We start from the raw sequence: 139,853 nt of genomic DNA on the forward strand, positions 1-139,853 counted from the left end.
CCTGATATTAATTCAGACAGCTTCTCTCTGATCATCTGTGATCAGCTAATGTTATTTTCTAAACCTACAACTTGTCTCTTAGATCTCATTCCCACAAAGTTACTTAGAGAAATTCTGCTTTTAATAAAAAGTACACTGAATAAGATCAATCTTTCATTGTCATCAGGATGTATCACAGTCCTTTAACCGAGCTGTAATCAAACCCCTTCAACTGCTTCGAATCATCCTGTTCTATCAGATCAATTCAAATTTGTGTAAATAGTAACGTTAAACAGGGTGTTCCTCCGGGTTCTGTGCTCGGACCCTGACCCTTCCTTTATGATACTGATGTTAATGTTTCCTATTGCTGGAGAACTGCTGCCACTGATCTTTTGTAACCAGCCTCAGTCTGCAGAAGAGTCTATAGCACACAGCATGTCTCCTCACATCTTCTACCATCACTGACAGGACTCCTCAGTTCATCTGCTCCTTCATCTCCATCACACAGGATGAACAAACAGTTTAAACATGAAGTTACAAACTGCTTCTTGTCATGTAGTGAATCCTGTTGTTGTGTTGTTGTGTTCAGTTCCGTCAGCATGTGTGTGTCCTGGGAGAGGCTCTTCACGTGAGACTGAGCTTCATCCACTGATCTCTGAGTTTCTGTTTGACTCGTGTTGAGTGAAGAACAGAGGAAGCTGATCCTTGTTTACATCTATGAGAATATGAGACAAATAATAATAAATGCTTAACAATCCCTTATAAAATGAAGTGTTTAATAAGGTTTATATTATCCTCCTCCTCCTGTTTCCACCTCCTCCTCCCCCTGCAGGAGGAGGTGGACGTCAGAGTTGTGAGGGAGGAGCCTGTCAGTCAGTATAAGAGGGGGCGTGTGGTGGTGTCAGCTCAGCGTGGTGGTTAAGGTGGTGGTGGTTGTAGTAGCAGTCAGCCGTCAGTCTGGAGCCCTGGTACTCCTACACCCACTGGTTCCCCATGGCCTCGTCCCATGTGATGAAGGAGCCCGTTCCCAGAATGCAACCTGCCATGATGATGTTCTCCAGCAAGTACTGGACCAGGAGGGGGATGTCTCTGGACTCGGCCATGTTTGACCAGCAGCAGCTCCGACACACGGGGGGGCAGATGGTGAGAGGACGCACTGCTGATCTCAATCATCTTCATCTTTTCATCATCCTCATCATCATCATCATCATGTTCCTTGTTTTCAAAATGTTGAGTGTTTGCATAAAAACATTCAAACTCTTTGTTCCAGTCTCGTCGTCCGTCTTTCTGTCCAATCAACGAGCAGCCGGAAACAGAGGGCGGAGCCTCAGAGAAAACAGCTGTGGTGTTTTCTCTGAAGAACGAGGTCGGATGTTTGGTCAAAGCTCTGAGAATCTTCCAGGTGAGTGACACAGATCCAGAACCAGATCCAGAACCAGATCCCGGTCCTGAACCATCAGCTGACTTCAGGCTTGTTATGGGGTAAATCCCCACAGGGACTGGTTCTGAGCAGCTGACCTGCTCCAGGTGAAGCTGGAGATAAGAGATCAACCAGCATGAAGCTCAGCCCACTGACCAATCCCTTCCTTGAACCATGACATCATGTTCTTAGAGATCTGTAGAGCTGGTGTGGATTGTTGGGTCTCTGAGGAGTCTTCTTCTTCATCTAAAACCCTCCTCTTCCATTTACAACTCCCTCCTCCTCCTCCTCCTCCTCCTCCTCCTCCTCCTATTCTTCCCCCTTCCTGCTCCTCCTCCTGCAGGAGAAGCGAGTGAACTTGCAGCACATAGAGTCGAGGAGGTCTAAGCGAGCTGACGAGGTGGAGATCTTCGCTGACTGCAGCTGCAGCAAGAAGGAGTTCCAGGAACTTGTGCAACTTCTCAAAGATCACGTCAACGTCATCTCCTTCAACACGGCTGCACACGTGTGGTCGACTGAAGCAGGTTCGGACACGTGCACATCTCCCATCACACGTGCACATCTCCCATCACACGTGCACATCTCCCATCACACGTGCACATCTCCCATCACACGTGCACATCTCCCATCACACGTGCACATCTCCCATCACACGTGAACATCTTCCATCACACGTGCACATCTCCCATCACACGTGCACATCTTCCATCACACGTGAACATCTTCCATCACACGTGCACATCTCCCATCACACGTGCACATCTCCCATCACACGTGCACATCTTCCATCACACGTGCACATCTCCCATCACACGTGCACATCTCCCATCACACGTGCACATCTTCCATCACACGTGAACATCTTCCATCACACGTGCACATCTCCCATCACACGTGCACATCTTCCATCACACGTGCACATCTTCCATCACACGTGCACATCTCCCATCACACGTGCACATCTCCCATCACACGTGCACATCTTCCATCACACGTGCACATCTTCCATCACACGTGCACATCTCCCATCACACGTGCACATCTCCCATCACACGTGCACATCTCCCATCACACGTGCACATCTTCCATCACACGTGAACATCTTCCATCACACGTGCACATCTCCCATCACACGTGCACATCTCCCATCACACGTGCACATCTCCCATCACAGGTGCACATCTCCCATCACACGTGCACATCTCCCATCACACGTGCACATCTCCCATCAGCCCCCTCTGCTCTCATCGTGTGTCCCAGAGCGCCCCCTCCTGTTGGCTGCAGCGATCATCATTTAAAGAATAGAACAGAAAAGTCAAATAAACCAGAACAGAGGCAGAAAATATCAAAATAATTTAACTCATAAGGACACCTAAGAAATAATATAAGAACATTTTAGTTGATAATAGAAACAATATAAAAGGAATATGGAGTATATATGTTAACCTGTCAATCATAATGATAGCTTTAATTTAAACTCAAAGTAACCGAGCAACCAAAGAACTTTTTGTATCTCAAGTAATAGTTTGAATGTTGACTTAAAATAATGTCACAACATAAGTGTAAAATAAAGAACAAATATATGTTTGATATTAATAACAAAGATAATGTGTTTATATTGGATTTTGGGAATGTAGGTTTATGAGTTTGTATATATGTATACAAATTTAAATATGTATATTCTCATTTTTATTTTTTATAAAGTATCATTATTCATTATAAATGTATTTATATATGAATATACATACTCGATATATCTATACATATACAACGTAGAGCAGAGGTAAAGAAGATATTTATGATACATGGTTAAGATCATTATAAAATATTTACGTCTGGAGATGAAATAAGTTATTTTTTACTTGTTTTGTATAATTTCTCTTGGTTTTGTTTACATGTTCTAAATAAATAAAGATGAATGAATCATCATCAGATGCTTGTTGTTGTGAGACGCGAACAGGAAGTTGCTGCTAACAGGAAGTTGTGTGTTCTCAGAGGAAGACGATGTTCCCTGGTTCCCGATGAAGATCTCCGATCTGGATCAGTGCTGTCACCGGGTGTTGATGTACGGGTCCGAGCTGGACGCCGACCATCCTGTGAGTGACCTCACAACCCGAGGACACAGATTCATAACTCAGTGATCAGGGAGGAAATCATCTGGGGGCATCACATCCTAAATATTTGAGCTTTGTTTGTTATTGATAATCTTATAACAACTTTAAACATAAAGTATAAAGATAAACATAGAGTGTATATAAATGAAATGAAAGGTTGTATTGATATATAGAAACCATGTGGAACCGACCTCTCGTGTTCTCTCAGGGTTTTAAAGATAACGTTTATCGCCTGCGGAGGAAATACTTTGTGGAAGTGGCCATGAATTACAAATTGTAAGTATCATCATTTCCTGATCTCTGATGAAAACCTTGAGAAACAAGATCAACGTTTTATCATTTTAACATTTGAATATGTTAACATTTTAATGTTTTAACCTTTTTACAACATTTATATAATATTTAATGTTTTAAATGTCTTTACAGCGTGATGTTATAAGATGTATTAACATTTTGACCTTGTTTACATTTTTACATTACACATCATTTAGCTGAAGCTTTTATCCAAACCGACTTTAAATATCATTTCAGCGTTTGAACATATTAAGAATTGAACATTTTAACGTGTCAGCATTTAAAGGAGCTCACACGTGTGTTCGATGTTTCAGTCGCACGACCACGAAACCTTTGATATAAATCAGATATGAGATAGGTTGTGTGTCTCCACCCTCAGTGGACAGCCCATCCCTCGTATCGAGTACACCCCTGAGGAGATCAAGACGTGGGGGGTGGTGTTCAGGGAGCTGAGCAAACTGTACCCGACTCACGCCTGCAGAGAACATCTGAAGAACCTGCCGCTGCTCGTCCAGCACTGTGGCTACCGAGAGGACAACGTCCCCCAGCTGGAGGACGTGTCCGTCTTCCTCAGAGGTCCTTTATCACTCTTATTATTGTTCTTATTCATTATTATTGATATTAGAAATATTATTGTGTTATTATTCTTATTAGTATTCTTATTGTTGTTATTATTATTATTATTATTATGCTTCTTTTTATCATTATTACTTCTTTCTGATGATGAAGTTCTGTTGAATGAAGTATTCAAACTGTGTGTGTGTGTGTGTGTGTGTGTGTGTGTGTGTGTGTGTGTGTGTGTGTGTGTGTGTGTGTGTGTGTGTGTGTGTGTGTGTGTGTGTGTAGAGCGTTCTGGATTCACAGTTCGTCCTGTCGCAGGTTATTTGTCTCCAAGAGATTTTCTGGCTGCTTTAGCGTACAGAGTATTTAACTGTACTCAGTATGTGCGTCACAGTACTGACCCGCTGTACACACCTGAACCGTGAGTTCACACACACACACAGACACACACACACACACTCACACACACACACACAGACACACACACACAGACACCTGTAACATGTACGTTGTGGGTCCAGGGACACGTGTCACGAGCTGCTGGGTCACGTTCCTCTTTTGGCCGACCCCAAGTTCGCTCAGTTCTCTCAGGAGATCGGGTTGGCGTCTCTCGGAGCCTCCGACCAGGACGTCCAGAAACTGGCCACCGTGAGTAATACTGCATGTAATAGTACACGTTTACTTGTACTGGACAAATGTACTTGTACTGGACACACGTAGATGTACTGGGTCCACATACTTCAGTCACAATATCACTTCATTTTTTTATTTTCATGGATGAACTTCATTACTTCAACAGTCTGTGATAGTGGCCTCTACAGGCCACACCGAGTATTACAAGTTCATGACCCCTCCTGTGTCAGTTGTGAGTCTGTGCTGGTCTTTTTATTAAACTGTTAAAAACTAGAAGTAACTTGACGACACTGTGCTGCATTTTTTACAGTGTTATTTCTTTACTATCGAGTTTGGACTTTGCAAACAAGACAACGAGCTGCGAGCGTACGGAGCCGGGCTGCTGTCCTCCATCGGGGAGCTGAGGGTGACACACACTATAGACACACACTGACACACACAGACACACACAGACACACACAGTAATACATAGACACACACAGACACACACTGACACACACTGACACACACTGACACACACAGTAATACATTGACACACACAGTAATACATAGACACACACAGACACACACTGACACACACAGTAACACACTGACACACACTGTAATACATTGACACACACAGTAATACATAGACACACACAGACACACACTGACACACACAGACACACACTGACACACACTGACACACACTGACACACACAGTAATACATTGACACACACAGTAATACATAGACACACACAGACACACACTGACACACACAGTAACACACTGACACACACTGACACACACAGTAACAGACAGACACAGACACACACAGTAATACATATACACACACAGACACACACAGACACACACAGTAACACACTGACACACACAGTAATACATAGAAACACACAGTGACAGACAGACACACACAGACACACACAGTAATACATAGACACACACAGACACACACTGACACACACAGACACACACAGTAACAGACACACACTGACACACACAGTAATACATAGACACACACGGACACACACAGACACACACTGACACACACAGTAACAGACAGACACACACTGACACACACAGACACACACTGACACACACTGACACACACAGTAATACATAAACACACATAGACACACACAGACACACACTGACACACACAGTAATACATAGACACACACAGACAGACACACACTGACACACACTGACACACACTGACACACACAGACACACACTGACACACACAGACACACACAGACACACACAGACACACACTGACACACACTGACACACACAGTAATACATAGACACACACAGACACACACTGACACACACTGACACACACAGACACACACAGTAACAGACAGTAATACATAGACACACAAGGACAACCACAGACACACACAGACACACACAGTAACAGACAGACACACACAGACACACACTGACACACACAGTAACAGACAGACACACACTGACACACACTGACACACACAGTAATACATAAACACACACAGACACACACAGACACACACTGACACACAAAGTAACAGACAGACACACACAGACACACACTGACACACACAGTAACAGACAGACACACACTGACACACACTGACACACACAGTAATACATAAACACACACAGACACACACAGTAACAGACAGACACACACAAACACACACTGACATACACAGTAATACATAGACACACAAGGACAACCACGGACACACACAGACAAACACAGTAACACACTGACACACACAGTGATACATAGACACACACAGTAACAGTTTTTTTCCCAGCATGCTCTGTCGGATCAGGCGTGTGTGAAGACGTTCGACCCGAAGACGACATGTGACCAAGAATGTCTCATCACGACTTTCCAGGACGTCTACTTCGTCTCCGAGAGCTTCGAGGAGGCCAAGGAGAAGATGAGGTGCTACTGACACACTGCTACTGACACACTGACCCACTGCTGCTGACCCACTCCTACTGACACACTGCTACTGACACATAACCACTGACAATCTAACAATATAGACGATACAAATGATAATGCTGTGATGTTTTGCTGATTGTGTGTACTTGTACCTTTGTCTCAGGGAGTTTGCTAAAACGATCCAGAGGCCGTTCTGCGTGTTCTACAACCCGTACACTCAGAGCATGGACCTGCTGAAGGACACACGCGGCATCGAACGCGTGGTGCAGGATCTACGCAGCGACCTCACCACCGTCTGCGACGCGCTGGGCAAGATGAACACCTACATGGGAATCTGATCTCTGATTGGTCCACAGCACTCATGTAGCTGAAGCCTTTCATCACACCAACTCATCCGTCTGTCAGTACACACATGTAGTACAGAGTACACACATGTAGTACACTGTGAACATAATCTTCCTGTGATCATGAGTCTTGATTCATACAACACGTACGATGTCACGTTGTGTTTTTCTGGTTGAACTGTGTGTTCTCGTGTGTAAACTGTGATGCATTAAAGACGACATGTATGTTGTGTGAAGCATGTCCTTCTTGAAAACTTCATTACGTCCAAACTGTTTCTACAAGTTCGTACGTGAGCGTTCATCTTCCGACGAGTTCATACATGTTTCCACATGTTGTATAGTTTCATGTTAAGGAGCCAGATGTTTGTCTCTGGAGGTGGAGACCAAACACAGAGGTTAAAGTTCGTGTCGGACCGGCTCAGACGTTGGGCCTAATGTACGAACTGAATTAGAACTCCCTCCGACCTGGTGAAGGCCCGGCTGTCCTGGAAACACAAACACACCCTTTTACCAAAATGCATAGTATATTAAAACTCAATTTATTTATACGATAATAGTAGAAGTGTGCATTTATATGAATGTGCTCTTGTACAGCTATCTTTGTGAGGACCAGCAGGAGCATACAACCTACGGAGTAACGTCATTATGGCCGCCCCCCCCCCCCCCCCCCCCGGTCTAGGGTTAGAATCAGGTTTAAGAATTCAGTTTGGATGGCTAGGGTTAGCAAATGCATGATGTCAATGAATGTCCCCGCTAAGATAACTGTACTGTTGGGTTAGGGTTAGTCAGCATGACCCGGGCCATTTGACCTCTGACCTAGGTTTTTCATCTGCAGGCTGGTGATGTCACAGATCAGCTGTCACTCGAGTGTCTGATGATCTCATTTGATTATATTTCTCAAACGCGTTTTCTTTTCCTTGATAAAAACATTGAGTCAAACTTCGTCTTAATTTTCTTTATTGAATTTTTTTTGCAAAGGTACAAATGACTGTAAAATTGCATTTCCTGAAATGCGTCAGGATCGAGTACAGAATGTAGGAAATATAAATACTCACAAAAAATGATCCTGCCAACAGACGTGTTAGTGTGTTGCCGTGACGACAGTGACGTACAGAACACACAGCTTCAGTTCCAACAATTCACGACAAAGAAACCAAAAGACATTTAAAGCGGTAAAAACCTTCCACGGACACGCCCCCTTTAAAACTTTATTAACAAACTGCATCGTCAGCTACAAATTCGTTAGCAGTTCGGGGTTGAAGTGTCGCGTTGCTGCCGAGTGGCTTGAACGTCACATCGTGTCAACACACCAGCAGCTCTGATTGGCTCATCACATGTCACATGATTCATCAAACATCATCACGTGGTTAAAACAGAGACGAGATCAAAATCAAGTCACACGTGACCCGAGAGGAAGAGGAGGAGGAAGAACGTCTGGAGTGAAGATAGATGTTGTTCATCTTCCTGAACGTAGCCTGAGTCTGTTTCCTGTTTACGGAACCCGCTTCCTGCGACCAAACGGTCAATCATTTGACTTAAACAAACAGTTCAACATTTCCGTTAACTTCCTGTTTCTCCGAGACATGTTCATGTCCTAATATAAAGCTAGGGAGGAAATAGCTAGCTTAGCATTAAGTCTGAAAACAAGAATAAACAGCTAGCTTATCTTAGCACAGTGTGAAACTGTGAGCAACAGCTAGCTAGCCTAAAGACAAGAGACAGCTAGCTTAGCTTGGCATAAAGACTGGAGACAGTTTGAGAAACATTTGTTCTGCAGACACGTGAACAAGACGAAATAATGTTGAGCTGCTGCCTTAAGGTCGAGTGTCCACACAAAATAACTGTTGGTACGACATAATCTCACCAATTAGACCAGTGAACATGTGACATACCATCATCTGAAAAGGGTAAAAACAAGCTAATGATCAGCGCGCGTTCAAACGACCGCCGCACAGGATCTGAAACGTTGAGAGATTGAGATTAGATGTCGTTTAGAAGTCCATTAACATGTGAGATTAGAAGTCCACATGTTAATGTCCCAGGTGACGGAATCATGACATCACGGTGACGTCACATCGGGACCTGGTCATATGTTCAGATCCAGGTGTTTTCCTTTTGTTTCCAGGTGTGAAGAGGCTGCGTTCACTGAACCAGTTTGTACCAATCAGAGGAAAGAACCATCTTGGGGTAACGATCCCCCCAGGATACGTCAGCTGCCACTAACAGACCAGTTGCACTGTGGGTAATGTAGGGACCAGGAAGTAGATGTGGCGACGAGGAATAAAAAAAGTTAATAAAAATCTGTCTAAAGACCCGATCACACCAGAACTGATCACGTCAGGTTCGTCCTCGCAAACTTTGAGCTCTGCATATTCACCGTTGACCAATAACAAGTCGTCCTGACAGAGTCTGTGTGGCATCATCCAATCAGAGCAGAGCTGCACCTCTTCAGTCTGATACCAGACATTCACGATGTTTCACATATCAATCCATCGAGCTGCAGCGTTTTCTTTCAGCTGTTGTGTTCGGGTCACATCCGTTAAAACCGCCGTCAGCCTCCGACTCGATTCAGAGACGAGATGAACCAGTGACTCCAGCTCTGGTTTGTGGATCTGCGTCCTCTGACCTCAGAACAGATCTTAATGAAGGCACGCGGGTTAGTTCAGATGCTCTGGTGTGACGCGGTCGTTACTTCGGCGAAATAACACGGAACTGAAATGTGAAAGTAACGCCTGCCATTAAAAAAGAGACATGACCAGGAAGTAGAGTTCAGACGTACTGCAGCGCCTCAAGACGAGAGAGAGAGACCTCACAGGACGCAAGGACACAGCGAGGAGCTGACGTGTGATCAGTCTGCGACCCCTTGTGGACTCATTTCAGCAGCGCCTTGTAGAGCATCAGCGAGCGGGCCGTGCTGCGGTCCTGCTCCAGACAGAAGATGAAGTCCCTGAGGTTGACTCGAGTGATTCGCTGACGGAGCTGCTGGCGGGAGGAGGGGGACGCAGAGGAGCCGGCGCCCGAGCCTGAGGCCACCTGAGGGCAGAGACGGGAGCGTTAGAGGTCGACCTCCAGAGACCAGATGCAGCCAATAAACACTCACCAACAAGTCACCTGACTGAGGCTCCGCCCACACCAACACACAGGTCACAGGACAATTCACATACACTCAGACTGACACATGACTCACTTCCTGCTTCCTGTTCTAAATGCGAACAGACTGGAAGGAGCAGCGGGTCGTCCACTAACCAGGAGGTCAGTGGTTCAATGTCCGACCTCAGCTCTAACGTCTGTGGTAATAAAACCGTCTTACCTCGGGTGCCGCGGCTCCGCCCGGGGAGTCCAGCTTGCGTTTCTTGCGTGGTCCAATGGCGGCGAGGGCCGTGAGGTTAGCGTCTCGCTGTCGCATCTGAGCCAACTCGTTCTGCTGCATCTGTAGAGGAGGTCAATTTAAATGTTCATAGAACTTCACAAAGAAACATCACATCAAACATCAGAGGCCGACTCAGTGCTGCCCCTGGTGGCTGTGGGGATTTCAACTTCCCCCCCAGGTTAACCTTTAACCTCTGAAACACATCGCCGTTCGCAGCTCATCATCTCGTCTGAACTCAGAGCTACAGTTTCCTAGGACCACAAACACTCTACCCACAATGCCCTGTGTGACCTCCTCAGACCAGTCTAGACCACACCCCCTCCTGCCCGCAGCAGAGAGATGTATGGGTAATGACCCCTGACCTCTGCAGGCCTCAGGGGTCCCTGAGGTGTCTGGCTGTGGCCTTGGATCAGCTGACGGTCATGTGACAGGACGTACCTCTTTGGCCTTCTGCTTCAGGCGAGCCTGTTCTGGATCCTCTTGTCTCGCACGACTCTGGACAGAGAATACATAACGTCAGAGGTTATCCGCTGACCTTTGACCTGAAACACCAACTTTGATAATATTCATCGTTTCACTTTAACATCCTGCAGATGAATGATTTGTTATTTTAACTTAAACCATGGGAAAGTTATAAGAATGTTTTATTGCAACAGGAAACACAGAAAGAGCAGAGATTCCAAATTCAGTTAAAAAACACAAATCACAAAGAACATCCTGATGTGTGTGTGTGTGGGGCGGCTGTGGCAAAGGGGGAGAGCGGTAGAAAGTTGGCGGTTCGATCCCAGTCTTCCCCATCTGCAGAAGTGTCGCTGGGCAAGACGCTGAAAAACCCTCATAGCTGCTGATGCAGTAATGCAGCGTGTGTTTGTGTGTGTGTGTGTGTGTGTGTGTGTACCTTTGCAGCCTTCAGCAGAATCTCTCTCTCCTGTTCATCTTTCCTTTGTTTCTCCATTCGCTCGAGTTGCTCGAAGAAGCGAAGCTGCGAGCGAGCGTCTGACGACTGTTCGTGATGATCTTCATCCTGACGGAGGAAGACAACCATGATTGACTGATTCTTTCTGTGTGTGTGTGTGTGTGTGTGTGTGTGTGTGTGTGTGTGTGTGTGTGTGTCCTCGTTCGTACCTTTCCTCCGTCGGTTCGATGCTGAGCGACGGCCGACACCTTCTCCAGCAGCGAGCGCAGTCTGGACTGAGTGGCGTGAGAGATGAAGTTCACCACCTCCAGCGGCACCTCGCTCACACCCAGCTTCTTTGCTAAAGACGAGAAATGGTTCTTTCATGAGCTTGGAAGAAGTTTTTCTGACGACTTTTTAATTTAAATCTAGATTATTAAACAAACATCGGAACTTTCTCCTCCCCACATTTTGAAACAGTCTTGTTGATTTGATTCTAACTTTGTTCTAATCTGCATCATCGAGCGCCACCATCAGGACAGAGCGCAAACTACATGGAAACACAGATTCTGTGTTGTGGTTCTTCCAGAGCAGATCACACACAACAGACGTAACACAACATAAAACAGGAATCAAGAAGAAAGAGGCGAGGAGCATCAGTGACGAGGAGAAACAACATGGAGGAAGAATCCCACAACACTGACAGTGACGACAACAAAACATTCTTCACTTGACTTAAATGAAGAAAACTCGTTTCCTCCTGGACGCGACTCAGGCTCCTGCTCTTAGTTGATGTTTTTTACTTGATTGAAGTCAGAGGGGTTTGACTGAAACAGTCTGTGAACTACATTAATGTGAGTTTGATCTGAACAGATGGAAAAGAGTATCCGTTCTTCTACTGGAGTGAAGAGCGTGTCCTTCTCGAGGACTGGTCTGTGGGGCGTTACCCGTGTCCAGGATGCGGCGGTGCAGCAGCCCCGGAGGCAGGAAGGCTTCGTCTTTACACGAGCGGATCTTTGTGCCCACCAGCTCCGAGCTGGTGGCCAGGATCCGGGCGTTCTCCTCGTTGAGGTTGACCCCCGCCATGGACGCCACGTCGTTGATGTCATCGTCATCTCTGTGGAAGACAGACGTTCACAACACAATCCAAACGAATCCTATGATTCTGAATTAACATCAGAATGATAAAATAATTCAGAGGACTAATGTTCTAGTTCATGTATTGATCATTTTTTTATCTCTGATCTATAAAGGGATTTCAGTACATTCTTCAGAAAGGTCATAAGTCACCTGAACGTCCCGCCCCCTGGGTCGCTTAGTTTCTTCTGATTGGCTTGAGAAGCCAGGTTAACCAGACTCTTGCCGACGATGGTCGGAGATCCTCTGATGAGCGTCGCTGAAGGAAACAAGACGTCTTCATCAGCTGGTAACAGCAGAGAGGACACATCATCGCTGCCACCTAGTGGTGTGGAGGGACTCACCTTGAGTTCGGAGGGGCTGACTGATGACCACAGGCGAACGGGACTGGACCGTCTGAACTCCGGCTCTGCCCACGGCCTGCAGAACGTCGAGAACATCAGAACCAGCGTCACCGAAACCTGTTATATGTTCCACCTGTTCTCTAACGTCTTTCTAAACGTTCCACCTGTTCTCTAACATCGTTCTAAACATTCCACCTGTTCTCTAAAGTCTTTCTAAACATTCCACTTGTTCTCTAACGTCTTTCAAAACGTTCCACCTGTTCTCTAACATCTTTCAAAACATTCCACCTGTTCTCTAACGTCTTTCAAAACGTTCCACCTGTTCTCTAACGTCTTTCAAAACGTTCCACCTGTTCTCTAACGTCTTTCAAAACGTTCCACCTGTTCTCTAACATCTTTCAAAACATTCCACCTGTTCTCTAACGTCTTTCAAAACGTTCCACCTGTTCTCTAAAGTCTTTCTAAACATTCCACTTGTTCTCTAACGTCTTTCAAAACGTTCCACCTGTTCTCTAACATCTTTCAAAACATTCCCGCTGTTCCCTAAAGTCTTTCTTAATGTTCCACTTGTTCTCTAACGTCTTTCTAAACGTTCCACCTGTTCTCTAACGTCTTTCTAAACATTCCACTTGTTCTCTAACGTCTTTCTAAACGTTTCACCTGTTCTCTAACATCTTTCTAAACATTCCACCTGTTCTCTAACGTCTTTCTAAACGTTCCACCTGTTCTCTAACATCTTTCTAAACATTCCACCTGTTCTCTAAAGTCTTTCTAAACATTCCACTTGTTCTCTTACGTCTTTCTTAATGTTCCACCTGTTCTCTAACATCTTTCTAAACATTCCACCCGTTCTCTAACATCTTTCTAAACATTCCACCTGTTCTCTAAAGTCTTTCTAAACGTTCCACCTGTTCTCTAACGTCTTTCTAAACGTTCCACTTGTTCTCTAACGTCTTTCTAAACGTTCCAGTTGTTCTCTTACGTCTTTCTTAATGTTCCACCTGTTCTCTAACGTCTTTCTATACGTTCCAGCTGTTCTCTAAAGTCTTTCTAAACGTTCCACCTGTTCTCTAACATCTTTCTAAACGTTCCACCTGTTCTCTAACGTCTTTCTAAACGTTCCAGCTGTTCTCTAAAGTCTTTCTAAACGTTCCACCTGTTCTCTAACATCGTTCTAAACATTCCACCTGTTCTCTAACATCTTTCTAAACATTCCACCTGTTCTCTAAAGTCTTTCTAAACATTCCACTTGTTCTCTAACGTCTTTCAAAACGTTCCACCTGTTCTCTAACATCTTTCAAAACATTCCCGCTGTTCCCTAAAGTCTTTCTTAATGTTCCACTTGTTCTCTAACGTCTTTCTAAACGTTCCACCTGTTCTCTAACATCTTTCTAAACATTCCACTTGTTCTCTAACGTCTTTCTAAACATTCCACTTGTTCTCTAACGTCTTTCTAAACGTTCCACCTGTTCTCTAACATCTTTCTAAACATTCCACCTGTTCTCTAACGTCTTTCTAAACGTTCCACCTGTTCTCTAACATCTTTCTAAACATTCCACCTGTTCTCTAACGTCTTTCTAAACGTTCCACCTGTTCTCTAACATCTTTCTAAACATTCCACCTGTTCTCTAAAGTCTTTCTAAACATTCCACTTGTTCTCTTACGTCTTTCTTAATGTTCCACCTGTTCTCTAACGTCTTTCTAAACGTTCCACTTGTTCTCTAACGTCTTTCTAAACGTTCCACCTGTTCTCTAACATCTTTCTAAACATTCCACCTGTTCTCTAAAGTCTTTCTAAACGTTCCACCTGTTCTCTAAAGTCTTTCTAAACATTCCACTTGTTCTCTAACGTCTTTCTAAACGTTCCACCTGTTCTCTAACATCTTTCTAAACATTCCACCCGTTCTCTAACATCTTTCTAAACATTCCACCTGTTCTCTAAAGTCTTTCTAAACGTTCCACCTGTTCTCTAACGTCTTTCTAAACGTTCCACTTGTTCTCTAACGTCTTTCTAAACGTTCCAGTTGTTCTCTAACGTCTTTCTAAACGTTCCACTTGTTCTCTTACGTCTTTCTTAATGTTCCACCTGTTCTCTAAAGTCTTTCTAAACGTTCCACCTGTTCTCTAACGTCTTTCTAAACGTTCCACCTGTTCTCTAACGTCTTTCTAAACGTTCCAGTTGTTCTCTAACGTCTTTCTAAACGTTCCACTTGTTCTCTTACGTCTTTCTTAATGTTCCACCTGTTCTCTAACGTCTTTCTATACGTTCCAGCTGTTCTCTAAAGTCTTTCTAAACGTTCCACCTGTTCTCTAACATCTTTCTAAACGTTCCACCTGTTCTCTAACGTCTTTCTAAACGTTCCAGCTGTTCTCTAAAGTCTTTCTAAACGTTCCACCTGTTCTCTAACATCTTTCTAAACATTACACCTGTTCTCTAACATCTTTCTAAACGTTCCACCTGTTCTCTAAAGTCTTTCTTAATGTTCCACTTGTTCTCTAACATCTTTCTATACGTTCCAGCTGTTCTCTAAAGTCTTTCTAAACGTTCCACCTGTTCTCTAACATCTTTCTAAACGTTCCACCTGTTCTCTAACGTCTTTCTAAACGTTCCACCTGTTCTCTAAAGTCTTTCTAAACGTTCCACCTGTTCTCTAACATCGTTCTAAACATTCCACCTGTTCTCTAACATCTTTCTAAACATTCCACCTGTTCTCTAAAGTCTTTCTAAACATTCCACTTGTTCTCTAACGTCTTTCAAAACGTTCCACCTGTTCTCTAACATCTTTCAAAACATTCCCGCTGTTCCCTAAAGTCTTTCTTAATGTTCCACTTGTTCTCTAACGTCTTTCTAAACGTTCCACCTGTTCTCTAACATCTTTCTAAACATTCCACTTGTTCTCTAACGTCTTTCTAAACGTTCCACTTGTTCTCTAACATCTTTCTAAACATTCCACCTGTTCTCTAACATCTTTCTAAACGTTCCACCTGTTCTCTAACGTCTTTCTAAACGTTCCAGCTGTTCTCTAACGTCTTTCTAAACGTTCCACCTGTTCTCTAACATCGTTCTAAACATTCCACCTGTTCTCTAACATCTTTCTAAACATTCCACCTGTTCTCTAAAGTCTTTCTAAACATTCCACTTGTTCTCTAACGTCTTTCAAAACGTTCCACCTGTTCTCTAACATCTTTCAAAACATTCCCGCTGTTCCCTAAAGTCTTTCTTAATGTTCCACTTGTTCTCTAACGTCTTTCTAAACGTTCCACCTGTTCTCTAACATCTTTCTAAACATTCCACTTGTTCTCTAACGTCTTTCTAAACATTCCACTTGTTCTCTAACGTCTTTCTAAACGTTCCACCTGTTCTCTAACATCTTTCTAAACATTCCACCTGTTCTCTAACGTCTTTCTAAACGTTCCACCTGTTCTCTAACATCTTTCTAAACATTCCACCTGTTCTCTAACGTCTTTCTAAACGTTCCACCTGTTCTCTAACATCTTTCTAAACATTCCACCTGTTCTCTAAAGTCTTTCTAAACATTCCACTTGTTCTCTTACGTCTTTCTTAATGTTCCACCTGTTCTCTAACGTCTTTCTAAACGTTCCACTTGTTCTCTAACGTCTTTCTAAACGTTCCACCTGTTCTCTAACATCTTTCTAAACATTCCACCTGTTCTCTAAAGTCTTTCTAAACGTTCCACCTGTTCTCTAAAGTCTTTCTAAACATTCCACTTGTTCTCTAACGTCTTTCTAAACGTTCCACCTGTTCTCTAACATCTTTCTAAACATTCCACCCGTTCTCTAACATCTTTCTAAACATTCCACCTGTTCTCTAAAGTCTTTCTAAACGTTCCACCTGTTCTCTAACGTCTTTCTAAACGTTCCACTTGTTCTCTAACGTCTTTCTAAACGTTCCAGTTGTTCTCTAACGTCTTTCTAAACGTTCCACTTGTTCTCTTACGTCTTTCTTAATGTTCCACCTGTTCTCTAAAGTCTTTCTAAACGTTCCACCTGTTCTCTAACGTCTTTCTAAACGTTCCACCTGTTCTCTAACGTCTTTCTAAACGTTCCAGTTGTTCTCTAACGTCTTTCTAAACGTTCCACTTGTTCTCTTACGTCTTTCTTAATGTTCCACCTGTTCTCTAACGTCTTTCTATACGTTCCAGCTGTTCTCTAAAGTCTTTCTAAACGTTCCACCTGTTCTCTAACATCTTTCTAAACGTTCCACCTGTTCTCTAACGTCTTTCTAAACGTTCCAGCTGTTCTCTAAAGTCTTTCTAAACGTTCCACCTGTTCTCTAACATCTTTCTAAACATTACACCTGTTCTCTAACATCTTTCTAAACGTTCCACCTGTTCTCTAAAGTCTTTCTTAATGTTCCACTTGTTCTCTAACATCTTTCTATACGTTCCAGCTGTTCTCTAAAGTCTTTCTAAACGTTCCACCTGTTCTCTAACATCTTTCTAAACGTTCCACCTGTTCTCTAACGTCTTTCTAAACGTTCCACCTGTTCTCTAAAGTCTTTCTAAACGTTCCACCTGTTCTCTAACATCGTTCTAAACATTCCACCTGTTCTCTAACATCTTTCTAAACATTCCACCTGTTCTCTAAAGTCTTTCTAAACATTCCACTTGTTCTCTAACGTCTTTCAAAACGTTCCACCTGTTCTCTAACATCTTTCAAAACATTCCCGCTGTTCCCTAAAGTCTTTCTTAATGTTCCACTTGTTCTCTAACGTCTTTCTAAACGTTCCACCTGTTCTCTAACATCTTTCTAAACATTCCACTTGTTCTCTAACGTCTTTCTAAACATTCCACTTGTTCTCTAACGTCTTTCTAAACGTTCCACCTGTTCTCTAACATCTTTCTAAACATTCCACCTGTTCTCTAACGTCTTTCTAAACGTTCCACCTGTTCTCTAACATCTTTCTAAACATTCCACCTGTTCTCTAAAGTCTTTCTAAACATTCCACTTGTTCTCTTACGTCTTTCTTAATGTTCCACCTGTTCTCTAACGTCTTTCTAAACGTTCCACTTGTTCTCTAACGTCTTTCTAAACGTTCCACCTGTTCTCTAACATCTTTCTAAACATTCCACCTGTTCTCTAAAGTCTTTCTAAACGTTCCACCTGTTCTCTAAAGTCTTTCTAAACATTCCACTTGTTCTCTAACGTCTTTCTAAACGTTCCACCTGTTCTCTAACATCTTTCTAAACATTCCACCTGTTCTCTAAAGTCTTTCTAAACGTTCCACCTGTTCTCTAACGTCTTTCTAAACGTTCCACTTGTTCTCTAACGTCTTTCTAAACGTTCCACCTGTTCTCTAACGTCTTTCTAAACGTTCCACTTGTTCTCTAACGTCTTTCTAAACGTTCCAGTTGTTCTCTAACGTCTTTCTAAACGTTCCACTTGTTCTCTTACGTCTTTCTTAATGTTCCACCTGTTCTCTAAAGTCTTTCTAAACGTTCCACTTGTTCTCTAACGTCTTTCTAAACGTTCCAGTTGTTCTCTAACGTCTTTCTAAACGTTCCACTTGTTCTCTTACGTCTTTCTTAATGTTCCACCTGTTCTCTAAAGTCTTTCTAAACGTTCCACCTGTTCTCTAACGTCTTTCTAAACGTTCCAGTTGTTCTCTAACGTCTTTCTAAACGTTCCACTTGTTCTCTTACGTCTTTCTTAATGTTCCACCTGTTCTCTAACGTCTTTCTATACGTTCCAGCTGTTCTCTAAAGTCTTTCTAAACGTTCCACCTGTTCTCTAACATCTTTCTAAACGTTCCACCTGTTCTCTAACGTCTTTCTAAACGTTCCAGCTGTTCTCTAAAGTCTTTCTAAACGTTCCACCTGTTCTCTAACATCTTTCTAAACATTACACCTGTTCTCTAACATCTTTCTAAACGTTCCACCTGTTCTCTAAAGTCTTTCTTAATGTTCCACTTGTTCTCTAACATCTTTCTATACGTTCCAGCTGTTCTCTAAAGTCTTTCTAAACGTTCCACCTGTTCTCTAACATCTTTCTAAACGTTCCACCTGTTCTCTAACGTCTTTCTAAACGTTCCACCTGTTCTCTAACATCTTTCTAAACATTCCACCTGTTCTCTAACATCTTTCTAAACGTTCCACTTGTTCTCTAACATCTTTCTAAACATTCCACCTGTTCTCTAACATCTTTCTAAACGTTCCACCTGTTCTCTAACGTCTTTCTAAACGTTCCAGCTGTTCTCTAACGTCTTTCAAAACGTTCCACCTGTTCTCTAACGTCTTTCAAAACGTTCCACCTGTTCTCTAACGTCTTTCAAAACGTTCCACCTGTTCTCTAACGTCTTTCTAAACGTTCCACTTGTTCTCTAACATCTTTCTAAACATTCCACCTGTTCTCTAACATCTTTCTAAACGTTCCACCTGTTCTCTAACGTCTTTCTAAACATTACACCTGTTCTCTAACATCTTTCTAAACGTTCCACCTGTTCTCTAAAGTCTTTCTTAATGTTCCACTTGTTCTCTAACATCTTTCTATACGTTCCAGCTGTTCTCTAAAGTCTTTCTAAACGTTCCACCTGTTCTCTAACATCTTTCTAAACGTTCCACCTGTTCTCTAACGTCTTTCTAAACGTTCCACCTGTTCTCTAACATCTTTCTAAACATTCCACCTGTTCTCTAACATCTTTCTAAACGTTCCACCTGTTCTCTAACGTCTTTCTAAACGTTCCAGCTGTTCTCTAACATCATATTAAAACCTGATATTTATAGATTATGATATCATCATTAATGATCTCAATATGAAGAGAAGCAGAGCAGAGCATCTCCCTGTCTCTCAGGTAAGTTCTGTGATTCTAAACGAACCCTCCACTGCTCAACACCTGAGCGCCTCATCGTACCAGAGCTGTTGCGTTAGTGAGCGGCGTGTTCAGTTTGATGGTGCTGCTCGCCGGACTGACGGGCAGCCGGGGCCTGATGGCGGTGGTGGTGATGGAGCCGGGGACGGCCAGGGGGGGTGTGGAGGTGCTGGGGACACTCAGAGACTGCTGGCTGCTGAGCAGAGACTGACGCAGGGCAGGGAGACTTTTCTGTGGAGACACAACACAACAGCCTGACAACACTGTGACATCATACAAACTGGAGAGGAAGCAGTTGTGTTTACAAAGTGAGTTTGTTATGAGCAATGTGAATGTTTCTGGAGTGTGAGGTCGTGAAGTGATGAGGATGTCATGTTGGGAGGAAGATGTTGTGATGATGATGATGATGGTACCTTGAGGAAGGGAATGAGGTAGGGCTGAGGGGAGGACTTCAGCTCGGCCTGCAGCCGAGTGGTGAACTCCTCCGGCTCGATCTTAGCATCCTAGAGAGAGAGAAACAGAGAAGTCACGTTTGACTGAAATCAGACCAGAGGTTTCAGCCACTGACAGTGAGGCGTGGTGCGTGAGTCTCACGAGCAGGTCCTGCACCAGGGCCTTCACATTCTTGGAGGTATCTGGGGAGGGAGAATTGTGGGACGCCAGCTTGATGAGTGTGGCCAGGAAGTTCTTGCATTTCTTCACGTTCTCCTGCATCTCCTGTCGAGTCGAACACGGGGACGACAAGTTAAAACACGGCTCCGCTAATAGAGCACGAAACGGTCTGAGTGAACTCCACCTGACCTGCGACACCACGGTGACTCTGGTGGGGGGCGTGGCAGCAGGGGTCGTGGTGGTCAGGGGGGCGGCAGGTTTGGCTGCGGACGTCCCCCCGGCTGTTATCACCGTTGGAGCCTTCTGAGGTGTGGTCATCTTCACGGACACCGCTGCACCGCCAGGGGCCACGGTGATGGCCTTCTGGGAAACAACGGCTCCGTCAAGCACACAGGCCAGAAAAACGACATTTACACATAAACATGTCCTGGAATTGACTTTGTGTGTAATCTCGACACGAGAGACGTGTGGAGCGTTCGGTGTCAACGCATCATATTTATATACATATTTGACATAACTTAAATATATATTGTGTTTATTATTCACTATTAGTTCAATTACGATTAATAAAGGTTTATCTTTTGCACCCCCCATCTCGATCTGAGCCAGTCATTAACTCAAGAGGGAATCAAACAAACACAAAGTCAACTTCAAGTTCTGAACTTGTCCGAGTAACTTCGGCTGAGTGTGGTTGTTTGTGTTAACAAACCAGAGGAGCCTGACACACTCACTGGCTCTCCAGCTGATTGGACAGAACCTCACCTGCACAGTGGTGGTGGAGGGAGACTGAACCATCCTGGGTGGAGCGGGGGAGGCCAGGCGGACGGTGTGAGATGTGACAGGAGCCTGCAGACGACACGGAGGGAGAAACACACCACGTCACAGATCCTGCAGTTGAACAGTTTCACACTTTAACCATCCAGTCACCTGCTGATGAGTTCCCTCATCGACTGTTTCATGGTTTGGTTTATATTATTAGATTTACACAAGTGATGATGAACATCTCTTTTGTTCGATTAACAAAATGGGACTGAAAATCAAATTGAATGTTAATTGTTTCTTAATAAATCACATCCTCTAACAGCACTTAACAGAAGAGACCTGACCAATCAGAAGCTGCTGTCAGACCCGCACTGAAGTCTGCACGTGTTCCTGATGTTCTGGAGGTTCTGCACATGAGAACAAGTGTCAGAGTGAGTCCATGTGAGGAACCAGCAGGACAATGTGTGGAAGCTTCCCAGTGAGCGAGTGGACGTGTTGATGAGGTTTCTAACACGTGACGTGAAACCTGAAGAACAAAAATATCTCAGGATGAAGAAGAGGAGCCGGACACGTAGAAGACGAAGACGTCCACTTGGAAACACGAGGAGATTCCAGATCTTCTGGTGATGAGGGCCGACCCGGTGTGGATGAGATGTAAACAACAACACTGATCTTTCCACAGCAGAGTTCACACGTCCGGCCTCCTGCTGCTCTACAGGCTCCGCCTCTCACCTGGAAGCTCCCACATGCTGCTGTTGTTGTGATATGTAAATTCACATGTGGACCTTCACACTGACCCTGAATCTGCTGCTTCACAGGACAAACAACTCTTCAGCATCATCAGGGCGGAACTCGTCATTTCATACTAATTATTAACATCATGAAGAATGAATCAGACCAGCAGCCACTGAACTCAGAACCTGTGCAGCGTCTGATAACGGTCAGTACCAGACGTACCGTGGTGGCGGTGCTGACCCGGATGGCGGCCCCAGCCGTGGGTGTGGCAGGTCTCTGGTTGAGGTTGGCCACCGTCTGGGCCTGTTGGGTCTTGGCCTGAGCTTGAGCCAGGACCTGCTGAGGGACCATGACCAGCTGACCCGTCTCCGTCCGCACCAGAACCATACCTGAGAGAGGAGGAGACACGGGTCAGAAACCCAGCTGATGTTCTTGATCATCACCCCCCCCCCCGTCGTCAGTGATGGTGGACGTTCACTTCACACTGGATATGAACTGGAGCTCTGATGAAACTAACTCTCTGCGAGTCGTGGCTTCTGATTCACTGATCATTGATTTGTGTATAAAATGTACGTTTCACTCATCATACGACCGGACCTCGGACCATCAACAGGTTCGGATCAATTCTCTGACAATGGATCGATTGATTGGTTCTCCTCCTTGAGGAGTGAGGAGGAAGCTCGGGGTCGACAGGAAGTGACCCCGAGCTTCTGTCTCCACAGGGACCCGAGTGTGACGCCAACAGTGACCCTCGGGGGGGTGCGGCTCTCTCACCTGCAGGCATGGTGAAGCCGGGGGGCAGCTGGATGGTGGTCTGCTGCTGGGGCCGGACAGCCAGAGGAAGCTGAGGGGCAGCTGCCCGGGTCGAGCTCGCCACCATCGCGGGTCTCTGCTGCTGGAGGGAGGTGGCCACCAAGGGGCCGCCCGGAGGCCTGACCACAGCCACCGCGGGCTGAGCCAGCCCGTTCATGGCGGGCTTGACCCCTGTCAGGGTGATGGCAGCCGGACTGGACACGGTCTGGGTGATGGGGGACTGGACTGCAGAGGCGGTGCTGGTCAGGATGACGGTGTTTCCGGACACAGGCTGACTGGGCACCAGCATCTTGGTGTGCATCGTGCTGTGGTTCATCACCTGAGGGCTGGAGGCTGGGGGGGCGCCCTGGGTCACCACCTTAGGGTCCAACCCGTTCTGGGTGACGGTGGCCGCGGGGCCGGGCTGTCTCTGCAGGACCACGGTGGGAGCCGGTCCCGTAAAAGTGGGCTGAGAAGTCATGGGGTTGATGACCGCGGACCCCCCGGCACTGACAGCACTGATCACGGTGCTGCCTCCGGCTGCTGGCGCGACCGCGGGCGAGTTCACCAACTTTGCGGTTCCGCCGTTTCCGTTTAAACTGAGCAGAGCGGGAGATCCGCTCCGGGACCCGTCCGCCACCGGGCCGGCGGAGGGGCTGGGAGCCGCGCTCGGAGCCACAGCCGTCCGGGAAAAGCTAGCAGCGGCGGCGGGCGGAGTGGGCAAAGTTACGGGTCCCGGTCCGGGGAAAGCAGTCGGGGGAGCAGCTCCAACAGTTTGTAGCCCGGCTCCGGTGGTGATCGCGGCCCCAGGAGCGACGGAGGAGGTAGAGGCGGAGAGGCTCGGAGCGGACAGCGGCGGCTTGGCGCCGGGCTCCTGGGTTAACCCCGCTTTCGGATGCCCTTGTTGCGGCTCAGCAGACCTCACTTGGTCGCGCACTTTCCCTGAGAACTGAGCCGCGGCCGCCGGCGCTGCCTCCCGGGTCCCGTCGGAAAGCGAAGGGGCGGGAGTCTTCCTGTCGCCCAGCTGCGACTCGAGCGAACCCACCAGGTCGCTAACGGCTTTTTCATCCACCTCCGTGAAGAGCATGTCCTCCAGTGGGTCGGAGGCTCCCGCCATCTTTGATGTCGCTCCGTTGTGCAAATCGTATCTTCGAAGCTGCGCATGCGCCGAGGATCTGGCTGCTTTTCCAGCATAGAACCAGATCATATAGATACATGCATATACATACACACACACAAGAACACATATATTCGATGCGGATGATGAAGTGGATCGACCGTAAGGTTCTACTGGATCAATCCTAATAAGATAAACATATTAAAACCTCTGATGGAATCTCACAATTGACACAGTGGCACAAGGGGAAAACCCCACTTTGGAAGGAAACACTCCCTACAAGGCTGAACGACATAAAGCTCAAGAAACAGGTGGAACTATGACATAGAATGTTCACTGTGTGTTGTGTGACAGTCTGACAGGGCTCGAGTTTTCCTCTCATCATGTTCTCAGGCCCCGTCCACCTCCATCCCCAGCGCACAGCTGTTTGTTGGTGCCACAGCTTCCTACACTGACCACACACTGGTAACACCTTCCTGTAGAGGGCGTCACTGTTGTCTGACCAGTCCAGTTTGCCTGGACCTCTCCAGGACATTACAGCTGTCCTCCACTCCCCCCGTTAATCACAACGGGGGGGGGGGGGGGGGGGGGGGGGGCTGATGTTTGTGTGTGTTCTGCGGTCTCGAGTTCATCAACAGTTTTCTATTGTTGTCTCTTTTGTAAACGTGATCTAAGGTTATTTCTGATGAGTCTCAACTTCCTTTCACATCATTGCAAACATGATAAACTAATATACTTAAAAGCACCAGTGCAAATATGTAATATACTCAATAAGAAGTAAAGTCCTTCATTCAAAGGACCATTATAAGGAAACAATACTTTATTTATGAATCTGAATGAATGTGTGAGCCGCAGACATCACCACGTGATCATGGGTTACTCCGCTACTCTCTCTTACAGGGGAACGGTAATCAGTTACTTTCCATCACAGTTATAAAGGTACCTAGTTACTTCGTGGCCAGAGTATACGCGGCCTGTGTTTTTCTTCTGTCCTGCACACATCTAGGTGACGGCGCATCGTAATCTCGCGAGAGTGTGAGTTCGCGTTAGCCCCCGCGCTCTCAAGCTGATGGAGGAGGTGGCCATGTTGTAGCGACGGATAGAGAATCTGAGCGGGATCACTATCCGAGACGTCCGGCTCTGAACCGGCCCTGTGAACCGCACCATCCTCCGGGACCGTCCGTGCTGCTCCCCGTCACTGCGCCGGGCTACAGACGACACCATGAGCGGCGGGACGCCGTACCTGGGCAGCAAGATCAGCCTGATCTCGAAGGCCGCGATCCGCTATGAGGGGATCCTGTACACCATCGACACCGAGAACTCCACCGTGGCTCTGGCTAAAGGTGACGCTGCTCCCGGCGCGCAGCCCGGGGCCCAGCGGGGGGGGCAGTTCGATCGCGGTTCAGAATGAAAGGCTCAAAGAGAATCCGCTCCAAGCGGAGGAAGTGGATTTGTCCACAGGTTTGATTCAAAACACGTTAGCCAGGAGGCTAGGGTTAGCCTGCTAACGAGAGCAAACATGCTAGCAGCCGAAGCGGCACCGTGCGATGCGTCAGTCCCGCTCCCGATAGCGTCACGTCGCCCCACAGGGAGAGCGACGGAGCGGGTCGCTGAGGGGGGGCAGCCGCCTGGGAGAGGCGCAGTTCGGCCCAGTTTAACCCTCCTTTAATCACCTGTGGGCGGATTAACTCCGATCTGTGTCTGCTACATGAGTCAGCTAACGTTAGCATGGCGGCTAGCTGTAGAGGGTTGTGATGTTTTTCTGTCACCTGCTGCTCTGCGTCCTGACGTGACGTCACTCACCTGTTCGTGACGGCAGAGCAGCAGCTAGTGACGTAATGAGCAGCCATGTGTTTAAACACGTGTTTACTGTAGTGACCAGTGGAAGCCAGAGTTCTCACTGGTTTGTGAACCAGTCGGTGCAGCAGGTTCATTCCTCTACTGGGATCTTACACTTCCATTAAAACGTTCCAGCTCGAAACGTCGCTGACGCTGGTGTTTCACTTTCTCATGATTTAATATTATCAACAGAAAACAATAAGGAGATGAGCTGAGAACCGTTTGCAGTTTAATCATCAGTAACAAAGTTCCCATCAATATGTGTTAGATTCAGAATTCAATAATATGAAATGAGTGAGAGGCTCAGTGAAGTGCTGTGTTGCTGATGTGTGCCCGGAGGTTTAGACTGACTGTCTGTTGCTTGTCAGTTCGCTCCTTCGGGACAGAGGACCGGCCCACAGACAGACCTATCCCCCCTCGAGACGACACCTTTGAGTACATCATCTTCAGAGGCAGCGACATCAAGGACCTGACGGTGTGCGAGCCGCCCAAACAAACCAGTTCCCTCCCACAGGACCCGGCCATCGTCCAGGTTCGTCTTCACCACACACACGTGTCCTTCTCGTCTTTGTGTTTGTAGTTGATTGTCTTGTGTCCCTTTCTCTCAGTCGTCCATGGGCTCCAGCTCCTCGTCCTCTGCTTCCGCCGCCCCGACCCCGTTTCAAGCAGCTGGTTCCTATGGACTCTTCAATCGGGCCCCAGTTCCTGCCTACAACCAGTTCAGCACCAGCCCCCTGGTTTCCCCTCAGTTTGGACCTGTTGGTGTCGGTAGGAACACGACTTTTGATCGATGTGTGTGTTTGTATTATTTTAACTGGGGGGAGAGCATGACATCCAAAGGTTCAGGTCTGTGAACGTGGGGGGGGCTGTCACTCCCCTCCTCTACTACTTGAGCGGAGCCTCGACTCAGTGCGATTCAGGCTCTCTGGTAACTGAAGGTAATGATCTGCAGGACTAAGAAGGAATCACAGATCCAGGTGTGCTGTGGTTTTCTGACTCAGAAACCCAGTTTATAGTAAACTAAATTATCTGATTTTCTCAAAGCAAGTTCTTTTCTGTTTGACACATTTTCTCACGAGAGGTTTTTTAACTTGTTTTATCGCCCCGTTAGGATTGAGTCTGACTCGGTCTGGCCGGTTGCTTCTTTCCCTTCTGACAGAAATGAACGTGTCTGTGAAATCTTTATTGAAAAGTGTTCTCTTGTCCGGAAGCAGCACTGCATGCTCTTCTCTACAACCTGCACGTTTAGTCCAAAGCTGGAGCTGAAAGATTCAAACCTGTGGCGCTCGGGCTGCGTTCACACCTGTAGCCTAGTTCATCAAGTATTCAACGTTTTCCACTGCGAGTCCTGCAAAAGAAGACTCATTAAAAACGCCACATGTTGTAAACAAAGATGGATGACATCAAATGTAGGTTCGAACCAATGGCCCAATCAATTTAGTGGAAAACTAATCGGCTCATGTGTAAACGCAGCCTGAGCTCCAGCTCGTTGTAGTTTAATGAGATGGAAACTAACACACATCTGTTGTCCAGGCCGCAACAGCCCCACCCTGGACCCTTTGAGGAAGAGCCCCACCTCAGAGCAGGTGATCCAAGCTGCTCCGTCGGCCCCGAGCGCCTCCACCATCGCTCCGGCTCCTGGCCTGGGACGCAGGAGCCCCACCCACCCTCGCGCCACTCCCCTCACCGCCGGGCAGATCGGTCAGAAGGTCCAGCACCAGGATGGCGTCGACCCAAGGAGGGGTGAGACTGTCAGAGGAGGCCGCGGCAGCCAGGGCTGGTCTGCACCCAGAACCATCTCTGCCTCTCACATCGCTGCTGTAGATAGGGCGCCCCCTGCAGGCCTGACCCACGCTGCCTTTAGCCACTCAGGTGAGACGTCTGTGCTGCTGATCCACTTTGACCTCCTACTACGACTCACCAGATTTCACACAATCTCATGGAAATAGAAATTTAATTTGAACAAACACACAACCTTCACCCTGACTCGCTATACTGTGAGATTTATTGTTCAGACAAAACAACTAAGAATAAAATAGATAAAGGAGCACAAAAATAATTAAACATATTTATATAAAGGTCTGTTTTCACCTAAAAAACTGAAGATGTTTCATCTTTTAGCTGTTTCTTTTTACAGACTTCATTTTACATTTCAGTTCTCATGAACGAGGCTCAGATGAAACTAAAGTTTGATACTGTGAACAGAAGAGCGTCTCCTGTGTTTATATAACACGGAGTTCCAGAGGTCTGAAGAGTCTCTTGACCCGTGAGTTGTCTGCACAGACGCCAGAGGACATGGACACACCGTCTGGTGCTGCCGCTCACTTGTCTCTGAAGGGTTTCTCTGCTGATCGTGTCCTGAGTGACACGAGTCCAGGATCTAAGTTCTCGCTACGGTCGAGCTTCACTGTGTCTGGCATCATTTTACTTCCAGGGTGTCGTCATGTGATTGTTTTGTTGTGCGCTTCCTCTTCAAACTTCTTTCATTTGACGGATGTCACCTTTCTTCAGCACCTGCCGGAGCACCGGCTAGCCGGCGTGGGCGAGGAGGCGGGCACCGTGGCAGAGGGCGCTTCAATGTTTCCCGGGATGGACCCATGAAGTTTGAGAAAGACTTTGACTTTGAGAGCGCCAACGCCCAGTTCAACAAGGAGGAGATCGACCGAGAGTTTCAGAGCAAACTGAAGCTGAAAGGTATGTCTTACATTTTGTTCCAAATCAAATCTGGTTCGACAGCGGTCGGCTGCGTTCTCTCGCATTAAGAGACCAAGTGTGTTCACTCTCAGATGAGAAGACGGAGAAGTCAGAGAAGACGGTGAACGGCGAGGACAAAGGCGACTCCGGCGTGGAGACTCAGAACAGCGAGGTCAATGCTGATGAGGAGGGCGAGACGCTCGGCCACAACTGCTACTACGACAAGTCCAAGTCCTTCTTCGACAACATCTCGTGTGACGACAGCAGGTACGAGTGTGTGCACGCTGGTGTGTGTGTGTGCGCGGTGGTGTGTGCCCGCTGGTGTGTGTGTGCACGCTGGTGTGTGTGTGCACGCTGGTGTGTGTGTGCACGGTCTTCAGCACTGAACCCACTCACAAATGCTTCTAATTTCTTCAGGAAAGCAAACGACAAGACTGGAGGCTCCGTGTTCCCACGGTGAGTGTTGGTCTTGTCATGTGACTCAATTTTGACCAGGTAATTAGTTAGAAATTAATCCTTCAAAATAAAGTGTTTCCAAGTGTTTGTTCTTTACATAAGAGTGAATTCAACAAAAGTTAAACACAAACCGTGTCCTCTCTGTGTCTCTCTCCGGTCTCTCTTCTCTCTCTCTCTCTGTCTCTCTCTCTCTCTCTCTCTGTCTCTCTCCGGTCTTTCTCTCTTCTCTCTTACCCTGCAGGGAGCGGAGGCAGACCTGGGCGGAGGAGAGACGAATGAATGCTGAAACGTTTGGTATCCCTCTGCGTCGCGGTCGCGGAGGTTACCGTGGACGGGGCGGGATGGGTTTCCGTGGGGGACGGGGGCGTCCTGTGAGCCGAGGGTCCTTCGGGCCCCCACAGGGAGGCGGCGGCGGCTTCAGGGGAGGATACAGAGGAAACCAGGCGGGCCGGGAGTTCGGCGACTTGTCAGCATACAGGGTAAAGAATCTGTTAAAGTGGCTGAAGCACAGACGTGTTTTTAAATCAGTTTGTAAAAGTGTGTTTTCTTTTCTCCTGCAGAAGGAAAACAAAGTGTCTGCGTAGTCTCTGTGGACGAAGCTTCTACTCTGAGGTGGAACACTTGAAGATTGTCTACTACTTGTATATCTGTCACCAGCACTGGGGTCGACTGCTCCAAAGCAACTTAACTCAGAATCTCTCAAAGGTGGAAACGGCTACGATGCAGTTTATCACCGAAACCATCAAATCACAAACTCAAGATTAGTTCAAAAATGTCCTGAAATAATAATATTCACGTTTCAGATGATGGTTTTGTTTTGGATTCATTTTCTGCCCCTGAACCTGTATTTGATCATTTGTGGTCCAGTGTGGTCACATGACTTCCTGTGACTCTCACGTATGTAGCTTTATTCTGTAATTCTGTGAGTCAAGCACCAGGTCTCAGCTCGGACGTGTTTTTCTACCGTGTCCTTCACCGTCACGTCTCTTCGCCGCAGTGCTCGTGACTTTCGCCTGAAATCTTTCCCCCTTCACCTGCGTTTTCCTGTTCCGTCGATCATGAGAAGTTGACTTCTCTGTTTGACGCCGTTGACGAGCTGAAAGTTAAATCTGTAATTTTCACAATCGGTCGATCGTCAATAAATAAGAGGTTCACATGTGACGCTGTAAAGTGATTCGCTCCAGTTCTCCTTTCACGTTGCTGCTGCGTCAAGGATGAAATCTGTGTTCCCTCTGATCCCATCAGTGAAAAACTAAATGACTGATCTCCAGGAATTAACTTTCAAGCAAAAACAGTGAAAAATCCTCTTATCACAAGATTTCCTATTTTTCTGTTACAAAATGAAATATTCTGTGGTTTGTGAATTTTTTACAGATTAAATTATGTTTTGATTCATTGAAACATAATCAACACATTAATCGACAAAGAATATTGATTAATATACTTTATTTCTTTTTAATTCTGCATTTAATGTGTCATAAAGCAGACAAACATGTATCCATATTTAAAGTCAAGTCATTTCACACAAATGTACAACAGACTGTGTTTTTCTACTTTTTCTAGATCTAAAGTAAGAAAATAACAGAACTGTCCCAAAAGGAGTTGAAGTTGTGTTTTGGATTTCTTGTTCCTTTGACGGAAATTTCAACAAACATTTTCCAGCTGAAAAAACCTTCATGCTTGTTATCGATGTATTTTTCTTTCTGACACATTGAATGTAGAAATATATGAAGACGGACTAACACTTCCCCATTAAACCATTGGCATCTCTGTAACCATAGCACGGCCTGGTCAGCGGTGTGATGTCACGAGTGTAGCAAAAGTTTCTGAACAACATTCATGATTTTCATTTCTGAGTAAACGAAGGATCAGATGAACGGAGACGAGGTCATGGTAACTGACTCCTCCCACAAAGGACATTGTTCTTTAAAGACAAATATTGTTTAAAATGTTCTTTTGTTTTATTGTTCCTGTGAAAAGTAAATTTACCTTTAATGACGTCCCCGCTCAGGAAACAGCTGGGGACTTTTATTCTGAAATGTTGAGGTGGAGTTTAATCTGTTTCCTGTCGCAGAAGTTTCTCCTTCACATTAAAGCTCTTAAAAAGACGTGTGTGGTTCAGTATCATCAAGTGAAGCAGCTGCAGTCTGTGGTACTGGGAGCACTTTACTGGTCAGGCTGGTTCTGTTGGGCTCCAGCAGCTGACAGAGGTTCATCCTCTGAGTAGAATCCAGACCTTTCAGAAACTCCCCAGAGGAGCTCAGAGGATCTTGTGGGTCTCTGAAGACCCTGGTCCTCCTCAGAGACACTAACATCCACACCAGATCCTCTAAGATAGTGGTTCTCAACTGGTCTAGGTTCGGGACCCACCATCACCCCTTAATGACAAGCCGCGACCCAAATCCAGGGAAATTTTCAAATTCTCAAATTTAATGAATGAAAGGACGTCGCAGTTTGAACCTGAGATAATAAATGATATCAGAAAGGATTCATCACAATATTCCGACACAAAAAAAGAAGTTAAATGATGAATCAAAACGAGCAGCAGGTGGCGCTGCTAGAGGGAAACATTCTCTCTTACGCTCAATTAGCTGCATTTTTATTAAAACCCAAAAGTGCATAAAGGGTCATACAACATATATAATACATATATAACAATTCAGTAACTTCCGCCTTTTGAAACAGACTCAACGGCTGTCTGCACAACCGAGAAATAAAAGAGTCGAACACACGAGAAGACGATTTAGCTTTAGCTGAGAATACTCACTGAATCCATGACACACAACTGATCCGACCCACAAACTGATGCGTGAGGAGCGCGTGCGCGGGGTAGACCCGTCACGAGCCCGGTCTGAGAATACAAGAAGTAGAAAGTACAGTGATTTCAAATGTAGAAAGTACAAGTACATAGTCGTCCGGGAAATAAATACTCAAACAAAGTACAGATATTTCAAAAATCTACTTGAGTACCGAACGAAGTATTTGTACTTCGTTACTTCCCAACGCTGCTTGGAGCAGGTCAGCTGACAAACAGATTAATAAAAAAAATAAAAACAAAAGATCTAAACTCCAGTAAAGAACAGACATTTGACATGTACTCGAGTACAGCTACTAAGTATTTGTACTAAGTTACTTCCACAGAAACTACAGTGGTGTCAGACTGATCTGTGATTGGTGCAGAATGATGTGACCATATCCTTTAGCCCCTCCCCTTCCTCCTCACCGGGACAAGCTCGTCACAGCTGAGACATCCGGACCAGACCAGGACCAGACCAGACCAGGACAAGGACCCGAACCAGAACCAGCAGAACCGGCAGAACCATGGCTCTAACCAGCGACCCCAACTTCCAGAAGCTGCAGCAGTGGTACCAGGACCATGGAGCAGGTCTGAAGATGAGGGACATGTTCGATGAAGACAAGGACAGATTCTCCCGCTTCAGGTGAGACATGACCCGGGATAAGAGGCCACAGACCGGGAGAGGACTGTGGCTGCTGTCCGCTCACTTCCCGGTTCCTCCCGGCGTGTTTCCGTGTTCGCTCCGTATGAAGGTCACAGAGTGTCTGACACCATCCTGTCTGTCGGTGTCTGTCCACCCGTCTGTCGGTGTCTGTCCACCTGTCTGTCGGTATCTGTCCACCCGTCTGTCGGTGTCTGTCCACCACAGTTCATTATCAGCTCATATTAGCATGCGAGGTAAGGCCTCTCATAGAACCTGTGCTGAGCTTCACACCGGGGCTCCGCACCGGGGTGTGTCGGTGATAGAGTCGGTGACTCCGGGTTAAAGAGACTGGATGTTAAACCTTCAGCTGGGTGTTTGATTCATACAGTCGGCTGTCTGACAGGGGCGGTGGCTAACGGATGCTAACCGAAGGTGGACTGTCCGATAATGGACACCGTCTGCAAGAGGCCGTTTGTATTAAGGTGTAACGGTCATATTGGTCCTTTAAGAGATATAAGAACAATGGTGTGTGTGTGTGTGTGTGCGTGTGTGTGTGTGTGTGCGTGTGTGTGTGTGCGTGTGTGTGTGTGTGTGTGTGTGTGTGTGTGTGTGTGTGTGTGTGTGTGTGTGTGTGTGTGTGTGTGTGTGTGTGTGTGTGTGTGTGTGTGTGTGTGTGTGTGTGTGTGTGTGTGTGTGTGTGTGTGTGTGCGTGTCCTCAGTAGAACAGGACCTCAGCTGTTCAATGTTTGTAATGAACCACAGACAAGTTTCACTTTGACTTTGGTCCATGTCCCATCTGCTAACATGGAGGAGGTTTATGAGCTGTACTGCAGACAGACACCAGGGGGCGATCAAGCTGTTCTTTATTTTGAAATAAGTTCATTGGTCAGATCTGATTATCAAACTCAAACAGAGATGATTTATTCTGTCTGTGGTCTGTGACTCTTTGTCTGTTGTTGGACAGCACCACTCTGAAGACAGATGATGGAGACATCCTGCTGGACTACTCCAAGAACCTCCTCACCCAGGACGTCCTGGACATGCTGCTCGCCCTGGTAACCGCCTCGGGTCAACCTGAACCCTCAGGCTCCGCCCACACTGCGACATGTGATGTAAACAGGAAGTAGATGAGGTGGAACTGTAACTGACAGGAAGTGCTACTGACAGGGAGTGCTAGCACGCTTTGTGTTCACGACTGCTCGTCGAGTCATGTGACTGATGAGAACCAATCAGGGTCACCTCTGTGTCATGGTTTACTAAAGTCTCCGTTTCTGTTCAGACTCAAACACAAACCAGAGTTTCAAACCGGATCAGAGACCAGTTCACTCTGGATCAGAGATCAGTTCACTCTGGATCAGAGACCAGTTCACTCTGGATCAGAGATCAGTTCACTCTGGATCAGAGACCAGTTCACTCTGGATCAGAGACCAGTTCACACTGGATCAGAGATCAGTTCACTCTGGATCAGAGATCAGTTCACTCTGGATCAGAGATCAGTTCACACTGGATCAGAGACCAGTTCACTCTGGATCAGAGATCAGTTCACACTGGATCAGAGACCAGTTCACTCTGGATCAGAGATCAGTTCTAACTGGATCAGAGACCAGTTCACTCTGGATCAGAGACCAGTTCACTCTGGATCAGAGATCAGTTCACACTGGATCAGAGACCAGTTCACTCTGGATCAGAGACCAGTTCACTCTGGATCAGAGATCAGTTCTAACTGGATCAGAGACCAGTTCACTCTGGATCAGAGACCAGTTCACTCTGGATCAGAGATCAGTTCACTCTGGATCAGAGATCAGTTCAAACTTGATCAGAGACCAGTTCAAACTTGATCAGAGACCAGTTCACTCTGGATCAGAGACCAGTTCACTCTGGATCAGAGACCAGTTCACTCTGGATCAGAGACCAGTTCACTCTGGATCAGAGATCAGTTCACACTGGATCAGAGACCAGTTCACTCTGGATCAGAGATCAGTTCACACTCGATCAGAGACCAGTTCACTCTGGATCAGAGATCAGTTCACTCTGGATCAGAGACCAGTTCACTCTGGATCAGAGATCAGTTCACTCTGGATCAGAGATCAGTTCAAACTTGATCAGAGACCAGTTCACTCTGGATCAGAGACCAGTTCACTCTGGATCAGAGATCAGTTCACACTGGATCAGAGACCAGTTCACTCTGGATCAGAGATCAGTTCACACTGGATCAGAGACCAGTTCACTCTGGATCAGAGATCAGTTCACTCTGGATCAGAGACCAGTTCACTCTGGATCAGAGACCAGTTCACTCTGGATCAGAGATCAGTTCACTCTGGATCAGAGACCAGTTCACTCTGGATCAGAGATCAGTTCACTCTGGATCAGAGATTGGTTCACACTGGATCAGAGATCGGTTCACACTGGATCAGAGATCAGTTCACTCTGGATCAGAGACCAGTTCACTCTGGATCAGAGATCAGTTCACTCTGGATCAGAGATCAGTTCAAACTTGATCAGAGACCAGTTCACTCTGGATCAGAGACCAGTTCACTCTGGATCAGAGACCAGTTCACTCTGGATCAGAGATCAGTTCACACTGGATCAGAGACCAGTTCACTCTGGATCAGAGATCAGTTCACACTCGATCAGAGACCAGTTCACTCTGGATCAGAGATCAGTTCACTCTGGATCAGAGATCAGTTCAAACTTGATCAGAGACCAGTTCACTCTGGATCAGAGACCAGTTCACTCTGGATCAGAGACCAGTTCACTCTGGATCAGAGATCAGTTCACACTGGATCAGAGACCAGTTCACTCTGGATCAGAGATCAGTTCACACTGGATCAGAGACCAGTTCACTCTGGATCAGAGATCAGTTCACTCTGGATCAGAGACCAGTTCACTCTGGTCTCTGATCCAGAGTCTGGAAGACTCCACGGGCGTAGCCATAGCAACAGAGATGAGGTCATGTGGGGCGGAGCCTCAGAGTCAGGTCTCTCTTGATTCTGTAAAACAGGAAGATTACAACACTTTATTTTGAAAGAGTTAACACACACATCCTGACTGTGGCTTTGTGCAGCAATGTTGTGTTAACCCGGAGGAAGGTGGGGTTTCAGCACAAACACACAAAACCCCACCCACACACACACATACAGGGCGAAGCAACAGTTTCAGTTACGACAGGTGAGGAAGTGTGTGTGTCTGTTTGACTTTGTGTGTTTTCATCTTGTCATGTTCTCAGGCCAGGTCCAGGAAGGTGGAGGAGGCCAGAGAGAAGATGTTCTCTGGAGACAAGATCAACTTCACCGAGGTACGGACGTGTCCTCACCCTCACATGAAGCCCACACGTTTCCCATGATCCTTCACTGCAGAGCCCAGGGTCACTGGGACCCTAGTGACACAGTGTGTGTCTGTGTGTGTGTGTGTGTGTGTGTGTTCACAGGGTCGGGCCGTGCTCCACATCGCTTTGCGTAATCGCTCCAACACACCGATCAATGTCGACGGTAAAGACGTGATGCCGGAGGTGAACAGGGTGCTGGACAAGATGAAGGCCTTCTGTCACGTAAGTACGTGTGTGTGACGTGTGTGTGTGACGTGTGTGTGTGACGTGTGTGTGACGTGTGTGTGACGTGTGTGTGTAACGTGTGTGTGTGACGTGTGTGTGTGTGTGTTGTGTTCACAGAAAGTTCGCAGTGGCGAGTGGCGAGGCTTCAGTGGGAGGAGCATCACTGACGTGGTGAACATCGGCATCGGAGGCTCCGACCTGGTGAGGCCCCACCCACGTCACATGACGTGTGTTTCCATGGAAGCACACGGCTGGTTCAGTCTATTAATAAAAACACACGAGTGGAATCGAACACAAGTCAAATAAAACAGAAACATGAGGTCCGGTTTGTGACCATGTGACCTGTCGTGGTGCGTTCAGGGACCTCTGATGGTGACGGAGGCTCTGAAGCCGTACTCCAGCGGTGGACCCAACGTCTGGTTCGTCTCCAACATCGACGGGACTCACCTGACCAAGACCCTCGCTCAGCTGGACGCAGAGACCACGCTGTTCATCATCGCCTCCAAGGTGAGCACACACACACACACACACACACACACACACACACACACACACACACACAGGGTGTCAACGTCTCCTGACCCACTTTGTGTGGTCCACCCTCTTGCAGACGTTCACGACTCAGGAGACCATCACCAACGCAGAGTCTGCCAGAGACTGGCTGCTGCAGGCGGCCAATGACGTGAGTTCACATCTTCATCATCTTCATCATCAGAGCAGAGACAGTTCATCATCGTCAGTTTTGTGTCTCGACTCATGTTTCTCCTCTTTCCACAGAAATCTGCTGTTGCCAAACACTTTGTGGCTCTTTCCACCAATGCGGTAAGTACCCCCCCCCCCCCCTCCAGCGACTGTTTGTGTTGAAATCAGGAACCAGAGGAACCAGAGGAACCAGAGCAGGAACTGAACGAACCCTGAGAACGTTTCCTCATAGTTTACTGGTTCAGGCGAAACGTGTTCGTACAAGTTGCTCAACCTGCAGAAGAGTCTCACTGTTGATCTGCCTCTATTTACAGTTATTAATCAAGATGGATCGTTTCTACTATAAAGAAAAACATTAACGGTTAGGGTTAGGGTTAACTCTCTCTCTCTCTCTCTCTCTGTCTCTCTACCCCTCCCCCACTGCCTCTCTCTCTCGCTCTCCCTCTCTTGCCCTCAGGTCAAAGTCGGGGAGTTCGGCATCGACACGGCGAACATGTTTGAGTTCTGGGACGTAAGTGTGTGATCATGTGACCATGTGTGATGCAGTGGACGATCGGTGACCTTTGACCTCAGTGTCCTGCCTGTGATTGGTGGAGTGACTGTGTGATGTCATGTTTCAGTGGGTCGGAGGTCGTTACTCGCTGTGGTCGGCCATCGGTCTGTCCATCGCTCTGCACATAGGTACGTCTCACATCAGGGCTGCTGGGGGTTGGTCCATGGGATTGATTGATGCCTCAACACACCAGGAAGTGTGACATCACTTCCTGGAGTTGACATCATCTCTGGAGTCATGTTAGAAACCAGATCGAGCCGGACTTCATCTGGAAGTTTCACAGTCAGTTCAGCTGCTTTTATTTTGACAGTCTGACTCAGTGTGAACAAAACTGTCATGATCAATGACAACATCACACTTCCTGTTTACATCCTACAAAGCATCATGGGAATTATAGTTTCATGCACCTGAAAACATTAGCAAGTTGTATATCTCATCGGTTTATCACACGTGACCTCTGACCTCTGCTGGGTTTCAGGATTTGAAAACTTCGAGCAGCTCCTGGCAGGAGCTCACTGGATGGTAACACACACAGATACACACACACACACAGATACATAAAGACAAACACACAAACGCAGATACACACAGACAATCCATAGACACAGATACTCACACAGACACACACAATTACAGGTGAAATTAATATGAATATTACTAGTTATTAAATGTCACTTAGTTATGACAGTGTGAGTAAAACATGTTTTGATTGAGTGAGCTCTGTGATGTCATCGTTACCCAGCATCCTCTCCTCTGCAGGACAACCACTTCCGCAGCACCCCCCTGGAGGACAACGTGCCCGTGCTGCTCGCTGTGCTCGGAGTCTGGTACATCAACATGTTCCAGGCGGAGACACACGTCATGCTGCCCTACGACCAGTACATGCACCGCTTCGCTGCCTACTTCCAGCAGGTCACACACACACACACGTTCAGGCACAGACACACACACGCGATCAGACACAGAGTGGTTTCATGTGATGTTTGTGTTCTGCACTAGAAACACTCTGCAGTAGAAATGATCCTCCAGCTCCGACGGTGGTATTTTTACTTCCTGTGAGGTAGTTAATAAACATAATAAAAGGGTTATGACATTGTTATAAATTAAATAAATACAAAATATTTCATCATTAAATGTTTTAAACACTGATTCTATATATAGAAAAATGTATTAAAAATGTCTTACTTATTTGAAATAACTTGTTTTTGACAGAATCCTCGACTTTCCGTTGCAAACACAATGAATCTTCTAAATATTATTAGTTTTTTAGTAGATTTAGATTGAAATCCTATGTTAGGAGGCACCAGCAGGGGGCGCTGTTCTCAGAGAGGTCGAACAAAGTCAGGGAGTTTAACCCAGAGGCGAAGGAGGAGTTCAGGTCCAATCAGTTTGTTCAATGCTTCTTCGTCTCATCGTTTCACTCTCGTTCAAACACTTAGTGACGGGTTCACACGTTCTGCTCCTCAGGGCGACATGGAGTCCAACGGGAAGTACATCACCACCGACGGAAGTCGTGTCAACTACCACACGGGCCCCATCGTGTGGGGGGAGCCGGGGACCAATGGACAGCACGCCTTCTACCAGCTCATCCACCAAGGTCGCACACACCACGCGGTGACGTGGACGACTCTGCGTCCTAGTAGAGACTGGACATAATCGATTCATGTTTTCCAATACGTTCATTTCTCAGCAACAAAACCATACGTGCACATGTAATTCATCTGCTACACAATATGAGACACACAACATCAGGGTTAAAATGAACAGATGATCAGGTTTCATGATCTGACATCACCCATTAACCACTAACCATGTTTGTGTGAGTGACACACACACACACACAGACACACACACACACAGGCTGCAGATTATCCAGCAAACTCAGAATAACAGCAACAGTCAAATACTTTTAAAACACAATCATGTGGCTCGTGTAGATTCACACCTTTAGTCCCACAGCGATCAAATATATTCATGTATAGAAATAAAATTCTTTGATGCATCGATAATAGTTTAAAAATCGAATCATGAGATTCACTCCTCTACATTTTATGAGCTTGTTAACCTTTGGCTGACTGTGAAGCTCTGTGATTGGCTGTTAGTGAAATGCGTGAATGAAGCGTTAACGGACTCTGTCGTCTTCAGGTACTCGTATGATTCCTGCCGACTTCCTCATTCCTGCTCAGTCTCAGCATCCAATCAGAGACAACCTCCACCACAAGGTCACGCCTCCACTGTACCTCAACATGTCCTGTTCTCCCGAAACATTAGCTCTTGACGACCAGCTGATGATCAGCTGACTCGTGGTTGAGTCTTTGACCTTCAACCTGAGCTCAGGGTCATGTGATGTTTGTCGTTCTCAGATCCTCATGGCGAACTACTTGGCTCAGACCGAAGCTCTGATGAAAGGAAAAACCACGGACGAGGCTCGTAAAGAGCTGGAGGCCAGCGGCCTGAAGGGCGGCGCTCTGGAACAGCTGCTGCCTCACAAGGTCAAATGGTTTCCAGGAACATCAGAACTCATATCTTAACGTTCAAGCAGCTTAAAACTCACACTTCTTTCACTTCAGGTTTTTCAAGGAAACAAACCGAGTAACTCCATCGTCTTCAAGAAGCTGACGCCGTTCACTCTGGGCGCTCTGGTCGGTAAGTGACACATCCGAGGACAGGCGGTCAATCGCTGCGTCAATCAATCAATACCTTGTCTGATCATTGATGTGTTTTGTTTTTCAGCCATGTATGAACACAAGATCTTCGTTCAGGGCGTCATGTGGGACATCAACAGCTACGACCAGTGGGGGTGAGCTGCACCACACTTCACCAGCAGAGGGCGCTAGTCGTTCTATTAACGTTAAAGAGATAAATTAAAACTCCTGATCCACTTCACTGGAAATCTGCTCAGGAGGTTTTATATGGAGGCTGATGATGATGATGCATCTCACTTAAACAAACGCTGGTTTTCCAGGTTTTCAGTAACGAAACTATGAAATATTTATTTGGGGGACAGATAGTTTACAGATTCACCTTGTGACAGCCTTGTGATAGCACCCCCCCGGGGGTGCGTCATGTGACCACTGAGCCTGACTGGGCTGCCCAGGTGAAGTTCAGCTGGATAAACAGATCCTGGATATGTGGGACTCGCCTCATCACACAGAACAGGCAGCCCGGCTGTTGCCCAGCGGCTGTTCCATCCTGTGCACTGACTCCTCCTCTTCCTCCCTGACAGGGTGGAGCTGGGGAAGCAGCTCGCCAAGAGGATCGAACCGGAGCTGAAGGACGACTCCGAGGTCTCGTCCCACGACTCGTCCACCAACGGCCTCATCAACTTCCTGAAGAAGAACTTCGCCTGAGTCCTGGACCCGCCCCCTTCCCCCTTTAGTCCACTGTGATTGGTTGGATTTCCCCCCCGAGCTGTGGAGCAAGCACTTTGTCTGTTCACGTGTTTTTACTTGAATAGAATTAATCAGATTAACAAGATTAAAGTAACTATTACTGTAGGTGACCCCCCCCCCTTACTAACTTACTCACACACACACACAAACACATACACACGCACACTTACACACCCTGAACCAAAATAAAAACCCTTGGTCTCTGAATCATGTTGTTTGTTTTGGATCTGATTGGATGGAACTGAATCTTAATCTGTTAATATGATTTAATATTTTATCAGAAAACAAAGTTATGAAAAGCTTCAGTTTGATGTGAAACAAATAAAAACCTTTAAACCTGATCGATCAGAGCAGCTGATCCAGGAGCTGCCACGTGTCATAGGTGTCGCAGGTGTCATGTGCTTCCTTTGGTGGGCGGGGCATACTTGAACAGGTGTCTCAGAGGGGCGTGGCCTCATTGTTGCGGGTGACGGAACGATGATGGACGTCTGCTTCAGCCTCGCAGCTGCAGGGCTCTATGTCCTCACTGTGCTGTGGACACTGTCCCGGGGACATGATGCTGGACATGGGGCCTCGGTCCCCGGTGCCTTTGGGGCCCTGCTCTGGCCCCTGGGGGCCTCCCTGTGTTATGTTGTGTCTCCAGTTTTGTGTGGACTCGTTTTCCTGAGCTGCAGCGTCCGTCTGATCTGGGACAGGAAGAGATGTGAGCTGCTACTGCCAGAGACAAGAGGAGTGCTCATCACAGGTCTGACACACAACACAGACACACACACAGGACAAGAGAGGTGCTCATCACAGGTCAGACACACAACACAGACACACACACAGGACAAGAGAGGTGCTCATCACAGGTCAGACACAACACAGACACACACACAGGACAAGAGAGGTGCTCATCACAGGTCAGACACAACACAGACACACACACAGGACAAGAGGAGTGCTCATCACAGGTCAGACACACAACACAGACACACACACAGGACAAGAGAGAGGTGTGTGTGTGTGTGTGTGTGTGTGTGTGTGTGTGTGTGTGTGTGTGTGTGTGTGTGTGTGTGTGTGTGTGTGTGTGTGTGTGTGTGTGTGTGTGTGAGTGTGAGCGAGCGTGTTTTATATCAGGAAAAACAGGACGAGCTGAAGACAGCGTTCTGATAAAATTCCACCATGTTTGATGAAGAGATAGTGACAACAACCCAAGACACAAAGAGATGATGAGAGAGAGAATGAGGAAACTTTACTGGGAGGTCACCACACAGCCACACACTTACACAACCTGATACACAACTCAGGTCGGAGAATGATGAAGATGTTAGAATGACGAACGTCTGCCATAACAACAATCGAATGTTGGAGGGACTTGGGTCCAACATGTTTGTAGGAATCAAACCCTCAACTCTTTCCATCCTTATGTGAAAGTCTTTTCCCTCTTTATTTGAAAGAGTGTCTCCGGGACGTCCCTGACCTGCAGTGTCTCCTCAGGGTGCGACTCGGGCTTCGGTCACGCTCTTGCAAAGCGTCTCAGTCTCATGGGAGTGAAGGTGTTTGCAGGCATGTTGGACGTGGACGGACCTGGAGCTCAGCGGCTCAGAGAGACGTCTGAGAACCTGCACGTCCTCCAGCTGGACGTGACGGACAGACACCAAGTAGAGACGGTGCACAGGGACATCTGCTCTCAGGTGGGACACACAGGTACGTCCTCTTACATTACAGACGTTCAAACTTGGGAAACAGGTATGACCTCCTCTGTCCACCATCATGTCTCAGTCTTCACTCGTCTGCTGGACAGAGGACAGAACAGTGGTCAGCAGATAAAAGACAGAGGACACCTCTCAGCTGTCCCCCTCTTGCAGGTCTGTGGGGTTTGGTGAATAATGCAGGAATCCTCCAGTGTCCCATGGACGCGGAGCTTCAGCCGCTGTCAGCATGCAGACGCTGCATGGACGTCAACTTCCTGTCAGCTGTCAACATGTGTCAGGTCTTCCTCCCTCTGCTGAGACGAGCCGGAGGACGCATCGTCAACATGTCCAGCATGGCAGGTCAACAGGAAGTCCAACTTCCATTCAAATCCAGTTTCAGATCATGTCCTGATCCAGATGTTTGTCGTCCTGCAGCCGCGGTGCCGATGCCGATGCTCTCTGCGTACGGAGCGTCCAAAGCTGCTCTGAGCGTCTTCTCTCACGTGACCAGGGTGGAGCTGTCTGATTGGGGCGTCACAGTCGCTTTGATCCAACCTGCAGGATTCAGAACAAGTAGGTCACATGACGACACGAAGCAGGAAGTTGTTTGTGTGTCTGTTGCCGATATCAACACAAACTGAAAGTGTTGATTTCTGTTGTTTCCGTTTTTCTTCATTTTATACGATTCTGGAAGTTGTATTCTTCCGGTGACATTTGTTTTGTGTTAGATGATAAAGTTTCACTGTCCTGGTGAATGTTGAATATAAAATAAAGTCCTTCCACACCGTCCAGCTCCTCCTTAGGGAGTCTGAGGCCTCCCCAGGCCTGAGGGGATGTGTAGTTCTGGATCTCCACAGATCCTGGTAATCCTCCAGCAGAAGGCCTCCAGCAGGATTCTGACTGGATGAAGCTCCAGACCTGTTGTTTAGATGTGAAGGAGCAGAGGTTCTGATGTTCTGAGCTCCACAGGGAGCCAGTGCAGAGAAGCTCAGAGCAGTGAGAGGATCTCGTCTGGTTCCTGTCAGCTCTCGTGCTGCAGCATCTTGGACCAACTGGAGCTTCTCACAGTCTCACTGGGACGTCCTGATAATCAGTGTTGTGTGTGAATGAGTTCAAAGGAACGCGTTCATTCAACACCTTCATTTTTATGAGAACTATGAACTGAACGCATCTTAATGAGAAATAATGAATTTGGTGAACACGTTCATATTGTAGCGTCCTCGCTTTTAACGACAGGGAACTTCTCTTTGTGTGTCACTTTATTAAAGTCCAGCGAACACAACACACTTCCTGTTCGTAACTCCAACACTCCTCACATCCACCATCGTGTTCCTCACTCCTCTTCCTCAATCACCCTCGACCCGCCAACTCATCAGCCAATGAGAGCCTGCAATCCCACACAACCCCACAGCCATTGGTCTAGAGCTGCCAGTGCCCCAGCCCGACCTGTTCACTGACCCTCAGGACATCTCAATACTTATTTAACAGAAGTCCTAATAAACCCAGAGCAGTCCAACAGAACATAAACCAAACTACCAGTCTGGTACAGTCTCCTCTGAGGAGAGACGCGGTCTCAATCGAGCACTTGAACCCTGTCGCTGCTCAGTGCGCGTGAAAACCAACTCACTCCACTTCGCTCTACGTTACCCATGATTCATCACACACATGCAGACCGAGCAGGCAACGTGTTCCAACACGGAACAGCTCTCGCTCTCATTTAAACATGGGAAGGGAAAGCAGAGACTCAGCGACTATATCCGAGGCCGATTATTATTATCGGAGGGATTTTTACACACAACAGTAAAAATCTCACCGTTCTGTTGTTGGTTCAGAGGATGAAACTATCAATCAATCAAACTTTATTTGTATAGCCCATATTCACAGATCACAGTTTGTCTCATAGGGCTTTAACATGGTGAGACATCCTCTGTCCTTCACCCTCAACAAGAGTCAGGACAAACTACTAAAAACCTTTTAACAGGTACAAATACACAGAAACCTCAGAGACACATGAGGACCCGTCTCTCAGGACGGACACAAGTCAACAGATGTCAAGTGAAGAAACATCATCAAGATTAAAGTTGTCAGCAGCATTGATGAGGGGAAACATCTTGAAGGATAAATTCAACACTATATGTCAATCAGTCCTGATGCATCATAGTCTCTGGTCAGAGGCCAGCAAGATCATGATCCACCATCCAGACAAGACCCACTAGAGTCCACTAGTGGCGTCAGTTCAGGTACGATCACGTTAAGATCAGGTTAGGATCAGGTTAGGATCAGGTTAGGATCACGTTAGGATCAGGCTAGGATCAGGTTAAGATCAGGTTAGGATCACGTTAGGATCAGGCTAGGATCAGGTTAAGATCAGGTTAGGATCAGGTTAGGATCACGTTAGGATCAGGTTAGGATCAGGTTAGGATCACGTTAGGATCAGGCTAGGATCAGGTTAAGATCAGGTTAGGATCAGGTTAGGATCAGGTTAGGATCAGGTTAGGATCAGGTTAGGATCACGTTAGGATCAGGTTAGGATCAGGTTAAGATCACGTTAGGATCACGTTAGGATCACGTTAGGATCAGGTTAGGATCAGGTTAGGATCGGGTTAAGATCAGGTTAGGATCACGTTAGGATCAGGTTAAGATCAGGTTAGGATCACGTTAGGATCAGGTTAGGATCAGGTTAGGATCACGTTAGGATCAGGTTAAGATCACGTTAGGATCAGGTTAGGATCAGGCTAGGATCAGGTTAGGATCACGTTAGGATCAGGTTAGGATCAGGTTAGGATCACGTTAGGATCACGTTAGGATCACGTTAGGATCAGGTTAGGATCAGGTTAAGATCAGGTTAGGATCACGTTAGGATCAGGTTAAGATCAGGTTAGGATCACGTTAGGATCAGGCTAGGATCAGGTTAGGATCACGTTAGGATCACGTTAGGATCACGTTAGGATCAGGTTAGGATCAGGTTAAGATCAGGTTAGGATCAGGTTAGGATCAGGTTAGGATCACGTTAGGATCAGGTTAAGATCAGGTTAGGATCAGGTTAGGATCAGGTTAGGATCAGGTTAGGATCACGTTAGGATCACGTTAGGATCAGGTTAAGATCAGGTTAGGATCAGGTTAGGATCAGGTTAGGATCACGTTAGGATCAGGTTAAGATCAGGTTAGGATCACGTTAGGATCAGGCTAGGATCAGGTTAAGATCAGGTCAGGATCAGGTTAGGATCACGTTAGGATCACGTTAGGATCAGGTTAAGATCAGGTTAGGATCAGGTTAAGATCAGGTTAGGATCAGGTTAGGATCACGTTAGGATCAGGCTAGGATCAGGTTAAGATCAGGTTAGGATCAGGTTAGGATCACGTTAGGATCAGGTTAAGATCAGGTTAGGATCAGGTTAAGATCACGTTAGGATCACGTTAGGATCACGTTAGGATCACGTTAGGATCACGTTAGGATCAGGTTAAGATCAGGTTAGGATCAGGTTAAGATCAGGTTAGGATCACGTTAGGATCAGGTTAAGATCAGGTTAGGATCAGGTTAAGATCACGTTAGGATCATGTTAGGATCAGGTTAGGATCAGGTTAGGATCACGTTAGGATCAGGTTAAGATCAGGTTAGGATCAGGTTAAGATCACGTTAGGATCATGTTAGGATCACGTTAGGATCAGGTTAGGATCAGGTTAGGATCACGTTAGGATCAGGTTAGGATCAGGTTAAGATCAGGTTAGGATCACGTTAGGATCAGGTTAAGATCAGGTTAGGATCAGGCTAGGATCAGGTTAGGATCACGTTAGGATCACGTTAGGATCAGGTTAGGATCAGGTTAGGATCAGGTTAAGATCACGTTAGGATCAGGTTAGGATCACGTTGGGATCACGTTGGGATCACGTTAGGATCAGGTTAGGATCATGTTAGGATCACGTTAGGATCACGTTAGGATCAGGTTAGGATCAGGTTAGGATCAGGTTAAGATCAGGTTAGGATCACGTTAGGATCAGGTTAAGATCAGGTTAGGATCACGTTAGGATCACGTTAGGATCAGGTTAGGATCAGGTTAGGATCAGGTTAGGATCAGGTTAGGATCACGTTAGGATCAGGTTAGGATCAGGTTAGGATCAGGTTAAGATCACGTTAGGATCAGGTTAGGATCACGTTGGGATCACGTTGGGATAACGTTGGGATAACGTTAGGATCAGGTTAGGATCAGGTTAGGATCAGGTTAGGATCAGGTTAAGATCAGGTTAGGATCACGTTAGGATCAGGTTAAGATCAGGTTAGGATCACGTTAGGATCACGTTAGGATCACGTTAGGATCACGTTAGGATCACGTTAGGATCACGTTAGGATCAGGTTAGGATCACGTTAGGATCACGTTAGGATCACGTTAGGATCAGGTTAGGATCACGTTAGGATCACGTTAGGATCACGTTAGGATCACGTTAGGATCAGGCTAGGATCAGGTTAGGATCACGTTAGGATCACGTTAGGATCAGGTTAGGATCAGGTTAAGATCAGGTTAGGATCAGGTTAGGAGCACGTTAGGATCACGTTAGGATCACGTTAGGATCACGTTAGGATCAGGTTAAGATCAGGTTAGGATCACGTTAGGATCAGGTTAGGAACAGGTTAGGATCAGGCTAGGATCAGGTTAGGATCACGTTAGGATCACGTTAGGATCAGGTTAGGATCAGGTTAGGATCAGGTTAGGATCAGGTTAAGATCAGGTTAGGATCAGGTTAGGAGCACGTTAGGATCACGTTAGGATCACGTTAGGATCACGTTAGGATCAGGTTAAGATCAGGTTAGGATCACGTTAGGATCAGGTTAGGATCAGGTTAGGATCAGTGACTGAAACTTGAAATCAACTTGAAATCTTTCATATGAAGATGAACTGAATCTCCTTCATGTTGCTTTATTTACTTTGATTCAATGATCAAGGATCTGATTGGTTCTCTGCCCGTCTCCTTCCTCTCAGACATCTTTGGAACCAGTGACGACGTCAGTCACTACAGAGACCAGATCCTGGAGGCGGCGTCTCCTGAAGCCAGACGGGATTATGGGGACGCGTACATCTCGTCCCTCCCCAGCGGTTTGTCCAGACTGTCCCAGCGTTCAGCGGAGGATCTGTCCCCTGTGTTGGACGACATGTGTCATGCCCTGCTGTCCGTCCACCCCAAACCTCTGTACACCCCCGGACAGATGGGATGGTTGCTGCCCTTTGTCCATCGCCACTGTCCCACCGCCATCTTTGACGTCTTTATCAAGACTTTAACTAAATACAGCGACTGTGAACCAGCAGGACTGAGGACGAGCTGAGACACCTAACCCTAACAGTCCAGCTCTAACCCTCCCAGTTCTTAACAATACTTTAAAATGTATTTTGAGTGATATTTATTGTCAATAATATAAATGTTATTCTTAATGATTTATTGTATTAGTCCGGATGTGGGACAGTTAGATTTGTATTGACTCAACAGTTTGTTGTTAAATACCTATCTCTGTTCAGACTCTTATTGTGAAAAGACAGAACAAAAGTCTTCAAATTCAATCAAATAAATCCTGTTTTCTTTTTCTCTTACTGTAAATGAATCAGTTGAAATGAAGTTTTAAAAACGAGAGTTTAATGAGTGAAAGCATTTAAACTCTCACAGCTTCTCAAAGATAATCCACACAAAAAAATGGACAGGATGTATAACATCCACTCGGCTGTAAAACACGACTATGTCAAAAGACATTTACATGAAATCACGTTCTGTAAGTTCAGTCCTGAGGTTTCAGAAACATTCTCTTTGTGTTCGTTTCTACGACGTTTTGATTGACGTCCTCGTCCGCCGCCGCTCGCTCACGCTTCTTCACGAACTTCCTCTTCATGCTCCCGACCAAACTCTCGTACCTGAAACGTCCAGATGGGGAACGTAAAACTTACGACACTGAATTCTCTGTCAAATCAGTTATAATCAACTTTTATGGTGTTTGATTTAAAAAATACATCAGCTGATTAAACTTCTTTAAAACTCCTTAAATCACAAACCTTTGAAAATCTTTTATTTTATCTTTGACCGGTTCAAATTCACACTTTTTTAAATAATGAGAATATTTGAATCTCTGATCAAATGTTTTTCATAATTATTTCCTGTATTATTATTTCCAGGAAGTAGAAAATGTACATGACAGTACTTGAGTAAATGTTGTTACCTCAGAGCCATTTCTTCATCTGTGACGTCTGTTGGCATCCTGCTCGTCTCCTCCTCTTCCTCAGCTGGGCCTTCCTCACTTGGGTTCATCAACGTCATCAGCTTCTGTGTCCGACAACCAGAAACGTCACTCGGCCATCCTCACATTTTTATTTAGAAAATATCAACCTTTAAAAATCATCATCAATCAATCGAACATTTAGCGTTATTGAGTTATTATTGCAGATAAGTTGCAAAAAGAGGAAGAGGAGTCGTAGAAACTTGTTCACGAAGTTTGAGTCTCCGACGTTAACGACACACGAGAAGGAGAAGAGGCAGACCTCCACGTCGGGGTTGAACCCTCTGAAGGACATGCGGCCGAACTTCAGATCTTCACACGGAACAAAACTCTTCTCCTCGATGATCAGATTCCTGGGGGGGGGGGGGGGGGGGGGCAGAACGTGACGTCATGTTGCTGCCTCACATCTCCATTAAACAGGAAGTGACACCAGACTGTTTCCTGCTCCACTCCGCTACATCACACACATTACCATGACAACAGCAGTGGAGAGTAACTTAGTATTTTTACTCAAATACCGGAGAACGTGTAGTTGGGAGGGGGGGGGTACTCACTCCTTGGCTTTGAGCTCCGGCAGGTCCAGGTACCAGTGCTCGTCGCTGATGATCCTCCGCTCGTCCTCCTCCAGCTGCTTCTTGGTCTCATCGTCCAGACCTCTCTGCATGAACTGAACCAACATCACCAGCACATCGATCAATCAGTATCCTGACTGGTTTTAATGGTTTGAGATCAAAACCTTCAACTGGACATGAGGGAAAACACTTCAAATATATAAACTGTTAAAAACATGAAAACAGACGCAAAGGGAATGAAAAGGAGTCGAAGCTGTTCACGCGCTCAGCAGGTTTCACTTTGTTTCCTCAAACATCTTCAGACGATGTTTGAAAGTTCACTGAGGAAATCAAGACTCAGCGGAACGGCTGCTAACGCTGCTAGCATTAGTTAGCAAACACAGCTTCACGTACCTTCATGCGCAGGAGGTTCTTAGAAAGTTTCACCGAATCAATGGACATTTTCACCGGAGAGGGTGAGACAGAGACAGAGAGGGTGAGACAGAGAGAGACAGAGTGAGAACAGTTAGCTTCAGGCTAACAGCTAAATCCACGAGCGTCTGCTCCTCTGACAGACAGAAGCAATCAAACGTCGAGCCGCCCGGAAGTCAAGTTAATCTACCTCTGATGTCATCGATGTCCAAGAACAGTTTTTTATATTAATAATAACAATAACTGACTGATCCCTCCTCTTCATCACCCTCGTGTCTTGCTCCTCTCTGTTCTTGAGTCTGTTTTTTCCTCTCTCTTGGATCCTGAGTACTTAATAAACTTTTATTTTTTATTTTCTTACCAACAGATGATCATTCAGAATGTTTATATATATTATCTCCTCCATGTTTCTTTCCAAAGCGGATCATGATAGATGTTTCCCTTTTCATTAACCCTTCCCTCTGCTCTTCATCCCCTTCTCTCTGTTCCTCTCATTTATCCATCGCTCATGTTCCCTCTATTCATTTCATAATCCAAATCTGATTAAGATTAAGATTAAGATGCATTTATTCATCCCAAACACATGCACAGACACACTCATGCAGGTAGGGAAATGTAACCTCTGCTTTTGACCCATCTGGTGCAGGACACACAGAGCAGTGAGCGACCATGTACAGCGCTCGGGGAGCAGATGTTGGGGGAGTAAGGTGCCTTGCTCAGGGGCACTAGACAGGGTAGGGAGACTCTGATTTTTGGACAGATCAATCCAGAGCTTCTCTGCCCATAGTCCAAGTTTCTGCCACTAGACCACCGCCTCTCCACGGATTCCATCCATCAACAAACTGTCGTCAGCTCCATTGCCCTTTTAACATTATTTCCTGGTTCACGTCCAGCTGCCACCTCTCTCTTCCTCCTCTTTTCCCCTCCCCTATCATCTTCCTCTCCTTCCTCCCCTCCTCTTCTTCCCCTCCCCTCCCTCCTCTTTTCCCCTCCCCTCTCATCTTCCTCTCCTTCCTCCCCTCTCATCTTCCTCTCCTTCCTCCCCTCCTCTTCTTCCTCTCCCCTCCCTCCTCTTTTCACCTCCCCTCTCATCTTCTTCTCCTCTCCTCCCCTCCTCTTCCTCCACTCTCTTCCTCCTCCTCCTCGGGTTCAGGATGTTTTCCATGAGGAAGAAAATAATGATTTATGATAATCATCAGGGAACAAATAATATTTCTGACCAAACCAACAGATACAAACACCTTTTTATTTATGTCCATTAAAATTCATGTTCCATCAAAGTTTGGTGAAAAGAAAGTAAACTGTTTCATTCGAAGGTTTCAGAGACAAGTGACGTGCTCAGCTACGTCATAAACAGGCGACGTGCGGTTTGTTTACTGGTGGTAGAAAATGGAGGCGGACGCGGAGGAGCTCTCGGCCCCGGAGGAGGAGGCCTCCGCCCCGGCAGCAGCCGCTTTGCTCGGCTCCGTGCTGAGCCTCGGTGTAGCTCCGGTGTTCGCCCCGCAGATGTGCGAGCTGTACCGGCTGCAGGCGGCCGAGCTGCGGCAGCGGAGGCAGCGGGAGCTGATGGAGCGAGAGCGGCGCAGGAGGCAGTACCTGCGGAGGAGGAGAGCCTTCCTCCTGTCCTCCATCGCGGCGGCGCTCAGTCTCCTCTCCACCACCAGCAGACCCGTCTGGGTCCGGGACCGGGGCCCGGGGCAGAACCTCTGGGCCACGGCCGAAGCGTTCGACGACGAGGAGTGGAAGGCGCAGTTCCGAGTGTCCCGGTCCACCTTCGACTTCCTGCTCGAGCTGATCGGTCCGGCGATTAAACGCCGCAAGACGAACTACCGGGTTCCCATCGAGCCGGGCCGCCGGCTGGCCATCACCCTGTGGTGGCTGGCCCGGTCCGGGGAGTACCGCTCCATCGCAGACATGTTCGGGGTGGGGATCGCCACCGTGTGCAACATCGTGCGTCAGGTCGCTTGCGCTATCGTGGAGCGGCTGTTCCACCGGTTCGTGTCGCTGCCCGGCGGCCCGCGGCTGGACGAAACCCTCCAGGCCTTCAAGGATCGATGCTACCCGCAGTGCGCCGGGGCCATCGGCGGGACCCACATCCCCATCGCGCCCCCGAGGGAGAACCCGGACCACTACATCAACCGAAGCGGCTGGCACTCCGTCATCCTGCAGGCGGTGGTGGACCACAACGTCTGGTAAGAGCCGTGTCCGGTAAGAGCCGTGTCCGGTAAGTCTCTGTGTGAATGCGGGCTGACGGCCCCGTGACGCATGCTTCTATCCCGGCAGCTTCACGGATGTGTATGCCGGTTGGCCTGGAAGCAGCAGCAGCGCCACCGTGCTGTGCAGTTCCGACCTGTACCTGAAAGCTGAGGACCGGCCCGACGGGTACCTGTTCCCCAGAGAGGTGAGGTCAGAGGTCAGGGGAGTCGAGGGGAAGTGAGAGGAGGTCAGGGGAGGTGAGAGGAGGTCAGAGGTCAGGGGAGATGAGGTGAGAGGATGTCAGAGGAGGTGACGAGAGTCGAGAGAAGGCCAGAGGAGATGATGTCAGAGGAGATGAGGAGTTGAGAGGAGGTCAGAGGTCAGGGGAGATGAGGTGAGAGGAGATGAGGAGGTCAGAGGTCAGGGGAGTCGAGAGGTCAGGGAAGATGAGAGGAGATGAGGGCAGAGGATATGAGGAGTTGAGAGGAGGTCAGAGGTCAGGTGAGATGAGGTGAGAGGATGTCAGATGAGATGAGGAGGTCAGAGGTCAGGGGAGATGAGAGGAGATGAGGTCAGAGGAGTTGAGAGGAGGTCAGAGGAGTTGAGGTCAGAGGAGTTGAGAGGAGGTCAGAGGTCAGGGGAGATGAGAGGAGTTGAGGTCAGAGGAGATGAGGTCAGAGGAGTTGAGAGGAGGTCAGAGGAGATGAGTTCAGGGGAGTCGAGAGGAGTTGAGGTCAGAGGAGGTCAGAGGAGATGAGGTCAGAGGTCAGGGGAGTCGAGAGGAGTTGAGGTCAGAGGAGTTGAGAGGAGGTCAGAGGAGATGAGGTCAGAGGAGTTGAGAGGAGGTCAGAGGAGATGAGGTCAGAGGTCAGGGGAGTCGAGAGGTCAGGGGAGATGAGAGGAGATGAGGTCAGATGAGATGAGAGGAGTTGAGGGGAGAGGAGTTGAGAGGAGATGAGGTCAGAGGAGTTGAGAGGAGGTCAGAGGAGATGAGGTCAGAGGAGTTGAGAGGAGGTCAGAGGAGATGAGGTCAGAGGATGAGTAGGTCAGAGGATGAGTAGGTCAGAGGTCAGGGGAGATGAGAGGAGTTGAGGTGAGAGGAGTTGAGGTCAGAGGAGATGAGGAGGTCAGAGGCTATGAGAGGAGTTGTGGACGATTGCTTCACCACTGGATGACCTTTGCGTTGCAGAGGTCGCTCCTGTCCGACGGCGTGGAGATCCCCGTCCATCTGATCGGAGACGCCTCCTTCCCCCTGAAGCCGTGGCTGATGAAGGGGTACAGCGAGGAGCAGCAGCTGTCCCCTGAGCAGCGCCGCTTCTCCTACACCGTGTCCTCCGCCCGGTCCGTGGTGGATGCTGCCTTCACCCGCCTGAAAGGACGCTGGCGGTGTCTGCTGAAGAAGAGCGACATTGACATCTCCATGATGCCCCGAGTCGTGGCTGCGTGCTGCGTGCTGCACAACATCTGTGAACTCCGAGGAGACGGTTTCCTCCCGGAGTGGAACGCTGACACGGCTCCGTCTGGAACGTATCTCCGGCAGCCCGACCCAGAGGCGTACGCAGGAGACACCTACTGCACGGCCGAGGTCATCAGAGACACCATCACCTACAACCTGCTGACCATCCTGCAGTACTGACCCCAGAGCAGCTCCGGGGCCCAGCCTGGACGGGTCCCTATGGCCATGGTGATGTGGAGACCAGTGTGAGTGAGCGAGGGAGGGAGCTTGTGAGGGAGGGAGGGAGCTTGTGAGGGAGGGAGGGAGCAAGCGAGGGGGGGCCAAGGGCTGACATGGGGCGGGGCCTTAGACTCCACCTCTCCCAGTTTATTTTTAGTTCCTGTTCAAACAGTGAAGCTGCAGCATTCAGAGTCGCAGTGGTTTGAACTGGCCCCAGTCTCAATAAACTTGTTAAGAAAACCAACACCAGCAGAACATTGTCCTTCAGTTTTCAGGTGGAACCACGTGTTTCCTCTTCACTGAGTCAACCAGGTTCCACGCTTGTTTCCTCATTGGATACGTGTGTCCGAAGTGTCGTCCAATCAGCAGTGACATGTATATAAATCCCTTTGTATTAAAAAGTGAGTGACATGGATGTTCAGCTTAAGATGTGAGAACATGTTTCTATTTTATAATGTTGTTCAATAAGATAAGATCATTGGGCCTCAATCACCCAATATTTTAGTAAGTTTTTACTTAAATTTGTTCTTAAGAAGTAAACTCAGATTCAATGAACGTTCTTAAATTGGAGAATTGTTATCACCTGTGTTTTTATATCGATAACGTGTCTTCCTAAGTTCCCTTTAGCAAAAGTCAACACCAGCCAATGCCCATAAAATGGCAGAAATCAAAGAATCTTTTAAGAAGTCAAGAATGAATAAAAGAAAATATAAACTTGGCGGAGCACTGGACTCAAACGTAAACAAAGATCTTACATTTTGTAGTGTCAACAGTGGATATCAAATGATGCTTGTGATGCAGTTACACTTTCAGTGAAAGCTGCATCGGGAGAAAGTCGTACAGTTAATGGAGTAAAAAAATTGTGTGATCTCAAATCTGAAGTTGTAAATGGAAAAAAGTTTGAGAAATACATTTTTCATTTTGCCACAGTTATTTCACGCTGCTTTATAGACACAGATCCTCTTTCTCTGGTGTTGGGGCCGCTCGGCACCAACCGGGCTGAAGTTCCAGTAAGGGCCTTGAACGTGATGTATTTTAAGTTCTTTGTTTTAGACCCTTTTTCTTGACCAATCAATGGAACAGACAACCGGCTACAACATGTATGTTTATTTCTGTCCTGTTTTCTGTGGATCAGTTTCTTTTCTTTTTACTTTTGTCCCTAATGACAAAACGTCCTGGTCTCTTAAAAGGTGCTTTAAATATTCAAGTTATTAATAGATACTTTTCTCTATAGAAACTCGTTTTGAAGGTCTTGGCTGCCATTAATGTTATTTAAGAAATATATATTCTACATTAACCCTTCAGTGTTTTGTGCCTGTTTGTATCTCCATTTATTGAGTGGTTCTGATCCCTGCCAGGAGCCGGCCCACTCTCCGGTTCGGCTCGGCTAGCTGCGTCCATGTGTTAGCTCTGTGCTACATGTGTGTACATGTAGCTCCATGACGTCTGGTTACTGTCACATTACTGAAACTAGACGTTCCTGTAGATACATGGTGCACAACATCAGGAGAGCCCGTCCCCTTCTCACTCAGGAGGCAGCGCAGGTTCTGGTCCAGGCTCTGGTCGTTTCACACCTACACTATCTGCCCCCCCTCCTGGCAGGTCAACCTGCTGCTGCCCTCCGACCTCTGCAGCTCACCCAGAAACCAGCAGCTCCACTGGTCTTTGACCTGAGTTCACTCACTCCTCCGCTCCCTTCACTGGTTACCAGGGGCTGGATCTGTTTCACAACACTAGTACTTGGTACCGTGCTGTGAATGGATCTGGTCCAGTCTACTTCCAGGACCTGGTCCAACCTTACACCCCAGCCTGTCCACTGCAATCAGCTGCTCCTTCACTGGGAGCGGCGCTGTTGAGCCTGCTGGTGGATGTAGGGTACGAGCTGGGGCGTCCGGTGGCCCAGTTCCAGGAGGAGCTGAGCCGGCTGAGGGACGCGGAGCGAGGGGGGGTGTCCTCCTGCTCCCTGAAGGAGCTGGTGGTGCAGGAGTTCATCTGAGGACCAGGGGCCACAGGGCCGGACCCGCCGCCCCGGGGGCCCTGAACCGGCGGGGGGGGCTCACTGACAGGAGGACTGATTCAGTCTCTGCTGACTCGTCTTTCTCCCTCTTTCACTCGCTCGTGTGCACACACACACACACACACACACACGCAGCTGTTTGGTTACACTTCCTCTTCACTGACATTGTTGTTTGTCCTCTGAGGAACTTCCTCTTCTGTCTGCTTGTCTCTAGCAGCGATACGTCTTTTCTGTGTGTCTCTGAGTCTTTGTCTCTGTGTCTCTGTCTCTGGAGGATCGACAGTAAGAGACTCTGAAAACAGGTCACAGTCAGACGGATCTGTTTCTCCTCACTTTCTCTGTGTTTCACAATAGGTTTTCTTAGTGTAATGGAAGAAACAGGACAAGGAGCAGAACCAGAACCAGGAGCTGGAGCAGGACAAGGAGCAGAACCAAGAAGGAACCCGACTCACACAGACGCTTTGGCTTCAGGTTTAAATTCACACGTCACAACTTTATTTCGGAAAACACATGAGCTCCGACAATGAGTGTGTGTCTGTGTGTGTATGAATCTTTGTGTCTGTGTGTGTAGGATGCTCCTCTCTGACGACTCAGCAGCTTCAGGAGAACGTCCGGGTGGTGAAGCGGCAGCACCGCCCCGAGAGGCTGATGTTTGAAATCCCTTCAGCTCGGATCATCGACCAGGTTCTGAGCAAACATGTGGTGAGAACCTGAACAGAGTCCATGTCAGAGACCTGCGTTCTTCTAGAGAACGTTCCCTGTCCTGGTGCTAATGGTGGAACACAGTCCAAAGCTAACATCTCACCACTAGAACCCCATGAAGGACCTCCATAACGTCCTGGAGAACATCTAGAGACTTCCCATTGTTCCCTAAAACGGAGGATGAATTCACTTCCTGTGTCAGCCTGAATAAAGAAGTTCAAATAAATCCTATTTAAAGTAAACAAGAAGAAACCTAACGAGGACCTTTTGTTGATCATGAAGAGAAAGATTAATCAATAAGAGAATCGCTCCTTGTCTTCCTGTCCCAGGTGTACCAGGTGGTGCTGATGCGCTCGGGCAGGTTCGATTCCCGCCGTGTTTCAGTCGAGCGCCGCTACAGCGACTTCTCCCGCCTGCACCACGCGCTGCAGCGGGAGTTCCGGGACGAGCTGGAGGACCTGGTTCTGCCCCCGAAGCTGCTGAGCCGGAACTTCTGCCCTCACGTCATCGCTGAGCGACGCGTGGCGCTGCAGGACTACCTGTCCGAGGTGTCCCGCGTGCGCTGCGTGCGCCGCTGCGGGCTGTTCCCCGCGTTCTTCACGGAGCAGGAGCAGAGGCGCGGCCACGCGCTGCTGCGGGCGGGGCAGTTCGAGGCGGCGCGGCAGCAGCTGCAGGAGGTGCTGGTGATGGAGGAGAAGCTGTTACCGTGGCAGAGCGCCACCCTCCTCGTGCCCACCCTCTCCGCCATGGCCGTGTGCCACCGGGACCTGGAGGAGCCGGAGCACGCGCACGACGCGGCGCTGCGGGCTCTGCCTGCGGTCCGGCGCTACGGACTGAAGCGCCACAGGGCGGCGCTGTTGAGCCTGCTGGTGGATGTGGGGTACGAGCTGGGGCGTCCGGTGGCCCAGTTCCAGGAGGAGCTGAGCCGGCTGAGGGACGCGGAGCGAGGGGGGGTGTCCTCCTGCTCCCTGAAGGAGCTGGTGGTGCAGGAGTTCATCTGAGGACCAGGGGCCACAGGGCCGGGCCCGCCGCCCCGGGGGCCCTGAACCTGGGGGGGGGCTCACTGACAGGAGCTCTGATGTTTAAATGTTGAAGTTACTGTTTATGAAACATGATTAAACTCAGTTCATTTCTACTGACTACAGAAGACATGCCTGGTTTGTAGGGTTAGACTAAATGTATATATACACACACCTGTGTATGCCTCTATAATGAGCTTTAGTTTGACACACAATGTCTGCAATGAATCTGAGGACACACTGTCTCTGAGGACACACTGTCTCACTGTCTCATGGGACACACACTGTGGTGGAAACCTCTGACATCACTACTCAATAAAAGCACATGGACCTATCTTCAGGGAGCTGACTGGGAGTTGTGGTGTTCTGGTACATTACATTTACATCACATGTCAATTAGCTGACGCTTTTGTCCAAAGCGACTTACAATTAGTACACTCAACATTCATGAGGGGTTCAGTATCTTGCCAAGGACACTTCGGCATGCAGATGGTAGAGAGTGGGGTTTGAACCGGCAACCTTCTTGTTGGTACAAGGATGAGAGATGAACTGGGCGAGTTCCAGGCTGAGATCCACACATACTTTAATACTTGATCCTTTAAGCGGCTTCATCCAATGAAATGAAATATTTATTTGGGGGATACGTAGTTTACAGATTTACCTTGTGACAGCCTCCCTCCCTTTTAGTCTGTGAAGGAGGATTTTGTGATCAATGGTATTGAATTATTTCAGACGGACCTGCTGGCCAGCAGGAGGCGCTGCTCACAGCTGAGGTGACAGCTGAAGCTTCAGAGGGATGAACTGGGAGAGTCCACTGGCTCAGCAGCTCCTGCACCACTCTGGTTTCAGAGTGTGAGCCACGGGCGCTCCCAGCATGCCTCTGAGCGACTCAGGTGGAACGTGAGGCTTCGCCGTCTGCTGTGGGGAGGCGCGGCCTGCAGGGGGCCCTCCTCCTCCAGCCGACTGTAGCTCCTCACTCCTGACGCCTCCAGAACCAAACACATGTCAACAAACAACAGCTGCTTCACACTGAGCTCCTCAGTTCACTGGATCTTCTCTGGAGGATCACACTCACACTAACTGTTCCTTAGTTTGGTCCATGTCCCATCTGCTAACATGGAGGAGGAGGATTAATGAACTATACAGCAGCCAGACACCAGGGGGCGATGGAGATGATTTCGCTTGCCTGTAGAGTAGCTGTTATGTTGTCCATCTTTATTCTGTTTCCTGTGTGATGGGGACAGTTCTTATCATGGCCGACACTGACTTACAGGAAGTGACACAAAGCCAATCAATCAATCAATCAGTCATTTTATTTTCCATATTCACAAATCACACTTTGGGACTTAAGGTATTTCACAGTGAGTCTGAATTCACTCGTCATCGTCTGCTCAGCTTGCAGCTGATTGGTGCAGGGCTGGAAAACTGTGCAGGTTAGCGGTGGCTACGCTAACAGGAAGTAAAAGACATTCAGGGTCACTGGCGGTGTGGCTCCAGGGCGATGACATCATGTGTCAGGAGGAGGCTCCACAGAGGGTTTGTTCACACCTTCTGTAGGAGCCGCTCAGATACTTCCCATCACACCTTGACTCGATGGTCCCAGGGACAACACGTCACATCGGCCTGCAGGGGGCGCTGTCTGTGAGCCCAGCTGCTGCAGAAGGGGGTTTGAATGGCATTATCCTCCAAGAGCGAGGTCTGTCAGTCCTGCTGCTCTACGACCAACAACTGGGCGGAGTTTAACTCACTGTAACCATACCGCTCCATGGGGGGGGGGGGGGGGGGGGCCTGTGCTGTGTCAGATCCAATCTGTCAGTCTCACACAACCTGCCATATTCATTCTGACCACAGGGGGCATGATGGCCTGCTGTTAGCATTATTCAGTGTGTGAAGTCACGGCGAGGACTTCGGGTTCCTGTTGAGCTCAACTCCGAGAATCCACTGAACCCTGGTTCTGATCCTGGTTCTGATCACGGTTCTAATCCTGGTTCTGATCCTGATCCTGATCCTGATCCTGGTTCTGATCCTGATCACCGTTCTGATCCTGGTTCTGATCCTGGTACTGATCCTGGTTTGGGTCCTGGTTTGGGTCCTGGTTCTGATCCTGGTTTGTTGAATCTTAAAGTCAGGCTTAGGCTCAATAAGGTGTTGAACCTTTTAAGGTGTCATGATCGCATCCCATGATACAATATAACATATAACTCAATTTATTATAATAGAATTGATCGTGAAGGTTTGATTAAATCACAGACTGGTTCATTTGATGTGTTTTTAAACCTGTGGTTGAATTGATGTTCGACAAACAATCAGAATATTCCAAGTCATTTTCCTCATTATAACAAAGGTTCAATAAATATATTGATCAAATATCTGTTGGGAGGTTTTACACAAATTTTATAATTGTATTCAATCACAGGTTCTAGAATTAATTTGGAAGGTTCCCATAATGAGTTTATTAATCATCATATCATTTATAAAATCTGAAGTTGATGAGACTACAGGTGAAAACTCTGTTTTTATTCTGTTGATTAATAAACTGATCAAATAATTTCCCAGATGATACATAAATCAGAAAATGTTTCAATCCTTGAAATTTAAAACCATCTCAGGAGTAAAAAAAATTGAAACTTGAAACAAATCAAAATGATTGCTTGACTGAACTGAGGATTTGATACTGTTTGTATTTTTCAGTTTGTGTTGAATCAGCTGATCAGTCAGTAATAATCAGACTTGATGAAACTTCGTATTACAAACACCAACGTCTGACCAACATAGAAAAACTCCTCCAGTGATCAATCCCACAATGCAACAGTTCAGGCTCTGTGCAGAAGCGTGGCCCCTACATGTCCGTCTCCTTCCTGAGTTTGTGAGCTCCAGCTGACTGCAGCTGACCGGCCAGGTTGCTGTGCAGGGGCCCCAGGGGGCCATAGTGAGAGGACGCTGGGATGAAGGGGGAGGTGTAGTAGAGGTGTTGGGGCAGGGAGGGGCTGTGGCCGCCCCCCCCACTCTGAGACCATTCATTAGATCCTTTTGTTTTGTCCGACGACGTGGCGATCTCAGCAAGCGACCACAGTTTGGGTTTAGGGGCCGGGTTGGGCCCCTGGATGTTGGCGAAGGAGTCTCTGGACTCCAGCTCCGACCCGCCCCCGAGTGGTGAGTTCTGAGGAGGTGTCCCTGTGAGGGGGGGGCCGGGGGTGTGGGGGCTCCTGTCCCCCGACTTGTTAAAGTCCAGATCAACGGCACTGCTTCTCCCGTCTCTGAACATCAGATCAGTGGAGTCCAGAACCAAGGAGGGACGGCCCCCAGCTACACAACAACACAACAGAGGAGTTAGTCAGAGATTATACACACAGACACACACACTCAGTTCTCTCTCTCTCACCTGCCTTGCTCTTCGTCTTCTGCGTTCCCTCGTCTTCATCGCTCTGCTCCAGCTCGATGTTGTCCTCCTCCTCCTCGTCCTCGCTCCGGTTCTGTGACGTCCATGTCATCTTGTTGTCCTTCTTCAGCCGCCGCCGGGCGTTGGCGAACCAGGTGGACACCTGAGTCAGGGTCATCTTGGTGATGATGGCCAGCATGATCTTCTCGCCCTTGGTGGGGTACGGGTTCTTCCTGTGCTCGGTCAGCCAGGCCTTCAGCGTGGCCGTGGCGTCCCGCGTGGCGTTCTTCCTGTAGGCAGGGTCGCAGTACGGGAAGGGCCCCGGGGCCCCGAACGGGAGGTAGTCTAATGAGGGGGGGGTCCCTGAGGACAGATCGAACCCTGGACTCTAAAAAAAAACGGAGGGGGGGTGTTGTCATGACAATGAAACGATTTTATAATGATCATACTTTGTGACTTTTCTCAAATTCATTTTGATTTAGTTAGACCTTTTTAATTAGTTTTATTTGGATTTAATTTAATAAGATAAGATCAGATAAAAATTAATTGATCAACACAGTTGTTACAGCAGCAGCTCAGAATGAAGTAGAGAATACAATATAAAAAGGTAATACAATGAAAATAGAACAATTAAATAAAATGGTTCAGGAAAATTATAGAGAGTTTGTACATAAGAGATATTGTGATGTCAATAATATTAGTATTACTATATACTATATAAAACATTTTCCATAAGAATTAGTGGAATAAAATAAACCAGTGCAGTAAAATCCTTGATCTTGTGAATTCATTTTGGTTTAGTTTTATTTCATGGTTTTTTAAAGTTGTAATTTAATTCAGGATCTAAGACGTTTTCTGTTATTGCAGTTAAATAAAGCTTCACAATCACAGATTAATTTACACACATACACACGCACACACACACACTTCATTATATATAATTGAATTGTGTGTGTGTGTATAATATTTATAAAGTATCAATTATTATTATTAATGTTTCTGTGAAGAAGAATTTAAGCAGCTGTAATTAACCCCTTTTCATCAGACACACACACATACACATACACACACATACACACAAAGATTATTATTATTTTGTTCCATCAATATTATTTACCTTATTATTAGATTGGTATTGTTGTTAATAATTGTATTGTTCTTTATTATTATTTCTCTTATTATCATTAGTGTTGTTATTATTTTATTGTTATTATTAATATTATTATTATAATTATTATTATAATAATAAAAGTTATTATTACTATCATCATCACTCATACTCTGAAGTTATAAACTATCACCCACCGCCTCTCCTCCGCCTCCTCTTCCTCCTGTTCCTCTTCCTCCCCCGTACCGGAGGTGCAGGTTGAAGCCGGGAGAAGTCGCTGATCCCGGGTACGGAGCGAAGGCGGAGCCCGAAGAGGAGCGAGTCAGCTCCTCGGTCCTCGGTGCCAAGAGGAGGCCGGCGCTGAAGGACGGAGCCGGAGGAAGAGACACGGACACGGAGGGCTGGAGGAGAAAAGCCCGAGGGTACGACATGACCACCGAGCACACGCACACTGAACCACTGGTAAGAAGAGGAGAAGGAGGGAGAGGGAGAGAGAGGGGAGGAGGAGGGAGAGAGGAGGAGACAAGGAGGAGGAGAGTAGGGAAAGAGAAAGTTTTAATAGCAGAGGAGCATCTTGGAGGTTGAGGCAGAGAGAGAGAGAGAGAGAGAGAGAGAGAGCGAGAGAGGGGGGGGGAGTAGCGAACAGTAACTTCACATCATCAATTCTCCAGGTCATATATATAGTCTCATATTCTCAGGTCCCAGTTTGACTCCTCGTCTTTAACCAGGTGAGACGTCCTCTGTTCTTCAACTACTGTCAAACTACTGAACCCTTCAACAGGTGGAGGAGGTAGAGACCTCAGAGACATGTGAGGACCCGTCTCCCAGGACGGACACTAGTCAACAGATGTCCCGTGTCTCAGAGGACATCAGAGAGATCAGAGTCTTTTCAGCTTTGATTAAAACACTTTGTAGAATATCTGAAGGTCAATGATCCTGATGGGTTATTGATTTGATGATTCCACAGGAGGGGGGGGGGGGTTCAGTTTGATTGGTTCTCACCTGAGTCACATGACGAGCTGTGACCTCGTCCAATCAGCTTCTGAGGTGTGTGAGCTCAGTGCTTAATCTGATTACTGTGTTAAAAATAACAGGTTGCGACTGGAGGCTCCTCCCAGCAGGACTCAGTGAAAGGGGCGTCGCCCTCTGCTCCCTGGACTCAACCTGTCAATTTTCTCCTCTGGCTGAAGCAGTCGCTGGTCTTTCCAGACGAGGCGCTGGGATTTCCATATCTCCATATCTCCAGCTCTCCAGCTCTCCAGCTCTCCAGGTTTCCAGGTCTCCAGGTCTCCAGGTCTCCAGGTCTCCAGGTTTCCAGGTCTCCAGGTCTCAAGCTCTCCAGGTCTCCAGGTCTCAAGCTCTCCAGGTCTCCAGGTAAGAGCAGAATCCGGTGGCCTTCTGGTCTCAGGCCGATCTGCTCGTCTGAGCGATCAAACCACTGTTTAGTTTCATTTGTTGGGAAATCTTTACTTGATTATATTTGAAATAATAAAACTACAAGCTAATCACTGTTAGGACCGGGACTACAGTTCCCATGATGCTTTGAGGGAAGTGTGTATGTCTCTGTTTGTGTGTGAGTGTGTGTGTGCAGACTGAGCTGTGAGGACCAGTCTCCCACGTCTGATCCTCCATCCCACGTCGGATCCTCCATCCCAGCTCGGATCCTCCATCCCAGCTCGGATCCTCCATCCCATGTCGGATCCTCCATCTCAGCTCTGATCCTCTATCCCACCTCTGATCCTCCATCCCACCTCTGATCCTCCATCCCACCTCTGATCCTCCATCCCACCTCTGATCCTCCATCCCACCTCTGATCCTCCATCCCACCTCTGATCATCCATCCCATGTCGGATCCTCCATCTCAGCTCTGATCCTCCATCCCATGTCGGATCCTCCATCTCAGCTCTGATCCTCTATCCCATGTCGGATCCTCCATCTCAGCTCTGATCCTCCATCCCATGTCGGATCCTCCATCTCAGCTCTGATCCTCCATCCCATGTCGGATCCTCCATCTCAGCTCTGATCCTCTATCCCATGTCGGATCCTCCATCCCAGCTCTGATCCTCCATCCCACCTCTGATCCTCCATCCCACCTCTGATCCTCCATCCCACCTCTGATCCTCCATCCCAGCTCTGATCCTCCATCCCATGTCGGATCCTCCATCTGAGCTCTGATCCTCCATCCCACGTCGGATCCTCCATCTCAGCTCTGATCCTCCATCCCATGTCGGATCCTCCATCTCAGCTCTGATCCTCTATCCCATGTCGGATCCTCCATCCCAGCTCTGATCCTCCATCCCACCTCTGATCCTCCATCCCACCTCTGATCCTCCATCCCACCTCTGATCCTCCATCCCAGCTCTGATCCTCCATCCCATGTCGGATCCTCCATCTGAGCTCTGATCCTCCATCCCACGTCGGATCCTCCATCTCAGCTCTGATCCTCCATCCCATGTCGGATCCTCCATCTCAGCTCTGATCCTCCATCCCATGTCTGATCCTCCATCCCAGCTCGGATCCTCCATCTCAGCTCGGATCCTCCATCCCACCTCTGATCCTCCCTCCCAGCTCGGGTCCTCCGTCCCGGTTGAGACCCTCGCGACCTCCTGAAATGACACTGGGTTGTTTCATCACATCTGAATGTACAAGGGGAATATTGAGGGAAATCCGATGTGTTTTTCTGTCCACATCCTCCTCTGTCCTGACTCCAAAGCTTCTCACATGACAGAAGAACTTGTTTGTTTCCCTCATCAATGATCTGCGCCAGCGGCCACTTCCAGATTCATTAACATGCTGGTTATCAGCTGTTGTGAGTGTGAGCAGCAGCTCCTGTTATCTGAGCTCAAACATAATTACCACCTCCGGGATTTATGTGTTGAAGATGAAGAGACTGAGCACACATGTTTACAATCGTTATCAATCAGCTGATCCATCAATCACTTTAATTGATTTATCATGTGAACATGTGTGTTTTTACATTAACTAAATATTGTAAGAAGAAAAAATGATTCAATATGTTTCCTCTTGTTGACGCGTAAATGTTAAAAAGTTGAATGTGATTCAGTGAGTAAAGAAGCTCAAGGAGCTGGGAAACATGTCGACCAATCAGGAGACGGAGTTCAGATTCTGTCATCGACCTTTGACCCTTTTAATGAGGTCTCTTCTGCAGTGGTGCACTGACACCTGACTGGAGACTCAGTGCCACCTACTGTTTATCAACTGGCTCCTGAGTGAAAAATCTTTGCTGGATAGGTTGGACTTTTGGACCATCACAGGAAGTAGAGACAGAATAAAACAGAAGAAGAAGAAGAAGAAGAAGAAGAAGAAGGAGAAGAAGAAGAAGAAGAAGAAGAAGAAGAAGAAGAAGAAGAAGAAGAAGAAGAAGAAGAAGATAAATTTGATTGATTGAAGAAGAAGGAGCAGCTGCAGGCATCACCTCTGACGATATATAGTTTGAACTCAAGGATGTTCATTTGGTGCATTTGAACTAGTGGAGTACTGTGGAGTACTGTGGAGTACTGTATCGCTGTAGGGTACTGTTCAGTACTGTAGTATTGTGGAGTACTGTATCACTGTAGGGTACTGTTCAGTACTGTAGTACTGTGGAGTACTGTGGAGTACTGTGGAGTACTGTATCGCTGTAGGGTACTGTTCAGTACTATAGTATTGTGGAGTACTGTATCACTGTAGGGTACTGTTCAGTACTGTAGTACTGTGGAGTACTTAGATGATTAGATTAGATTCAACTTTATTGTCATTGCACAGTACAAGTTCTTACACAACGAAATGCAGTTTAGCGTCTAACCAGAAGTGCAAAAAAAGGAGTTAAAGTGCAGAGTATTGTGCGTATATGAAATGTAAATAAATAAGATATGTACAGTAGCAAATATATATGGAATAATACAGTATTAACAGCTTTGTATGATATAAGAACTATGAGCAAGAAGTAATATATCTGAAGTAGAACAGTATTAACATGTATTGTATGATATAATAACTTTAAGCAAGATAAATATATAAAAATATATAGATATGAATATACTATAGGCAGGATAATACAGTAGTAAAGAAAAGTGACAGTGTAGTGCAAGTGTTCAAATGTTCAGTGGTTGGAGAAGGGTGTGTGGCCGGGGGGGGGCTGCTGCTATCACTGTGGATTAGAGTTCAGCAGGGTGACAGCTGCAGGGATGAAGCTGTTCCTGAACCTGCTGGTCCGGGAACGGAGGACCCTGTAGCGCCTCCCAGAGGGGAGGAGGACACACAGTCTGTGGCTGGGGTGAGAGCTGTCCTTCACGATGCTGCGCGCTCTCCGCAGACATCTCTTCCTCTGGACAGCTGCGATGGTGGGGAGTGAGGAACTGGTGATGCATTGGGCAGTTTTCACTCTGCAGTGACTTCCGGTCCGCAGCAGAGCAGCTGCCCTACCACACTGAGATGCAGCTGGTGAGGATGCTCTCGATGGTGCAGCGGTAGAAATTCACCAGAATCTGAGGAGACAGATGAGCCGTCCTCAGTCTCCTCAGGAAGAGGAGACGCTGGTGAGCTTTCTTGACCAGGGTTGAGGTGTTGAGGGTCCAAGAGAGGTCCTCAGAGATGTGGACACCCAGGAACTTGAAGCTGGTGACACGCTCGACCTCCGTCCCGTGGATATGGATGGGGGGGGGGTGTGCCGCCTTGGTCTTCTTGGTGTTGAGAGCCAGGTTTTTGTCGGCGCACCACTGGACCTCTTCTCTGTAGGCCGACTCATCGTTGTTACTGATGAGGCCAATCACCGTAGTATCGTCTGCAAACTTGACAAAAGTATTAGAACCATGTACAGGAATGCAGTCATACGTGAATAGTGAGTAGAGGAGAGGACTTAGCACTGTGTGGATTATTGTGGAGTACTGTGGAGTACTGTATCGCTGTAGGGTACTGTTCAGTACTGTAGTACTGTGGAGTACTGTGGAGTACTGTGGAGTACTGTATCGCTGTAGGGTACTGTTCAGTACTGTAGTACTGTGGAGTACTGTGGAGTACTGTGGAGTAGTGTATCGCTGTAGGGTACTGTTCATTACTGTAGTATTGTAGAGTACTCTAGTACTGTGGAGTACTACGCCTGAAGGTGCTGATGCTGGGAGTAATACCATCATGATGTCACCATGGCAACCAGATGAAGCACTTCATTCATAAAAGAACAGTTCCCCCCCCCAACTGACTACACGCTCACGTCAGACGGCCTCTACAAACCAATCAGAGTCAAGTTTAGGTAGACTCCGCCCACGTAGGCGACGACCACAGGATGCAGACAAAAGTCTTTAGTCCCTAAATTACCATGTGAACCAGAGGCACCAGATGAAAGGAAACATGGATCCAACATGTGAAGCTTCAGACCCTCACATGTCCATGAACTGTTTCTCATTACCATGTGAACCAGAGGCACCAGATGAAAGGAAACATGGATCCAACATGTGAAGCTTCAGACCCTCACATGTCCATGAACTGTTTCTCATTACCATGTGAACCAGAGGCACCAGATGAAAGGAAACATGGATCCAACATGTGAAGCTTCAGACCCTCACATGTCCATGAACTGTTTCTCATTACCATGTGAACCAGAGGCACCAGATGAAAGGAAACATGGATCCAACATGTGAAGCTTCAGACCCTCACATGTCCATGAACTGTTTCTCATTACCATGTGAACCAGAGGCACCAGATGAAAGGAAACATGGATCCAACATGTGAAGCTTCAGACCCTCACATGTCCATGAACTGTTTCTCATTACCATGTGAACCAGAGGCACCAGATGAAAGGAAACATGGATCCAACATGTGAAGCTTCAGACCCTCACATGTCCATGAACTGTTTCTCATTACCATGTGAACCAGAGGCACCAGATGAAAGGAAACATGGATCCAACATGTGAAGCTTCAGACCCTCACATGTCCATGAACAGTTTCTCATTACCATGTGAACCAGAAGCACCAGATGAAAGGAAACATGGATCCAACATGTGAAGATTCAGACCCTCACATGTCCATGAACTGTTTCTCATTACCATGTGAACCAGAAGCACCAGATGAAAGGAAACATGGATCCAACATGTGAAGCTTCAGACCCTCACATGTCCATGAACTGTTTCTCATTACCATGTGAACCAGAAGCACCAGATGAAAGGAAACATGGATCCAACATGTGAAGCTTCAGACCCTCACATGTCCATGAACTGTTTCTCATTACCATGTGAACCAGAGGCACCAGATGAAAGGAAACATGGATCCAACATGTGAAGCTTCAGACCCTCACATGTCCATGAACTGTTTCTCATTACCATGTGAACCAGAAGCACCAGATGAAAGGAAACATGGATCCAACATGTGAAGCTTCAGACCCTCACATGTCCATGAACTGTTTCTCATTACCATGTGAACCAGAAGCACCAGATGAAAGGAAACATGGATCCAACATGTGAAGCTTCAGACCCTCACATGTCCATGAACTGTTTCTCATTACCATGTGAACCAGAAGCACCAGATGAAAGGAAACATGGATCCAACATGTGAAGCTTCAGACCCTCACGTGTCCATGAACTGTTTCTCATTCCAGAGTCGAGCTCTCGTCGACGGTCGAGGACTCTCAGGACAATGGAGGAAGGTTCCCAGTCTCCAGTGAACTTTGACCTCCTGCGCTCTGATGTGACCCAGGAAGAGCAGGATTCAAATCCTGACCCAGGACCGGACCTGGTGTCCCAGGATGAACCAAACCAGAACCATGAGAGTCTGACAAAGTTCCAGGAGCAACTGAATCCTCGCTGTGATCTGGAGGTCAAAGGTCAGACAGAACGTTGTCCTGATTCACCTGATGTCCACAGTGGTCCAGAGGGTGGAGGACGTTTACCTGAGTCAGACCTGAGTCCAGTCGTCTTCCTGGATCGGTCTGGATCAGATCCTAACAGAGGTGAGAAGTAACGGTTGTTTTAAACTGAGCTGTTCCTGTACTGCAGTCCACCACCAGGGGGCGATCCACCTTCTGTTCTCTTTGAGCTCTGTGGCGCCCTCTAGAGTCCCGAATCAGAAAGTCTAACCCCCCCCCCCCCCGTGTTTACATGAAGCTTCAGGTCAGGACCCCGAGCATCAGGTCGTCCATCACTCACACCGTGACCTGACATCTGCAGCAGCCAATCAGGACGGAGCCGGGGAGTCATGTGGCAGCGTCCCGGCGCTGGTTGTCACTCAGGCAGAGGAGGTGAGAGCAGAGCATGATGGGAAGTGAAGATGAGGGTCTCATGTTTATTCATGCTCTTCGTTTAAACGCTGTGTGATGAGGTTCAGAGCCGGACGCTGTGACAGCTCCTCTTCTTCATCTTCATCTTCAAACCTCTGAGACGAAGATGAGTTCAGATCTGCTGCCACATCGAGAAGCATCATCAAAGTGCTCCTCACACTCGTCTTCATCAGAACGGGGAGAGCGTGGCCTAGGGGATAGAGTGGGTGCTCTGCGACAAGAGTTGCTGGTTCGAAACCTCAGAGACACATGTGAGGACCCGTCTCGCAGGACGGACACAAGTCAACAGATGTCAAGTGAAGAAACATCATCAGATTAAAGTTGTTAGCAGCGTTGATGAGGGTAGACATCTTGAAGGATAACTTCAACACTATATGTCAATCAGTCCTGATGCATCATAGTCTCTGGTCAGCAGCCAGCAAGACCATGATCCACCATCCAGACCAGATCCACTATAGTCCACAGTCATTGTCCACTGACGCCAGTTAGGATCCATCACCAGCTGCTGCCGCGGCCGTGGTCCACCACCATCTGATGCCAACGTGACACAGGATCCACCATTACCACTACGATCAGCCCACATGATATAGAATCCACACATGACACATGAAAACAGTGGAGTACTGTGGAGCACTGTGGAGCACTGTGGAGTACTGTGGAGTACTGTATCCCTGTAGGGTACTGTTCAGTACTGTGGAGTACTGTGGAGTACTGTGGAGTACTGTATCCCTGTAGGGTACTGTTCAGTACTGTGGAGTACTGTGGAGTACTGTGGAGTACTGTGGAGTACTGTGGAGTACTGTATCCCTGTAGGGTACTGTTCAGTACTGTGGAGTACTGTGGAGTACTGTGGAGTACTGTGGAGTACTGTGGAGTACTGTATCCCTGTAGGGTACTGTTCAGTACTGTGGAGTACTGTGGAGTACTGTGGAGTACTGTGGAGTACTGTGTAGTACTGTATCACCGTAGGGTACTGTTCAGTACTGTAGTATTGTAGAGTACAAAGAAGGTGCTGATGCTGGGAGTAATACCACATGATGTCACCATGGCAACCAGATGAAGCACTTCATTCATAAAAGAACAGTCCCCCCCCCCCCCCAACTGACTACATGAACACAGACAACACATCTGCTTCCGCTGCTTTTATTTTGAAGGAGCTGATCAGTTGAGCTGCTTTTTTTTTCAAAAGTTTGAACATATATGAAAACATTGTAAATCTAAATGTTATATTTTAAATACTATCGATGTGTTTGTCCACAGATTGAATATTTGTCTCGTAGATTGTACGTCAGTGGGTTTCACACTGAACCAACACGCTGCTCTGAACACGTGACGCTCGGTGTGAAGATTCAGTCTGAACCAAAACTCTGTCCTCAGTATTTACTGTGTGTGTGTGTGTGTGTGTGTGTGTGTGAGTGTGAGTGTGTGTGTGAGTGTGTGTGTGTGAATGTGTGTGTGTGTGTGTGTGTGTGTGAGTGTGTGTGTGTGTGTGAGTGTGTGTGTGTGAATGTGTGTGTGTGTGTGTGTGTGTGAGTGTGTGTGAGTGTGTGTGTGTGTGTGTGTGAATGTGTGTGTGTGCGTGTGTGTGAATGTGTGTGTGTATGTGTGTCTGTGTGTGAATGTGTGGCAGTAATTAGCTCTCCTGGGAAGCCCGTCCTGAACAGTTAAAGGACACTGTGTCTCTGTGAGATGTTAAACTGCTGCTGCTGAAGTCTGAGGCCGACTGAGGCCTAATTGTCTTCAACAGGCCGAGGCAGCTCGTTGTCTCGTTGTCTCATGTCTCGCTCCGAGTGAAGATGAACGCCACTTTCAGGCAGACGCACATTTTGTGTAGTGTAAACACTCTGTTATATGCTAATGCTGCTGTGTGAGGGACACCAGCGCAGACTGGAGTCGAGAGCTGGACGTTCATGTCCCATGAAACATCAGAGACGTCCAGCTTCATCAAACTTAGATGTGAAAATACATTCATGCTCAGACTGAACGTTTGTACTTTAAGTCTCTGAAGATGTTTTCAGACCTGAACTGAACCTCACACATGTTCCTGATGTTCTGGAGGTTCTGCACGTGAGAACAAGTGTCAGAGTGAGTCCATGTGAGGAACCAGCAGGACAATGTGTGGAAGCTTCCCAGTGAGCGAGTGGACGTGTTGATGAGGTTTCTAACACGTGACGTGAAACTGGAAGAACACAAACATCTCAGGATGAAGAAGAGGAGCCGGACACGTAGAAGATGAAGACGTCCACTTGGAATCACGAGGAGGTTCCAGATCTTCTGGTGATGAGGGCCGACCCGGTGTGGACGAGATGTAAACAACAACACTGATGTTTCCACAGAAGAGTTTATACATCATGTCCCGCCTCCTGCTACTCTACAGGCTCCGCCCCTGCTGCTCTACAGGCTCCGCCCCTCTGCCCAGGCTCCACCCCTCGCCTGGATGTTCCCACATGTTCCTGTTGTTGTGAACGAGTCAGACCCGACAACCTGCTGCTGCTGCTTCACAAACACCAACTGCACAACATTTCATGACAACACAGTCCATGTGTGAACACGGCTTCAGTTTTTTTCCGTGTACCCCCCCCCCAGAGGCAGATGAAAAATCTCATGCTTTTACTCTGAAATAAAACATATTTGAATATAAGTCCTTAATATGAATACATCATTAGTACAGATGAATATAGATGAAAATAACATTCAGTTGCAGCCCATGTGTTTCCTGTGCATTTCCCAGTGTCCAGCTCCAGAGGCGCTGGTTGGGACCCGGGTGAGTCCGACACCATCAGAGCCTCAGAGAGGGGAGGCACCTGCCCACCAGGGGGCCCCTGAGAACCTGTCCACCGATCTGAGCTCCAGCAGCGACGGAGGGGACATGTCCTGCTGCGACCTCCTGTCTCTGGGCAGCGAGACGACCAGGAAGGTGAGTGAGACATGTCCGTCCTGTCTCACATCATCGCTGGTAACTTTTCATGTTTTTATATTCTATAGATCAGTCGACAGTATTTATGTTGTGTTCATTTGAGTGGAGCCTATGGCTGATTGGTCCATGAAGGGGGATGTCTTGCCCCCCCTCCTGCTCACATGCAGTGTGTCTCATAAAGCTTGTGGTACGCAGCCGGTTAACAAAGACATTCATCTGATTCAATATGAAACTGTCTTTACTGGGAGAACTTCCTCAAACAGTCCAGTTGGGACAGAGTCTAAAAGACACGTTGTTGGTTCAGAGGATGAAACTAGTGACGTCAGTTCAGAAGATCCACTGAAGATAAGAGGTCCTGATAAAGATCTGGTTCTACAGTCGGTTCTGTGGTTTCGGGACTAGAACCTGTATCTGTGCTGTTCATGGGGGGGAGGTGGTTCCCTGATGGTTAGAAGTGACCCTGCTAGTAATGTACTCTATTACTTTGAAACAGCTGCAGGTTCAGCATCAATGTCGATAATTGTAATGTTTTTGTGTTGCAGAGTGAAGACGACGACACAAGGAGTGTGACAGCCTCCTCCGTCACAGTAAGTACACACTACACACTAATCTGTGTGTGTTTATTCTGTTACACTTACAGTTTGTTAAAAGCCTCATCTCCCTCTCACACAGACACAGACACACACACACACACACACACACACACACACACACACACACACCACGCAAACTCTGGACTCGTTCACACCTGATGTTCAGAGCTTCAGACTGAAGCTCTGAACATCAGGTGTGAACGGTTCCTCAGAGAAGAAGAGGAGTTCAGGGTCTGGATCAGACAGAACCAGGTTCTGTTGGTTCGCAGTGAAAACACTTTGTTGGATTGTTTCTACTTTTGGACCAATCACAGGAAGTAGAGACAGAATTAATAACAATAATCATAATAATCATAATAATAACTTGAATCAATGAAGCACCTTTGAAGAGCGTCACCGTGGACAAAAAGAGAGAACAGACAGAAATGAAGTGAGCACTAATGGAACTGTCTGATGTGACGTGATGGTTTATTGAAAACACTGGTTCTTGGTACCGGGCTGTGACCAGGTCGGGTCTACATCCAGGACCGGCTCTAACCCGACAGCCCGTCCACGGCGCTCTGCATCAGCCAATCAGCTGGATTCTTGCTGTTGTGGGTTCCCTCAGCATCAGCTAAATGAAATGTAAAGTCAATGCTGTTCTGTCAGTAACGGTTCCCCCGGTTCTCCAGTCTCTGTTCCACAGGGTGCAGCTGGACCCTCTGGAGAAGGCCTGGTTGAGGAGCTCGGCTCTGGGGAACACGGCGGCTCAGCGGCAGCTTCTCGCTCAGGAGCCCGGCCTCGTGCTGAAGAAGGTAACGACACAGTCGTCTTCATCACACAGGAAACTACAGTAACACAACGTTCACAACAACTGACGCAGAGAATCCAATCGAAGGTTACTGTAACCAATCAGAGCTGTCAGCCAATCAGAGAGGAGGAACTTATCCATGATTTAAATGCTGAATGAAACTTGTTCTTCTTCTCTGCTCTCGTCAGGACTTCATCACAGTGAGTAGATCTTCTTCTCTTCACCATGAACAGTTTGTTACAAACTGACCCGAAGTAACAACGAGTCCGTCACCGCGATGAAGATCTGCCTCCTCGTGTTCATCAGCTCCGTGCTCAGACATCAGAGCAGCAAGTCAGTGACCTGCTGGTTGAGATGAGCAGAGGAGACGGGGGGGTATCGATCCTATTAGTTTAAATCTGAAGCTGCAGACAGACGCTGAAGATGACGAAGATGACGAAGAGATATCCCATCAGGCAATGGGGCAGATAAACCATAACAGGACACTTAATAATAAGACTTTACACCTAAAGTAAAAACAGCTTCCTGTTTAAAACCATCACCTCCTTGTGTTTGTTTGAGGTCACTGTGACCTTTGACCTCAGGGTGACAACAGTGCGGTCATGGAGGCGTCTGAAATCAACCTTTTATCAAATCATAACATGGATGAGAATCATGAAGTGATGTGAACAGAATTTTAGATGTTTGCATGATGTCAAAGTTTCCACACGTGTGTTTTGATGTTGTTGACGTGTTCACATGTTCGTCCTCTTCTGGCTCCTCCTCCTGGTGACGTCCTGTGTGACCTCATCACACATGAAGGGGGTGAGTCATTAACATTTACAAATATATTCTCCTGATGTGTTCTCCTCACTTTCTGCTGCCGTCACCTCCTGCGCCTCCTCCTCCTGCTGCTGCTCCTCCTCTGTGCTGTGTTCACTGAACCTCAGATGTATTTAGTTTTGACTCTCTTTGAGTCAAAGATTCTTCAGCGTGTTTCCAACATATGTTATGACTGTTTGAAACAACGTGGTTGTGTCAGAAGTACAGTTCCACACACATAAGTCCCCCCCCCCTGCCTGTTGTGTCCCCCCTTCGCTGCCATCAGTGGTTTGGCCCTCGCTCCGCTCCTCCCTCTTCATCTTCTGTTCATGATTCACTTCAGGTGTAACGTGTGTAATTTACGCCTGTTCGATGTTCTTCGTCCTGCTGCTTTCACACACACTGCACTAACCCCCCCCCCCCCCCCCCCCCCCATGTGTCCGTCATGTGTGAAAACGTGTCACACGCAGAGTTTGTGACTCGTGGTCGTCGACAGTTTTCAACAAAATTAAATGTCTGCTCTCACTATTCACCACCACTGTTCCTCGAGTATCAATCTACTTCCTGTTTGCACCACATGACCTGATGTTATTTCCAGGTGTGTTAGTGTGAGTGGAGATTGTGACTTGTGTGTGTGTGTCTCACGTGTCTCTCGTCTTCTGTTTGTTTCTCGCTCCTCGGAACTCGTCCAGTTTGTAAGTTCACTTTTCTCCCTGTGCTTGTGCTTTTAGTGCCGCTGAGCCAAGCGATGGTTTTCAACCAGCAACTGCTGTTAGAGTCATAACAGATTATTGCCTCATGGTCTCCGATGTCAGACAGATACTTATGTAAAAAATAAAGAACTCTGGTAAAAGTATCATCATTTGAAATATTAAAATTTTTCTATTCTCTCAAGGTTTTATTCATAATTATTTTCTTTTACAACCACTACTTTCATACTTTGAATCATTCACAACCAAATCAACTGAATGTTGGATTTTAAGGTTTGTTTCTTGGTGGTTTTTGGCTCCATTTAGAATGTTATGTCCCATGTGCTAACATGGAGGAGGAAGGGTTAATGACATGTACTGCAGCCAGCCACCAGGGGGCGACTGGTTTCGTTTTCGGGAGCCCTCATGTCGTCCATGTTTATGTACGGTCTGTGATCTGACACTGTGTGTGTGTCTGTGTGTGTTTCAGACGGCTCTCCACTGGGGGGCGAAGCAGGGTCGTGCGGAGGTCGTGGACTTGATTCTTCGCTCCGGAGCCGACGTCAACGTCCGATCAGTGAGTGGACTGTGTGTTCTTGGACAGATGTCTTCATGGGGACGTTTTGGCTGTTGGAGGGCTCAGACTTTAGGGTTAGGCTAAAGTGTGTGTATTTAATGTTCATAACGATAATTAGACCAGAGTTCAGATCCAGCTGAGTAAAGCAAAACAGAAAAATCACTAATTACCTCCGTAATTTGAAAATGAACATTTAGTCGGGAATCATTTCGGAGTTAATGGCTCTGATAACAAGAGCGTCATCCAATCGAAAATCAATAATCCATACGATCACTTTAACACAGGTCAGCGACTTCACTCAAATACTCATCAGAACATTTTCATTTTATTGCAAAAACTAACAATGAAAACACAGATTCCCCTAAATCAGTTTGATTAAATATAATTATCTATATAAATATAATGCTTTTTATTGAGAATCTTTTGTTTGTGTCTAAACGTTTTTCTGTTTCTCGTCTTTTTCCTTGTTTGTTTCTTGTCGTCACATCAGCACGTGAGTGTTGAGAGATAAAGAGTCAGAGTCAATGTTTCAGGTTTAGATCTGTGACCTCTGACCCTCACTGTCCTCACCCTCTCTCCCCTCTGCTCACATGCGTCCCTTTGAAGGGGGTAAGTTCAGGACGACCTGTAGACGACCTGTAGACGACCTGTAGACGACCTGTGGACGACCTGTAGACGACCTGTAGACGACCTGTAGACGACCTGTAGACGACCTGTAGACGACCTGTAGACGACCTGTGGACGACCTGTAGACGACCTGTGGACGACCTGTGGACGACCTGTAGACGACCTGTGGACGACCTGTAGATGACCTGTAGATGACCTGTGGACGACCTGTGGACGACCTGTGGACAACCTGTAGACGACCTGTAGATGACCTGTAGACGACCTGTAGACGACCTGTAGACGACCTGTGGACGACCTGTAGACGACCTGTAGACGACCTGTGGACGACCTGTAGATGACCTGTGGACGACCTGTAGACAACATGTGGATGACCTGTAGACGACCTGTAGACGACCTGTAGACGACCTGTGGACGACCTGTGGACGAACTGTGGACGACCTGTGGACGACCTGTAGACGACCTGTAGACAACATGTGGATGACCTGTAGACGACCTGTAGACGACCTGTAGACAACACGTGGTCGACCTGTAGACGACCTGTAGACGACCTGCAGACGACCTGTAGACGACCTGTAGACAACACGTGGTCGACCTGTAGACAACACGTGGTCGACCTGTAGACGAGCTGTAGATGACCTGTAGACGACACGTTGACGACCTGTAGACGACCTGTAGACGACACGTTGACGACCTGTAGACGACGTGTAGATGACCTGTAAACGACCTGTGGACGACCTGTAGACGACCTGTAGACAACACGTGGTCGACCTGTAGACGACCTGTAGACGATACGTTGACGACCTGTAGACGAGCTGCAGACGACCTGTGGACGACCTGTAGACGACCTGTAGACAACACGTGGTCGACCTGTAGACAACACGTGGTCGACCTGTAGACGAGCTGTAGATGACCTGTAGACGACCTGTGGACGACCTGTAGACGACCTGTAGACAACACGTGGTCGACCTGTAGACGACCTGTAGACGACACGTTGACGACCTGTAGACGACGTGTAGACGACGTGTAGACGACCTGTAGACGACACGTTGACGACCTGTAGACGACGTGTAGACGACCTGTAGACGACCTGTAGACGACCTGTGGACGACCTGTGGACGACCTGTAGACGACCTGTGGACGACCTGTAGACGACCTGTAGACGACCTGTGGACAACCTGTGGACGACCTGTAGACGACCTGTAGACAACACGTGGTCGACCTGTAGACGACCTGTAGATGACCTGTAGACGACCTGTGGACGACCTGTGGACGACCTGTAGACAACACGTGGTCGACCTGTAGACGACCTGTAGATGACCTGTAGACGACCTGTGGACGACCTGTGGACGACCTGTAGACGACCTGTAGATGACCTGTAGACGACCTGTGGACGACCTGTGGACGACCTGTGGACGACCTGTAGACGACCTGTAGACAACACGTGGTCGACCTGTAGACAACACGTGGTCGACCTGTAGACGACCTGTAGACGACCTGCAGACGACCTGTGGACGACCTGTGGATGACCTGTAGACAACACGTGGTCGACCTGTAGACGACCTGTAGACGACCTGCAGACGACCTGTGGACGACCTGTAGACGACCTGTAGACAACCTGTGGACGACCTGTAGATGACCTGTAGACGACCTGTAGACGACCTGTAGACGACCTGTGGACGACCTGTGGACGACCTGTAGACGACCTGTGGACGACCTGTAGACGACCTGTGGACGACCTGTAGACGACCTGTAGACGACCTGCAGACGACCTGTAGACGACCTGTAGACGACCTGTAGACGACCTGTGGACGACCTGTAGACGACCTGTAGACGACCTGCAGACGACCTGTAGACGACCTGTAGACGACCTGTAGACGACCTGTGGACGACCTGTAGACGACCTGTAGACGACCTGTAGACGACCTGTAGACGACCTGTAGATGACCTGTAGACGACCTGTAGACGACCTGTAGACGACCTGTGGATGACCTGTGGACGACCTGTAGACGACCTGTGGACGACCTGTAGACGACCTGTGGACGACCTGTAGACGACCTGTAGACGACCTGCAGACGACCTGTGGACGACCTGTAGATGACCTGTGGACGACCTGTAGACGACCTGTGGACGACCTGTAGACGACCTGTGGACGACCTGTAGACGACCTGTAGACGACCTGCAGACGACCTGTAGACGACCTGTAGACGACCTGTAGATGACCTGTAGATGACCTGTGGACGACCTGTGGACGACCTGTGGACAACCTGTAGACGACCTGTAGATGACCTGTAGACGACCTGTAGACGACCTGTAGACGACCTGTAGACGACCTGTAGATGACCTGTAGATGACCTGTGGACGACCTGTGGATGACCTGTGGACGACCTGTAGACGACCTGTGGACGACCTGTAGACGACCTGTGGACGACCTGTAGACGACCTGTAGACGACCTGCAGACGACCTGTAGACGACCTGTAGACGACCTGTAGACGACCTGTGGACGACCTGTAGACGACCTGACAGCGGCTCAGGATGACGGACAGCTGATCCACTGGGACTCGACTGTGTTAATGTGAACACATCTAGGAATCACCAGGAGACAAGATGATGGACACACAGATGTTTCAGGCAGAGAAACCAAAGAAGAAGAATTATTGAGATTGAAATCGGCAGAAGCCGTCTTTTTCTTCTTCTTTGGTTTCATTTGATGATCTGACATGAAGTCTTAACTTCCTCATTAACGCTGCATTTCATTCTGTCACCTGTTGGTGGCGTCATTTCCTCTTTGTGTCAAAGTGACTTTTAATCCAGTTTGAACTTTTTGAATCCTTTGAACTTTTCTGAATTCACAGGGTTACACAGCGCTGCACCTCGCCGCCATCCACGGCCACCGGCAGGTCGTCCACGCCCTCATCAACACCTTCAGTGAGTCAATACAACCACCTGTAGAGAGTCAATACATCCACCTGCAGTGAGTCAATACATCCACCTACAGTGAGTCAATACATCCACCTGTAGAGAGTCAATACATCCACCTACAGTGAGTCAATACATCCACCTGCAGTGAGTCAATACATCCACCTACAGTGAGTCAATACATCCACCTGCAGTGAGTCAATACATCCACCTGCAGTGAGTCAATACATCCACCTACAGTGAGTCAATACATCCACCTGCAGTGAGTCAATACATCCACCTGCAGTGAGTCAATACATCCACCTGTAGAGAGTCAATGCATCCACCTGCAGTGAGTCAATACATCCACCTACAGTGAGTCAATACATCCACCTGCAGTGAGTCAATACATCCACCTGCAGTGAGTCAATACATCCACCTACAGTGAGTCAATACATCCACCTGCAGTGAGTCAATACATCCACCTGCAGTGAGTCAATACATCCACCTGTAGAGAGTCAATACATCCACCTGCAGTGAGTCAATACATCCACCTGTAGAGAGTCAATACATCCACCTGCAGTGAGTCAATACATCCACCAGCAGAGAGTCAATACATCCACCTGTAGAGAGTCAATACATCCACCTACAGTGAGTCAATACATCCACCTGCAGTGAGTCAATACATCCACCTACAGTGAGTCAATACATCCACCTGCAGTGAGTCAATACATCCACCAGCAGTGAGTCAATACATCCACCAGCATTGAGTCAATACATCCACCTGCAATGAGTCAATACATCCACCTGCAGAGAGTCAATACATCCACCTGCAGTGAGTCAATACATCCACCTGCAATGAGTCAATACATCCACCTGCAGTTAGTCAATACATCCACCTGCAGAGAGTCAATACATCCACCTGCAGTGAGTCAATACATCCACCTGCAATGAGTCAATATATCCACCTGCAGTGAGTCAATACATCCACCAGCATTGAGTCAATACATCCACCTGCAATGAGTCAATACATCCACCTGCAGAGAGTCAATACATCCACCTGCAGTGAGTCAATACATCCACCAGCATTGAGTCAATACATCCACCTGCAATGAGTCAATACATCCACCTGCAGAGAGTCAATACATCCACCTGCAATGAGTCAATACATCCACCTGCAGAGAGTCAATACATCCACCTGCAGTGAGTCAATACATCCACCTGCAATGAGTCAATACATCCACCTGCAGAGAGTCAATACATCCACCTACAGTGAGTCAATACATCCACCTGCAGTGAGTCAATACATCCACCTACAGTGAGTCAATACATCCACCTACAGTGAGTCAATACATCCACCTGCAGTGAGTCAATACATCCACCTGCAGTGAGTCAATACATCCACCAGCATTGAGTCAATACATCCACCTACAGTGAGTCAATACATCCACCTACAGTGAGTCAATACAACCACCTGTAGAGAGTCAATACATCCACCTACAGTGAGTCAATACATCCACCTGCAGTGAGTCAATACAACCACCTGTAGAGAGTCAATACATCCACCTACAGTGAGTCAATACATCCACCTGCAGTGAGTCAATACATCCACCTACAGTGAGTCAATACATCCACCTGCAGAGAGTCAATACATCCACCTGCAGTGAGTCAATACAACCACCTGTAGAGAGTCAATACATCCACCTACAGTGAGTCAATACATCCACCTGCAGTGAGTCAATACATCCACCTACAGTGAGTCAATACATCCACCTGCAATGAGTCAATACATCCACCAGCAGTGAGTCAATACAACCACCAGCAGTGAGTCAATACATCCACCTGCAGAGAGTCAATACATCCACCTGCAGTGAGTCAATACATCCACCAGCAGTGAGTCAATACATCCACCAGCATTGAGTCAATACATCCACCTGCAATGAGTCAATACATCCACCAGCAGTGAGTCAATACAACCACCTGCAGTGAGTCAATACATCCACCTGCAATGAGTCAATACATCCACCAGCAGTGAGTCAATACATCCACCTGCAATGAGTCAATACATCCACCTGCAGTGAGTCAATACAACCACCTGCAGTGAGTCAATACATCCACCTACAGTGAGTCAATACATCCACCTGTAGAGAGTCAATACATCCACCTGCAATGAGTCAATACATCCACCTGCAGTGAGTCAATACAACCACCTGCAGTGAGTCAATACATCCACCTGCAATGAGTCAATACATCCACCTGCAGTGAGTCAATACAACCACCTGCAGTGAGTCAATACATCCACCTGCAGTGAGTCAATACAACCACCTGTAGAGAGTCAATACATCCACCTGCAGTGAGTCAATACAACCACCTGTAGAGAGTCAATACATCCACCTGCAGTGAGTCAATACATCCACCTGCAGTGAGTCAATACATCCACCTGCAGTGAGTCAATACATCCACCTGCAGTGAGTCAATACATCCACCTACAGTGAGTCAATACATCCACCTGTAGAGAGTCAATACATCCACCTGCAGTGAGTCAATACATCCACCTGTAGAGAGTCAATACATCCACCTGCAGTGAGTCAATACATCCACCTACAGTGAGTCAATACATCCACCTGCAGTGAGTCAATACATCCACCTGCAGTGAGTCAATACATCCACCTGCAGTGAGTCAATACATCCACCTGCAGTGAGTCAATACATCCACCTGCAGTGAGTCAATACATCCACCTGCAGTGAGTCAATACATCCACCTGTAGAGAGTCAATACATCCACCTACAGTGAGTCAATACATCCACCTACAGTGAGTCAATACATCCACCTACAGTGAGTCAATACATCCACCTACAGTGAGTCAATACATCCACCTACAGTGAGTCAATACATCCACCTGCAGTGAGTCAATACATCCACCTGCAGTGAGTCAATACATCCACCTACAGTGAGTCAATACATCCACCTGCAGTGAGTCAATACATCCACCTGCAGTGAGTCAATACATCCACCTGTAGAGAGTCAATGCATCCACCTGCAGTGAGTCAATACATCCACCTACAGTGAGTCAATACATCCACCTGCAGTGAGTCAATACATCCACCTGCAGTGAGTCAATACATCCACCTACAGTGAGTCAATACATCCACCTGCAGTGAGTCAATACATCCACCTGCAGTGAGTCAATACATCCACCTGTAGAGAGTCAATACATCCACCTGCAGTGAGTCAATACATCCACCTGTAGAGAGTCAATACATCCACCTGCAGTGAGTCAATACATCCACCAGCAGAGAGTCAATACATCCACCTGTAGAGAGTCAATACATCCACCTACAGTGAGTCAATACATCCACCTGCAGTGAGTCAATACATCCACCTACAGTGAGTCAATACATCCACCTGCAGTGAGTCAATACATCCACCAGCAGTGAGTCAATACATCCACCAGCATTGAGTCAATACATCCACCTGCAATGAGTCAATACATCCACCTGCAGAGAGTCAATACATCCACCTGCAGTGAGTCAATACATCCACCTGCAATGAGTCAATACATCCACCTGCAGTTAGTCAATACATCCACCTGCAGAGAGTCAATACATCCACCTGCAGTGAGTCAATACATCCACCTGCAATGAGTCAATATATCCACCTGCAGTGAGTCAATACATCCACCAGCATTGAGTCAATACATCCACCTGCAATGAGTCAATACATCCACCTGCAGAGAGTCAATACATCCACCTGCAGTGAGTCAATACATCCACCAGCATTGAGTCAATACATCCACCTGCAATGAGTCAATACATCCACCTGCAGTGAGTCAATACAACCACCTGCAGTGAGTCAATACATCCACCAGCAATGAGTCAATACATCCACCTACAGTGAGTCAATACATCCACCTGCAATGAGTCAATACATCCACCTGCAATGAGTCAATACATCCACCTGCAGTGAGTCAATACAACCACCTGCAGTGAGTCAATACAACCACCTGCAGTGAGTCAATACATCCACCTGCAATGAGTCAATACATCCACCTGCAGTGAGTCAATACAACCACCTGCAGTGAGTCAATACATCCACCTGCAGTGAGTCAATACAGTCGGGTCCGAGGATGTGCAGATTGATTATTTCTAATGAGTCCACACATGAGGACTCGTCTTCTGTTACATCATCAGACGTGACAAATGTTCAACAGGAGTTTTTCATGTGTCTTCAGTTGTATGTTTGTTTATAAAATATTTTCATCTCATTATAGATATAGCTAAAGCAGAGTTTCCTGAACCATTGTCTAATAAGTGACCAACAGCAGAACATGGAAACACGTTGTCTCTTCTGGTCGACAGATGCTAAAACCAGTGTCAGAGATTATCATGGGAAGACGGCTCTTCACTACTGGAGCGGCTGCAGAGACGTCTTCACCTCAGCAGAGGCTCCGGCAGGTGAGAGAAGAACCACCTGAAGTGACATCTATTTAACTTTTAGTTTGATCTTTTAGTTTGATCGATTGCCCTGCTAACATGGAGGAGGAGGGTTTATGCCCTTTACCTCACCCATTCCCTAGGAGGTGATGGATTCGAGACGGACCTCGTATGATGCTGAGTTTTAGAATGCCTCTGACCTGATGTGTTTCAGGTGGGAGGGGCCGGCGGACGCAGCGCTCCGCTCAGCCCTCGCTGCGGTTGACTCGTTCTCGGAGTCAGGGTCAGATCCACCTGGAGTTCGGGGCGGCGCCTCAGTCGTCCGTTCATGACACGTTGGACCTACATGTTTGAGTTTTCACTCCTGCTGGGAAATCTTCCTTTGATGAAACACAACGTTCAGTCCAATGAGATCAACACCGACGTTCTTCTTCTCTGATCCGCTGACGTCACACAGGGCCGATAACCTTCTTAATTGTGATTGGACGTACTGGATGAAACCTTCATAACAGTGTGTGTCCATGTCACTCAGAATTCAGAGAGGAACGTTTTGTTGATGCTCATACATCATCACAAAAACCTCTGCCGAGTTATTTATTGAGACAGCTTCTGATTACCCTCAATCAGCGCACCACAATAATCTCATCGTCTGAAACTTGTATCTTAGATCCCATTCCTACAACATGACTGAAAGAAATTCTGCCGCTAATAAAACATACTTTACTAAATATCCATCTCCCCTTCCTGTCTAAAATCATGAGAAGGATGTAGCCAATCAGCTGTGTGAGTTTCTACAGGAAATTAATATGTAGATTTTCAGTCAAGGTTTAGAGCCAATCACAGAACGGAGAGAGTCTCGGTTAAAGTTACCAATGACCTTCAGATCGAGGGTTTGTGTCTTGTCCGGTTAGATCGTAGTGCAGCATGTAACAGTTATTATGGGTTAGGGTTAGTAGAGACTAGAGCAGTTAACTGGCATCGCCAATGACGCCAAAAATTCCAGTTTAACCGCTCTAAACTGGTTTAAACACTATTTTTCAGATCGATTCCAATTTGTTCAAATTATTGATGACTCATCTGTGTGCACCAAAGGTAAACACGGTGATCCTCAGGGCTCTGTGCTCGGCAGCATTTCTTTCACCTTATATATGCTTCCACTAGAGCTGCTTCAGACCTGAACTCCTCAGTTCTCTGGAGGATCATGTGGGAGCAGAGTGACACTCAGATTCTCCTCCTCCCCCTGAGCTCCTGTATAAAGTCTCAATCCAGGAGATGTGAACACCTGTTGGAAATCGCATCATTACGATAAGTTGACATGAGATAAGATGTTCATTCATTGAGGAAATTAAAACCTGACAACACAGATCAAGGGGGAATTGTTAGAATACAAAACAACATTAGGTTTCCTAAAGGTTTACCCAGCAGAAAGCTGGTGGAGGACGTGGGGCCTGGACACCATCTGTGCTGCCGTATGAGAGGTAGTCAGGAACCCATCAGCAAATAACAGAACATGGACAAAGTCTCCAGAGACAGGTCAGCTGTCTGGCCAGCCCTGCAGGCTGCTCACTTTATTAGGAACAGCAAACCAACTCCTCCTTCATGGAGGTGTCACGGCTCGGATGCTTTAAAGAGAAGCTAGAAGTCCTTCTGTGTCCGCCACAGTACTCCACGGTACTCCACGGTACTCCACAGTCCTCCACAGAGACAATTCTGTATGTTTACTTAGTATTAAGAAATGTCTTGTGTTATCTGTTGTGCCTGTGCACTTTATATGTCTCACTGTGGGAGAGTGGGAAACGTTGTATCGATTCCTTGTATGTTCTGAACATGTGAAGAAATTGACAATAAAGCTACTTTAACTTTAACTTTAACACAGTCCTCCAAAGTACTCCACAATACTCCACAGTCCTTCACAGTACTCCACAATACTCCACAATATTCCACAGTACTCCAAAGTACTCCACAGTACTCCACAATATTCCACAGTACTCCACAGTACTCCACAGTATTCCACTAGTTCAAATGCACCAACTGGTTCAAACATTATAACGTTGGAGGTGAAGACTTCTTCTTCTTCTTCTTCTCTTGTTTAATTCTGTGTCTACTTCCTGTGATTGGTCCAAAAGTCCAAACTCTCCAACAAAGTACCAACCAACAGAACCTGGTTCAGTCTGATCCAGACCCAGAACTCCTCTTCTGCTCTGAGGAACCTTTCACTGATGTTCAGGACTGAACTGACGAGTCTGAAGCTCTGAATCAAACCAGGTGTGAACGAGTCCTTTGTGTGGACTGAAAGTGACTTTTATTCTTCTTCTGTGAAGATGAAGATTTTTCTGTCATTCTCCTTCATCTTTTAATAAAACATCAGGGTTTTCACTGTAAATAATTTTTTAACGTTTCTCGGTTTCCAATAAATGAATAAAGGATTTATTGTCCAAAGGTTCTTTGAAGCATCTGACTGAGCTCTAATTATGAGGAATGTCTGAACGTCTGCTTCAAAGCTACATCGTCTCATAAACATTTGTTTCTCTCTGACAACAATTATTCATTAGATGCTAATTTCCTTCGACAAGTTCCTCAGAAGGAGCAGGAATGAAGGGAGCACGTGTCGACGGTTTGATTCCCTCTGTGAGCACGTTCCGGTGTCAGGAGATCTGACGAGCCATTGATCACAAGGAGATGGTATGTTCCTGAGCGGGGGTCGGGCAGCATGTCTTCACCGAGCCGGAGAGGGTCAGCGTGTTCGTTTTGGAGCAGTCGCACAAACCACTGAGCTACACACACATTGATTCAGAGCAGACACTCACGCCACTGATCTGGTGAATCAAACAAACACAGACTCAACAGATCTGTGATTGAACAGCTGAACATGTAAGATGATGTCATAGCACACGTGAATCTGCTCGTTGTCTTTGTCTCACTGTGAAACTGATAAAACATCAGATATTCATAAAGGTTTTTTTATTGTTTCTCTTTTCAAAACACACTTTATTCTTTTTCATTATTTCACATCTATATGTCACTTTAAAATCTGAACTAAATGTATCTATTTTATTTATATAAATCCTCTTCTCCAGATGTTGATGCCTCCCGGTAAGCTTAGCTTAGCATAAACAATGGTAAATCTTAGCTTAGCATAAAGACTTGACATAGAGGGAAATATTCAACTTGAAGGCATAAAGATGGGAAACAGGTAAAGCAGCGATCTGAGTTTTGATAGATGATGGATAGATGAAGAAGAAGAAAGAGAAGCTGATGAAAACAGAAGAGGATCTTTTCTCATGCATAAGTTTAAAGATCAACTCTTCTTCCTCTTCTTCCTCTTCTTCCTCTTCTTCCTCTTCTTCCTCTTCTTCCTCTTCTTCCTCTTCTTCCTCTTCTTCTTCTTCTTCCTCCCCTTCTTCCTCTTCTTCCTCTTCTTCTTCCTCTTCTTCTTCCTCTTCTTCCTCTTCTTCCTCTTCTTCTTCCTCTTCTTCTCTCCGTCATGTGACTGCAGAGCGGCGGTCTGTCCGTCTGTTGATAAACTGTCCGATCCCAGATGTGATCATTCTGCCCTCAGGTTGGTGATGAGCTCGGGGGATCACTCCTCTCTGATCACATGTTGAGCTTCGGAATGAGACAAGCAGAAAATCATTATTTGGAGCTCAAACTGAAAATGAGTTTGGTGCCGAATCTCAGAAAAATCGTGTAGCCCTGTATAAAATCATTAGGATACAGTGCATAAAATGAATCTCAAAATAGCATAACAAATGTTGTATTAAAAGAGAAAGTTCATGATAATTAGATAAGTTCATATTATTAAAAATAGTAGTTAAAATAAGGTTAAATACGGGATAAAATGTAATAAATATAATATGTACAGTTAATAAGTTTAACTATTTACAGTTAAAAAAGTAAATAAATAAATAGATGTCTGGTTAAAAGGCTCTGAGATTGAGAAGACGAGAGATTTATTGATTTGAGTGCTTTTAATGTGAAATCTAGCTTTTTCTCAGTTGTGTGTCAGTCATTCAGTTTCTGCATTTCTCATTGGGTAGTAGCAAATTCACAGCCAGTCCATGTCATCCGTCTGGTATGGGGAGGGACATGAAGTGCAGGTTGTCATTTCATATAACTGATGTGCATTTATTTTATTTTGTTAATATTTTACTTCCTGAGAGAGGAGCTCACAACAATTTTATTTATTTCATATTGTTAATAAACACCTGTGAAGGTTTTGACTTTTAAAATACAGTTGTGGTGGTCTTTAATATTAATTAGAGGATTTTAAACAAAAGATAAGATTCGTTTCAAATATTCTTCTGAGATCATATTCATTTTTTGTGTTTACGAACTCAGGTTCACAATATCATCATCACAACTAAATATCAAAATCTCAAGAAGGAACTTTGAACAGAAACAAAAAGTGAGTTCACGACAGATGTGATGTTTAGTGGAGGAAGATGCGTCACTCTGTCTCTAACCTGTGAGAGCAGAGTTTGGATGACTGATGACTACAGGTGATCAGTTTATTTAAAAAATTAATAATTACACTGTGTCTTTAACATGTTGAATCATAATGTTGTTCCACCCAAACCATAAAATGTGAAACACAAACAGCTGATGTGATGATTACATAATTTGTGTACAGCAGGGAAACACAGAGCCACAGGACAAACAAACAAACAACAACAATATTTCTCCAGTTTCATTGTGTTTGCATATAATCTGGAGCTGTAATCTGAGAACAAGACGTTCTGGGCCCCCGGCATCCTCCCCTGACCCCTGACCCCTCAACCCTGACCCCTGAACTCTGACCCATCAACCCTGACCCCTGACGCCGGCCGAGGCCCCTCTTCGTGTTCGCTTCGTCACAGACGAGCGAGGAGGGAGGAGGGAGGAGCGAGGAGGGAAGAGGGAGGAGCCAGGACAGAGGAGTGAGGAAAGAGGAGCGAGGACAGAAGAGTGAGGAGTGAGGAGGGAGGAGGGAGGAGCGAGGAAAGAGGAGTGAGGAGGGAGGAGCGAGGAGGGAGGAGGGAGGAGGGAGGAGGGAGGAGGGAGGAGGGAGGAGCGAGGAGCGAGGAGCTTGGAGGGAGGAGGGAGGAGGGAGGAGGGAGGAGGGAGGAGGGAGGAGCGAGGAGCGAGGAGCTTGGAGGGAGGAGGGAGGAGGGAGGAGGGAGGAGCGAGGAAAGAGGAGCGAGGAGCGAGGACAGAAGAGTGAGGAGTGAAGAGGGAGGAGGGACGAGGGAGGAGCGAGGAAAGAGGAGTGAAGAGGGAGGAGGGAGGAGGGAGGAGCGAGGAAAGAGGAGTGAGGAGTGAAGAGGGAGGAGGGAGGAGCGAGGAAAGAGGAGCGAGGAGCGAGGAGCTTGGAGCGAGGACAGAAGAGTGAGGAAGGAGGAGCGAGGAAAGAGGAGCGAGGACAGAAGAGTGAGGATGGAGGAGGGAGGAGGGAGGAGTGAGGAGCAAGAGGAAAGGAGGGAGGAGCAAGGAGGGAAGAGGGAGGAGCCAGGAAAGAGGAGTGAGGAGGGAGGAGTGAGGAGCGTGGAGCGAGGACAGAAGAGTGAGGAGGGAGGAGAACCGTGGTTCTCAGCAAAGCTCAAGCGGCTTCGTCAAGCTAAAGAGGAGGCCTTCAGGAGTGGGGACAGGATCCTGTTCAGCCAGGCCAGGAACACACTGACTAAGGAGATCAGAGTGGCAAAGAGGAACTACTCTGAGAAGCTGACAAACTGGTTTTCAGCTAACGACCCTGCTTCAGTGTGGAGAGGCCTGCAGGACATCACTGACTACAGGAAAACCTCCCCCCGCCCCATGGAGAACCCTAAACTGGCTGAGGATCTGAATGTGTTCTACTGCAGGTTTGATCACCCCACATTAACACCTCTCACCCGCTCCAACCCGGTCTTCACACAACGATCAGCACCCCCTGTTATCACCTCCCCCCTCCTCCCTGACTGCCCACCAGCACTGAGGGTCCTTGAAGAGGATGTGTGCCAGCTCTTTCAGAGACAGAAGACAAGGAAGGCACCAGGCCCAGACGGTGTGTCCCCCTCCTGTCTGAAAGTCTGCGCAGATCAGCTGGCTCCAATCTTCACACGGATCTTCAACAGATCTCTGGAGCTGTGTGAAGTCCCCTCCTGCTTCAAACGCTCCACCATCGTCCCAGTCCCTAAGAAACACTGCATCACCGGACTGAATGACTACAGACCCGTCGCCCTGACGTCTGTGGTCATGAAGTCATTTGAAAGACTGGTGTTGACCCATCTGAAGGACATCACAGGCCCCCTGCTGGACCCCCTGCAGTTTGCCTACCGGGCTCACAGGTCAGTGGACGATGATGTCAACATGGGGCTGCACTTCATCCTGAAACACCTCGACTCCCCAGGGACCTACGCAAGGATGCTGTTCGTGGTCATCAGCTCGGCGTTCAACACCATCATCCCAGAAGTCCTCCTCACCAAACTCATCCAGCTCACTGTGCCTGCCTCCACCCGTCAGTGGATCAAAAACTTTCTGATAGACAGGAAGCAGCAGGTGAGGCTGGGTGAAATAACCTCCAGCACTGGTCAGTCAGCACTGGTGCACCTCAGGGATGCGTGCTCTCCCCACTGCTCTTCGACATTTCAGTCGTCTGCAAATTTGATAATGATGAGTCTGCATACAGGCGGGAGGTCGAACAGCTGGTCCTGTGGTGCGGTCGCAACAACCTAGAGCTGAACACGCTTAAAACCGTGGAGATGACAGTGGACTTCAGGAGGAGCCCCCCAGCACTGCACCCCCTCACCATACTAAACAATACTGTGTTGGCTGTGGAATCATTCAGGTTTCTGGGATCCACAATCTCCCGGAACCTGAAGTAGGAACCCAACATAAATACAGTCAGAAGGCCCAGCAGAGGTTGTACTTCCTGTGCCAGCTTAGGAAGCACAACCTGCCTCAGGAGCTGCTGATCCTCTTCTACACTGCAGTCATCGAGTCTGTTCTGTGCACATCCATAACTGTCTGGTTTGGATCGGCCACTGAATTGGATAAGAACAGACTCCAACGGACAGTCAGGTCTGCAGGAAAGATCATCGGTGCCAACCTGCCCACCATCCAGGACCTGTACACCTCCAGAGTCAGGAAACGGGCAGGAAAGATCCCTGCAGACCCCTCTCACCCTGGACACAACCTTTTCCAACTCCTCCCCTCTGGGAGGCGCTACAGATCTCTGTTCACCAAAACCACCAGACACAAAAACTGTTTCTTCCCCCTCGCCGTCTCACTACTGAACAGCCAAACCACTGTGGCACTGTGCAATAACTCTGGATCCTTATAATAACCACTGTATATATTAATTATAATATAAATTATATATAATATATATTATAATTATATTTAATTATGTTTACTTATTCACTCACACTGGATAATTGTAATATGCACACTTGCACTTCTTTTCTTAGACCGTCGCACTGTTCGGACTGTTTGTATTGTCTTGTTTTGTTATGTTTGTTTTTGTGATGTGTATTCTGTGTAAGCACCTGAGAGCCACTTTACCAAGTCAAATTCCCTGTTTGTGAAAACTTACTTGGCCAATAAAACTGATTCTGATTCTGATTCTGATTCTGAGGAGGGAGGAGGGAGGAGGGAAGAGCTAGGAGGGAGGAGCGAGGAGGGAGGAGCAAGGAGGGAAGAGGGAGAAGCAAGGAGCCAGGACAGAGGAGTGAGGAGGGAGGAGCAAGGAGGGAAGAGTGAGGAGTGAGGAGTGAGGAGTGAGGAGCGAGGAGCGAGGAGCGAGGAGGGAGGAGCTAGGAGGGAAGAGGGAGAAGCAAGGAGCCAGGACAGAGGAGTGAGGAGGGAGGAGCAAGGAGGGAAGAGTGAGGAGTGAGGAGTGAGGAGTGAGGAGCGAGGAGCGAGGAGCGAGGAGGGAGGAGCTAGGAGGGAAGAGCTAGGAGGGAGGAGCGAGGAGGGAAGAGGGAGGAGCGACGAGCTAGGAGGGTGGAGGGAGGAGGGAGGAGCGAGGAGGGAGGAGGGAGGAAAGAGGAGCGAGGAAAGAGGAGCGAGGACAGAGGAGCGAGGAAGGAGGAGCAAGTAGGTTGGAGGGAGGAGCGAGGAGGGAGGAGGGAGGAGGGAAGAGGTAGGAGGGAGGAGCGAGGAGGGAGGAGCAAGGAGGGAAGAGGGAGGAGTGAGGAGGGAGGAGTGAGGAGTGAGGAGTGAGGAGTGAGGAGTGAGGAGTGAGGAGCGAGGAGCGAGGAGCGAGGAGGGAGGAGCTAGGAGGGAAGAGCTAGGAGGGAAGAGCGAGGAGGGAAGAGGGAGGAGCGACGAGCTAGGAGGGTGGAGGGAGGAGCGAGGAGCGAGGAGGGAGGAGGGAGGAAAGAGGAGCGAGGACAGAGGAGCGAGGAAGGAGGAGCGAGTAGGTTGGAGGGAGGAGGGAGGAGGGAGGAGCGAGGAGGGAGGAGGGAGGAGGGAAGAGGTAGGAGGGAGGAGCGAGGAGGGAGGAGCAAGGAGGGAAGAGTGAGGAGTGAGGAGTGAGGAGTGAGGAGTGAGGAGTGAGGAGTGAGGAGTGAGGAGTGAGGAGCGAGGAGGGAGGAGGGAGGAGTGAGGAGGGAGGAGTGAGGAGTGAGGAGTGAGGAGTGAGGAGTGAGGAGTGAGGAGCGAGGAGGGAGGAGCTAGGAGGGAAGAGCGAGGAGGGAGGAGGGAGAAGCAAGGAGCCAGGACAGAGGAGTGAGGAGGGAGGAGCAAGGAGGGAAGAGTGAGGAGTGAGGAGGGAGGAGTGAGGAGTGAGGAGTGAGGAGTGAGGAGTGAGGAGCGAGGAGCGAGGAGCGAGGAGCGAGGAGCGAGGAGCGAGGAGGGAGGAGCTAGGAGGGAAGAGCTAGGAGGGAGGAGCGAGGAGGGAAGAGGGAGGAGCGATGAGCTAGGAGGGTGGAGGGAGGAGGGAGGAGCGAGGAGGGAGGAGGGAGTAGCGAGGAGCGAGGAAAGAGGAGCGAGGACAGAGGAGCGAGTAGGTTGGAGGGAGGAGCGAGGAGGGAGGAGGGAGGAGGGAGGAGGGAGGAGCGAGGAGCGAGGAGTGAGGAGCGTGGAGCGAGGACAGAAGAGTGAGGAGTGAGGAGGGAGGAGTGAGGAGCGAGGAGTTAGGAGCGAGGAGCGAGGAGCGAGGAGGGAGGAGCGAGGAGCGAGGAGCGAGGAGGGAGGAGCGAGGAGGGAGGAGCAAGGAGGGAAGAGGGACGAGCGAGGAGGGAGGAGGGAGGAGTGAGGAGTGAGGAGTGAGGAGTGAGGAGTGAGGAGTTAGGAGCGAGGAGCGAGGAGCGAGGAGGGAGGAGCTAGGAGGGAAGAGCTAGGAGGGAGGAGCGAGGAGGGAAGAGGGAGGAGCGACGAGCTAGGAGGGTGGAGGGAGGAGGGAGGAGCGAGGAGGGAGGAGGGAGGAGGGAGGAGCGAGGAGCGAGGACAGAGGAGCGAGGAGCGAGGAGGGAGGAGCGAGTAGGTTGGAGGGAGGAGCGAGGAGGGAGGAGGGAGGAGGGAGGACAGAAGAGTGAGGAGTGAGGAGGGAGGAGTGAGGAGCGAGGAGCGAGGAGTGAGGAACGTGGAGCGAGGACAGAAGAGTGAGGAGTGAGGAGGGAGGAGTGAGGAGCGAGAGGAAAGGAGGGAGGAGCAAGGAGGGAAGAGGGAGGAGTGAGGAGCGAGAGGAAAGAAGGGAGGAGCAAGGAGGGAAGACGGACGAGCGAGGAGCTAGGAGGAAGGAGGAAGGATGGAGGAGCGAGGAAGGAGGAGCGAGTAGGTTGGAGGGAGGAGGGAGGAGGGAGGAGGGAGGACAGAGGAGGGAGGACAGAGGAGGGAGGACAGAGGAGGGAGGAGGGAGGCGAGAGGCAGCTAATAACTCGACACAAACAATGGCTGACACCGGCCCCTGTGGAAGCCGAGGACACAAAGAGACGCTGCGCCTCAGATCCAGTTATCTTTGTTCTGTGGGAGAGAACAATAAGCTCGGGGGGGGGCTGCCACTCTCATCTTTGATACTGGGTTATTGTTCCTGAGCTTCAGCAGCCAGCGGCTCCACATCTAATGATGAAGAGTGGCCTGGAGAGGCAGAGGAAGATGAGTCTCCAGAGAGCCCTGGGAGCCCGCTGCCCTTTGGGACACATGTGTCTGTCTCCTGTCACCGGGACCCAGCAGAGACACAACAGTCATCACGTGGAGACATCATGTGTTATATGAGTTTACAGAACATGTTCCTCTTCAGGTGTGCAACAGGGGAGCAGCTCCAGTGCATGAGGCCCCTGCATGAGACCCCCTCTGGCCCCCCCTCAGTCAGGAGCGCCAGGCGTCTCTGTTTCAGCAGATCAGGATTCTAAATGTTTCCTGCACATTTTAGAGAGAAGAGGAAACATGTGCAAAAGAAAAGCTTTTATTTCCTGACAGATTAATTCAAATCAGCCTCAAGAGAAAGATCCTCTTTAAAGAGGCTTGGAGATGTAACATGTGACATGTGGCTCACCCACATCTCCACCATGACCACAGACAAATCCACACAGATTCTAAATCTTTCTCTTCAAATGACACAAATTATTTATTATTTATTTTTCATATCTATACAAACATAATCACGTGATGCTCATCAAAAACTCCGCTATATATCATCATCCTTTACATTTTTATCAAACATCAATAATTATTCACAGATATAATAGATTTCAGAAAAGAAACAATAAACAGGTAAAGAGCAAAAGGTTCACAGGATAACAAGATAAATCATTTTGTATTAAACTGCAGCAGGGGCGAGAGACACAGGGACAGAATAGAGAGAGAGAGGGAGCGCCTGATTAGACGGAGAGCAGCCGAGTGGAAAACTCATTAAACAATGTTTAAGCCTCTTAATCAAATCAATTACCAGAGTAACTGCTCGCTGATAGCTCTTATCACTGCTGCTCCAAAGCTTCTCACGGTTTAATTACCAGGAGAAAACCTGCGCTGGGATTGAACACAGAGAAAAAGTCCTGAGGATGTTTTTGTCTTACGGTCGGGGGGGAAACAAACGATGAGAGAAAACACGTCATTCTGTAAATTCATCTACATTTAGTTCACACGCATTTTAAATTTGTGCTTTTATTTCTGTGTTTGGTTTCCACCACTTCCTGCTACTGGTCACCAACCAGTCAAAACTTAACAATCACATCTTCTATAATACGCAAAACAGGTTCCTGTTCAAAACACAAGATCAGACACACAACTGATAAACTGAGGAAATACTGGAGAATGTCTGTGTGTGTGTGTGTGTGTGTGTCTGTCTGTCTGTGTCTGTCTGTCTGTGTCTGTCTGTCTGTGTGTCTGTGTGTGTGTGTGTGTGTTTCTGTCTGTCTGTCTGTGTCTGTCTGTCTGTGTGTGTGTGTGTGTGGGTCTGTGTGTGTCTGTGTCTGTCTGTCTGTGTGTGTGTGTGTGTGTGTCTGTCTGTGTGTGTGTGTGTCTGTCTGTCTCTGTCTGTCTGTGTCTGTCTGTCTGTGTGTGTGTGCGTTTTAGTGTGTTTGAATGAATTGGTGTTGATGGACTGTGGAACGGGTCCAGGTGATTAACCTAATGCAGATGTTTTGTGAACACACACACACACACACACAGCTTCGTGGCAGCTGTCCTGAGCTTTAATTGGAGCAGGGCAGATTAGAGGCTCATCAGATGGACCTCAGCCTCTCCACAGGTCACCAGTCTCTTGAGGACAGCTCCGGTGGAGAGGGTGTGAGGGTTGGAGCTGAGGAGTGATCCCAGTGCACGTGCACACGGCTGATCCGTGCACACGTACAGCTGCTGGACAAAAGGGAGGTTGACAGGTCAGAGACGCTGAGACACAGATTGTTGAATGAGGACTTCAGGTGAAGAGGGTTCGGGTCCCTGAAGAGGAAGTGATTGACATGTTCAGGCTGTTCCTGATTTTGGTGGTTTTGATAAACTTTTCCATGGAAACAGCGAGCTCCACCAATCAGAGACGTCGCTACTACACCTGAGGATTGTGGGTAGTGTAGTACTGCTTCTTGTACATCGTGAATAAAATATTACGGCCGATAATAAAAATCTCTATTCAGAAAATATTGGGTGTTTTCCTTAAGAAACCAAATGATCATTCTGTATTAACACATGTCCGAGCTGAACACATCGACTGGTTCCACCATCGTGCTGAGTCGGCCTCCTTCACTGAGGTGCTGCCAACAGGAGCCAATCACAGCTCTTTGATATGTCCTCAAACCTGTTCTTAAAACAAATGAACAATTGTCAATGATTAATTCTCTAAATGCGATAAAGACCGAAAATAATAAATCAGCCAGCCACACGGAATCTGAGTCGCTGCTGGGCTCTTGATATGATCTGAATAATTAGCGACAGCTGAATCAACCCTGAGGAGCAAACAGTTCCTCTTCATGCTTCGTTATTCACATGGAGCTGAAACACTGAGACGACACTGAGCAGAGACAAAGACACACAAAGACGAGTAAAAGACAAATGATGAAGGACACAGGAAATATTGAAGATGCTGATATTTGCTCTGCTCGGGTGAGTGACATGTGGCTCTGATAGAATAACATCAGTTTCATTTCAGTGTCAGAAATTCATGTTCCTCAGAGGACGAGCCCTGCTGACTGTCTCTGAGGTTTCTATGTCGTGTCTCCAACCTGTCTTCACCCAGAGGCATTATGGTTTCAGGTTGTCTGTCCTGAACGTAATATCTGCAGAACGCCTTGAGGGATTGTTTTCTCATTTGGCACAAACATTCACTTGGACTCAATGATGACCTGACTAGATCTCAGGGTTCAAAGGTCAAAGGTCACAGGGCCCTTTCAAGGTAGCCGACTAAGTCAGGTATTCCTGACGTCCAGGAACACCTGAGGAACATGTCAGGAACATGTCAGGAACACTTCAGTTACATGTCAGGAACATGTCAGGAACATGTGAGGTACATGTCAGGAACATTTCAGGTACATGTCAGGAACATATGAGGAACATGTCAGGAACATGTCAGGAACATGTCAGGAACATGTCAGGAACATTTCAGTTACATGTCAGGAACATATGAGGAACATGACAGGAACATGTCAGGAACATTTCAGTTACATGTCAGGAACATGTGAGGAACATGTCAGGAACATGTGAGGAACATGAAAGGAACATGTCAGGAACGTGTCAGGAACATGTCAGGAACATTTCAGTTACATGTCAGGAACATATGAGGAACATGACAGGAACATATCAGGAACGTGTCAGGAACATGTCAGGAACATTTCAGTTACATGTCAGGAACATGTGAGGAACATGACAGGAACATGTCAGGAACGTGTCAGGAACATGTCAGGAACATTTCAGTTACATGTCAGGAACATATGAGGAACATGACAGGAACATGTCAGGAACCTGTCAGGAACATGTCAGGAACATTTCAGTTACATGTCAGGAACATGTGAGGAACATGACAGGAACATGTCAGGAACATTTCAGTTACATGTCAGGAACATGTGAGAAACGTGTCAGGTACATGTCAGGAACCTTTCAGTTATATGTCAGGAACATGTCAGGAACATGTCAGGAACATGTCAGGAACACTTCAGTTACATGTCAGGAACATGTCAGGAACATGTGAGGTACATGTCAGGAACATTTCAGGTACATGTCAGGAACATATGAGGAACATGTCAGGAACATGTCAGGAACATGTCAGGAACATGTCAGGAACATTTCAGTTACATGTCAGGAACATATGAGGAACATGACAGGAACATGTCAGGAACATTTCAGTTACATGTCAGGAACATGTGAGGAACATGTCAGGAACATGTGAGGAACATGAAAGGAACATGTCAGGAACGTGTCAGGAACATGTCAGGAACATTTCAGTTACATGTCAGGAACATATAAGGAACATGACAGGAACATATCAGGAACGTGTCAGGAACATGTCAGGAACATTTCAGTTACATGTCAGGAACATGTGAGGAACATGACAGGAACATGTCAGGAACGTGTCAGGAACATGTCAGGAACATTTCAGTTACATGTCAGGAACATATGAGGAACATGACAGGAACATGTCAGGAACCTGTCAGGAACATGTCAGGAACATTTCAGTTACATGTCAGGAACATGTGAGGAACATGACAGGAACATGTCAGGAACATTTCAGTTACATGTCAGGAACATGTGAGAAACGTGTCAGGTACATGTCAGGAACCTTTCAGTTATATGTCAGGAACATGTCAGGAACGTGTCAGGAACATGTCAGGAACATTTCAGTTACATGTCAGGAACATGTGAGGAACATGACAGGAACATGTCAGGAACGTGTCAGGAACATGTCAGGAACATTTCAGTTACATGTCAGGAACATATGAGGAACATGACAGGAACATGTCAGGAACGTGTCAGGAACATGTCAGGAACATTTCAGTTACATGTCAGGAACATATGAGGAACATGACAGGAACATGTCAGGAACGTGTCAGGAACATGTCAGGAACATTTCAGTTACATGTCAGGAACATGTGAGGAACGTGTCAGGTACATGTCAGGAACCTTTCAGTTATATGTCAGGTACATGTCAGGAACATATGAGGTACATGTGAGGAACATGTGAGGAACATGTCAGGAACATATGAGGACACACTTGAAATAAACCATTATTAGAATCCAGCTGTCAAACTTCTCAGCAGATAATTACAGACGTGTGTTATTCAGTGTTTTTACTGAAACTCACTCTTCTGCTGATGTCATGCAGCTGATGGGACACGTCAGAGTCTTCAGAAGCTTTGACAGGCGGAGGCTCAGTAAATAAAAAACGTCTGAGTGAAGCTGTGCACTTTAACAACCTTCTCAACACTGAAGACAATTCAGCAGGGAGCTTTTATGAATCACCTCCATTTTGAAGTGTTTTCTTCTTTAGTGACATCCTCCTCTCCTTCACGACAGCTGCTCGGGCCCCAGGAGACTCAGATTAAACATGGCTTTAGTTCGTTTGAGGAGTTTGACTGTGCACTCACAAGACGATTATAGTTAAGAACAAAGTCACCCGCTGACTTGAAACAGAAGATAGACTTCCTGGTAACTCGTGGAAATGATGAAATGTCTGCCATCTTTTTTTGGGTGGAATGAAGACGTGATTTATTTCACACCATCGAAAGGTTTCTCTCTTCCAGCTCCTTTGAGATGTGAAAGATTAAAATCTCACTTGACTTCCACTGACTGGTTCACACACGGCCTCCTGTCTTCACAGGCGTGATGAGGAGCACATGATCCTTCAGACCAATCAGCTGCTCCGCTTACATCACTGTCTGAAGCACTCACTGACCCCGACTCACAAAGCTCATCTGCAAAAACATCAACAACATCTGCACAGGTCATTGTCATAGGATTACAACAACAACAACAACAACAACAACAACATTTTATATGTTTAGCTCAAAATGTCTGTTTATATCCTCACATGATTCAGATGTTTTTTAAAGATAAGAAGAATCATCAGAGACAAGCCTGAGAGCCATCTGTCCTATCGTCTGTCCCCTGACCCTGTCCTCCTGCCTGTCCTCTCATCCTCTAGTCTGTCCCCTGATCCTGTCCTCTCATCTGTCCCCTGACCCTGTCCTCTGGTCTGTCCCCTGACCCTGTCCTCTGGTCTGTCCCCTGACCCTGTCCTCTGATCTGTCCCCTGACCCTGTCCTCTGGTCTGTCCCCTGACCAGGTCCTCTCATCTGTCCCCTAACCCTGTTCTCCTGCCTGTCCTCTAGTCTGTCCCCTGACCCTGTCCTCTGGTCTGTCCCCTCACCCTGTCCTCCTGCCTGTCCTCTCATCCTCTCATCTGTCCCCTGACCCTGTCCTATCGTCTGTCCCCTGACCCTGTCCTCTCATCCTCTAGTCTGTCCCCTGACCCTGTCCTCTGGTCTGTCCTCTCATCTGTCCCCTGACCCTGTCCTCTAGTCTGTCCCCTCACCCTGTCCTCCTGCCTGTCCTCTCATCTGTCCCCTGACCCTGTCCTCTGGTCTGTCCACTGACCCTGTCCTATCGTCTGGTCTGTCCTCTTGTCTGTCCCCTGACCCTGTCCTATCGTCTGTCCCCTGACCCTGTCCTCTCATCTGTCCCCTGACCCTGACCTATCGTCTGTCCCCTGACCCTGTCCTCTGGTCTGTCCCCTCACCCTGTCCTCTCGTCTGTCCCCTGACCCTGTCCTCTGGTCTGTCGCCTGACCCTGTCCTCTCATCTGTCCCCTGACCCTGTCCTCTCGTCTGTCCCCTGACCCTGTCCTCTGGTTCGTCCCCTGACCCTGTCATCTGGTCTGTCCCCTGACCCTGTCCTCCTGCCTGTCCTCTCATCTGTCCCCTGACCGTCCTCTCATCTGTCCCCTCACCCTGTCCTCCTGCCTGTCCTCTAGTCTGTCCCCTTACCCTGTCCTCTCATCTGTCCCCTGACCCTGTCCTCTGGTTCGTCCCCTGACCCTGTCCTCTCGTCTGTCCCCTGACCCTGTCCTCTGGTGTGTCCCCTGACCCTGTCCTCTCATCTGTCCCCTGACCCTGTCCTCTCGTCTGTCCCCTTACCCTGTCCTCTGGTCTGTCCCCTCACCCTGTCCTCCTGCCTGTCCCCTTACCCTGTCCTCTCATCTGTCCCCTGACCCTGTCCTCTGGTTCGTCCCCTGACCCTGTCATCTGGTCTGTCCCCTGACCCTGTCCTCCTGCCTGTCCTCTCATCTGTCCCCTGACCGTCCTCTCATCTGTCCCCTCACCCTGTCCTCCTGCCTGTCCTCTCATCCTCTCATCTGTCCCCTGACCCTGTCCTATCGTCTGTCCCCTGACCATGTCCTCTTGTCTGTCCCCTGACCCTGTCCTATCGTCTGTCCCCTGACCCTGTCCTCTCATCTGTCCCCTGACCCTGTCCTATCGTCTGTCCCCTGACCCTGTCCTCTGGTCTGTCCCCTTGTCTGTCCCCTGACCCTGTCCTCTGGTCTGTCCCCTGACCCTGTCCTCTCATCTGTCCCCTGACCCTGTCCTCTCGTCTGTCCCCTGACCCTGTCCTCTGGTCTGTCCCCTCACCCTGTCCTCCTGCCTGTCCTCTAGTCTGTCCCCTTACCCTGTCCTCTCATCTGTCCCCTGACCCTGTCATCTGGTCTGTCCCCTCACCCGACCTCCTGCCTGTCCTCTCATCCTCTCATCTGTCCCCTGACCCTGTCCTCCTGCCTGTCCTCTCATCTGTCCCCTGACCGTCCTCTCATCTGTCCCCTCACCCTGTCCCCTGACCCTGTCCTCTCATCTGTCCCCTGACCCTGTCCTCTGGTCTGTCCCCTGACCCTGTCCTCTGGTCTGTCCCCTCACCCTGTCCTCTGGTCTGTCCCCTGACCCTGTCCTCTGGTCTGTCCCCTGACCCTGTCCTCTGGTCTGTCCCCTCACCCTGTCCTCTGGTCTGTCCTCTGGTCTGTCCCCTGACCCTGTCCTCCTGCCTGTCCTATCATCTGTCCCCTGACCGTCCTCTCATCTGTCCCCTCACCCTGTCCTCCTGCCTGTCCTCTAGTCTGTCCCCTTACCCTGTTCTCTCATCTGTCCCCTGACCCTGTCCTCTGGTTCGTCCCCTGACCCTGTCCTCTCGTCTGTCCCCTGACCCTGTCCTCTGGTGTGTCCCCTGACCCTGTCCTCTCATCTGTCCCCTGACCCTGTCCTCTCGTCTGTCCCCTTACCCTGTCCTCTGGTCTGTCCCCTCACCCTGTCCTCCTGCCTGTCCCCTTACCCTGTCCTCTAATCTGTCCCCTGACCCTGTCCTCTGGTTCGTCCCCTGACCCTGTCATCTGGTCTGTCCCCTGACCCTGTCCTCCTGCCTGTCCTCTCATCTGTCCCCTGACCGTCCTCTCATCTGTCCCCTCACCCTGTCCTCCTGCCTGTCCTCTCATCCTCTCATCTGTCCCCTGACCCTGTCCTATCGTCTGTCCCCAGACCATGTCCTCTTGTCTGTCCCCTGACCCTGTCCTATCGTCTGTCCCCTGACCCTGTCCTCTCATCTGTCCCCTGACCCTGTCCTATCGTCTGTCCCCTGACCCTGTCCTCTGGTCTGTCCCCTTGTCTGTCCCCTGACCCTGTCCTCTGGTCTGTCCCCTGACCCTGTCCTCTCATCTGTCCCCTGACCCTGTCCTCTCGTCTGTCCCCTGACCCTGTCCTCTGGTCTGTCCCCTCACCCTGTCCTCCTGCCTGTCCTCTAGTCTGTCCCCTTACCCTGTCCTCTCATCTGTCCCCTGACCCTGTCATCTGGTCTGTCCCCTCACCCGACCTCCTGCCTGTCCTCTCATCCTCTCATCTGTCCCCTGACCCTGTCCTCCTGCCTGTCCTCTCATCTGTCCCCTGACCCTGTCCTCTGGTCTGTCCCCTGACCCTGTCCTCTGGTCTGTCCCCTCACCCTGTCCTCTGGTCTGTCCCCTGACCCTGTCCTCTGGTCTGTCCCCTCACCCTGTCCTCTGGTCTGTCCTCTGGTCTGTCCCCTGACCCTGTCCTCTCATCTGTCCCCTGACCCTGTCCTCTGGTCTGTCCCCTGACCCTGTCCTATCGTCTGTCCCCTGACCCTGTCCTCTGGTCTGTCCCCTCGTCTGTCCCCTGACCCTGTCCTCTGGTCTGTCCCCTGACCCTGTCCTCTCATCTGTCCCCTGACCCTGTCCTCTGGTCTGTCCCCTCACCCTGTCCTCTGGTCTGTCCTCTGGTCTGTCCCCTGACCCTGTCCTCTGGTCTGTCCCCTCGTCTGTCCCCTGACCCTGTCCTCTGGTCTGTCCCCTGACCCTGTCCTCTGGTCTGTCCCCTCGTCTGTCCCCTGACCCTGTCCTCTGGTCTGTCCCCTGACCCTGTCCTCTCATCTGTCCCCTGACCCTGTCCTCTGGTCTGTCCCCTGACCCTGTCCTCTCATCTGTCCCCTGACCCTGTCCTCTGGTCTGTCCCCTGACCCTGTCCTCTGGTCTGTCCCCTCACCCTGTCCTCTGGTCTGTCCCCTGACCCTGTCCTCTGGTCTGTCCCCTGACCCTGTCCTCTGGTCTGTCCCCTCACCCTGTCCTCTGGTCTGTCCTCTGGTCTGTCCCCTGACCCTGTCCTCTCATCTGTCCCCTGACCCTGTCCTCTGGTCTGTCCCCTGACCCTGTCCTATCGTCTGTCCCCTGACCTGTCCTCTGGTCTGTCCCCTCGTCTGTCCCCTGACCCTGTCCTCTGGTCTGTCCCCTGACCCTGTCCTCTCATCTGTCCCCTCACCCTGTCCTCTGGTCTGTCCTCTGGTCTGTCCCCTGACCCTGTCCTCTGGTCTGTCCCCTCACCCTGTCCTCTGGTCTGTCCTCTGGTCTGTCCCCTGACCCTGTCCTCTGGTCTGTCCCCTCGTCTGTCCCCTGACCCTGTCCTCTGGTCTGTCCCCTGACCCTGTCCTCTGGTCTGTCCCCTCGTCTGTCCCCTGACCCTGTCCTCTGGTCTGTCCCCTGACCCTGTCCTCTCATCTGTCCCCTGACCCTGTCCTCTGGTCTGTCCCCTGACCCTGTCCTCTGGTCTGTCCCCTCACCCTGTCCTCTGGTCTGTCCTCTGGTCTGTCCCCTGACCCTGTCCTCTCATCTGTCCCCTGACCCTGTCCTCTGGTCTGTCCCCTGACCCTGTCCTATCGTCTGTCCCCTGACCCTGTCCTCTGGTCTGTCGCCTCGTCTGTCCCCTGACCCTGTCCTCTGGTCTGTCCCCTGACCCTGTCCTCTCATCTGTCCCCTGACCCTGTCCTCTGGTCTGTCCCCTCACCCTGTCCTCTGGTCTGTCCTCTGGTCTGTCCCCTGACCCTGTCCTCTGGTCTGTCCCCTCGTCTGTCCCCTGACCCTGTCCTCTGGTCTGTCCCCTCGTCTGTCCCATGACCCTGTCCTCTGGTCTGTCCCCTGACCCTGTCCTCTCATCTGTCCCCTGACCCTGTCCTCTGGTCTGTCCCCTGACCCTGTCCTCTCATCTGTCCCCTGACCCTGTCCTCTGGTCTGTCCCCTGACCCTGTCCTCTGGTCTGTCCCCTCACCCTGTCCTCTGGTCTGTCCCCTGACCCTGTCCTCTGGTCTGTCCCCTGACCCTGTCCTCTGGTCTGTCCCCTCACCCTGTCCTCTGGTCTGTCCTCTGGTCTGTCCCCTGACCCTGTCCTCTCATCTGTCCCCTGACCCTGTCCTCTGGTCTGTCCCCTGACCCTGTCCTATCGTCTGTCCCCTGACCCTGTCCTCTGGTCTGTCCCCTCGTCTGTCCCCTGACCCTGTCCTCTGGTCTGTCCCCTGACCCTGTCCTCTCATCTGTCCCCTGACCCTGTCCTCTGGTCTGTCCCCTCACCCTGTCCTCTGGTGTGTCCTCTGGTCTGTCCCCTCACCCTGTCCTCTGGTGTGTCCTCTGGTCTGTCCCCTGACCCTGTCCTCTGGTCTGTCCCCTGACCCTGTCCTCTGGTCTGTCCCCTCACCCTGTCCTCTGGTGTGTCCTCTGGTCTGTCCCCTCACCCTGTCCTCCTGTCAGCACTGTGAGCACGATGCTTGAAGGCGAGGGACCTTCAGTGGTTCACTGCGTTCTGTGATGCATTGTGGGAAACACGGAGTCCACTGTAGGATTTCACTGAGTGAGCAGCTGAACTCACATCAGGATAGTGATGGAGCTCAGAACCTGTTTTCATAGAGTTGACTTTAAGAAGCTGTTTCAATTAGTTTTCTCCACTGATTCAAATTCAATATCAGCTGGAATATTAAATCAAAGTTAAAATATCTGTAGAAAAGTTTTGCTTGATGAGATTATTTTTCTCTTCAGACAGATAAAGAGAGTCAGTGAGAAGCTGTCTTCCAACAGAGGACGAGGATCTGAGGTTTGAAGACAGTGGAACTCGTCTCCTCCGTGGAACTGGGTCACGTCTGAATCACTTCAAGAGACAGAGGGAAAACTCAGGTTTCACATGTTCACATGTCACAGTAAGAAAAACTGGATATTTGTTCAGACGTGATTTCAAACAGAACCTGGAAGTGTGACGGTAACGCATGATGTGATCTGATGGCTTTGATCATAGATATATATAAAGGCTAGATGTCTCGTCCGCACATGGCGGCCATCTTGCCAGGGGTTGCTCGCCCACCCATAACATTGTGTTGGTAGTGGAACATGCACTTTTTAATTAACTATAACTTACTCAATTTTCAACCGATTTTTAAACGGTTTGGTTTGTTATAAACCTCAGAGATGTAGTTATGACACTTCATAGTTATGAATAATTATCTTTTGTTCTAAAAAATAGTATTATGTTCTAAAAATAGGTACAAGATTTCCCTTTACAAATATACATCAAGAAATGCTGCATGTTGAAATCCCCACCCTTTACAAAGATGTTTACTTATGAATAATTATAACCATGGCTTTTCATATGAAAATAACATTAAACAAACAGATAGGTGCAATAAATACACACATGCACAAGGTATTTATGTCAAATCAATATATAGGCTACTAAAACTCAACATACAGAATGGCAACATGAGATATATGTATACTTTTATAATAGGAATATTACTAATATAATAAAATAATTTGAATTATTACATGTTTAGTTTAAACAAGTAATAATTAAAATGTTGTATTATATATGTAATATTCTTTTTATAAAAGTGACATTTATTTGCAGGAAAAAAAGGTGTTAGATTTCCATTTACAAATATACATATATATAAATCCCCCCCCTTAGAGGGAACTAGACTACTGTGGAGGTATACACATGGAGGACAGACATAAAAAATGAAATCAATAAAAATCTATAATACTTATTAACCTCTTAAGAGTCGGATGAGATTCGCCTAAAACGCTGATATGATATGATAATGTTTGAATGTTGACCCTATTTTCTCTCCTCAAGGCACGACTCTCTTCTCCTCACTCTCGCTGAGGCTTCTTCAAGTTTGGCCTTTATAGCCTTAGGGCAGGGGTCGGCAACCTTTACTATCGAAAGAGCCATTTCGCCCCCTCTTCCCCCAAATTAAATGTGTCTGGAGCCGCAAAACATATTTGATAACACAGGTTATAAAGTTATATATATATATAGTTATACAATATATATAAAAACTATAGTTTGTTGCATTTATTAAATTATAGAACGACAATAAAAAAACTGTTGACATTTAACTGCTATTTTAACCTGTTAAAAAAAGGAAAACACCAAACTCTTATGAAGAGGAGAACAAAATGTGTAGGCCTATTTTGAAATAAATGAAATACAGAAATATGTTTTTTTTACTCATCTCCAGCCTGATACTTTTCAGCAGATGCTGTGTGCTCGCTCTGGAAATATCTTTCAACATTACATTTCTTATTGTTTGCTAATTCCTCGCCACATATCAAGCATACAGGTAAACCTGCATCGTTGGCTGTGAAGCAAATTAATCTGTCCACGCAGAATTAAACTCTATTTTCCTCCCAGATTTTTCTTCTCTGGGTTTTATCCCTGGTTAGTTTACCGAGGCCGGGGGTCGGACACTATAGATAAGCGACCTGCAGGAAAGAGCGCCGGGATGTAACAGGATGTGACGCATATTTTAGTTGATGAAATATTAAAACAAGTGAGAGCAGGTCAGACTGGAGGCGGACAGAGAAACTGAAGCTCGGTACAAACCAACTGCAGCTTCTGCTCTGATCAAGAAGCTGCAGCGCGGATCTGTGATCAGCTGTGAACAGAGGAACTCTGTGTTTTCACTGTTTCCTGTTAAGAAGCAGTGAGTCACTGAGCGGCACGTGAACGAGCTCTGATCTCACTGAGTCTCTGAGCGAGTGAGCGGGGCGGAGCCCCGGGGCCTGTTTGTGTGTCTGCTATCTGGGAGCACACACCCACACATTCACCCGCTCCTGGTATTTCATGACGGCCTGATACGATGTTGATTTAGAAAATGTAAGTGAACGTGACGTTCACACACGTTCATCAAATGAAAACTGATTCGTTAAGTTCACCGTTCGCAAAAAATATGCGCAACATGCAGAGCACTGCACAGGAGCCACCGCAGCGGGGCTGAAGAGCCGCAGGTTGCCGACCGCTGCCTTAGGGGAAGCAGGTAATGCATATAAGTGGTCAGCGGCCCGGCTCCCTGTTGTTTTGGCAAAATACACAAATATACAAATCTATAAATTATAGTAATACGGAAATTAATAACTTACTTTTTCAACAATTCAATCTTCACTTTTCAATTCTGTGAGCCTGAATAAATGTTTAGGTTCTCAAATTCTCCAATAGAAAACACAACAGCATGTATAGGCTCCTCCAATTATAAAGCAAAAAATGTTTTGTGGCTCTAGACAAAAATGTAAAGGTTGTCTACCCCTGGGTGTAGTTTTAATGTTCATGTATGTTAATTCATTCCAGTGTATGAGTGACAGAGAAAGTGAGATAGCCAGTGGTTTTCAAACTTTTTACACTGAGTACCACCTCAAATAATATTGGGCTCTTAGACTACTTACACCATCATAGACCTTTCTGGGTATCACCAAAATAAGATTAAGATTAAGATTAAGATATGTTTTTTTATACCAAACACATGCACAGACATGCACAACACACTCATGCAGGTAGGGAAATGTAACGTCTGCTTTTGACCCATCTGGTGCAGGACACACAGAGCAGTGAGCGACCATGTACGGCGCACGGGGAGCAGATGTTGGGGGAGTAAGGTGCCTTGCTCAGGGGCACTAGACAGGGTAGGGAGACTCTTGGATTTTTGGACAGATCAATCCAGGTTCGTCTTTTGTTGTCTCTCCGTGGAGTCGAACCAGAGACCTTCTCTGCCCATAGTCCAAGTTTCTGCCACTAGACCACCGCCTCTCTGGGTAACAGCCATATGATGCTCTCATTAGTTTGTGACATTCCACAGGCAAATACTCACAACATCAGGCATCAAGTCCATTGGCAGGTTGTCATCCGCCCTTCTAGAAGTGGTTGTGGTTCTTGTTGCTACCGACTCAAATAAACAGTAAAGAAGTTTTGAAGGTCTAAAATGTGCTGTAATAAACAACACATTATATAACTTGCAGAAACAAAAACTAAAATGTGTACCCTTTGAAGATGAGCTGGAAAGTTGAAAATGGTTGGCACAACACCATCCTTAAGCCGGACAGTCTGCCCCGTCCTGTCAGAGTCCTCTCTCCTGAAGTGCTCACTGCAGAGCAGCGTCCGTCAGAGGCAGCCTCCCACGTCCTCCTCCTCTCTCCGGTTTTGGGAAACCTTAAAAAAGTGAGAAATGTATCCAGATATATAAATTATTGTCAACATTTTCAATCCGTATTTTCCTTTACATTAAGGGTAAGGAAACAAATACACACCTAAATGATCATATATTTGGGGTTATCGTATGTATATGTGTGTATGTATGCATGCATGTATGTACATTAAGAATAAGATAACCAAAAAGGTGTCCAAAAGAAACATTCAGTGATTGTGTAAACAAACATATTCTAAAAAGCCTTGTGTCAACAACAATCTAGCAATACTATTATTTCTTAGCCCCGCTGTTCCTGGGCATACTTCCACTGAGTAACTAACGATTATCCTAAAAATAAATCATAATATTGTGATATCCTACAGGTGAGAGGTGATCCCACGGTCTCTATTGGAGCATCCGCAGGCTGCACAAAAGGCTGGCATCTTCACCGGCAATCAAGTCAGCAATTTCCTGTAGAAATCATAATGTAAGATCGGAAATAATGTGAAACTTCAGTTAAATCATGTACAACTTCAGGAATATTGAAAAGTAAGAACAATTCTGCTTCTCCCGTAGATGTAAAATTACTCGGTACTAGCCTAGCCTAGCCGTGATACACAACTAAGCTGCACGATTAAATCATTTTTCGAAGAGAAAAGCTACGATTTCAACATGTTCAAGCATCCAGAAGTCTAGCCACGTTAATAACGTTTGTAAGAAACCAAACCATTTGTAAATCCGTCAAGATTTCAGTGAGATAAGAGTGTTTGTGCAGATCACTGACCCTCCTCAGGTACCACAGATCCTTCCTGAAAGCTTCCCCCTGGCAAGATGGCCGCCTCTGATGACATTCTAGACTCCGCCCAATGCATCTAGCCTTTATATATATCTATGGCTTTGATGGGAGTGAATACTATTACAAGTACTAACAGTTATACTACTACTACTAATAATGATAAAATAAGCTAATTATTACTGTGTGGTTTAAATCCAAAGCAACAAAGAAGTACTAACAGTGGGACTCCACACATCCACCTGGTTCTGCAGAACCTCCAGGAACAGTGCGGCCCACGAGTCCACTGGTCCATGAGTCCACTGGTCCACTAGACCACTGGTCCATGAGTCCACTGGTCCACTAGACCACTGGTCCATGAGTCCACTGGTCCATGAGTCCACTGGTCCACTAGACTACTGGTCCATGAGTCCACTGGTCCACTAGACCACTGGTCCATGAGTCAACTGGTCCAAGAGTCCACTGGTCCACTAGACCACTGGTCCATGAGTCCACTGGTCCATGAGTCCACTGGTCCACTAGACTACTGCATCCTGACTGAGCTCATCAGACTTGACTGAGTCTGTCCTAGTGGTTTCCTCTGGATGTACAACACACACACAAACAGACACACACACTTCTCAGTCGTGGGAACCAGGTGCCACCTAGTGTCCCATGTGGGACTCACAGCCTCTCATCTCGTCCTGGAGTCCTGTGAGACGCTGCATCCAGAGAACTTCAGTGAATGAGATCAGAGAGTTTCAGAAGCTGATGAACAACCTGGTGTTTGAACTGAGGTCACCACAGTGTGTATTTATATCTCTGTGAGGACACTTTTAAATGGAGACCTTATAGAGGGAGGACGTTTCGGCCTGTCCTCACTTATTCAAAGAGCTGTTTGAGGTTTAAGACCTGCTTTTGGTATTAGAACCCCCCCCACACACACGCTGGTCTCGTGGTGTGTCAGGCATCATGACTCCCTGACAGCCGCCGGACCTCACCACGTCCTCCTGGCTCGTCTTGGCCCTAAGAGACGTGGAGGAGGGGTCAAAGGTCACGGCTGGGAGGAGCAGCAGTGATGGGAGCCGGTCCCGGCACAGCGGTCGGCGTGCAGGAGCCATGAGGCTGACATGTGGACTGACATGTGGACTGACATGTGGACTGACATGTGGACTGACATGTGGACTGAACTCATTCTGTCTCAGCTCGGGATATGATTAGATCCATTGACGATGGCCTGTCAGACATGCAGCAGGGACACGTCTCACCACGTCCCTCATGTCAACTGGCCTAAAGTCTGGACCCTGGTTCTGTAGAACATGGAGCTGATGTTCCCAGGAGAGGAACCACTCACTCACAGCAACAGTACCCCATGAAAAAATACTAAATAATAATCATGTTAAGATGAATTCAATCCAGAAGAAATTACATTCTCCTTCAGTCTCTCACCAACTGATCACATGACACAGTCCAGGATTGTTCATAGATCACGTTGAAACCAACATCAGAACCAACATCAGAACCAATCAAACATGGTACAGTTAAGATGGACTCCAGGTCTTTACAGTGGATGGAAGTGGTTCCATGGCCTGAGTGGTTCTGACATGAAGACGCAAACTCGTCCACAGATTAGATGGAGCCGCTCTAGAGGCCAGGTATCCTCAGGACGTCCAGAACCATGAGTTGGGTCGACCTCGGACGTCCAGAACCATGAGGTGGGTCGACCTCAGGACATTCAGAACCATGAGGCGGGTCGACCTCAGGACGTTCAGAACCATGAGGCGGGTCGACCTCAGGACGTTCAGAACCATGAGGCGGGTCGACCTCAGGACGTTCAGAACCATGAGGCGGGTCGACCTCAGGATGTTCAGAACCATGAGGCGGGTCGACCTCAGGTCGTTCACTACCATGAGGTGGGTCGACCTCGGACGTTCAGAACCATGAGTTGGGGCGGGTCGACCTCAGGACGAAGGTGCAGCCGTTCAGGTATCTGAGGCCAATGAAGAACAACAGAACAGATCCTTACATCAGGAAGAACATCTACATGAGAACAACTACACAACTCAACTACACAACTCAGAACCAGCCCTGACAGAAGCAGAACAGGAGAGAGAGAACACTGCTGGTGAGATGTGACTTGAGACTCTAAATGGATCCCAGCTGCCACAAACCTCACAGACGAAGAAGAAGACGTAAAGGAGCTGGACATTTAAAAAACTACATTTCCCAGAGCTCCCGGTGCGCATGCGTGCGACGACCAGCTGGTTTGTTTGAGTAGCAACGGTTACTGAGGAGAGCTCCGCGTCGGGGGGTGAGAAACATTCATGTTCGTTTATCTTTAAGCCTTCGGTACCCGAGCTAACCCTAACCCGAGCTAACCCGAACCCGGGGTCAGAGGGTCGCTCCGCTTCTTTCATCTTCTCCTCCTGTGATGACTCCTCTTCGAAGTCATCACAGGAGAAGGCTCCTTCAGGGGGGGGGGGGGGGTTAGCACGGGTTAGCACGGGTTAGCCTGTTAGCTTACCTCTACAGAGCAGAGGCTAGCTAGCGTTAGCTCGTGTGGCTAGCATCCCGTTAACAACCTCAGTGTTTTTAATCTGCTGCTTAAGGAAACGTTCGCCTCGTTCACCAGACTCCGCTCGGACTCCTGCAGATCACTCCCCCCACACACGAAGGGGACGTTCAATCTACTTCCACACACGTGAGTCCAGAGTCCAGAGAGGAACCAGGACCAGGTTCCGGTTCGGCTCCACTCACATCCCCCTAGCGGCGTGTTTCACACTGGACTCGTTGTCGTTAGGACATGATCCACGGTGTAACTCACCGATGGCCGAGGCATGTGGAGAAGCTTCCATTGTACAGTTTTCAAATGGAAGACCTCTGGGGTTCACTTTCCGAGCACACAGACACACACGAGCAGTCCCGGAGGTGAACAGGTCGAACGGTTCCCTCTGGCTCAACAACTTCTCCCTTCACCTCTGACAGATTCATGTTCCTGGAGGAAGAGGACGGGTGACACGGTGCTCACTGAAGGGACATGTCCACTGTGCTTGATGAGACAGCCGCAGATGTCCCAGTCAGAGACATGGAGGTCGGTCTGTCCCAACTCACAGCTGCTGTACAAGGTCTGGGACACTGGTTGTAGTTAGGACTCTTTATCTGGGGTAGAATGATCACTGCTGTATGGAGAGAGTATGAACCTGATGTAGGTCAGCAGCCTCACGTTTCCTCTCATCACCTGTCAAAGCAGACGAGAACATGTTGCAGCTCACGGACCTGTGGGCTCATCAACATGCCCGGACGCGACAGGACATCTCGCGGGTGTCCAGGGAGGTGCTGGAGGACCGGTTCCTTCACCTCCATGATGAGAATCTGCTCTTAAAAGAGCACAACAACAAACAGGAGGACAAGATCAAGAAGTAACACACACACACACCAAACGCTGGTTTAAGTTTTTTTCTGCTTAAAACATTATCGTTATAATACGAACAATTTCATTTGACTTCCAATGAAAGTGTGTAGACAACGAAACAATAACAAAACATTAAGATCATCACATTTTATTTCTATATATTCCAAAATCCCAGTTTGTCTCTCAGATGTTAAAAGGATCAACTTCCTGTTCTTAACTCAACACGAGTCAAACAGAAACTTAGTGATCAGTGATGAAGCTCAGACCCATGTGGGGATCCTCTCCCAGGACACACACACACATATGCTGATGGACCTGAACACAACAACACAACAATTCACTACATGACAAGAACCGGTTTGTAATGTTTGAAGTGTTTATACATAATGTCTGATGGAGGTGAAGGAGCAGATGAACTGATGGAGAACAAGTTGTATATCAAGAAGTCTTGTGACCATAGTCCACCATCAGCTGACAGCACGAAGATCCTTTGACCTTAAGGGTTAGGGTTCATGTTTCAATAAGAAATGTGGAAAACCTTCCCTTGAGTTGATGAACTAGTTCCAAGTTGTCTCAACTTTCAGAAACTTTAACCTCAGAATTGATCAAGTCAAGTCACTTTTAATTGTGTAGCGTCAAATCACAAAAAACATTATCTCCAGGAACTTTACTTAATAATCAAGACCTGACAAGATCATAGAGAAACACAACAGTTCCCACAACAAGCTAATGAAATGTGGGCGGGTTCATGATCGGTTCAGAGCGAAACCCAGAAGAGAAGTCAATAGGTCAGTGAATGATAAACATATGAATAATTAATACTATAGAATCTATAGTATAGGTGATCTGCCATTATCTTCCCGTTCAATGAACCAAACTTCACAACAGTCACCTGACCCTCACACCTCCTCCTCCGCCCGCCAGGCTCAGCACCAAGCTGATGAAGCTGGTGAAGGACAGAGGTCGCATGGAGAAGCTGGCCGCCGGCGGGGCTCAGCCGGTCTCCAGGGTCCGAGACGTGGAGATGGAGGAGATGATGGAGGAGCTCCAGGAGAAGGTGCGGGGCCTACAGGCAGAGAACGAGGGACTGAAACAGCGTCTTCTCGTGGCCAAGCATCAGCTCATCAACGTGCAGAGCAAGAGGCCATCGCCGTACAGACACGTCCAGTCACGGGTCAACACCGGACTAAAGAGGTTGACCGATGACACCACGTCGCCCTCCCCGACTCAACCCAAAAGTGAGGTCCAGACATTGAGATGAGATAACTGCTTCTTTGATGTAAACCGCTGATACTGTTCATCCTGAAGAGTTGAGTTGTGTTGTCGTCACTGTGAACACGTCATTGTGTTGAGCTGATCGCCCGTGTCTCCTGCAGCTGCGAGGAACCTGGAGGGAGGAGGGCGGCCTCCGAGCGGCCAGCTGCCGCGCTACGGACACAGTCTGCTGGAGGAGTCGAGGGCCGAGAGCCGCAACCTGTGAGTGCTGCACGTAACCCCCAGACACCAACCAGAGGGTCACAGGTCGATAGGTCAGAGGTCAGGAGATTATGGAACATCACCAGCCGCCTCTAAATCCTAATTTCAAACACTTTCATCTGTAATCGTACCAGTTTAAACTTGTGGTGTTCAGAGGGACAGAGGTGGTGTTGAGTCTGTGAGATCATTCCTCAAAAAGAAGGGGGGGGGGGGGGGCTCCTCGCCATAGTGCTGAGCGCTGAAAGATGACTGATATTCTTTGTTGTGATTTCAAATACTTTCAAAATCAAAACAATAACATACAGGATATGTGACGCATACTGATGTACGTACATGAGAAAACATACAGACAAAGTTTTAATTACATTATTTCAATTAAATCTTTGTCTTCTGAAATGTAGGTTTTCACCTCATGGAAACATTTCAGGATCACTCATCATCCAGCAGAGATGATATTTGATGAAGATGTTCTTTGTGACCTAGAGAGAAGGTGATCGAGACTCAGCGGAGCCACATGGAGGAGATGGAGGGCGAGTTGGAGCAGCTGTGGAAGAAAGAGGCCGAATACGAGGAGCGACTCCTGCAGGTCCGACAGCAGCAGACCCACAAACTGAGGTACACCAAGTTACAGTTTCTATTCACACTATTAGTGTGTGGATGTTATTGCTTCACTAATGAAACCTGAGACATGAAACATTGTTTTTCACCTGGTTCACCTGAGACGTCCGAGGAATACGAGCTTCTGTTTACAGCTCAATACAAACACTGACCTGAAGCCGAGTGGGAGAACTATTGATCCGGGGTGTTTTTTAAACTGAGAGACATGTTTGTTTGTTTGTTTTTCATGTCAAAGTCTCTTGCTCTCTCTCAGGTCACATGTCAACGACAACACGACGATGATCAAACTGCAGAAGCAGCTGGTCGACAGGTCCCACGCAGTGGCCGAGCTGGAGGCTCGATTCCTACAACTACAAGAGGTGAGATATTTTTACAGCCTCGTCCTCACTGACGTCCAGCAACAACACCCCCCCCCCCCCCCCCCCCAAACCCAGCGATCAGCTCATTACTGGCAGATCTATACTGGGGTCTCTGAGGGAGCAGGCTTCACCTGCTGTATTTCTACTTCATCTTAGGAAAGACGCAGCTTGGTGCTCTCACAGTGTGTCCAAGCACCTCGTCTTCACGCAGCTGAGAACAGAAGACGTCCTGAGTCTTTCTCCATCGTCTTTAGTTTCAGTTCAGAGACACAAACTGTCCACTGTGTGTGTCCACTGTCATGTACACAGATCACATGATGATAAAAGCCAACATGTTCAATGTATTTGAATCATCAGACATTTTTCTCTTAAAAAATCTTTTTTTGATATGAACTGAGTCAGTTGCTCCGGACCTTTCCCAGAGAAAACCTGAGGACAACAAGAAGATGTGACCTGAAGCAGAGAACCTCAATAAGACTCTTCTCACTGCCACAATAGAAGATTTAAAGATTGTCGTGTCGCTGAACTGTTTCTGCTGAGGATCAGGGTTTGACTTTGTTATTAATTGTTCACTTTCACTCCAGAGTCAGCGGATGCTGAAGGCCAGTTACGACGCGGCGATGCTGAAGGTGGACGAGCTCATGGCTCAGCTGAAAGACGAGAGGCTGAAGAGTCTGGAGATGAAGAAATGGCAGCAGAGCTCCAACTCATCCAAGATCGGGATGGAGCAGGTGACAGCGACACTACTTCAGGTCCACATGTCACTTTGAGAGAAGAAGTCTCAGTCCAGACCTGAGATGCTGGTCTACAGAACGGTGAAGCTCTCAGCTCCTCCTCTGCAGTTAGTTCATCCATAAGAAATTCATCTGCAATTATTTAGAAAATCAGCATCAGTCAGTTTGAATGGGCTGTTTACTGGTTTACTCTGCTGCCTCACAGCTCTGGTCCTCTCACACGGACTCGTGAGACGTTCAATATCACTAAACAAATACCACGTTGTAGATTCGACACTGAACTTCACTGGACTCTGAACAATAAAGTGTGAAGGTGATGAGATGAACGTTCTCCAGATATAAGAGACACAGACAGAGATGATATGGATCTTGTTTTTATATTAGTAGTGTGGATTCAGTGGATGAAGCAGCTCTGTGCTGAGACTCTTTGTTTTCCAGCTGCAGCAGCAGATCGCTGAAGTGCAGCAGGAGAGAGACGAGCTGAGGGAGAACAACGAGAAGCTGCTGAGCAGGTGAGAAGCTTGGTTCTGATTGGCTGATGCTTCAGAGAAAGCACTTATAATGTTCATGTTTCAGAGAGTAGGAGGAGCTGAACGCAGGAAAGGAGCTGTGGTGATGTTTGATGGTTCAGAAATTGTGTCTGAAAAAACTGACATGAAAAATGATAAAGAAACAGGAAACTGTAGTGACTGCTGTGTCAGAGTTTACACAAATTAGTTGATAATTATTGTCGTCGTCCTCTTCTTTGTGTCTCCAGCGCTTTCGACGTATCTCAGCAACAAAAATGGCAGATCCAGGAGCAGCAGCTGAAGTTACAGATCGCACAGCTGGAGACGGCGCTGAAGGCCGACCTGGTCGACAAGAACCAGATCCTCGACAAAATCAAGGCTGAGAGGGGTAAGTTCACATCTCAGACGGAGCTGCAGCACTGTGCTGCTGTGGAACATCTGGAGGGAGAACCGAGGGTTCATCATCTGGAACAAAAGTTAAATGATTACAAATCTGTCACTTCCTCCTGTTGTGATATATAACCACATGAATTATGAAGTGGTTTACTGGAAATCCTCAAATTGAATCCTAGTGATTCTCCTTTTCTGTAGTGTGATTAATACTGAGCTTTGTTTAGATATAAATGAGAAGCTGATAGAAGAAAACAAGAAGCTTCAGATCCAGTTTCTGGAGCAGAAGCAACAAGCAGAGGATCTCAGGGGCCGTGTGACGCCCCCCCGCAGGGTGAGATGCTTTCTTGATTCTGCCCTCATGTTGATAATCCATATATTGATCAAGATATTCATTCACCACGCGTCCTGCTTCCCTGTTTCATCATTATCGCCCCCTGGCGGCTGACTTCAGAATATGTCATAATCCCTCCTCCTCCATGTTAGCAGATGAGACATGAACAAAAAAGAAAAGTAGACTTGAAAGAAGTTTTCTGTCATTTCAGGTCGTTCTTATCTCAGTTTAGTTTTATTTAGTTATTTGATGAAACAGGTTGAGACGTGATTTTCATCCTCTTTATATACAGTCACTGATCCTCTTTATATACAGTCACTTATTCTCTTTATATACAGTCACTTATTCTCTTTATATACAGTCACTGATCATCTTTAGATACAGTCACTGATCCTCTTTATATACAGTCACTAATCATCTTTATATACAGTCACTGATTCTCTTTATATACAGTCACTGATTCTCTTTATATACAGTCACTGATCCTCTTTATTTACAGTCACTGATCCTCTTTATATACAGTCACTAATCATCTTTATATACAGTCACTAATCATCTTTATATACAGTCACTGATCCTCTTTATATACAGTCACTGATTCTCTTTATATACAGTCACTAATCATCTTTATATACAGTCACTGATCCTCTTTATATACAGTCACTTATTCTCTTTATATACAGTCACTAATCATCTTTATATACAGTCACTGATCCTCTTTATATACAGTCACTGATTCTCTTTATATACAGTCACTGATCATCGTTATATACAGTCACTTATTCTCTTTATATACAGTCACTGATTCTCTTTATATACAGTCACTGATCCTCTTTATATACAGTCACTTATTCTCTTTATATAAAGTCACTGATCCTCTTTATAAACAGTCACTGATCATCTTTATATACAGTCACTGATCATCTTTATATACAGTCACTGATCCTCTTTATATACAGTCACTGATCTTCTTTATATACAGTCACTAATCCTCTTTATATACAGTCACTAATCATCTTTATATACAGTCACTGATCCTCTTTATATACAGTCACTTATTCTCTTTATATACAGTCACTAATCATCTTTATATACAGTCACTGATCCTCTTTATATACAGTCACTTATTCTCTTTATATACAGTCACTGATCATCTTTAGATACAGTCACTGATCCTCTTTATATACAGTCACTGATCATCTTTAGATACAGTCACTGATCCTCTTTATATACAGTCACTGATTCTCTTTATATACAGTCACTGATCATCGTTATATACAGTCACTAATCATCTTTATATACAGTCACTGATCCTCTTTATATACAGTCACTGATTCTCTTTATATACAGTCACTGATCCTCTTTATATACAGTCACTGATTCTCTTTATATACAGTCACTGATCCTCTTTATATACAGTCACTGATCCTCTTTATATACAGTCACTGATCCTCTTTATATATAGTCACTAATCATCTTTATATACAGTCACTGATCCTCTTTATATACAGTCACTAATCATCTTTATATACAGTCACTGATCCTCTTTATATAGAGTACCTAATAATCTTTATATACAGTCACTGATCCTCTTTATATACAGTCACTGATCCTCTTTATATACAGTCACTAATCATCTTTATATACAGTCACTTATTCTCTTTATATACAGTCACTGATCATCTTTATATACAGTCACTGATCCTCTTTATATACAGTCACTAATCATCTTTATATACAGTCACTGATCCTCTTTATATACAGTCACTAATCATCTTTATATACAGTCACTGATCCTCTTTATATACAGTCACTTATTCTCTTTATATACAGTCACTTCTCTTTATATACAGTCACTAATCATCTTTATATACAGTCACTAATCATCTTTATATACAGTCACTGATCCTCTTTATATACAGTCACTTATTCTCATTATATACAGTCACTAATCATCTTTATATACAGTCACTGATCCTCTTTATATACAGTCACTTATTCTCTTTATATACAGTCACTAATCATCTTTATATACAGTCACTGATCCTCTTTATATACAGTCACTTATTCTCTTTATATACAGTCACTGATCATCTTTAGATACAGTCACTGATCCTCTTTATATACAGTCACTGATCATCTTTAGATACAGTCACTGATCCTCTTTATATACAGTCACTGATTCTCTTTATATACAGTCACTGATCATCGTTATATACAGTCACTAATCATCTTTATATACAGTCACTGATCCTCTTTATATACAGTCACTGATTCTCTTTATATACAGTCACTGATCCTCTTTATATACAGTCACTGATTCTCTTTATATACAGTCACTGATCCTCTTTATATACAGTCACTGATCCTCTTTATATACAGTCACTGATCCTCTTTATATATAGTCACTAATCATCTTTATATACAGTCACTGATCCTCTTTATATACAGTCACTAATCATCTTTATATACAGTCACTGATCCTCTTTATATAGAGTACCTAATAATCTTTATATACAGTCACTGATCCTCTTTATATACAGTCACTGATCCTCTTTATATACAGTCACTAATCATCTTTATATACAGTCACTTATTCTCTTTATATACAGTCACTGATCATCTTTATATACAGTCACTGATCCTCTTTATATACAGTCACTAATCATCTTTATATACAGTCACTGATCCTCTTTATATACAGTCACTAATCATCTTTATATACAGTCACTGATCCTCTTTATATACAGTCACTTATTCTCTTTATATACAGTCACTTCTCTTTATATACAGTCACTAATCATCTTTATATACAGTCACTAATCATCTTTATATACAGTCACTGATCCTCTTTATATACAGTCACTTATTCTCATTATATACAGTCACTAATCATCTTTATATACAGTCACTGATCCTCTTTATATACAGTCACTTATTCTCTTTATATACAGTCACTAATCATCTTTATATACAGTCACTGATCCTCTTTATATACAGTCACTGATTCTCTTTATATACAGTCACTGATCATCGTTATATACAGTCACTTATTCTCTTTATATACAGTTACTGATTCTCTTTATATACAGTCACTGATCCTCTTTATATACAGTCACTTATTCTCTTTATATAAAGTCACTGATCCTCTTTATATACAGTCACTGATCATCTTTATATACAGTCACTGATCCTCTTTATATACAGTCACTGATCCTCTTTATATACAGTCACTGATCTTCTTTATATACAGTCACTAATCCTCTTTATATACAGTCACTAATCATCTTTATATACAGTCACTGATCCTCTTTATATACAGTCACTAATCATCTTTATATACAGTCACTGATTCTCTTTATATACAGTCACTGATCATCTTTATATACAGTCAATTATTCTCTTTATATACAGTCACTTATTTTCTTTATATACAGTCACTGATCGTCTTTATATACAGTCACTGATCATCTTTATATACAGTCACTGATCCTCTTTATATACAGTCACTGATTCTCTTTATATACAGTCACTGATCATCTTTATATACAGTCAATTATTCTCTTAATATACAGTCACTTATTCTCTTTATATACAGTCACTAATCATCTTTATATACAGTCACTGATCCTCTTTATATACAGTCACTGATCCTCTTTATATACAGTCACTGATCCTCTTTATATACAGTCACTAATCATCTTTATATACAGTCACTGATCCTCTTTATATACAGTCACTGATCCTCTTTATATACAGTCACTGATCCTCTTTATATACAGTCACTGATCCTCTTTATATACAGTCACTGATCATCGTTATATACAGTCACTAATCATCTTTATATACAGTCACTGATCCTCTTTATATACAGTCACTAATCCTCTTTATATACAGTCACTGATCCTCTTTATATACAGTCACTGATCCTCTTTATATACAGTCACTGATCATATTTATATACAGTCACTTATTCTCTTTATATATTATCCTGTAGATTGGTATTGTTCTGTTTCGCTGAATGTCAAAACTCTTTTTCTTTTCCCAGGAGAACGATAAGGCTGAACTCACTGAGGCTCTTCTTCTCATTCAAGTGAGGAATCTTTTCAAGCTGTGAGATGTTCATGATTTTGAAAAGATCATCAGATTCTCTTTTGTTCATGTTTTCATGGTGAAACTTATTACAGTTCTCACTGCTTCTCCTTCCTGCCCCTGACGTAATTACTGCCTCCACAGAAGCGTAAGGCTCAGCGGAGCAGTGACCTGGGCTTCCTGGGGGAGGCGGTGGAGGGAGGGAGCAGCTCCATCCAGGAGCTTCGAGCCGCTCACGCAGAAACCATCCAGGAGCTGGAGAAGACCAGAAACATCCTGAGCACGGAGAGCAAAATCAGCAACAACTACAAGGTAGACGAAGAGGACACAGCTACATAACTTTACTCCTGTGGTATTCTGTTTTCACTTTGTCCGTCCGTCCCATTCTTGTGAACAGTGTATTCATCTCAATAACGTCTTTAAGGAATTCCTTCAAATTTGGTACAAATATTTACTTAGACTCAAAGATGACCTGATTAGATTTTGCTCGTCAAAGGTCAGAGTGAACTCCTGAGTCTGGATAAAAAGCTGGAATGAGGCTGCTCTGATTGGAGGAGACAAACAACCACAGGATGGTGATTCTAGTTTGTCCCTCATCATCGGCTTCATTCTTCTTCTGACCAATGTGGAAAATGTAAAAATCGGTGGATCCTGCGTTCAGTGGGACGACGTGCTCCGAGCTCAACACATGAACAGACTTTGTTCTACACGTGAAAACCACTTCACCACTGGGACACAGGGACCAACAGAATGAATCACCACATGTGGCTGCAGGGGGCGCTGTTGTTCAGTTAAAGCCCTCTGTCCTGTCTGTTACTTCCCAGTTCTTTCTGCTACTTTCTTAAATTATGGAGAATAAACATTTAAAGCTAATCCTGTTTATCCTCTAAGACTCTGACAATTTCCGCCTGATGATCCTCCCACATCCTGTCAGATTCTGCTTTCGTGTAATAAATAAGAAAATGTTGCTGAAACTCCCAGACATAAAACGTGTTTCACGTGTGACGTGAGCACGTTTTCTGTGATAGAAATGTCTCCTTGGTCAACAGGTGGAGCTGGAAGCTGTTGTACGGAAGTTGAATAGTGACAAAGGGGAGTTCGAGCAGAAGCTGGAACGTCAGGCGCAGCTGCTCGACATTAGAAAAGCGAAGATCAAGAAATTGGAAGGTGAGAAAACGCTCAGAGAAACAGGAAGACAATTGTTTGTTTCATTTGACATGAAACTGGTTCAATCATCAGAACCACAGATGCACGACTGAGTCAGAAAACATCTGGATATTTAGAGGAAGGTACAACAAGCTGTGAAGGACAGAAGACAACCACGTCTCCCAGGGTGCATTTCACCAACAAGCAGCCTATCTTCAGGTGTAGAACAGGTGTAACTGCAGTGAGAGGATGTCGTGGCTCCTCTGTCCATCTTTAACTTGAACTAAACCTTTAACCATCTCTCCTGCTCTCCCTCAGCTCAGCTCAGAGACATTGCCTACGGCACCAAAACATATGACTTCCAACCAGACGTCCCGGACGAGGATCAGGCAGAGGAAGCTCTTCACCTGGAGCATGGAGAGAACCTGCTGGAGCTTCAGATCGTCAGTGCCTCGCTGTCTCCCTCGGCCCTGGGTCTTCTGGGCGATGGCGGGTTCTCCACCTTCTGCACCTACACCTTCTATCAGTTTGAGCCACATTCCACTCCGGTGCTGACGGGCCATACCCCGAAATACGGTTTCACGTCCAAGTACGTGGTGAGCGTGGATGATCGCTTCCTCGACTACCTCCATAGATGCTCTGTCACCGTGGAGCTGCACCAGGCGCTGGGCCTGGACTGGAGGACGCTGGCCAGGGGACAGCTTCGCCTGCAACAGCTGCTCGAGCAGGACGGGAAGGTTCACGGGAGCGTGCCGCTGGTCGGTGAGTGAGGCCACACCCCTCTGTCAGTCACTGCCAACAGGAAGTACAGAAACACAGAGCCACACTGATGATTCAGCTCAATCAACCAGGATGTTAGTCTGGTAACAAGGCCGCAGGTTCAAATCATCAGACCAGCTGAGTCCAAAAAATAGAAAACATCTATATGTGTTGAGCTTGAGCAAGGCACTAATCCTCCAGATGCTGCAGTGAGGTTTGAAACCAGCAGATGTTTAAAACGTGTAACAAAGCGACAAATTAACAAACCAATTTAGACACCTTCTGGAACCAGGTCTGACGATTTATGAGGACGATAATAATAATACTACTAATAATAGTAATCATTGTAGGAGCAGGTATTGTGTCCTCAGGTCGTCCGTCTCGTTCTTGTGAACAAAACGCTGTGAAGGAAAATCTTCAAATCTATTAAAACTTATATCAATGTGAATGACACATGTCAGAACTGAGCCTGCTCCCTCTGCTGAGGTCAAACCACAGGGAGTTGATATTTATTTGTTTGGTTTGAGTTTACATGTTATTTCTTTAGTTTCATTTCTCGGTTTTATTTGTTTTTTATATTTAGTTGTGGATAAGTCCTATTTCATTTGTCTTTATGTAGATAATTTCCAACAAAAGTCATTACCATGAAAACATATCTTTCACTTTGTATTTTTATTGTTTCTATTCTGTGTTTTTCATCATATGTGAAGAACAGATTTTTAAAAGCAGATCAAAGGAGCATCTTGAGACTCTGTTAATGAAACGTGGCAGGAGCAGCTGTGTGAGAGTCTCTGTTTGTGCTCGTCAGCTCCCTCTGGTGGGCTGACGTCTGTGGGCTCGGTGGATTACTGGCTGAGGCTGAGGATTCCCATGACAGAAACCATCCGGCTGTTTAAAGAAAGGCTGAAGTCTGTGGCCTGCATCAACACTGCACTGCAGGAAGAAGCACAGGTGCCGAGCCCTGTCCAGATATATACAGCTCAGTCCTGTTGAAATTCACATTTACTGTGAATAAACTGAAACTCTCATCCCAGCTGCAGCCGTCCATCAGTAGCTGGAACGACCTGTCCATCTCCGTGGGTCGCTGTGTGGACCTGAGGTCCGGAGGCTCCCAGCAGCCGAGTCCCTACGTGGTCTACAGGTTCTTCAACTTCTCTGACTACCCCACTGCCATGGTTCCCGACAGCTGCGACCCAGACTTCAACGACCTCCACTCCTTCTCTGTGCTGACGGACCCGGTTCTGGACCAGTACCTGAGGTCTGAGCAGCTGCAGTTCTACGTGTTCGACTACAGGGAGCAGCAGATGGACACGTACCTGGGGAAGGCCGGCGTTCATCTGCTGCCATTGGCTCAGGACAAGGTCATCTCAGGTGAGGATATGGTGACTTTCAAAATTGTCTGATCAGGGTTGCAATGGGGCGGATATTTCCGGAAACTTTCCATGGGAATATGAAGCTCTGGAATTTGGGGAATTTTGAAAAAAAAATAATCGCAAACTTAATGCTGCGCAATAAAAACATCAATCAAAACTCTATTTTAAAGATGTATGGAATGCAGCACACGCTGCACGTGGAATTTCCACTGTGAAGTTCTCCATCACATGCACAGATAACTCCCAGCATCCTTCACTCTACAGCAGGGCTACTGAGGCCTGCTGTAGTGTGCACGTGAGTTTCAATGATATTACTGGGAAAATATATAAGCATGCTGATTGAGAATTGTTCATCTAGCCTCTTTCTATTCATTTATCCATCAATTGTAAAATATTTAAAAGATGATTCCAATTGTTTGGCTAACTATTTATATCTCTGGCATTGCTTTAGTGTTCTTTTTACAAATATATATATTATATTCCCGGAATTTTGCAACCCTATGTCTGATGCAGTTCACTCTACACGACTTCCTATCTTGTGACAAAGAGTCCCACTGTCATTTTGATTGACTCACGTTAGGCGGTCACATACGACTCCACCAGGGGAAACCCCTGACTTGTTTATCTGCTCTCCAGACCATTCAGTAACACAACGCCGTCTCTTTGGGACGCTGGTGGTCCTCTGACCGTGTGTGCTCTGTCCCTCAGGAGTGTTCGAGCTGAGCGATCCCTCTGGACTCGCTGCCGGACACATTGAAGTGACCCTGAAGTGGAAGTCTGCTTACCGCCCTCCATCAGGCTCCATCACGACCGCTGAGCCCTCGGTCCCTGGAGAGAAGTCCGTAGAGGAAGCTGAGCGGAGAAGAGAGCGAGCTTTGGAAGAAGAGAGGAACGATGTGGAGGGGACGCTGCAGGAGGAGAAGGAAGCTGAACTTTGTCTTCATCCCTCCTCGTCTCTGCCTGATAATTCTGCATCGAAGGTCATTTGCTTTTAGCTTGTTGTTAGCTTGTTTTGAGCTGTTTAGTTAGCACAACACAACCTTTGTTTACCACCAGCAGTGGTAAGAAGGTGTGAAGTCACTGGTACAATCGTTCACTTGGACTCAAAGGCAATGGAATTTGTAGGTCAAGGTCACAGTGACCACATTACATTACATTACATGTCATAACATTACATTACATTACATTACATTACATGTCATTACATTACTTTACATTACATGTCATTACATTACTTTACATTACATTACATTACATTACATTACATTACATGTCATTACATGACATTACATTACATTACATGTCATTACATTACTTTACATTACATGTCATTACATTACATTACATTACATTACATTACATGTCATTACATTACTTTACATTACATGTCATTACATTACATGTCATTACATTACTTTACATTACTTTACATTACTTTACATTACATTACATTACATTACATTACATGTCATTACATTACATTACATGTCATTACATTACTTTACATTACTTTACATTACATTACATTACATTACATTACATTACATGTCATTACATTACTTTACATTACTTTACATTACTTTACATTACTTTACATTACATTACATTACATTACATGTCATTACATTACTTTACATTACATTACATGTCATTACTTTACATTACATTACATGTCATTACATTACTTTACATTACTTTACATTACATTACATGTCATTACATGACATTACATGACATTACATTACATTACATTACATAACATCACATGGCATTTAGCTGATGCTTTTGTCCAAAGCGACTTACATTTTTAGAACACTCAACATTTATGAGGGGCCATTTAGGGGTTCAGTATCGTGCCAAGGACACTTCGGCATACAGATGGGGCAGTGTGGGGAATGGGGATTGAACCGGCAACCTTCTTGTTGGAGAACGCCCACTCTACCCCCTAGACGACACCGCACCCTCATAAAACACATTTGTGGTCAAATAAAGATCATTGCAGTAATGACACGTTTTCAGATAAATGTCTTATATCTTAAGGTCAAAGTTCAACTTTCAGAGTAGATATATAACCACCAAATTCATGAAGCTATTTTGGCGTCACTTTAGAATTTGATTCTTGGTGAAGATGTTTGATCTTCTCTGTTCGTTCTTTAGGTTCTGCTGCCGAAACTCCGACAGAAGAAACGAGTGAAGGACGAACCCGCTGCCAAGAAAGTCTCCTTCATGGATCCTTCAGCTGCAGAGGATCAGGTGAAGTGGCTCCGTGTCCAGGGTCAATAGGTTGTGACCTTTACTGCTGACCTGTTCATCCAGGGGCCTGTAGGATCAGGTGAAGTGGCTCTGTGTCCAGGGTCATTAGGTCGTGACCTTTACTGCTGACCTGTTCATCCAGGGGCCTGTAGGATCAGGTGAAGTGGCTCTGTGTCCAGGGTCATTAGGTCGTGACCTTTACTGCTGACCTGTTCATCCAGGGGCCTGTAGGATCAGGTGAAGTGGCTCTGTGTCCAGGGTCATTAGGTCGTGACCTTTACTGCTGACCTGTTCATCCAGGGGCCTGTAGCACGAAGCTGCTTCAACCTGCTCTGATTCAACTCGGGTTCACAAACCCTGGTTCAGTGACTCTGTGTTAAACAGTTCACTGAACTAACCCTAACCCTCCTGTAGGGGGCGTGTTCAGCAGCACAAACTCGTGCACGGTGGAAGGAGAGTGCACGAGATTCAGATATGGAGAAATGAAATGTGAAATTGTAACTAATAATAATAAAAATAGCTTCAATTTATATTTTATGTTTAAATTTCGAGACTCAAAGATGATAACTGGTCTGTGAACGTTGTGTTACTGGTGTGTGAACGTTGTGTTACTGGTGTGTGAACGTTGTGTTACTGACGGTCTGTGAACGTTGTGTTACTGACGGTGTGTGAACGTTGTGTTACTGGTGCGTGAACGTTGTGTTACTGACGGTGTGTGAACGTTGTGTTACTGGTGTGTGAACGTTGTGTTACTGGTGTGTGAACGTTGTGTTACTGACTGTGTGTAAACGTGTTACTGACGGTCTGTGAACGTTGTGTTACTGGTGTGTGAACGTTGTGTTACTGATGGTCTGTGAACGTTGTGTTACTGGTGTGTGAACGTTGTGCTACTGACGGTGTGTGAACATTGTGTTACTGGTGTGTGAACGTTGTGTTACTGACGGTCTGTGAACGTTGTGTTACTGACGGTGTGTGAACGTTGTGTTACTGACGGTGTGTGAACGTTGTTTTTACTGACGGTCTGTGAACGTTGTGTTACTGGTGTGTGAACGTTGTGCTACTGACGGTGTGTGAACATTGTGTTACTGGTGTGTGAACGTTGTGTTACTGACGGTCTGTGAACGTTGTGTTACTGACGGTGTGTGAACGTTGTGTTACTGACGGTGTGTGAACGTTGTGTTACTGACGGTCTGTGAACGTTGTGTTACTGGTGTGTGAACGTTGTGTTACTGACGGTCTGTGAACGTTGTGTTACTGGTGTGTGAACGTTGTGTTACTGACGGTGTGTGAATGTTGTGTTACTGACGGTCTGTGAACGTTGTGTTACTGACGCTCTGTGAACGTTGTGTTACTGACGGTGTGTGAACGTTGTGTTACTGACGGTGTGTGAACGTTGTGTTACTGACGGTCTGTGAACGTTGTGTTACTGGTGTGTGAACGTTGTGTTACTGACGGTCTGTGAACGTTGTGTTACTGGTGTGTGAACGTTGTGTTACTGACGGTGTGTGAATGTTGTGTTACTGACGGTCTGTGAACGTTGTGTTACTGACGCTCTGTGAACGTTGTGTTACTGGTGTGTGAACGTTGTGTTACTGGTGTGTGAACGTTGTGTTACTGACGGTCTGTGAACGTTGTGTTACTGACGGTGTGTGAATGTTGTGTTACTGACGGTCTGTGAACGTTGTGTTACTGACGGTCTGTGAACGTTGTGTTACTGGTGTGTGAACGTTGTGTTACTGGTGTGTGAACGTTGTGTTACTGACGGTCTGTGAACGTTGTGTTACTGACGGTGTGTGAATGTTGTGTTACTGACGGTCTGTGAACGTTGTGTTACTGACGGTCTGTGAACGTTGTGTTACTGGTGTGTGAACGTTGTGTTACTGGTGTGTGAACGTTGTGTTGCTGTGTTGTGTTGGCAGGTGGACCCTGGTCTGCAGCAGGACGAGGACACACACTGTCCCAGTGTCTCGGAGGGACAGCTGCTTCCGGCCTCTCAGTCCGTCTCTGATGATTCTGAAATCTCTGAGGAAATCATCCCAGGTGAAAATACATCAAATATCAAATGTATAAATAAATATTTAAATAAATCTTCATTATTGATAATGTATATATATTTATATATAATCAATTGTGATGATTTATATTATATTTATATATATATATATAATATAGATCATCTGCTCTGATGGGAAAGAAACAAAAAGACCGACGTTTTTGTGGAAACTAAGTTTCTCTGTTTGTAAAACTTTTTTTATATGAGATGATATTAAGAGTTAGAGTTATTGTGTGTGTCTCTGTGTGTGTGTCTCTCTGTGTGAACCAGTTGTTATGACAGATCGATCTCCTGGAGGTGTTGAGCCCTGATCTGTGTCTTACAGATGCAGAGGTTTAAACCCTCATCAATATTTGATTGACAGCAGAGTTCATAAATGTTAAAACTAAGTTAGTTCACCTGGTTAATCGATAGCAGCCCCCCCCCCCCATACCGCACACTTCATCATCACCTCGTTGTTCTCCTCTTCTTCTCTGCCCCCCCGCTCCCCGTCGGCATCCATCCAGATGTGGAAGCAGCCGAACAGGAACAGAGCCAATCAGATCGCTCCGACAGCGATGACTGTGTAGTTCACGTCTCGGCCTCAGGGAGGCAGGTGAGCAACGCTCTGTTTACCTGTTGTGTCAGAACTCATCAGCTCCTGTCAACATGTTGTTCTGTCTGATTGTCTGGGTCCAACAGAACCAATCATGTGTTTGTATCTTCTAATCAATGACCTCTCTCTCTCTCTCTCTCTCCGTCTCTCTCTCTCTCCGTCTCTCTCTCTCTCTCTCTCTCTCTCTCTCTCTCTCTGTCTCTGTCTCTGTCTCTGTCTCTGTCTCTCTCTCTCTCTGAGTGTGGTGGTGTAGTGCGTGCGAGTTGAGAGCGGTGGCTGTAAATGAGCGGTTTGTGCGATTTTGATCTCTTTATTGATAATTCTGATTATAGTTATAAAGTGTATTGTTGGTTATATCAACGCCATGGACCTCGCCAGGTTAACCCGGAAGCACGGTATTAAGATCGCTACGGCATTCCCGGTGTAGTCTGGCCGTGGGGAGGGGGGGTGCTCCGTGGAGGAGTGTAGTCTAGCCGGGGGGGGGGGGGGGGGTGGTCGGCAACAGCAGCGTGAAGTCCGCTGCGAGGATGAACAACGCGGTTGTCATTTTTCTGGACAGCGTAGGGAAGGTGAACACGGTGGTGGCGATCGGGATGGAAGTGAACGATACGTTCGTGTCTGTTCTGCCTCTCGCCACACCGGCGGTAAAAGTGACTCTGTCCAACGTCCCTCCGTTCATAAGAGATGAGACGTTGTTGAGAGAACTAGCGAGACACGGTAAGATCCATTTATTCATTTATTAGTCCCAAACACACTCATGCAGGTAGGGAAATGTAACCTCTGCTTTTGACCCATCTGGTGCAGGACACACAGAGCAGTGAGCGACCATGTGAGGCGCTCGGGGAGCAGATGTTGGGGGAGTAAGGTGCCTTGCTCAGGGGCACTAGACAGGGTAGGGAGACTCTGGATTTTTGGACAGATCAATCCAGGTTCGTCTTTTGTTGTCTATCGTGTCTCAGATTAAGAAAGTGTCCTCAGGATGCAAGTCCCCGCTGTTAAAACACGTGGTGTCCCACAGAAGACATCTGTTTATGATTCTTAATAACAGGACTGAGGATCTGAACCTGGTGTTCAAGATCAGGGTGGAGGAGTTTGATTATGTGATTTTTGTGTCTTCAAACAACACAAAGTGTTTCAGCTGTGGGAAAGAGGGACACCAAGCTAAAGGGTGTCCTCAGAGAAATAAGACAGCTGACACTCAGGAGCAACAGGAGGGGACAGGGGGGGTGCAGCAGGAGGTTCAGGTGAATGAGGAGGGGAGAGGGGAGATCCCAAAGGAGGGTCCGGTGAGTGAGGAGGGACAAGAGGGGACAGAGGTGGTCCAACAGGCAGATCAGGTGAGTGAGGAAAGACAGGAGGAGACAGGCCAAGTCAGCGATATTGACATGGAGAGGGTCGAGGAGGTGCTTAAAGTTCCTCGTCTAAAGAGAAAGACCAGGAGCGACAGTGGAACCTCCAAAGCTAAGAAAGGGACAGGGAAGAAAGGAGGGGGAGGAGCAGCAGAGTCTGAGTCCAGCATGGAGACCGACTCTGCTGACAGTGAATCCTCCGACATCAGGGCAGGAAGCCAGAAGAGCTCAAGAAGCTACAGTGCGGGGAAGATGAAAGTGTTTCTCCAGAAAACAAAGAACATGAAGGGTTTGAAATTGGAGGATTACTTCTCTGATAAAGAGCAGTTTTCAAACTCTGCCCGGCTGCACATGAGCAGCAAAGGCAGAGGAGGTTTCACTGACCAGGAGATATACAGACTCAAGAAAATTGTTCAGAAAATTAGACAGGATAAAAACAATGATGATGATGATGATGATGAATAAAGTGCATCCTGATTACCAATCAGTCCTGTTTTTTTGTGGGTTTTTTATATTTTTCATTATGAGTCTTTTAAACATCAGTTCTTTGAACGTTAACGGAGCCAGAGACGCTGTGAAGAGGTCTCTGATGATCCAGCAACTAAAACTGAAAAGAACTGAAGTGATGTTCTTACAGGAAACACATAGTGACACTAATAATGAGAATGACTGGAAAAGAGAGTGGGAGGGGCAGGTGGTCCTGAGCCACCTAAGCACAACCAGTGGGGGGGGGTGGGCATCATCTTCTCCAGGAGCTTCGCACCGGAGTCTTTAGAAGTGGAGGAGGTGGTGGAGGGCAGACTCCTGGTGGTGAGGGCAAAGGTCGAGCAGTTTTATTTAGTTTTTATGAATGTGTATGCTCCGGTCTCAGGACCCGACAGAGTCTGTTTTTTAAAGGTTTTAGACACGGCGTTAAGCAGAGTTAAGATGGATGATTTTTTATTTTTAGGAGGAGATTTTAATTGTACAGAAGATGTTTTAGACCGGAACCACCTGGAGCCCCACAGAGCTTCACAGAGTGCACTGAGGCAGCTGCTGCAGGCCCACGATCTGTGTGATGTGTGGAGAAGAATGAATGATAGTAAGAGACAGTACACATGGACTCATTGCAGAGGGGATCTCATCTCCATGGCGAGGTTGGACCGGTTTTATTGTTTTAAACATAATCTTAGCATCTTCAGAAAGTGCAGTATACTCCCAGTTGGTTTTACAGATCACGCGCTGGTTGTGTGCAAAGTTTTTATCTCTATGTTAAAATCTAGAAGCGCCTACTGGCATTTTAACACGTCTCTTTTATGTGATGCACATTTTAAGGATGTTTTTAAGTTTTTTTGGAGCGGTTTTAAAGAAAGAAAGAATGATTTTATTTCTTTAAAGCTGTGGTGGGACTGTGGTAAGGTTGAGATAAAGCAGCTCTGTCAACAGTATACCCTCAATGTTACAAGAGACATAACCAGATCTATGGAGGATCTAGAGTCGGAAATTGAGGTGGTGCTGAATTTAATAGATTCCACTGGAAATCGAGATCATATTAAAGATCTCAAGTCTAAAAAATCTGCTCTTACAGACCTACTTGGCATGAAGGCCCAGGGGGCGCTGGTCAGGTCACGGTTCCAGACGGCAGCGCTTATGGATGCACCGACTAAATTCTTCTTTGGACTGGAGAAGAAGAATGGACAAAGCAGAATAATCCACACTCTTCGATCTCCTGAAGGAGAAGAACTCAGCGACAGCAAGGAGATCCGGAAGAGAGCCGTGAGTTTTTATAAGGATTTGTACGAAACGGAATATACTGAGAACAATGGCCTGTTTGACTCCTTCTGTGGAGAGCGGCCCAAGGTCCCTCAAGACGTGAACACTGGGGTGGATGGCCCCCTGTCGATGCAGGAACTCTACACGGCCCTGCAGAGCATGGCGGGGGGGAAGGCCCCAGGCATCGACGGCTTTCCAGTCGAGTTTTTTAAGGAGTTCTGGAGCGAGATGGGGGAAGATCTGTATCTGTTTTTAACGAGAGCTTTAGAGACTTGGTGCTGCCGATAAGCAGCAGGAGGGCAATGATAACTCTCCTGCCAAAGAAAGGAGACCTTCAGGAGATCAAGAACTGGCGTCCGGTGTCGCTGCTGTGCACAGACTATAAGATCCTGTCCAAAGAGCTGGCAAACCGTCTGAGGGAGGTGATGGAGGAAGTGATACACCAGGACCAGACTTACTGTGTGCCTGGTAGGTCTATCCTGGACAATGTGTCCTTGATTCGTGATATTGTGGATTTCTCTAGTTCTTTAGGCATAAAAACTGGTCTCATTTCTCTGGACCAGGAAAAGGCTTTTGACCGGGTTGAGCACCTTTACCTCTGGAAGACTCTGGAGAGGTTTGGCCTCAGCCCTTGTCTCATAGCTATGATCAAGGTTCTGTATCAGGAAATTGAGAGTGTACTGAAGATCAATGGAGGCCTGAGTGAACCTTTTAAAGTGCACAGGGGGGGGGGGGGGGACAGGGCTTCTCACTCTCTGGGATGTTATACACACTTTCTATTGAACCCATGCTAAAGAAGATAAGAGCAAATATTGAAGGGTTGATTTTAAGTGATTTTAAAGAGTCACATGTTATCGGCATATACGGACGACATTATCGTGTTTGTAAAAAATCAGGAGGACGTCCAGGAACTGGAAAAATTGTCAATGATTTTAAACCATGTTAGCGGCTAAAGTGAACTGGGTGGGAAGGGGGTCTACCAAGTCTGCCGGGGGGGTTAACGTGGAGGAGAGACGGTCTCAAATACCTCAGGGTTAATGTAGGCAATGAGTCCATGGACCAGAAGAACTGGGAGGGAGTGGCTGAGAAAATGCAAGGGAGGCTCAACAAATGGAAATGGCTGAAACCCAAGTTATCCTACAGAGGCAGAACAATGATTATTAATAACCTGGTGGCTTCTGCTCTGTGGCATCGGCTTGCATGTTTGGAACCACCGAAAGGCTTAGTACAGAAACTACAAGCCATTTTAACAGACTTCTTTTGGGACAGGTTGCACTGGGTGCCCCAGTGTGTGTTGTGTTTACCAAAGGAGGAGGGGGGGGCAAGGGCTGGTGCACATCCAAAGCAGTATATCCACTTTTAGATTACAGTTTTTACAGAAATATCTCATAGGTCCACAGGATGTTGTTTGGAGACGAGTGACGAGCAGCATCTTGAGGGAGACAACTGGGCTGGTTTTAGACATGCCACGGTTCTTAATGGATTTTAAGCTTTTTAACATGTATGGATTATCTACTTTTTATCAGTCACTTTTTAAGACATGGAACCTTTTTTAAGTGGAAAAGGCTGGAACCTACAAACTCTCTGCACTGGCTTTTAGAAGAGCCGCTGGTCAACGGAGCCAGGCTGGATGTCCAGAGCAGCTCCACACCAGGCCTCACCAGCATGCTGTGCACCGCCGGAGCTGTGACCCTGAGGAGTATCATCGACGCAGCAGGTCCTGGACTAATAGACATCCCGGCGGTGGCGACCCTCATCGGGCAGAGGTCCAGGCGACAGACAGAACGGATTTTAAATGAATGGATTAAAAGACTCACGGACGAGGAGTTCGAAATGCTGAAGGAATACTCTGATGGAGTGGAGACCCCTGACGACAGCGACCCTTTTCCGGAGCTAGGTTTTTTACCCCAAATCTGGACGGGCTCTCAGGACCTTTTTTAAATAAAACAGACTGGAAGCAAGTGGACCTGTACACAGCAAAAGGGAGAGCCATGTATGAATGCTGTGTTTTAACCTTGAACAGGAGCAAGCTGGATTTGAGGCCTGACACGGTGTGGAGGAGGAGACTGGATCTGGACATCTATGACAAACCGGTGTGGAGGGTTTTATACAAACCACCTTTAAGGAAGATGATTGGGGACCTGCAGTGGAGGATTTAACACGGAGCCATTGCGGTTAACAGTTTTATATCCATCATCAACCCAACAGTCAAGTTCATTGCCCATTTTGTGGAGAAGAAGAGACAGTGTTCCAGGCTTTTCATGAATGTGAAAGACTCTGTTTCCTTTTTAATACAATGCAGAAGGTTTTTAAACAGTCATGAAGTCATGTCTCCTGACTTTTTAAACAGTCAGGAGACATGAAGTAAGAAGGCCTTCATTTTAGGAGTAGAAAATGAAGGCCTTGGAGTAGGGGAGAGCGTGGCCTAGGGGATAGAGCGGGTGCTCTGCAACAAGAAGGTTGCCGGTTCGAATCCCACTCTATCCCATCTGCATGCCTAAGTGTCCTTGGCAAGATACTGAACCCCTAGATGGCCCCTCATAAAAATGATGAGTGTTCTAAAAAAATGTAAGTCGCTTTGGATAAAAGCGTCAGCTAAATGACAAGTTTAGTTTTTTAGTTTAGTTTAGGAGTAGGGTATAGGAAAGCAAATGAGTGCAAATGGAAACTTTTAAACTGGATTGTGGGAGAAGAGAAAATGTCCATTTACAGCAGCAGGAAGAACAGAGTGAAGGACAGGACAGGACAAGAAGCTCTTCCTGTTTTCATCTCGCTGCTGAAAGCTAGAGTGTGGGTAGATTTTAGGTTTTTTAAAGAAATGAGGGACATGGATGGCTTCATCAAACAGTGGTGTTTTAATGATGTAGTATGTTCTGTTGTTGAGGATGTTTTAATATTTAATTTTACTGTCTAGGTAGGTCTTAGTCTTGTCCTGAAACGTACTGTACATAACCAGTGAAACTTTGACAGCGTTTTTGTTTAAGTTTTGAAAATAAAGGTTTCAATAATCAAAAATCTCTCTCTCTCTCTCTATCTGTCTCTCTCCCTCTCCCTCTCCCCCTCTCTCTCTCTCTCTCAGCCCTCGGAGCGAGTGCGGGTGGAGGTGGTGTCTCTGAGCCTGAGGGCGGAGTCTCGTGTGGCGATGGACAGCAGCGTGGTGCGTCTCTTTGTGGAGTACTGTCTCCTGGATCTGCCCACAGAGGAAACGCCAATGTCTCTCCCCAAACCCCCGCAGGGCAAGAGCCTCAGCTTCAACCACAGCAAAGGTACGAGTCCAGTCCGGTCCAGAGTCCGGTCCAGAGTCCAGAGTCCGGTCCAGAGTCCAGAGTCCGGTCCAGAGTCCGGTCTGGAGTCTGGTCCAGAGTCTGGTCCAGAGTCCAGAGTCCGGTCCAGAGTCCAGAGTCCGGTCCAGAGTCCGGTCCGGAGTCCAGAGTCCGGTCCGCAGTCTGGTCCAGAGTCCGGTCCATAGTCCAGAGTCCGGTCCGGAGTCTGGTCCATAGTCCAGAGTCCGGTCTAGAGTCCAGAGTCCGGTCCAGAGTCCGGTCCGGAGTCCGGAGTCCGGTCCGGAGTCCGGTCCAGAGTCCGGTCCAGAGTCCAGAGTCCGGTCCAGAGTCCGGTTCGCAGTCTGGTCCAGAGTCCAGAGTCCGGTCCGGAGTCCGGTCCGGAGTCCGGTCCAGAGTCCGGTCCAGAGTCCGGTCCGGAGTCTGGTCCATAGTCCATAGTCCGGTCTAAAGTCCAGTCCAGAGTCCAGAGTCCGGTCCAGAGTCCGGTCCGGAGTCTGGTCCATAGTCCAGAGTCCGGTCCAGAGTCCAGAGTCCGGTCCAGAGTCCAGAGTCCGGTCCAGAGTCCAGAGTCCGGTCCAGAGTCCGGTCTGGAGTCTGGTCCAGAGTCTGGTCCAGAGTCCAGAGTCCGGTCCAGAGTCCAGAGTCCGGTCCAGAGTCCGGTCCGGAGTCCAGAGTCCGGTCCGCAGTCTGGTCCAGAGTCCGGTCCAGAGTCCGGTCCGGAGTCTGGTCCATAGTCCAGAGTCCGGTCTAGAGTCCAGAGTCCGGTCCAGAGTCCGGTCCGGAGTCCAGAGTCCGGTCCAGAGTCCGGAGTCCGGTCCGGAGTCCGGTCCAGAGTCCGGTCCAGAGTCCAGAGTCCGGTCCAGAGTCCGGTTCGCAGTCTGGTCCAGAGTCCAGAGTCCGGTCCAGAGTCCGGTCCGGAGTCCGGTCCGGAGTCTGGTCCAGAGTCCGGTCCAGAGTCCGGTCCGGAGTCTGGTCCATAGTCCATAGTCCGGTCTAAAGTCCAGTCCAGAGTCCAGAGTCCGGTCCAGAGTCCGGTCCGGAGTCTGGTCCAGAGTCTGGTCCAGAGTCCAGAGTCCGGTCCAGAGTCCAGAGTCCGGTCCAGAGTCCGGTCCGGAGTCCAGAGTCCGGTCCGCAGTCTGGTCCAGAGTCCGGTCCAGAGTCCGGTCCGGAGTCTGGTCCATAGTCCAGAGTCCGGTCCGGAGTCTGGTCCATAGTCCAGAGTCCGGTCTAGAGTCCAGAGTCCGGTCCAGAGTCCGGTCCGGAGTCCAGAGTCCGGTCCAGAGTCCGGAGTCCGGTCCGGAGTCCGGTCCAGAGTCCGGTCCAGAGTCCAGAGTCCGGTCCAGAGTCCGGTTCGCAGTCTGGTCCAGAGTCCAGAGTCCGGTCCGGAGTCCGGTCCGGAGTCTGGTCCAGAGTCTGGTCCAGAGTCCGGTCCGGAGTCTGGTCCATAGTCCATAGTCCGGTCTAAAGTCCAGTCCAGAGTCCAGAGTCCGGTCCAGAGTCCGGTCCGGAGTCTGGTCCATAGTCCAGAGTCCGGTCCAGAGTCCAGTCCGGAGTCCGGTCCAGAGTCCAGAGTCCGGTCCAGAGTCCGGTCCAGAGTCCGGTCCGTTCCTCTCAGAGTCCGGTCCAGTGTCCAGTCCAGAGTCTGGTCCAGAGTCCGGTCCAGAGTCCGGTCCGGAGTCTGGTCCATAGTCCATAGTCCGGTCTAAAGTCCAGTCCAGAGTCCAGAGTCCGGTCCAGAGTCCGGTCCGGAGTCTGGTCCGTAGTCCAGAGTCCGGTCCAAAGTCCGGTCCAGAGTCCAGTCCGGAGTCCGGTCCAGAGTCCAGAGTCCGGTCCAGAGTCCGGTCCAGAGTCCGGTCCGTTCCTCTCAGAGTCCGATCCAGAGTCCGGTCCAGAGTCCGGTCCAGTGTCCAGTCCAGAGTCTGGTCCAGAGTCCGGTCCAGAGTCCGGTCCGGAGTCTGGTCCATAGTCCATAGTCCGGTCTAAAGTCCAGTCCAGAGTCCAGAGTCCGGTCCAGAGTCCGGTCCAGAGTCCGGTCCAGAGTCCGGTCCAGTGTCCGATCCGGAGTCTGGACTTTGGACTCTGGCTTCAGACTAGAGGTTTGTGTGGATGACCTTTGACCTGTGTGTTCAGTGGTTCCTGTGGACGCTGAGAACAACGGGCCGAGGCGGCGGCTGCTGAGGGGCGTCCTGCAGGGGCGGCAACCTGACATGGAGAGGTGAGGTGTCAGTGTGCGTTAGTGTGTGTTTGTTTGTGTGTGTGTTTGTGTGACCGACTAGTGTTTCATCGTTCCTCAGGATCAAATTCACGGTGGTGAGTGAACCTCCCGAGGAGGAGGAGCAGGAGAGGGAGTGTGAGGACGTGGGCGTGGCCTTCGTGAGGATCCCCGAGATCCTGGAGAGACGACGAGACCTGATGGAGACAACACTCCCAGGTCAGACACACACACACACACACACACTCCCAGGTCAGACACACACACACACACACACACTCCCAGGTCAGAGACACACACACACACACTCCCAGGTCAGAGACACACACACACACACACACACACTCCCAGGTCAGACACACACACACACACACACACTCCCAGGTCAGAGACACACACACACACACTCCCAGGTCAGAGACACACACACACACACACACTCCCAGGTCAGAGACACACACACACACACTCCCAGGTCAGAGACACACACACACACACACACACTCCCAGGTCAGACACACACACACACACACACACTCCCAGGTCAGAGACACACACACACACACACACTCCCAGGTCAGAGACACACACACACACACTCCCAGGTCAGAGACACACACACACACACATACACTCCCAGGTCAGAGACACACACACACACACACTCCCAGGTCAGAGACACACACACACACACACTCCCAGGTCAGAGACACACACACACACACTCCCAGGTCAGACACACACACACACACACACACTCCCAGGTCAGAGACACACACACACACACACACTCCCAGGTCAGAGACACACACACACACACTCCCAGGTCAGAGACACACACACACACACATACACTCCCAGGTCAGAGACACACACACACACACACTCCCAGGTCAGAGACACACACACACACACACTCCCAGGTCAGAGACACACACACACACACTCCCAGGTCAGAGACACACACACACACACATACACTCCCAGGTCAGAGACACACACACACACACACTCCCAGGTCAGAGACACACACACACACACACACACACACACACGCTTAATGACTGTAGCTCTCAGCACATGTACATTCCACCATGAGAGTCACATTCTGTGTGTGTCTTTGTGTGTTGTGTGCAGTGGTGGATGTTGTCGACAGCTCTCAGGTTGTTGGCAGTCTCGTTGTGTCGGTTGAGGGACTAGAGGCTCTCCAGGCTGTCATGGAGGACCAGGACCAGGACCCTGTCTCCTTCCTGCTTCCATCGTTAGCGTGACACAACAGTGATATCGACATCACATGACACCGTTAGCGTGACGAAACACACATGTGAAGCAGCTGGTGAAGTACAACAATTATGTTGTGTCCCAGGTTGTCATGGGTTTGTGCAGCAGATCTGAAAGGTCACGACCTCAGCGGAGTGGTATTTGGATGTAAAGCGCCACCATGTGGTTGTCACTGGAACGCCTCATCAGGATTCTGTGTGTGTATCGTCAAACATGTCAATATGTACAGTTTATCAAAAATCAATAAAAATGATGATTTGATAAAATGTTAAATGCCTGAACTTTGTTGTTTGTTTCAGATAAGATCTGACTTATAAAGATCAGGAAAATGTTGTGATGTCACAATGACGTTCCTCTTTGACCTTTAACCATTAGCTGATCATTAGCTTCCCTTTAGCTAACGGTGTGTGTCCCCCCTCCCCCAGGAAATGTTGGTTTAATGGATGTTATTTCATTCTAGTGGATTTTTGGGTGGTATGCTAAAGATATACAATACCTGAACTCCTTCTGATTCATGTTCCTCTGATCATGACTTGTAGGGCCTTCTTGACTTGAGCTGAACATTCAACCAGAAAACTATTGTTGGGCCTCAATGACGGTTTATGACCCACAATATGTGTTTAAGATTTGACCAAGGTAGGTTGATTGACATTTTGATTACAATGGTATTCAACTAATTCTTAACTGAAACCTAACCTATACTGTTAATAATTGTATTTTTAAGAGCAGTTCATGATTTATGTTCAGCAAAAAATGACACAAGATTAGTTAGGGAGAAATATGTTTCATTATTCAAAGCCTCCTACCACACGTTCAAACAAAAAGGTGCAACAAGTAAAGTGCTTAAACTGAACAAGGTGTGCTCCTGCTGCTTGTTATGACAGCTGAGTTTACATTACCACACAAAATAGAGTTGACACGCACAAACACAAACAAATAATTTCTTTCAAGATTTAAAGTTTAAGAGAGTGAGTACTGAATTGAACCACATGGTATTAACACACCTGGTCTGCTCAGATTGGAGATGAAGATCTTCTTCAGCGATAGATTCTCATCCCGAGTTTCTCCCGCAGTTGTCTTTGTAACTCTTCTTCTGTTGCTAACTTTGGGACTCCTATACTCTTTGGAGTAAAACGGATGTGTATGCAGCGAATAGGGTTACAGATGTGCTCCTTAGCGCCATCTACCATCAGGGACTTTGAAAAGGAAGGAACGCATCTTGGCCCAAAATCAGATTTTTTTTGGGCCATGAGAAATTGGATGTGTAGCGTGAGGGGGTGTGAGAACATGAAAGCGTGAGAGTTAGCAGCTCTGGGAGCGTGAGCAGCAGCAGAGGCTGTTTGAGGGTTATAGTGCATACGGCTGAACGAGTCCTGATCTCAAAGTGAAGGAATCAAGAGGAGAAGAACATGTTATCCGACCATTACATCACATGTCATCACGCTGTCGCTTTTGTCCAAAGCGACTTACATTTTTAGTACACTCAGCATTTATGAGGGGCCATTTAGGGGTTCAGTATCTTGCCAAGGACACTTAGGCATGCAGATGGGAAAACGTGGGATTCGAACCGGCAACTTTCTTGTTGCAGAGCACCCGCTCTATCCCAGAGGCCACGCTCTCCCCTCAGATCAGATCTTTAAACCGCATGTGACGCAACAGGAGGACGATGTCCTGACAACAGATCAGATCCATGAGAAGATGTCGGCTCCCACTCATTTCTAAGTTTTTTCTTTTTGGTACATTTCTATGTTTTGGACCTGGATTTACACTCCAAGGCCGTTTAGAAGTCCCCCCCCCCCCTATATTATACAGTGCATTGAAGGTCCCTTGATGAAAACCCTCTGATC

At 47.4% G+C, this 139,853-nt stretch overlaps 11 protein-coding genes and 1 long non-coding RNA gene across 14 annotated transcripts; 9 read left to right on the forward strand and 3 right to left on the reverse strand.

Moving 5' to 3' along the window:
• Nucleotides 1-951: 951 nt before the first annotated feature.
• Nucleotides 952-7,502, forward strand: tph2 (tryptophan hydroxylase 2 (tryptophan 5-monooxygenase)). Its single transcript, XM_062389047.1, has 11 exons — nt 952-1,122; nt 1,250-1,381; nt 1,743-1,923; nt 3,395-3,495; nt 3,722-3,789; nt 4,187-4,383; nt 4,654-4,789; nt 4,890-5,016; nt 5,312-5,407; nt 6,808-6,941; nt 7,108-7,502. The coding sequence occupies exons 1-11, from the start codon at nt 973-975 to the stop codon at nt 7,280-7,282; spliced, it is 1,497 nt and encodes a 498-aa protein (XP_062245031.1). The 5' UTR covers nt 952-972; the 3' UTR covers nt 7,283-7,502.
• Nucleotides 7,503-8,228: 726 nt separating this feature from the next.
• Nucleotides 8,229-23,914, reverse strand: LOC133955315 (transcription initiation factor TFIID subunit 4-like). Of its 2 annotated transcripts, none has more exons than XM_062390104.1 (15): nt 22,747-23,914; nt 22,195-22,361; nt 21,238-21,321; nt 20,665-20,838; nt 20,458-20,580; nt 20,277-20,366; nt 19,906-20,094; nt 13,035-13,110; nt 12,844-12,949; nt 12,501-12,670; nt 11,784-11,914; nt 11,557-11,682; nt 11,097-11,153; nt 10,599-10,718; nt 8,229-10,321 (listed from the first exon to the last, which is right to left on the reverse strand). In XM_062390104.1, the coding sequence occupies exons 1-15, from the start codon at nt 23,879-23,881 to the stop codon at nt 10,160-10,162; spliced, it is 2,910 nt and encodes a 969-aa protein (XP_062246088.1). In that variant the 5' UTR covers nt 23,882-23,914; the 3' UTR covers nt 8,229-10,159. The 2 variants fall into 2 exon arrangements, with proteins under 2 accessions (XP_062246088.1, XP_062246087.1); XM_062390103.1 differs by having other exon boundaries at nt 20,665-20,835; nt 22,747-23,887.
• Nucleotides 23,915-24,924: 1,010 nt separating this feature from the next.
• On the forward strand, nt 24,925-30,978 carry lsm14aa (LSM14A mRNA processing body assembly factor a). Its single transcript, XM_062390199.1, has 9 exons — nt 24,925-25,224; nt 26,089-26,252; nt 26,329-26,488; nt 27,254-27,592; nt 28,232-28,414; nt 28,507-28,681; nt 28,832-28,870; nt 29,112-29,349; nt 29,431-30,978. The coding sequence occupies exons 1-9, from the start codon at nt 25,104-25,106 to the stop codon at nt 29,452-29,454; spliced, it is 1,443 nt and encodes a 480-aa protein (XP_062246183.1). The 5' UTR covers nt 24,925-25,103; the 3' UTR covers nt 29,455-30,978.
• A 1,107-nt stretch (nt 30,979-32,085) lies between these two features.
• gpia (glucose-6-phosphate isomerase a) lies at nt 32,086-40,714 on the forward strand. Its single transcript, XM_062390198.1, has 18 exons — nt 32,086-32,310; nt 33,275-33,365; nt 35,537-35,605; nt 35,738-35,857; nt 35,978-36,061; nt 36,221-36,367; nt 36,471-36,542; nt 36,638-36,682; nt 37,020-37,073; nt 37,183-37,243; nt 37,594-37,637; nt 37,875-38,027; nt 38,583-38,712; nt 39,261-39,337; nt 39,479-39,607; nt 39,686-39,761; nt 39,849-39,915; nt 40,342-40,714. Exons 1-18 carry the CDS (start codon nt 32,192-32,194, stop codon nt 40,463-40,465), a joined length of 1,662 nt encoding a protein of 553 aa, XP_062246182.1. The 5' UTR covers nt 32,086-32,191; the 3' UTR covers nt 40,466-40,714.
• Nucleotides 40,715-40,984: 270 nt separating this feature from the next.
• hsd17b2 (hydroxysteroid (17-beta) dehydrogenase 2) lies at nt 40,985-47,660 on the forward strand. The gene is made up of 5 exons (XM_062389616.1): nt 40,985-41,252; nt 41,987-42,196; nt 42,358-42,543; nt 42,619-42,756; nt 47,160-47,660. Exons 1-5 carry the CDS (start codon nt 40,985-40,987, stop codon nt 47,498-47,500), a joined length of 1,143 nt encoding a protein of 380 aa, XP_062245600.1. The 3' UTR covers nt 47,501-47,660.
• Nucleotides 47,661-47,783: 123 nt separating this feature from the next.
• On the reverse strand, nt 47,784-49,576 carry mphosph6 (M-phase phosphoprotein 6). The gene is made up of 5 exons (XM_062390200.1): nt 49,402-49,576; nt 48,991-49,103; nt 48,699-48,789; nt 48,380-48,483; nt 47,784-48,077 (listed from the first exon to the last, which is right to left on the reverse strand). Exons 1-5 carry the CDS (start codon nt 49,447-49,449, stop codon nt 47,945-47,947), a joined length of 489 nt encoding a protein of 162 aa, XP_062246184.1. The 5' UTR covers nt 49,450-49,576; the 3' UTR covers nt 47,784-47,944.
• A 1,107-nt stretch (nt 49,577-50,683) lies between these two features.
• LOC133955400 (uncharacterized) lies at nt 50,684-53,251 on the forward strand. The gene is made up of 3 exons (XM_062390226.1): nt 50,684-51,611; nt 51,703-51,820; nt 52,805-53,251. Exons 1-3 carry the CDS (start codon nt 50,809-50,811, stop codon nt 53,249-53,251), a joined length of 1,368 nt encoding a protein of 455 aa, XP_062246210.1. The 5' UTR covers nt 50,684-50,808.
• On the forward strand, nt 53,178-57,363 carry snx20 (sorting nexin 20). Its single transcript, XM_062390227.1, has 4 exons — nt 53,178-53,316; nt 55,662-55,778; nt 55,879-56,009; nt 56,339-57,363. The coding sequence occupies exons 2-4, from the start codon at nt 55,676-55,678 to the stop codon at nt 57,008-57,010; spliced, it is 906 nt and encodes a 301-aa protein (XP_062246211.1). The 5' UTR covers nt 53,178-53,316; nt 55,662-55,675; the 3' UTR covers nt 57,011-57,363.
• A 2,504-nt stretch (nt 57,364-59,867) lies between these two features.
• Nucleotides 59,868-62,045, reverse strand: irx5b (iroquois homeobox 5b). The gene is made up of 3 exons (XM_062389621.1): nt 61,713-62,045; nt 60,411-60,795; nt 59,868-60,334 (listed from the first exon to the last, which is right to left on the reverse strand). Exons 1-3 carry the CDS (start codon nt 61,944-61,946, stop codon nt 59,868-59,870), a joined length of 1,086 nt encoding a protein of 361 aa, XP_062245605.1. The 5' UTR covers nt 61,947-62,045.
• A 481-nt stretch (nt 62,046-62,526) lies between these two features.
• LOC133954994 (ankyrin repeat domain-containing protein SOWAHC-like) lies at nt 62,527-73,881 on the forward strand. The gene is made up of 6 exons (XM_062389622.1): nt 62,527-62,562; nt 62,725-62,889; nt 71,514-71,699; nt 72,242-72,286; nt 72,964-73,086; nt 73,271-73,881. Exons 1-6 carry the CDS (start codon nt 62,527-62,529, stop codon nt 73,328-73,330), a joined length of 615 nt encoding a protein of 204 aa, XP_062245606.1. The 3' UTR covers nt 73,331-73,881.
• Nucleotides 73,882-78,255: 4,374 nt separating this feature from the next.
• LOC133955511 (uncharacterized) lies at nt 78,256-85,502 on the forward strand. The gene is made up of 3 exons (XR_009920885.1): nt 78,256-78,702; nt 83,032-83,127; nt 83,321-85,502. It is a non-coding gene; the product is annotated as an uncharacterized LOC133955511 (long non-coding RNA).
• Nucleotides 85,503-110,283: 24,781 nt separating this feature from the next.
• On the forward strand, nt 110,284-138,279 carry rpgrip1l (RPGRIP1 like). Of its 2 annotated transcripts, none has more exons than XM_062389067.1 (25): nt 110,284-110,336; nt 111,011-111,150; nt 111,276-111,444; nt 112,362-112,675; nt 112,814-112,913; nt 113,397-113,528; nt 113,785-113,890; nt 114,475-114,621; nt 115,063-115,136; nt 115,382-115,521; nt 115,751-115,857; nt 119,906-119,950; nt 120,094-120,261; nt 120,999-121,116; nt 121,414-121,857; nt 122,663-122,805; nt 122,889-123,225; nt 123,936-124,207; nt 125,385-125,480; nt 127,400-127,520; nt 128,040-128,128; nt 134,309-134,495; nt 136,644-136,728; nt 136,808-136,944; nt 137,863-138,279. In XM_062389067.1, exons 2-25 carry the CDS (start codon nt 111,063-111,065, stop codon nt 137,994-137,996), a joined length of 3,753 nt encoding a protein of 1,250 aa, XP_062245051.1. In that variant the 5' UTR covers nt 110,284-110,336; nt 111,011-111,062; the 3' UTR covers nt 137,997-138,279. The 2 variants fall into 2 exon arrangements, with proteins under 2 accessions (XP_062245051.1, XP_062245052.1); XM_062389068.1 differs by lacking the exon at nt 110,284-110,336 and adding an exon at nt 110,399-110,726.
• The last annotated feature ends 1,574 nt before the right edge of the window (nt 138,280-139,853 follow it).

Source organism: Platichthys flesus, chromosome 6 (genome assembly GCF_949316205.1).
Source record: "Platichthys flesus chromosome 6, fPlaFle2.1, whole genome shotgun sequence".
Lineage (NCBI taxonomy): Eukaryota > Metazoa > Chordata > Actinopteri > Pleuronectiformes > Pleuronectidae > Platichthys > Platichthys flesus.

Excerpts from the sequence above, each read along its gene's own strand:
- LOC133955400 (XM_062390226.1), top strand. The coding sequence starts at position 50,809 with ATGGAGGCGGACGCGGAGGAGCTCTCGGCCCCGGAGGAGGAGGCCTCC. Across the intron at positions 51,612-51,702 it reads GTGGTGGACCACAACGTCTG|CTTCACGGATGTGTATGCCG; the intron begins GTAAGAGCCGTG and ends CTATCCCGGCAG. Across the intron at positions 51,821-52,804 it reads GGTACCTGTTCCCCAGAGAG|AGGTCGCTCCTGTCCGACGG; the intron begins GTGAGGTCAGAG and ends TTTGCGTTGCAG.
- rpgrip1l (XM_062389067.1), top strand. The coding sequence starts at position 111,063 with ATGTCCACTGTGCTTGATGAGACAGCCGCAGATGTCCCAGTCAGAGAC. Across the intron at positions 112,914-113,396 it reads AGGGCCGAGAGCCGCAACCT|AGAGAAGGTGATCGAGACTC; the intron begins GTGAGTGCTGCA and ends TTTGTGACCTAG. Across the intron at positions 125,481-127,399 it reads CTTCAGCTGCAGAGGATCAG|GTGGACCCTGGTCTGCAGCA; the intron begins GTGAAGTGGCTC and ends TTGTGTTGGCAG.
- LOC133954994 (XM_062389622.1), top strand. The coding sequence starts at position 62,527 with ATGACGAGCTGTGACCTCGTCCAATCAGCTTCTGAG. Across the intron at positions 71,700-72,241 it reads GCAGCGAGACGACCAGGAAG|AGTGAAGACGACGACACAAG; the intron begins GTGAGTGAGACA and ends TTTGTGTTGCAG. Across the intron at positions 73,087-73,270 it reads CCGGCCTCGTGCTGAAGAAG|GACTTCATCACAGTGAGTAG; the intron begins GTAACGACACAG and ends TGCTCTCGTCAG.
- lsm14aa (XM_062390199.1), top strand. The coding sequence starts at position 25,104 with ATGAGCGGCGGGACGCCGTACCTGGGCAGCAAGATCAGCCTGATCTCG. Across the intron at positions 26,253-26,328 it reads AGGACCCGGCCATCGTCCAG|TCGTCCATGGGCTCCAGCTC; the intron begins GTTCGTCTTCAC and ends CCTTTCTCTCAG. Across the intron at positions 26,489-27,253 it reads GTTTGGACCTGTTGGTGTCG|GCCGCAACAGCCCCACCCTG; the intron begins GTAGGAACACGA and ends TCTGTTGTCCAG.
- LOC133955315 (XM_062390104.1), bottom strand. The coding sequence starts at position 23,881 with ATGGCGGGAGCCTCCGACCCACTGGAGGACATGCTCTTCACGGAGGTG. Across the intron at positions 11,683-11,783 it reads ATCGAACCGACGGAGGAAAG|GATGAAGATCATCACGAACA; the intron begins GTACGAACGAGG and ends TTCCTCCGTCAG. Across the intron at positions 10,322-10,598 it reads GCGGAGCCGCGGCACCCGAG|GTGGCCTCAGGCTCGGGCGC; the intron begins GTAAGACGGTTT and ends CTCTGCCCTCAG.
- gpia (XM_062390198.1), top strand. The coding sequence starts at position 32,192 with ATGGCTCTAACCAGCGACCCCAACTTCCAGAAGCTGCAGCAGTGGTAC. Across the intron at positions 32,311-33,274 it reads GACAGATTCTCCCGCTTCAG|CACCACTCTGAAGACAGATG; the intron begins GTGAGACATGAC and ends GTTGTTGGACAG. Across the intron at positions 33,366-35,536 it reads TGGACATGCTGCTCGCCCTG|GCCAGGTCCAGGAAGGTGGA; the intron begins GTAACCGCCTCG and ends TCATGTTCTCAG.
- snx20 (XM_062390227.1), top strand. The coding sequence starts at position 55,676 with ATGGAAGAAACAGGACAAGGAGCAGAACCAGAACCAGGAGCTGGAGCA. Across the intron at positions 55,779-55,878 it reads CACAGACGCTTTGGCTTCAG|GATGCTCCTCTCTGACGACT; the intron begins GTTTAAATTCAC and ends CTGTGTGTGTAG. Across the intron at positions 56,010-56,338 it reads AGGTTCTGAGCAAACATGTG|GTGTACCAGGTGGTGCTGAT; the intron begins GTGAGAACCTGA and ends TTCCTGTCCCAG.
- tph2 (XM_062389047.1), top strand. The coding sequence starts at position 973 with ATGGCCTCGTCCCATGTGATGAAGGAGCCCGTTCCCAGAATGCAACCT. Across the intron at positions 1,924-3,394 it reads CGTGTGGTCGACTGAAGCAG|AGGAAGACGATGTTCCCTGG; the intron begins GTTCGGACACGT and ends GTGTGTTCTCAG. Across the intron at positions 5,408-6,807 it reads CCTCCATCGGGGAGCTGAGG|CATGCTCTGTCGGATCAGGC; the intron begins GTGACACACACT and ends TTTTTTTCCCAG.
- hsd17b2 (XM_062389616.1), top strand. The coding sequence starts at position 40,985 with ATGATGGACGTCTGCTTCAGCCTCGCAGCTGCAGGGCTCTATGTCCTC. Across the intron at positions 41,253-41,986 it reads AAGAGGAGTGCTCATCACAG|GGTGCGACTCGGGCTTCGGT; the intron begins GTCTGACACACA and ends GTGTCTCCTCAG. Across the intron at positions 42,544-42,618 it reads CAACATGTCCAGCATGGCAG|CCGCGGTGCCGATGCCGATG; the intron begins GTCAACAGGAAG and ends GTCGTCCTGCAG.
- mphosph6 (XM_062390200.1), bottom strand. The coding sequence starts at position 49,449 with ATGTCCATTGATTCGGTGAAACTTTCTAAGAACCTCCTGCGCATGAAG. Across the intron at positions 48,790-48,990 it reads CCGGAGCTCAAAGCCAAGGA|GAATCTGATCATCGAGGAGA; the intron begins GTGAGTACCCCC and ends CCCCCCCCCCAG. Across the intron at positions 48,078-48,379 it reads GATGAAGAAATGGCTCTGAG|GTACGAGAGTTTGGTCGGGA; the intron begins GTAACAACATTT and ends TGGACGTTTCAG.
- irx5b (XM_062389621.1), bottom strand. The coding sequence starts at position 61,946 with ATGTCGTACCCTCGGGCTTTTCTCCTCCAGCCCTCCGTGTCCGTGTCT. Across the intron at positions 60,796-61,712 it reads GAGGAGGCGGAGGAGAGGCG|AGTCCAGGGTTCGATCTGTC; the intron begins GTGGGTGATAGT and ends GTTTTTTTTTAG. Across the intron at positions 60,335-60,410 it reads GAAGACGAAGAGCAAGGCAG|CTGGGGGCCGTCCCTCCTTG; the intron begins GTGAGAGAGAGA and ends GTTGTTGTGTAG.